General features: G+C 37.4%; 2 protein-coding genes, 1 long non-coding RNA gene and 1 pseudogene across 3 annotated transcripts; 1 reads left to right on the top strand and 3 right to left on the bottom strand.

Moving 5' to 3' along the window:
* Positions 1-19,537: 19,537 nt before the first annotated feature.
* Positions 19,538-50,629, bottom strand: LOC132123494 (uncharacterized). The gene is made up of 2 exons (XR_009426522.1): positions 50,034-50,629; positions 19,538-20,282 (listed from the first exon to the last, which is right to left on the bottom strand). It is a non-coding gene; the product is annotated as an uncharacterized LOC132123494 (long non-coding RNA).
* Positions 22,832-50,137, bottom strand: LOC132123493 (insulin receptor substrate 1-B-like). The gene is made up of 2 exons (XM_059534125.1): positions 46,206-50,137; positions 22,832-23,858 (listed from the first exon to the last, which is right to left on the bottom strand). The coding sequence occupies exons 1-2, from the start codon at positions 49,492-49,494 to the stop codon at positions 23,845-23,847; spliced, it is 3,303 nt and encodes a 1,100-aa protein (XP_059390108.1). The 5' UTR covers positions 49,495-50,137; the 3' UTR covers positions 22,832-23,844.
* A 1,256-nt stretch (positions 50,630-51,885) lies between the features above and the next one.
* LOC132123492 (rhomboid-related protein 4-like) lies at positions 51,886-60,196 on the top strand (annotated as a pseudogene).
* A 2,449-nt stretch (positions 60,197-62,645) lies between these two features.
* On the bottom strand, positions 62,646-94,320 carry LOC132123491 (collagen alpha-4(IV) chain-like). Its single transcript, XM_059534123.1, has 47 exons — positions 94,044-94,320; positions 93,184-93,229; positions 89,203-89,274; positions 84,609-84,743; positions 84,480-84,524; positions 84,202-84,318; positions 83,974-84,042; positions 83,754-83,789; positions 83,560-83,622; positions 83,299-83,334; positions 83,033-83,074; positions 82,872-82,952; positions 82,719-82,763; positions 82,544-82,606; positions 82,275-82,319; positions 82,125-82,178; positions 81,948-82,008; positions 81,605-81,709; positions 81,384-81,473; positions 80,604-80,666; positions 79,884-79,973; positions 78,819-78,979; positions 78,645-78,717; positions 78,255-78,361; positions 76,203-76,386; positions 75,915-75,983; positions 74,915-75,022; positions 74,478-74,696; positions 74,171-74,332; positions 73,930-74,097; positions 72,900-73,043; positions 72,676-72,783; positions 72,404-72,585; positions 72,083-72,146; positions 71,621-71,695; positions 71,397-71,504; positions 71,185-71,292; positions 71,012-71,083; positions 70,781-70,909; positions 70,388-70,495; positions 70,060-70,215; positions 69,504-69,611; positions 69,260-69,400; positions 67,851-67,967; positions 66,970-67,149; positions 64,173-64,459; positions 62,646-63,426 (listed from the first exon to the last, which is right to left on the bottom strand). Exons 1-47 carry the CDS (start codon positions 94,085-94,087, stop codon positions 63,175-63,177), a joined length of 4,992 nt encoding a protein of 1,663 aa, XP_059390106.1. The 5' UTR covers positions 94,088-94,320; the 3' UTR covers positions 62,646-63,174.
* Between the last annotated feature and the right edge of the window lie 24,713 nt (positions 94,321-119,033).

Genomic DNA, 119,033 nt, shown 5'->3' with positions numbered 1-119,033 from the left:
TGTTTTATGCAATTGTCCAAAATGTCAATGGAAAAACTTCTATTGGCTTTTTGTTGATGGAACAAAGGTGATGGGAACATTCAGGTCGGCCAACAAAAGTTCATCATCCCTACAACATAAGAGTTTTTTTTTTTTTTTTTTTGTCTGTTATAAAATGAGATGTTATTATTCATTTAGCTTGATAAACATTTTAACAAATCATTTCACTAAAGAGAGAAAACCCTGAAAGAGGAAACTGACCACAGAGGAAGACTGCTTAGAATGCAACGTTAAATTGTGATGCATTTCATATCCCAATAATATGAGAAACCAAGTACTGTACTCGCATAGAGTAAGTCTTCGGGCTAAAAGAGTTTCTCCCAAAAAATAGAATTTTGTCATAGTTTACTGAACCTCATGTCATTCCAAACGTGTATGACTTTCTTTCTTTTGTCTAAACAATGAAAGTCAATGAGATCTAATGTTCTTTTGGTCCTCAGACATTCACTGCACAAACAAAAACTTGAGCTGTTATTTTTTTTAAATCGTCTTCTGTGTTCCAAAGATGAAATAAATTCATACATGTTTGGAATTTAAAAAATGAGAATGATGACAAAATTGAGATTTTTTGCTGAGCTATCCCTTTAATCACTGGAGGGTCGAGAAAACCGAATGTGGATGGCTTAAGAGAAAGACAGGGTCCACAGTGCTCTTTTAAGTGTTCATTTATCACTAAATGATGATGATGTGGAATAGCCAATGAGCAATAGTGTTAGTGTCATTTAACATTCGTCTGGCTTTGCCATCAGTAATTTGAGGGACCAATGCAGATGTTTAACTGCCAATTAAAAATGGCAACACAAACTCTGTTTTATGCTATACTGTACAGTGTTTGCCATGGCGACACTGTGCTCTTTAGTTTGCACTGCTGTGGGCGGGACTGTGATGTCATGCTGAAGTTCTGATTAATGTCTGCTCAGCTGTGATCAAGCCACACCCCTAAAGATGGGGCAGGTTGTTCGAAGCCCCTCCCCTCACTGCCATCCCCATTGTACAATCACACATCTCAACCAGCTTATTTAACACATATTAAAGCACCACAGAGACACTCTTCAATGTAAACCACGTTCACATGCATGCACTTTTAATAAAAATTTATCAGCACTCACACAAATGTACAAAGCTGGCATCCAAGTAAAAAGCATTGCCTTGGAGACCTGGATTCACTGTGACTTAAAAAAAAGGCTTTAGGGAGGGGCTTAAAAGGTCTACAATTTAATAAATAATCCTACTAACTAGTCAGTACAAGGAAAATACAAAACAATGTAGTAATGGAGGGGGGGGGGGGGGGGGGGTTACAGACTAAAAACACATGGGGTGCTCCTTTCTGTGGACCCACCAGATGCAGTTCCACAATATACCAGTAGATGACAGTAACAGTGTAGTGTTCTTCATATGTACTGCATTCCAGTTTGCATACTACAAATTGTGTGCTACAAATGCATTTGAACGGAGAAGGTAACATACTTTTGAGTGCATTTCATTAACATAATGTCTAATAAAGTAACATTAAGAGAACAGGTCACCCAAAAATGAATATTTACTCAACCTCAGGCCTTCCAAGATGTAGATGAGTTTGTTTCTTCATCAGAAAAGATTTGGAGAAATCACAATAATCCACGACTGCAGTCCATCAATTAACATCTTGTGATGTGAAAAGCTGCATTTTTGTAAGAAACAAATCATTGTTTATTATAAAATGCAGCTTTTAACTTCAAAAGACATTGATTGATGGACTGGAGTGGTGTGGTGTGGAATACTTGTGGATTATTGTAATGATTTTCTCAGCTGTACAAATCTGTTCCCACGAAGAAACAAACTCATCTAAACCTTGAATTTACCTGAGGATAAGTAAATTATCAGCAAATTACAATTTTTGGATGAAATTTTCTTTTAACGTTTAGCTAAATTCATCATTTAGTTTAAAACTTTAAACTTGAAAAGCAGAAAAAGTGTAAGAATAGTGTGATAATATTCAGCAAAAAGTCTTGGGATTTTGTGATTTTTTTAGAAAAAATAAAAAACATCCATGGATGTGTTATTTTACCTAATTATTCTTTCTATTTTCAATGGAATATAATTTGGGATGCACACATGTCTCTTCTTGTCAAATTTGAATAATGCATAGTATACAAATTAGGATGCAGACAAACAAACCAGAACTCAGTCCTGGTGTTATAGTGAATCTAACCATCTGACTTTATAGTTTATATGCTATAAAGAAGAAAAGCCAAAATGGGAATATTCAGGTTTCTGGCGGAATCTGAAACCATTTTGATCTTTGTATTGCGAGTTTAGAACAGTTAGAGATTTCATTTCTGATTCTAATGTGAAACTTTGTAAAATATGAAATGTTCTATAATGCTGATTTTCGTGGCATACTTTGAGAATCTTGGGCGGGGAGGGTGGGGGGGTTATTTTTGTACCACCTTCACTGAAAGAGACAATTATTGTTCCTCCAGAGTCGTTTGCAGTAATTTTCCAGTGCACTTATATTTTACCCATGCAAAGGGGATCTTCTGATCTGATATATGAAATGTTTAGTTTCCTAGATGTCGGATTAAAAAAATAAGAAAATGGATCCGTATGTTTACATCATAATTCAAAAGAATGATATATAAAATAACTTTTCATACATACACACATATACATATATATAAAGTAAATTAATGGCTGACACACAAACGCTCTCATTCACACACAATCTCTTTGCAGTTTTGGGTTTTTGCAGTGTGTAAATATTCTCTAGTTTAATCAGTGGACACATTTGTTGCACTATGGGAGTGTAACATAAGCACATTGGTGTCCAAGTGTGTGTGTGTGTGTGTGTGTGTGTGTGTGTCTCTTTTGCACTCCGAGTGTTGCAGTCTTTACCTTTTGTAGTATTTTTATTTTAGAATGTCAAAAAAAAAAAAAAAGACATTGCTTATTGTATCACTGTTTTTCTTTTTAATTATTTACAGGGTATGACAGAAATAAATACATATGTTTTTGCATATCAATGTTGTATGTCTGGTCATTAACATTTTTGCAGAAACTGTGATTCTTTTTTCCCCCGGGATACTTTGATAAATACAAAAGTTTAAAAGAACAACACTTATTGTAAATATATGTTGTAACGTTATACATTTCTTTAACGTTGGTTTTGATCAATATAATGCATCCTTGCTGAATAAAAAATAAATAAAAAATCTTACTGACAACAAAACATACATCCTAACTTCACCCTCCCAATGAACCACGACTTTATCTGCTCCACACTTAAGTTGTTCTTTTTTAGACCAAAACAATCTATCAAAACTATATTTAGCCCAACTTCATGACATTCTAAAATGATTAACATAATATCAATATCAACAAGCACACTCTTAAACGTTTCATATTAGAATCTACAAGGGTTCTATAACCTGAAGCCAAAGAAGAATCATTTTAAGACATTATTTTTCTCTTTATTAAACTTCTATATGAAAACCAGGCCTACACACTGTTTTAAAGTATATTTCCAAAACTTAAAATGTATACATGTTGACAACAGAAATATGTGAGAATCTACTAACCTTGTCTGGGCAAGAATTATTCCATATTTCATCTCCAGTCATGATCACATACAGCAGGTGTCGTGCCAAATCCGCTGAGATCCCACTGGCTGACTAAACTTTATTCAGTGAACAGAAAGCCAACAATTTTACTTATGCAGATGTGTTGTCTTACCCAGTAAAATTACAACCATCCTTTTAGAATTAGGTTGTGGTGATAATCTTGCTAATTAGCCTGTTAGCATACTCTTAACGATCAGCCTGCTAGTTAGTCTGATTTAAGTCACATTAAATGAAATGCCTGATTGCATAGCAATGATGATAAGCCCAGCTCAGTAACACAGAATGCATTATTATAGAATTTTTTTAAATTATGTAAAAACTTTACATATTTTAGACCTATATGATTTATAGCCTATATAAATTATTATATCAGTTTATCCACCAGGAGCGTTCATTTAAACAATGTTACTGCTCAGTACACATTTTAAAGGAGTAATTAATGTAATGTATTTAGCTTTTAACCGATGAAGGCACGTAGGCTACCCATTTACTTTCAATGTAAGCATGAGTTTTCTTTTGTATAATGTTTTGGGGAATCAACACCATAGACATGTATAGAAAGGCTAGATAGCTTACCGGCGCTGAGAGCCAATGGGACCCGACGACGTCACACGGCGGCCATCTTAGGACAGGACCGCTCGTCCAGTTATAACATTAAAGTCTATTGTGCATGTAGTGCTGAAATAACTATATTTTGCTCAATTTTCAACCGATTTTCAAACGGCTTGGTGTGTCATAAACTTCAGGGATGCTGCTATTTAACTGCATACTTGTGAAAAATTATAGCCACGGAGTTTATTAAGAAAATAGTATATTAAGTAGACTAGACAGGTAAAGTAGGTATACCCATACACACACACAGTTATGATGTCAATATTTATAAGGTACATGAAACATGAAATAGTGCAATTTAGTTTATTACTAATATTTACATTATTAAATACATGTGTAAATTTATGTATAATATAAATCTGTCTCAAGTTGCCATTCTGTAAAATAAAGAGAAAAGAGATGGGTCTTTGTTTTTTGTTTTTTTACTTAGGTCCAAAGGCACACAATTAGAAAAAACTTACAAAAAAAAAAATACAAAATATACAAAAAAAAAAAAAAAAAAAAACATTACGACACAATTGGACACAAAACTCTTTCCATCAATACAATATAATCAATACAGCTCCCTCCCTCTCCTCCTCTCATTTTCCACAAGCGTAATCTTGGAAGTTCTGTAAACAAAAAACCAACAAAGTAATCCAAATGTAAAGATGTTTTTAAGAAACCAAACCACTTGGAAATCATGTGTAACTCAAAGCTATGTTGAAACGAAAGACTAACCCTGCCTCTCCCACCAATTTACAATTGCTTGGTAACTCACTTACGACCTCTTCACTGCTAGCCAGCAAATAAATACAACCACATCCACAAAATGACATTTAGACAAAAGATTAGGTTGTCAAGAAACGTTGTTGGTCTCAGGAAACCTGTTAATAATTGAAAATGTCGACTGTGGTATCACTTTAGAGTAGAGGGCAGCCATGAAACACACAGCTACGCTGCAATGTTAAGCGTTTCTCAAAACGTGAAGCTACAATTTAAACATCGGCATCAGCACAAATCATAGCCACGTTAATAAGGTTTGTAATAAACCAAACCGTTTGTAAATCCGTCAAGAATTCAGCAAGTTACGAGCATTTTAGTTGGCGTATGTCACTCACCTTCCGTCCACAGCAGCAGGGAGCAGCAGCGCAGTCTCCTGACCTAAGATGGCCGCCAAGTGACGACACAGCTGACTCCGCCTTGAGCCATCTAGCCTTTCTATACATGTCTATGATCAACACTGCCAAAATGGAACACAAGATGGCACTGTACTTTAAACGGCATGCTGTTATTCTCAATATCGCCTTAGTACAGATAGATGCACGTTAAGGGCGATGTGTGCGCTAGTGAGCGTTCGTGCGTGCAATCCAGTGCAGATATGACCATTAGGTGTAGGTTACATGGAAAATATCCTGTCAGCAATCACATACCAGCATGCACGTTAACAGCACACGCTTATTTCCCTCCACAGACCGACTGTTTCCAAGTGCAGAAGGTGTGTGCGCTGTCCCATTAAATGCGCGTAAAAAGTGTGTGTGGCGGCCGCTACCTCAGGGCAAAAGCCTGTTATTCACTTTATAAGAGCATTCCATCGCTTACACCTCCAGCAGGAGAACCTATTCATACGTTCTTCCATATGTTACCTCTCTTTCTCATTCTCGCTTCCTTTCTTTTGCTTCTGACCTCTCATTATATATTCACAGCATGTCTGTCTCTGTCCCTTTCTTCTATTATTCATCTCTCTTTCATTCATCACTCTCCCCATTTTTTACTTGCCATTCATACCCCCTTCCAAGTCCCCAAAAGGAACCCAAAAACCCCATTAGATGTGAGTGGAAAAAAGTGATAGAGTTTGGGACAACGTGAGGCAAGGGACCGTTTGCCCCCTCAAATTTCAGTTTTACTCCTGAACCCATTGACCCCCTCATACTACCCCCCCCTCCCCCAACTCCCACACACACACACACCCGGCGGACTAATCCAGGCATTTATAGAGGCATAGATAATCATTCCACCCCCATGAGATCACCTCACTACCACCCCTGTGAGTGTGTGTGGATGCATTTGTGTGTTTGTCTTCCCCTCGAAACTCAGAGCGCCACACAAAGGACACAGGAAAAGACATGACATCTCCCTAAAACAGAGCACGGGAACTCCAAATGAGCCGTAGACTCCTGTATGAGTGAGACTATAGAACAAAGACATGGCTTATTCACTGAGAACTGCAGAATTCTGGGTGTCTTACAGAACAGACACATTATGAAAACTATCTGTACTGCATGGATACAACCTCACATTTGTTTTCCAAGAAAAAAAAAATATTTATAACAAGCTAAATTTAACTTAAATGCAAAATTGCATAACATATTACTGAGATTTTCAGAGAGATATAAGTGATTTGAGTAATATAGTGAATTTTGTCCTGATGAGTCACAATATCTCTATTTAATGTCATTGCTGTAAAAGAGAAATAATTTATATATATATATATATATATATATATATATATATATATATATATATATATATATATATATATATATATATATACTGTATATAAACTGAGATGAGTGGTGTTTGTAGTAAATGTTTTGTTTTAGTAAAATGTTTTTGTTTATGTAATTAATATGATGTTTTTAATTAAATTCATTTGAATTAATTTTTTCTTTCAATTTATGATTTATTTGTATAATTGCAACTATTTTGAATTGTTAATATTATTTATATTTATTGTTTTCATATTTATTTGTTTACTTTTTTATTATAACGAATAATACTACAGTAACTCACATCATAAACATTAACAGGCTACATTTATTTCACAGTAAATCTGGACTTTAAACATCCACTAAAACTGACCTTTGGTTAAAAGGAATTGCAAAAATGACTCAAAAAAGTAACTGAAAATATGTTATGATTAGCAACAACATTCATACATTTTAAGTTTCTTAAGTGTCCTTAAATGTTTCAATTCAATGATATTGCTATCAAAGAGAAATAATTTAGATATAACAATTTAGATACAATTTCTAATTTTATCATTTTCATAATGCACTTTGTCTTTGAGTTGGTTCTTTTCTTTATATTCTCATTCAATTGTAAGATTTGTTGTAAGCATAAACCCTACAGTGTTGAACTGTAACCTCATCAAATGCATGAGTTTGCTTTTTTCGAAATATAATGTAATATACAAAAGACATTTTATTTTTATAAAATGCAAAATAATAGTTAAGTTTATTTTACATTTCTTGTAATGATTAACTTTAATCCTAACCACAAAATGCAGTTATTTCAACCTCCCTAAAGGAAATTTGAACTTCAAACAGACACTACAATTTACCTTGGGACCACCTGGTTTGCAACAAAATTAAATTTGAAGTGTCTTAAGTGCTTCTTAACCCACTGTAGCCACTGGTGTGAAAGGGTAGCTGAGGAAGGGCTATAAAACAAATCAACTCTGGACAAAAGTCAGTGAGACAGTGAGCATGTGTGCATAAGTAAAACGATAAAGGTTTTACTTCCACACAAACAAGTCTCTCTGTCGCTCATAAACACAGACACTTAAAAACAAAAACACTCAGCATTGCCAGCCAGAGAACTCTGTCCTTTGTAAGTCCTGTCTGTCATCTGTTGGCGAGCTCCCTGCCACAAAATCACATTTTATTAGACAAAGCTGACCCCCCTCACACACACCACACACACACTGTTGAATGGTCTGCCTGTGCTTTTGATCTGTTAGGCTGTCAGTGCCACTTGTCCAGGGGTATGGGTGGAAGTAATGACCACAGAGAGTTCACTCCAGGAAGGGCACCCCTCCGTCCCATCCACACACACATCAGCGGGGTCATACGGGACAATGGGGTCAGCCCTACCACATCCACACATTTCGACTTCCAAAACATGGAACTGACTCCCTGTAGAAGAGGCTGCAGGCCGTGATGAGGAAACTAGTCAAACACTTGCAGACATTGAGCATCTCATCATTGGATGCTCTAGGTATATGTTTTTGACTTCATACTAAAGCTGCAATCTAGAATTGTCTATGCTTTCAGTGAAATCAGGAATGAAAACACGATGTAGAAAAAAATGGATGACTGTTAGTTACTGAAACAAAGTAATCCAATACTATGATTTTAAAAAACTAGCTACAATAATTTAAAGCAATGTGTTTTTTAAATCAACTCATATTGATCAATACCAATAACAATAAAAATAATAATAAATGTTGCTAACAATATAGGAGACAACAAAAAAATATATAGTAATACTGATGAAAAAAGGTAAAGACTAATCAATTTGATTATTTTAAAACACTAATACTGACCAATACCATGATTTAAAAATGCTAATTTTGACCAGTTCAATATTTAAATACATTAATATTGACCAAATGCAAAAGCACTCATTTGGTCCAATACCAATTCTTTTTTAAAAAGCACTAAAACTGACCAAAAAAATATTTAATAAAAACTGAAGTTTTGACCAAAATGAAATTTAACATCAATAATTTTAAAAAGCACTAATATTGGCATAAACATAGCATAAATACTGACCCATATGCTATTTAAAAAGCAAAAATACCAATAATTGTGAAAAGCCGGAATATTGACAAATACATTCATTAAAAACACTGCTAATATTATTAAAATATAAAACACACAAATGTTGACCAGTACCAATTATTATAAAAAAAAAACACTAAAATGATAGAGTGATAAATAATTAAAAAAGACAAATACTGACAAATATGATAATAAAAAAAGAGTAATATTGACTACTACCAATACTTATAAAAATACTAAATCTGACAAATACAATAAATTAAAAACTTAAAAATATGACTCTAAAAAGCAGGAATATTAAACAATATTGGGGGAAACTAATACTGATCGATTACATTTCTGCTAAATTCCATTTCTTGGCATAGCCACCACTGATAAACTCCTAAATTGTATATAGAAACTTTAATTTTCAATGAAGTTGCTTTGAAACAATGTGTATAATGAAAAGCGCTATAGTACTATGTCCATGAATATTTCATGTTTCTCTTCTCTTTGACTTATGAAAACTGCAGTTTGTCCAGAAAAGACACTTTCTCCCAGGAGAAAGATCTAAGCAGGAGACTTCAGCAACTGCTTTCACAGAGAAACAAATGAGATATCAACTTTTTCTCTGGGACTTTTTCCATCCCTTTCTTTGTGACCTTCTTTTGTTCAACAAGAAGTATCTACTATTTCATCTGAAATTGTCCCTTCATTCTCTATAGCTTTTACCATGGTCAAAATCTTCTTACTTCTTACGCTGGGGTATATTTTTAGCAATACCCAAAAACACTTAAAATTATCTATTTTTCTTTTATGCCAAAAATCATTCGAATTTTAAGTAAAGATCATTTTTCATTAAGATATTTTGTCAATTCCCTACCATAAATATATCAAAACTTAATTTTTGATTAGTAATATGCATTGCTAAGAATTCATTTGGACGATTTCAAAGGCGATTTTCTCAGTATTTAAATTTTTTTGCACCCTCAGATATCAGTTATTCAAATAGTTGTATCTCGGCCAAATATCGTCCGATCCTAATAAACCATACATCAATGGAAATATTATTTATTCAGCTTTCAGATGATTTATACATCTCAATTAAAAAAAAAATTGACTCTTAAGACTTGTTTTGTGGTCCGTGGTCACATTTGTCCTCAAAAGCTCTGTGATTCATGTGTTGAATTACAGATATTAGAAAACACAGACACACCTTCACAAACACACATAAATTACTTGTTCCTGGACTTTTCGTATCGGTCACACATACACACACCCACCCATTGGATGCTCTAAAGTAGTGTGTTATGTAAGAGCATGTGTGTGTATGTAGGTCAGTTGTAGCCCGTCTCCACACGGCGTCAGACTGTGTAATGAGTCCTGCTGTTCTGTCTGTATTGGGCATTACATCATCCCAAGCTAAGCGGCCACACACAAACAGCTCTCCAAACAGACTTGCTCATGTCTGCTGCACATTCATACATTCAGTAAACAGGACAGCATTTGTTGTTTTACCACTGAAAGAGTAATGTTTGCTTTTAGGCCTCGATTGGTGATTATGCCCTGACGCACAAACGACAAGCAGTCATGCCCACATGCAGGTTGTTATGTGTGTTTGCGCATATATATGTATGTGTGCATGGCTACTTTGAAGCAAAACGCATGAAAATGAATGTCAGAATTAGGGTCAGGGTTCAGAGGTCATAGGTGATGGGGCACGGCAGGTCTTTGATTAGTGTTTCTATTTGAAGCACCATATGAAAACACAAAGGAAACTCACACATGCACACATACACAAACACATTCTTTTCATTGTGGAAGAAAATCACTTAATAAACAGTTTCATATAACTGGCAGCAGTCTAACGCTGCCCTGTTTTCAGGTGCTTGTTTGTTTATTTATTTTTTATGATTTTAAGGTGCTGTATGAAGTTTCAGGGCTATTAGTGGCAGTGGAATTGCACAAGAAAACATAACAAATATGTACTCATTATTGAATTTGCAGTAATACATATCTAAAGTGCACATGTTTTCTCAGACTCACATGTTCCAAACAGTATAAAAATCAGTAAATGTAAAAAAAAAAAAAAATTCAAACATTTACCTTTCTAAGGGAAAAAATTGACCCAAACATGAAAAATTGCTGAAACTATACTAACCTTAAGGTCATCCAAGATGTAGATGATTTTGTTTCTTCATTCTTCAACACATTTGGAGAAATTTAGCATTTCATCAATTGCTCAACTATGGATCCTCTGCAGTGAATGGGTGCCATCAGAATGAGAGTCCGAACATCTGATAAAAACATCACAATAGTCCACAAGTAATGACTCCAGTACATCAATTATTAAAACTACATGCTTATCTACTGCTTTCTCCAGTGAAAAAGTTTCATCTGAATCAGGAGAGAAATATGCACAGACCAAGCACTCTTTACAAGCTGAAACAGTGTAAAACAGTTCTAAGCAAACATGTTGATGGATTTTGATGTGAGAGGACAACAAGGGATGGACGTTTACACTGGAGGAAGCGTTATTTTGGATCATGGACTCGTATTTTAGCGGGAAGCAATGATTTAAAGTAAAAAATGTCTTAAAGTTGGATTTGTTTAGTTCAAACAAGCAGCTTTTCACGTCAACTTTTCATTTTTGCGTAAACTATTCCTTTAAACATTTAAGGGGGGGTTATTTTATACAAGCTTCAAGAAATATATCAATGTTTAAATGGACTTCATAGAAAAAGGAGGGGAAAAAAAGCACACAAGCACTTGTGTGGGCCTATATATACTAATAAATCATGATAGCAAACACCAAAATTTATCAACAGTACTTAACAGTTTTTATGCAACTGCTTGAGTAAAGAAACATAGTGAAATCATTGTGTTTTAGTAACTTGCTGACCGTGTCCCTCCAAGGGTTGTGGTCCTGCATGCATTAGTGCATTTATTGAATTCTAACTGTGTATTTGTGTGTGTGTATGCTGGAGAAAGTGTCTCCACCAGGAACGTGTTAAAGGGTTAAAGAGCCGGACTGTGTTGTTGGCATGGAGGTTGTCGTGGTAACAGGAGTGGAATGTTGAGACCCGCTGTCCCTGGTGGGGCTGAACTCAGAGCAGCCGTTTGTGTGGGTGTATGTGTGTGTGTGTGTGTGTATGTTACTGAAGTGCGCAGGCCAGGGGTAACACATGCCTGGCGGTCATCCTGGAAATTGTCCCACCTTCCCGAAGGACTTAAACACACATACTCATTGATATTGCATTCATAACACATATAGACTTACAGTTTAGGAAAGAAAGTATATTTAGTATTTCCTTTTGTACTTTTCAATATACCTTTCTTGAAAAGAAATAAATAGAGATTACTTACAAAGTTAAAACATATGCAGAATTTTTTTTTTTTTTTAGTTAGTAATAACCTTGCTTCCACTTATTTGTGTATTAAAAAGTTTGGCTAATTTAGGTTTTAAACGTCCTGCTTTAATTGTTTGTAATTCCACAGATTTTCCCAGCACAGAAAATATGAGACAGTCCACAGTGGACAGTCCCATGCAAACATATCTAGGTAAAGATAGGGAATTATTAAAAACAAACCAGTGATTTATGTTATGTGCTTTGCTGTTTGTATAGACTATTGAAATTTGCAGATGCTGAGCAAACATGAAAACAAATCCAAATTTCACTGCATTCTCTAGATGAAACCCAGAAATAATATTGTATGAAATATCAGATTTTCTATTAAAATTTGAACTCTAATCTTTTTTTTTTTTTTGACAAAGGCAAATGATCATACACTGTAAGAAGAGATATGTTTGCAAACTTTATCGCATACTTTATCAAAAGACTGGATTTAAATTTTCTTTTGATTGGAAAATATGCAAACATTTCTATTATATTCCCATAAAGATGTAAGATTACTATTGAAATCTTGAACATATGTTGATCATTATTCTGAATATCACACCAAATGAATTTTCCTCATACCACAGAATGGCAATTATACAGATTGCAATTATGATTAATTATGAAAATAACATCCAAAAACAGGTAAATAGAAAACAAATATAAAAAGGATGTACAAAGATACCGAAACAAAAGAATAATCCTAATATATTTACATACACCTATAAAACATTCACTATGTTCAAGTCAGCAGCATTACTCTGGCAACATTGTTGTTTGCTCTATTCTTTGTACTAGCTCCTCCTTTCCCTGAGGGCACCATTAAATGTTTCCATGTTCTTTCTTGTTCTCATGACACTTTTTTACCTGTCATAAGCAGAAGAGCTTGAACTGACAATTGCTATAGACATGCACTGCATGAAGGAGAATGTAGAATAAGCATGATTCTTATTGCTAAAGACTTAAACTCCATGAAATCAAAAATGTTTGTTGTTTAGACCTTGTTTTCTGTGACTTTTAGACCTCTTCTGTTAGTTTGGAGGTCAAACTAGTGTAGTCTTAAAAGGTTGTTAAAATAAAAGTTTAGCATCTACAGAACATACGCATGTAAAATCGATGGCGTTTGTCTTCCAAGAAAAATTAACCAAAATATTGATGATTGTTGTTTACAGAAGTGTACAAATATTTTCCAGTGGAGTGTTCTCTAGAACACTATAGCAAGGACATGCTTTTTACTGATAAAGCTCACCCCAAACTTTCTGTTTTAATAGGAAATACATCAATAGAGGAAAGAAAATTACATTTACATATATCTTTACTTTTAGTAATTTAACAGACACTTTTATCCAAAGCAACTTACAAATGAGGACAACAGAAACAATAAAAACTAACAAAATAGCAACAATATGTAAGTGCAAATGACAAGTCTTGGTTAGCAAGGTTTATATATATATATATATATATATATATATATATACATACATATACACACACACACACACACACACACACACACAACCACACTAAGTAAAACAAGTAGATATAATAAAAAATTGAAGACTAGTGTTTTTTTGTTTATTTTAATAAAAAAGAAGATAAATAGATAAAGTGCTTAGAATTAAAAAGTGCTAGAGTTAGAGGGTCAAATAAAGATGCAACAGATGTGTTTTTAGTCATTTCTTGAAAATGGCTAAGGACTGCTCAGATTGAGTTGGGCGGGTCATTCCACCAGGAGGGAACACTTAATGAAAAAGTCTGTGAAAGTGACTGTGCCTTTTTGAGATGGCACAATAATGCATCATTCATTTGCAGAGTAAAAGCTTCCAGAGGGACATAACTCTGAATTAATGATTTTAGGTAAAGGGGTGCAGAGCCAGTGATGGTTTTTTTAGTCAAACATTAATTCCTTGAATTCTATGTGAGCAGCTGCTGGTTCAGTGCCAACTGATGAACAGAGGTGTGACATGCGTTCTTTTCGGCTCATTAAAGATTAATCTTGCAGCAGCATTTTGAATTACTTGTAAAGGTTTAATAGAAGTGGCTGGAAGACCTGCCAAGAGAGCATTGCAATAGTCCAACCTGGACAGAACAAGAGCTTGAACAAGCATGTTCTGAAAGAAAGGGCCTGATCTTCTTAATGTTGTATGAAGCAAATCTGCAGGACTGGGCAGTTTTAGCAATGTTATCTGAGAAATTAAGCTCATCATCAATCACAACTCAAAGGTTTCTAGCTGTTTTTGAAGGAGTTATGGTTGATGAGCCTTATTACATAGTGACAATTTGATAAAGTGATGGGTTTGTTGAAACCACAAGCAGTTTTGTCTTAGTCAGGTTGAGTTGAAGTTGATGGTCCATCATCCAACAAGAAATGTTAGACAAGCTGAGATGCGAGCAGCTTTCATCGGATCATCAGGATGGAATGAGAGGTAGAGTTGAGTGTCATCAGCATAGGAGTGATAAGAAAAGCCATGTTTTTGAATGACAGAACCTAATGATGCCATGTAGACGGAGACGAGAAGTGGTCCAAGAACTGAGCCCTGAGGCACCCCAGTAGTTAGATGTAGTGACTTGGACATCTCACCTCTCCAAGATACTTTGAAGGACCTATCTGAGGGGTAAGACTCAAACCACTGGTGTGCGGTTCCTGAGATGGTTGACAGGTTGACAGGAGAATCTGGTGGTTCCACATATCAAAAGCAGCGGACATATATTAGATAAAAAAATACAGTTCACTTGACAGTTTTTATCTTAATATATTATAAAATGTAATTTATTCCTGTGATGCAAAGCTGAATTTTCAGAATCATTACTCCAGATTTCAGCATCACATAATCCTTTAGAAGTCATTCTAATATGCTGATTTGCTGCTCAATAAATTTTTTTTTATTATTATCAATGTTGAAACTAGTTTTACTGCTTAAAATTTTTGTGGAAACCATGCTACTTTTTTCAGGATTATTTGTTGAAAAGGACATTCAAAACATCAGTATGGAATATAAATATTTGTAACAACACTATAAAAGTCTTCACTGTCACTTTTAATCAATTTTATGCATCCTTGCTGAATAAAAGTATTAAATTATTTAAATCCTACTGCAAACTTTTGAACAGTACTGCATATACTGTAATCTAAAACTAATCTAAAAAATCAATCTACAATTTTCATGCTATTTATATACTGATTTATCTCATGAAACTTAACCAATCCAGTGTATGAAACAAAATCTTGCTGAAGTGTTTTGCAAGCGTGTGATATATAAAAGCATAGCTTCTGCTGGCCTGGCTTACCCATCAGTGACTCAAATTACCCTCATGCCGTTTGACCACAACCGTCAATCAAATACACCCACATGCTTATACTAAAATTCCCATCTCTTTCTCTCTGACACACACACACACACACACACACACACACACAAACACACACACACACATACTGAGGTGTGGAATGTGGCTTGTGATCAGATCAAAGACTTTACACTCTCCCTTAACAACACACAATACAGTGCTGTATGTGTTCACTCATATTTCTTTACTTTCTAACATCATGACCCAGAAAACCCAAAGGTCAGTAGATCACATCACACTTCAGAGCCGTTATACAACACACACGTAACGTGTTTATCAGAGCATGCATGTAGATTAGTTCATGAAATGTCAAAGGCAGTGTAAAGTTTCCCAAATGTCACTGTGCATGTGTATATGTTTGTTTGTGTAAGCTCAGACTAAATGTTAAAGTAATATTTAGCTAACGATATACAGCAACCATAGTGCCAAGAATAACAGCATGCATGCTTGCAGATACACTCAAATACGTACACTGTGATTTCAATCTCATGCCTAGTTTAGTAAAGGAATCTTGATGACATCACTAGGGCACAGGTCAATCGTTCTGTTGCGTCATAACTAGAAACGCAACAACAGCCTCACTTGTGGTTTTGTAACTTTTAACAGTGGCTACTTATGCCTGTGTATATTATGATATAAACAAAACTAGCTTATGGTTCAATCCAACGTCATTATCCAAGTTACATAACAGACACATGCATCAAACATAAACAGCAGTGAACATGCAGGTTGGTTTTTACCTCTAACTATTACTGATGATCTCTTTCTCTCGCCCTCCTATTCTGTAAGGCATTGTGTTTTATTGTGTCTTGGGATTCAGTTGCTTGTTGTGCCATGTTGCATCCAGTGTAGACACCATAGATCACTGATTATAGAGGATGATACAAAAAAAATCTTTTGCCTAAAAGTATTTCACATGCTGTTTACATCTTATTCTTAACGGTAATGGAGCTGTTACCATCGAGGACTTCACTGGCATTTCTACTGCAGCACAAACACATTCACACAGATGATTTATTGTGCACATGGTCTAAACTGACTCGGCACCCTGTGTGCCCGGTAAATCTCAATAGCTCACAACTGCTGAAGAATCTTTTGACATTACAGAGCTCAGCGAGGAAGTCCTGTGAGGACAGAAGGTCTTGGGTATTACCAGTAGTACAATGTTCTTTCAATGACCCTAAACCAACTTTTTGTGTTTACTGCAATATTTAAAACATATATAATATTATTTATGAAGAATTACAATCATATTTTGTAGTTCAAAGGGCTTTCTATACAATGAATGTATTGTACGTGTTGTAGGGTAAACATTTGAATTTGGGTAGGTCAAATTTAGGCTAAAATACACAAAAACGCCCTAGAGCTTAAGGGGTTAAATGAACCATAAGTCCTGTTTATGGTGCTTTCTCGATTCTGTTCCCCTTTAAAATGTAAAATATTATTATTAATAATAATACTGATCAAGTGGAAGTAATAAAATAATTATTTGTTCATTGGACTACCATGAGATAGCCAACAACATTTTATTCAAAAGTGCATTAAAAATGTAGAAAAAATGTATGAGGTGCAAGTCATGTACAAAACCTCAAAGTTTATATTGTGCTGTACATCAGTTCTTTCTTTCAAAACTTGAATGACCTCTGTGTGCAGTTGCCTTTTCATCCCTCGTGATGAATTAATTTGTCTAATATGTCATACAGCAGGGGTTTGAGGTCAGATGAGTCTCCAGCTTCACACAGGATATCTTGGATTAAGCTGGATCATTTTGTTTCTCTGACCCTGAAAGGTGAAAGAACATCCCGTCTCTAATGAATAAGCGTCTTTTCAAACCCTGTCCTCAGTGCAATACATATTACCTTTTCAGACTATGCACTAATCCAGTGTTTACGACTTGAGCTGAATGCTCGCATTCTACAGCGTATCCCATACCTAATCCGAGTCACACACGCTGAAACTGAATTACCCCCAAAACGTCCCACGTCCTGCTTCAGATGAGCGCCGCATGACCGCTGCAGTATTTTTGGACTGTTTGTACCCAAAACGTGCCCGATTAGGATCCGAGTTTACTGAGCTATATTTAGAGACAAACACACAGAAGGGAGTTTGAGTCAAAGATCCCGTATGGGGTTGAGGGAAAACAACAGTGAATGAAAGAAACTTCGTGACCCACCCCTCCTCTTCTAAAACCACATCTAACGTCCATTCAGAGAAAAGCAGCAGCGAAATTATTGGCGTGTGCGCAGCTGTTTCAACTGTATGTATCAAAGTGATTTAAAACACTTGACATCGTGGCTCGGCTTTCAACCAAAATTGTTTTTGTGCCCACTATTGAAGTGTACTTTGAAACTAGCGGAGGCCTGCCTGCAAATACGTCTGATAATTCCGAAGATTGATGTGGCTGCAAACCGATCGCTCCAAACTTTTGATTCTTAAAGCTAGCTAGGAAGCTAGCTGTCAGTGCTGAGATCGGGCCTACAGACACCGCTTGCTCAAAGCTTAATGACTGTTTATCAGTGGTTTCGGCCTTACTGTTAATGAAAGGGTGGCCTACCACCTCAAGAGCCTTGTCATCTCCTCTTGGCCTCTGATAAAAGCACCCGACTCACTGGGCTTTGATAATTTTACCCTAAAAAAGCTAAAATGTAGGACTTGGCAGTCAAAGAAGCTTCACAACAGACTTTGTCAGACCACTTGTTGTGCCTTCAGGCTTGAAAGGCGTTTTAAGAGGCCAGATACTTGGCTGAATTAATGATGCGTTTGGTGTCGAGCCTCTGAGGTGACCCACCGACTTACTGGAACTGCCCCCCCCCCCACCACCACCCTTTCACATTTAATTAGCAATTAGCACATTGGGAATTCTTTGGAATTTCGGTCAGATGTACTATTATGTGAAGCCTGACCCTGAAACGGTCAGTTGCTCATAGACAGACGTGCGCATGCAAGCATATGGTATAAACGTTCTCCTCTCCATCTGAGTTCAGTGCTACCCTTCTCAGAGTCAGATAAGGACACATCTGCTGAGTATTATCCCCCAGACTGCCATGGGGCCCCTTTATACATCAACCCCTCACATACTGCACACACACATGCTTGGACACATGGATACACCTCCTTGTGGTTTTCTTCCACACTTCCAGTCTTTGCTCTCTCCATTTCTTTTTTGGTTCCAGTGCACTGCTCTACTTTAATCTGCCTCTTTGTCTCTTTTTAGCCTTATTTTTGGCGTATCAGGTCTTTTGATAGTTTGCTACCTTTTCTCTGCTTACTTTTTATCCTTCATTCATATCTCTTGCCTCCAGGCCTGCAGGCCCAGTATAGACCTGGCCCACCCAAACATGAGTTTGACCCACCCTGACAACCAGCTCCAACTCTTTCAAGAGACACATACTGGTGGTGATGCAATGAGAGAGAGAGAGAGAGAGAGAGAGAGAGAGAGAGAGAGATAAAAACAGAAAGATGATTTTTTACTGTGTTTAGTTAAACAGCTGGGACCCTCTGCTCTCTGAGTGCTTTAAAACTGGATTCGGCAGAATAAGTGTGAACTCCTGTGATGGAGATGAAACGTTACCACAGCAAAGCAGAGAGATCCGCTTATAGCACCCTACAACAAAGACAACACTGAGAGCATGCACTTTAAAAAAGCCATTGTGTGTCTGCATGTTCTGGTATTGGACCTCAGTCATTTTCTCTGCCTAATGAGAGACCATGACTACATGTCTGGCATTCCTGTCAGTCAGCTACCTGGTTACCTATAAACACTTTATAAACCAGGTGTGTATGTGTCCGTGAGGAGGAGGGGGGTTTAAAGACTTTAAAAGCTTTCTTTGTTACTGCATGCCAGCTTCAATGTTTCAATATTGCTCATTGTCTTTTGTCAGATGCATTTAAACATTTTTAGCCATTAAACGTTCTGTGCCATTCGTGCAACAAAGATAAATGATATCGCAATTTGATGTGTGCTTTACCTTTCTGGAGATCAGACTTGTGATTTTTGCTTAAATGATGACAAAACACATAAACTGGAAAATGTGGGAATGGGCTTTAAACAACTGCATAGCAACACATAAAAAATACAACCTAGCAACTGCATAGTAACTCACTAAAACCATCCTATCAACAAAATCCACTCTGTAAGCCACTAGCAAAAAGTGAGACCCTGGCAACCACCCACAACACCCTAGCAAGTGTAGTATAAGCGAATATCAAACATTAACCAAGCCATTTAACAACAGTTATCAATTAGTCTGAATTGCATCAGTTTCGCTTCTATTCATAGTTGTTTTAATATGTCAAAAGCTGTGCATCACTAATCTGAAACAGAGAAAAGCGAGTTTACTGAGGCTAACTGAGTTAAAGTGGTGTATGAGAGGACACCATCACCAGTGAGAGCGCTCACAATCTGGGCCGGTGAAAGCAAGGACACTGCTTTCTCATGCGGGACTTTTTGCCAGGCAGCATGTAACAAATCTCATTAAATACTAAATACAATCAGGGTAAAATCCCAGCAGCTAGCAGGTTAATTGACCCCAAACACACACACACACACACACACACACACACACACAGAGTAAGGAGATCCTTTTGTCTGCTGCTGGCCCGTCACAGAGCTCCTGCTGAAGGAATGTCTGTGGAGAACTCCATTGATGAGGTACGACCTCATGTCCTTCTTTGCTCCTCCACATTCTGAAAGACTTTCCATATGCTGCAGGCCTCTAGAGTGCAGTCTACATGCCACAAATCCAGACTCTCCCGTTGAGTACCTGACTATGGAAACAAAAGCCAAGATGTAGTAAAATTCAACTAGGACAGACATATATAGGCAAAAACATACCATTATGCCACCACCATTTAAAAGTTATCTGATTATTATTATTTTTTTTTATCTTTCTGATAATGCTTATCAAGGTGCATTTCTTGGATCAAAAAAACGGTAGAACAGTAATATTGTCAAAATATTTAACTTCAAAATAACCGTTTTCCATTTTAATTAATTTGATTAGAACTTATTCTTATAATGCAAAACTGAAATTTCAGCATCATTACTCGAGTGTCAGGATTCTTCAGAAATCACTAAATTTGCTGCTTAAGAAATTATATTTTTCTGGATTCCTTGATAAATAGACATTTCAAAGCATTTATTTGAGATTTAAATCTTTTGCCACATTATAAATGTCTTGACGGCTACTTTTCTTCAATTGAATGCATTCTTACTGAATTAAAGCATTAACTACTTTCTAAAAAGTAAAATTTATCTGACTCAAAATTTTAAATGGCAGTGAAGCTTATGTCAAAAAAGTACAAACCAAATACTTAGTATTTAGAATACAATGAACAATACCTTAATGACAAGCAGCAACTTTCTTCTAAAGTTGAGATATTTATCCCATAAGGCCACAGGAGAAAAAGATATATGGTTAATTAAATCAAATCTGTGCCAATAGCACATATAAATAAATAAATAAAAATGCATTATCAATTACTAGTATGTAATATATATATATATATATATATATATATATATATATATACACATATATGTATATATATGTTTATATATATATATATATATATATATATATATATATATATATACACACACACATACATATATAATATACACACTCAAAGCCATACTACATTGTGAATATGATGATGATGATGGAATGGGTTGCATCAGTTTACAATAAAGCATCTTGTGTTGCATGCATTGTGTCATAAAGAGCACAGGAAACAACAGGTTCAGAAAAGATAAGCGCTTCTACTTTATTACCATACACTTCAAGGTTCCAGAGATACCATTCTTCTAGATAGGGGGCGGGGAGGGGTTTACACAGCCCTCTCCTTACTGCTGGTCATTTCATTCAATGAAAACGAACTTATTTGTTTACAGGTGCATACATCCATTCATCTGTATAAACACTCATATTGTTTACATGTTTCAATTCATTCATTCATTCATGAAGACCAATCAACTGCTTGCTTTGAGTATGCATAAAACCAAACATCCCTGGTCAGTCCAATATGCACCAATCATTGGTTTTCATTTATACAATATTTACAAAGGAGAACAAGTTTGGTTGAGATGTTGAAGGTTTGGCCACATAATCGTGGGAAGAGTGATGCCCCACACCCTGTATCGCAATACAACCTCAGGGTGCTAAATCGACAACTGCAACCTATCGAATGACAGGTAACATTTAGAAGGACCGATCAGGTTTCAGGAACACCACTGTTACAGCCAATCAGAGCTAAGGAAAACGCAAGTGTAACAGGTTTCCAAAAGCAATTCCATATGGAGTTAGTGGGGGGGGAACGGAACTCCCTGATGTGCATGATACATTAATAAGCATCTTTTAAAAAATTAAGGAAACTCTACAGAAGCGTACCATTCTCTTAAAAAGGTTGGATTACACATTTTACTATAAAAGCAAATATTCCCAACAAAAAGATTGATTATAAGAACAGTGGACACATTTTAAAAATATGTTGAGATTCTACAGGCAAAAAATAAAAATAAAAAATGAGACACCAACCTTGAAATGTTAAATACTTTAACTGTTAAAAGAGAACCAACATTTCTATTCATTCAATAATTTACAGATTGTTCATCATATATTTAATTTCAGCAGCAAATATGAGTTTTTTTTTATTTTTTTACTTTTTTTAAACCTTACTGTGAACTTACCATCGCCCCAGCAAGAGTTATTTTAAGCAAAAAAAAACAGTATGAAATAAAAGATAAATCTGCAATGAAATAAAACAGCAGAAAAAAGGTTGCAAGCAACTTTGACTGGCTTCCAAGGTTTAACAGCAGAATGCTAAAAAAAAAAAAAAAACTGCACTGCTGCCTGTAAAATTAACTTACACGGTTTAGATGTTTACGTGAACTCTTACTGCACTTGTTCAGTTTGACCCACTACTGGTGATACAATCTGATCAGAAATGTTAGTTCAGTCCTGGGATTTACACACCCATGAATGTGAAGCTCTGTATTGAGCCCAACCAGGACTGTAAGGCCTCTATTCATTTGTGACGATAATGATAAAATAAATAAAGTCTCTCTGTATTGTTCATCAGGTAATAATTAAATAAAAAAATAAAAATTATGGTAACCATACCTGTGCATATATCATTGAAAACTAAAAATTAAGTGAAAGAAAATTTGTACCAAAATGTATATATATGTATTTTTCTGGATGGGTTCTGTTTGCAAGCCAAAAAATATCTATGAGATATGCTTTAATTATAAGTAATTAGCACGGAAACAATAAACAAATAAAAAAAAAGGTTTTAAATATATAATAAAAAATTAAAAAGAAATGAAATAATTAAAAAAAATGAATAGTACCAAGGTGATTCATAGTTCTTTTTGGAAGCCATATATACTCTTTATGAGATATACATTCATTATTAAAAATCGTTTATTGATTTTTATGCTAAAAAAAAAAAGTTTTTAATAATAAAATAAAAATAGAAAGAAAATGATTTAAAATAATAATAAAATAAAATGGGGTGAAGTTCTGGTTGGAGGCCAATATAAACACCACGGGATATAATATGACTAAGTATGAAATGAAACATGCGTTTGACAGACATCACAGTGTGTGTTTGGCAGCATGAGGGTCAGTCATGGCTCACAGTGCTGAAACACAGTGTGTGTGTGTGTGTAAACTCTTTTGTAAAATCATGAGGTGAAGTCGGGGTGTTTGAGGTTCTCCGTACTGGGTGTATGAAAGTGTCTAATTGAGAGCTGTATCACAACATGTAATTCCAGATGGAATGGAAATATCTGGCAGTACTGACAGAAACAGGTACAATCAACACTGTTGGGGACTGTCGTACAAACCCAACACAATATGGCTGCTTCGTAAAGCATTCCCGTACCAAAAAAAAAAAATGTCATACATTGGCTACTAGTGAAGTAACATCATTTACATAAATATTATTAATGGAACATTGCTTGAGAGACTACAACTACTACTGCAGTACCATTGGCCTTTATCTCAAAAGGTGCTGTTTTACCATGTTTGATGGTAGAAATTGATTTTTACCGAGTCTGTAACAGTTGGACAGTAACGTATGGTAATGTCTGAAGAGGGGAGCACAGTGAAAGTCCGCTTGTGAGAGATTTATGGTTAGTGGAATCCAGCATTTGTGGGATCCGGATACATGATGCTATGAGGTCTGATTGTCCATATGGTTTTGGTAGCGTCTGGGTGATAATGTGGTTCTGGAAGGTTAGTGGGTTTATCGAGATCATAGGTCCGGCTTTTGGTGAACAGGGAAGGATGTTGAGTCTTGACGCTTGAAGATGCGGCGGCTTTATACTCTCCATTCTGGTGGAAAAAAGGAGAAACAAACGTTAGTCAGATGATCAAAAGCTACAGACAACACAAAATAAACCCTAAAAGCACTATTTAGAGTAGAAACACACGGTTAATCTGCTTTTTTAGGAACACGCTCGTCTATAGCGTCCTCTCACACACAAAAACTAAGAAATCCTCTCTTTCTTCGTTTACTTGAAAACACCTCTCTTTCTTGGATCCTTCTTTCGGCCTGAGGAGTAACTGACCTTGACAACGGTTGATAAACAAGCATCATTGTTTCCCTGGAAACACTCAACACAAATTTGAACAGCTTGAGAGGAGCCAAAAGTTTATGACATCATTGCTTGGCACAAACACAGAGAGAGAAAGAAAGAGAGAGAGAGCACAAGACCTGATGCAGACAATCTGCTCTCTTTCTGTTTGCCTCTCTTTATCCATTCACAAGTGTATGTGAGCCTCATCCGAAAGTGGCGCTCCTGACTCCTGCCCTGTTCAATAGCATGTCTAATCCACTCAGACGCACACAAACAACTACGAGCTGTTTTCATTATATAACACTCTCACTGACTGTGATTAAAAGATCAGAATGTAGACAGTCAGCATTAGTGCACACACACCTGTTCACCATCAATTCTGAAAACAAAGTTACGGCATTTAAGACGTCACTCATATGTGCTGTAATTCTGGGGTTATGATTGGTCGTGACTTCAGACACGGGTTTAAAGTCAACATGAAAAGACATGCGCATTTCTAATGTGATGTGAAACTGGATATTTGATAACCAAAATTGTGCGGTCACTTCAAACTGTTGCTCTGTGATATTTTGCAGCCGTACCAGATCATGGACCCAGTGAGTGGAATTCAAGACCAGACTCAGTTTAATTTGTTAACTGAATCATTCAGTTTTTGTGAAGTGAATCAAAAGATTCATTAAAAAGATCCAACTGAAAACAGTGAGCCGCACATGCTGTAAAGCCTACTTTGATAGTACATTTGCATCTTGTATGCTCTCCTCCCTCATCTTTTTATTTATGCATCACTGCAGAAAGAAAAGTACAGAAAGTAAATGAGGTCAACTTTGACGTTCACTTTTACTAAGTTTACAAGTGTTTATATCTGTGTACACGTGTTCCTGTACAAACCGCTGCCCTCTTTCCATCCAGCCGACATTATTCTGACACCAGCTGGACCCTGGAATACACAACCTTGCCTGTATCGGAGTGAGCTTATTTGTTTAGACTGGTCTGATTATGTTCAAAAAAACTTTTACCTGAAGCTGTCATTGCTTTGGACACAGCCGTCATGATGTCATACATGAAAGAGAACTAGCCATTACAACACGGAACGACTGACCTGATTTGTTATTTACATTCAAAACAAATACAGATTTAATTCCTCACTTAACCTCTGAAACCAGTTCTGGGGTACTTTTCCATTACTTACTTTAATTGCACACAGAAAGCATGACAGTAGGCCCTGTGATGGAGCTGAGGAGAAGTAGGCCCCAGCACGGAGTTCATGGTCATGATTAGGCCCCAGTTTAAATCTACGGGAAGGACCAGGGCTGAGCTCAGAGCTGAAGAGGCAGTGGCTTGAGACAAACCTCAGCTATAAATACAGCACTGTGCAGCAGCAGAGCAGAGAGACGCAGGTCTAATAGTGCAGCGCTGAGAACATGAAAGCCCCCTTACATCTCTGCAGCAAACCCGACGTCAAGCGTTTTTATAGTGCAGACATTTTTAGGGCCTCCTTTCTCTTTACTTAGAAAACCAGAGAGATGGAGAAAATTGCAGAGGGTGAAATTATAAGCTGCCGGACTGTGCAAACACGTAGCGTGGGAAAAAAAGGGAAAAAAAAGAAGAGAGGGAGCACCACTCAAAAATGCCGCTACTGGAAGTCCCAGCATCCCGGAATGAGGGGCAGGAACTACTGGTAGTATTCTGCATTTCCAGAATTCATATTCTAAAATTCTGTACCAGGAATTAGTGCACCACAGCATGCATGATGTGTCAATCACAAAATCATCTTTATGATGTCAAAAAAGGCAAGACTACAGAACTATATAGCCATTCGTGTATGAACTTCATTATTGTGTTGCAGCACATATGAACAAAATGGACAAAACTGCAGATAAAGAACATGTTCTATGTTCCATGACTTGACCAGGTTGTCCGATTATATACCTTTTAACAGACAAATATCTGTCAGACATTTTACACAAATGGAAATCAAAGAATCCACTGAAATACAAAAGTAATACCATGACTACAAATATGTTTTGTCCAAGATGGTGGACTAAATTACTAATTTACTCTACTCAATACTGAGCCCTAAAAAAATTTATAATAAATAGCATTTCCACATAATTTAAAACATACTTAATGAATAATGTACTTAACATACATACACATATATATATATACACACACACATATATATATATACACACACACACATATATATATATATATATATATATATATATATATATATATATATATATATATATATATATATATATATACACATATACACATATATATACATATATACACATATACACATATATATATATATATATATATATATATATATACACACACACATATATACACATATATATATATATACACACATATATATATATACACACACACACACACACACATATATATATATATATATAAATTCAACAAGGATACATTAACTTGACCAAAAGTGACTATAATGACATGTTTAATGTTACAAAAAGATGTCTTTGTCCAATAAATGCATATATATATATATACACACACACACACACACACACACACACACACACATATATATATATATACACACACATATATATATATATATATATACACACATACAACCCGAATTCCGGAAAAGTTGGGACGTTTTTTAAATTTTAATAAAATGAAAACTAAAAGACTTTCAAATCACATGAGCCAATATTTTATTCACAATAGAACATAGATAACATAGCAAATGTTTAAACTGAGAAAGTTTACAATTTTATGCACAAAATGAGCTCATTTCAATTTTGATTTCTGCTACAGGTCTCAAAATAGTTGGGACGGGGCATGTTTACCATGGTGTAGCATCTCCTTTTCTTTTCAAAACAGTTTGAAGACGTCTGGGCATTGAGGCTATGAGTTGCTGGAGTTTTGCTGTTGGAATTTGGTCCCATTCTTGCCTTATATAGATTTCCAGCTGCTGAAGAGTTCGTGGTCATCTTTGACGTATTTTTCGTTTAATGATGCGCCAAATGTTCTCTATAGGTGAAAGATCTGGACTGCAGGCAGGCCAGGTTAGCACCCGGACTCTTCTACGACGAAGCCATGCTGTTGTTATAGCTGCAGTATGTGGTTTTGCATTGTCCTGCTGAAATAAACAAGGCCTTCCCTGAAATAGACGTTGTTTGGAGGGAAGCATATGTTGCTCTAAAACCTTTATATACCTTTCAGCATTCACAGAGCCTTCCAAAACATGCAAGTTGCCCATACCGTATGCACTTATGCACCCCCATACCATCAGAGATGCTGGCTTTTGAACTGAACGCTGATAACATGCTGGAAGGTCCCCCTCCTCTTTAGCCCGGAGGACACGGCGTCCGTGATTTCCAACAAGAATGTCAAATTTGGACTCGTCTGACCATAAAACACTATTCCACTTTGAAATAGTCAATTTTAAATGAGCCTTGGCCCACAGGACACGACGGCGCTTCTGGACCATGTTCACATATGGCTTCCTTTTTGCATGATAGAGCTTTAGTTGGCATCTGCTGATGGCACGGCAGATTGTGTTTACCGACAGTGGTTTCTGAAAGTATTCCTGGGCCCATTTAGTAATGTCATTGACACAATCATGCCGATGAGTGATGCAGTGTCGTCTGAGAGCCCGAAGACCACGGGCATCCAATAAAAGTCTCCGGCCTTGTCCCTTATGCACAGAGATTTCTCCAGTTTCTCTGAATCTTTTGATGATGTTATGCACTGTAGATGATGAAATTTGCAAAGCCTTTGCAATTTGACGTTGAGGAACATTGTTTTTAAAGTTTTCCACAATTTTTTTACGCAGTCTTTCACAGATTGGAGGCAAGATCTTTACTTCTGAGAGACTCTGCTTCTCTAAGACAAAGCTTTTATAGCTAATCATGTTACAGACCTGATATCAATTAACTTAATTAATCACTAGATGTTCTCCCAGCTGAATCTTTTCAAAACTGCTTGCTTTTTTAGCCATTTGTTGCCCCCGTGCCAACTTTTTTGAGACCTGTAGCAGGCATTACATTTTAAATGAGCTAATTAAGTGGATAAAAGTGTAAAATTTCTCAGTTTAAACATCTGCTACGTTATCTATGTTCTATTGTGAATAAAATATTGGCTCATGTGATTTGAAATTCCTTTAGTTTTCATTTTATTAAAATTTTAAAAACGTCCCAACTTTTCCGGAATTCGGGTTGTATACACATATATATATATATATATATATATACATATATATATACACATATACACACATATATATATATACACACATATATATATACACACACATATATATATATATATATATATACACACACACACACATATATATATATATATATATATATATATATATATATATATATATATATATACATATATATACATATATATATATATATATATATATATACATATACATATATATACATATATATATATATATATATATATATATATACATATATATATATATATATATATATATATATATATATAAATATATATATATATATATATATATATAAATATATATATATATATATATATATAAATTCAACAAGGATACATTAACTTGACCAAAAGTGACTATAATGACATGTTTAATGTTACAAAAGATGTCTTTGTCCAATAAATGCTGTTTACCAGAATAAATTACATTTTAAAATATATTTCAACAGAAAAAAAGTTATCTTAAATTGTAATAGTATTTCACAAATATTACTGTTTTTGCTTCTTTCAAAACATTAAAAACTTCCTGACCCCAAACTTTTGAGTGTATTTATACTAAATAAAAATATCTATTAATAAAGTACCTGGAAAACACCTTTTAAAAAAGGTAAAGTGTGTAATTTCTCTACCACAAGTGTCACAAAACTGAATTACAAAAAATGATGACTGTTTCCAAACAGGTTATCCCAAACCAAATCTCACACCATTGTCTAAGCTCATGTTATATCCGGCCCAACTTGGGTACTTAAACAGACTGCAACTCCATTTGGTGCTGCTAATCATAACTGATATCTCATGATATCTCATACTTCACCTTCTACATCCCCTCTTACATTTCAAGGTTTTCCATGATCGGGACGTTGGGAAGCCTGTGGTACTGTGGGAATATTCAGGTCTCTTTACAGCACTGATGAAAATATCAACAACTTGACTTTCCCAAAGCTGGGACGTGTGCCTTTTTCCATGCCACTAACATATTACATGCATCACATGCATGTGTTAAAATAAGCACATGTAATAGAAGTCAGCATTACAGCTTACTGTAACATCACACACACCCCACACTACAGTCAGTTATCTGCACACTCATACAGCGTCTGAAGAGGTGGGATTTGGAGCTTTACTCTGCAGAGAACCTTATAAGGCCGCGAGTGAGGGGTGGTGCTCATCCACCATGAGCTCAATGAACTAACGTCATTCAGCCGTGTAACACACACACACACAGGCACGTTGTGCCAGGACCTGGGAGAGTGGAGACATTTTTAGCCCGCTGAAACTTCCACACACATCCATCCCCACGCGCTGCGAGGGATACTGTTACAGATGTGTGCCGCAGTGTGTGCGGTGATTCGACTCAGTTGACGTCAGTACACAGGTCATATTCGCTGAGCGAGAACATTCAACGCTGACGCCAACACACACACACACACACACGCACACACACAAACACAACACAGGCTCTTGTTGAATCCCAGACTTCTGAAGTGAGAAGTGCTTACTTAAAGAGATAGTTCCCATTAAAATAAACTATATTAAAATACTAATTGTCATTTACTCACCCTTCCAAACTCATAAAACTTTAGTTAATCTTTAAACTAAAGCAGTTTTTAGTGAAACCTGAGAAAGTCCAGGTAACCAAAATGTAAAAGATTCAAAAAGGTTATAAATATGGATTCACCAATATATAGGCCCACAAACGATATCGGTCGATAAAAGCAATTAACCAAACTATTGCAATTGGCTAATTGTTTAAAAAAGCTGAGGATCAGGGTAGAGTATAATTAATTTTTTGCACAGCCTTAGATCAGGGACGATTATATCCTGTAAATCTAAAGGGGCAGAGAAATGAGTCTGAATGCAACTTTTGTGTGAAGAAGACCTTGTGTAGAATTTAGGGCTGTCAAAGTTAATACAATGATTACACAATCTCACTTTAAAAAATAGCTAAGTTAATGCAGGTTTAATTTGACCCTATGAATCACCCATAATTCAAGCCAAGGCTGCCAGGTCAGTGGTTTTTCTCTTCACCGAACATAATTTACAGCACAACTCCCATCCAATAATCATAAAAAGCTTTGTGCTTTGTTATACTGATAAGAAACAAAATCTCAGCTCTAAAATTATGTTAATCTTTATCACAAATTCAAACTAAAAATGCCATTTTGATGCTCTTAAATGTGGCATGACAGATCGCTGAACCCATTCAAGACATAATTTTTTTTTTTACTAAAATGCACATCCAATGGACACTTTACTATCCCATGAGACCAAGGAAGAGGCCTGGTAGGTAAATGACAATGAAAACATGGCGAATACAGTACACGATAATGTTCGGGATTCAGACACACTCTCTCGGTTTAAATCTAGATTGAAAACACATCTCTTTCGCCAAGCACTCAAATAATGTATCTCTTAAATTGTGACTGCAGTTGCATCTAATTAAATGCGCATTCTTATTCTTTAGCTTGGGTTAAACTAATTAATTTTACTTTGTTGGAACAGCAGCTATGCTAATGATGTTTGTTTCTATGGGGAAGTCGTGGCCTAATGGTTAGAGAGTCGGACTCGCAATCGAAGGGTTGTGAGTTCTAATCTCGGGCCGGCAGGATTTGTAGGTGGGGTGACTGCATGTACAGTTCTCTCTCCACCTTCAATACCACGACTTAGGTGCCCTTGAGCAAGGCACTGAACCCCCAACTGCTCCCCGGGTGCCGCAGCATAAATGGCTGCCCACTGCTCCGGGTGTGTGTTCACAGTGTGTGTGTGTGTGTGTGTTCACTGCTCTGTGTGTGTGCACTTCGGATGGGTTAAATGCAGAGCACGAATGGGTCACCATACTTGGCTGAATGTCACATCACTTTCGTCACTTACTTATGTTTAGCCACGTAACTAGGATTTACACAAGCTCCAGTCTGGATCCAGAACACCTGAGAAGAGATGATGCTGACCCTCAGAGGACCTCAGATGATGCTAACCCTGAATCAACAAACAGAACTAACAAATATTGCTACAAGTGTGACTGAATCATATAATAATTGCTGTTAATAATGTTCATCGTCTGGCTGACTACGTCTTGTATTCTTTTTTCTGAAAAAATCCAGTCATACGTGCACAAACTGACAGTCACCACTTATAAGCTACTACTAATTATTGTAGAAACTGAATTTTCTGTAAAGTTGCTTTGTAATGATTTGTATTGTAAAAAGCGCTATACAAATAAACTTGAATTGAATTGAATCTTGATTAAAGTCATGCTATATAGAACATATATTTTTAGTAATTACTCATTCAAAAGTAGTACCCTTATGCCTGGTTCACACGGGACGATTTTAAAATGGTCGGCCGATTTGCCAAACCTGAGAGACCCCACACACGGCGATAAAAAATCACGGGTCTAACAGTGTTGGTCATACAGTGTGTGGTGTGCAGCCACACGGCAAAATCAACACATCACACACGAACCGATTTGACTCCCGAGCATTCCCAGGTCAGACGGGAAATCTCACAAAATCCCTCGAGATCTAACGTGACTTCAGAGTAAACAATCATGGCGGACGAAGAGGATGCAGTGGCCATCATAGACATCATATAAGTAGACGCCCTATTGGCCGCTGGGTGATGAGATTTGCGGCCGCCATCTTGAACCGGTCGTACTCCTAGTTTCGTTGCGTAGCAGCAGTTAAGATACCAGAGCACTGTGCAGCATTTTCCTGTTCTAATCGGCGGACCATCGCAATTACGGCTCGGGATTACTTTTCACAAGTAAGATTTAACATTACTATTGTAGTATTGGTTGTAGTTTGTCCTTAAATCCAGATAATTGAGAAGGAGCAAGGATCTTTGATAGTACTGTACTGAAATCGTAGCTAGCTAACGTTAGTTAGACTATGTATCTCCCTCCCTCAACTCAAGTGTTTCTCACATAACTTACTATTACTATTCAGATCAGAAAGAAGTTCGAAACAGCCCTTTTTAGATGCACGAAACTCAGTTTTAGCGTTAGGTAACGTTAAGTGCCTATTACCAACACAATCCAATCTGAAGTTAATACATACATTGTTCGACAGAACATAATAACTGTTATTTGTGTTTGCGCACGTGATATCAGGAAGTAATGTATATTAAGGTTGCTTTGTTCATATTTTCTCTGTTCTGTAAAGTGTATTTGAGTACTGTGTAAAGCGCTATATAAATATGTATTATTTGTATTCTTATTATAAGGTGCTGAGAGCTGCAGAGAGGATGACCCGCCAAGCTTCAGCAATACAAGCTCCTAAGGTGTCAACAGTCACAGAAGAGAGAGAGAGAGTGTGTGTGTGTGTGTGTGTGTGTGTGTGTGTGTGTGTGTGTGTGTGTGTGTGTGTGTGTGAGATGGAGAGAGAACCAGAGAGAGAGTGTATATGTCACAAATTATAATTAATTGTTTCTTCAACTTATTAAAATATCTTATTTTACTGCAACTATCTGTTTCTGCTTCTTTGTCATATTTATAGTGTGTGATTTATAAATATTCTACCTCACATATTTAGATTTTGGGCATCTGGTCACTTCTATCTTATATCAGAATATAATATGTAACTGTAAAGCCTATTATGAATATTAAAATACGCTGAACCATGTGTCCTGTAACATAGCTGCATGAATGACCTTTGCAGCAAAAAAACCCGCATCAAAATCAGTTAGGTATTCAGTGAGATATGATTAATTTAATGCGCTGACAGCTTATTGCACCTGGCAAACAAGTTACACTGAGTGGAGCTGGCGACCAGTCCAAGATGGCGGCTCCACGGCTCGTTCGTGCCAATAGGCAGAAGCGTTCGATGGGGCATCTACCTATATGATGTCTATGGTGGCCATAGTTTGTCCTTTGTTTGTAACCGAAAAAAAACATAAGAAAAAAAAAAGGCGATTGTCAAAGAAGTGGAGACAAAGTCCTCCATCTCCGACGTCCACCGGACTTTCTGGTGCGCCATGCCGCCGGCTGTTTTGATTTTGTTTCCCGGTACTTTCTCGCCGCCTCGTCACCTCGCTTTCTGATTGGCTACACGCCACAGTCCACAGGCTGCGTGATCGTTTGTCCTCGGGGGACACCACACACGAGAAGAAATCGGGCCAAATAAATCCAACTTGTTGGATATCCCCGATTTGAGATCGGAGCGGTCCCAACGTCCTTCCGAGCAGAGGAGAGCAGTCGTAACACACCACACACGGCAGGAATATCTGATCAGATTATTTTACGATAATCGGAGCATCCTTAAGATTGTCGGAAGGTGTCAATCGGGGCTAAAATCGGCCTAATTATCCTGCCGTGTGAACCAGCCTTTACCAACTCAAAGAGTATGTGATTTTGAATGCAGCCCATATGTGTAAGTATGTATGTGTCAATCACTGTGCAGATGTAAATAAAAACCTAATGTAATATTGAATCATATAATGAAATCATATCTCTTTACAATACTTGGATTAAATCGCTCGAAACATATGGATTGATTTTACGACGTGTTTATAACCTTTTTGGAGCTTCTAAGTTTTGGTTACCTGGACTTTCATTGGAGGAACAAAAACCTCTCAGGTTTCATAAAAAATATCTTAATTTGTGTTTTGAAGATTAACCTTATGGGTTTGGATCAACACGAGGGTAAGTAAATGACAGAATATTCATTTTTGGGTAAACTCTTTAAAAACCAAAACACACTGACAACCCCCCACTCATACAGTAACAAAATGATGACTAGGAACTTCCCGACTACCTCACGATTGGGGAACTTCACGTTCCCACAGCACTGGGGGAGACACCACACACAAAACCACATCAGAGGTTTCCACAACACACCCTGAAGTAACACACCAATGCAGAATTCAGATGCAGTTTGATTATCAGAGGAAATGACTGATAAAATGGAAGAAAAAAAAAACAAAGGTTGAAAACATTCCGAAACAAAATGGGGATTAAAATGTTGGTGTTTGTGACAAGCAAACACAATGGTGCAGCCCATTTAGGGGCCAGAGAAAAACAAAGCGGCTGTATCAGCTCTGTGTGTGTGATGTGGAAGAGACAGTGTGTGCCAAATACCATTCCCTTTAGCAAAGGAAAAACTTCCATCTCCCACACACACACACCAGATGTTTTGCCTACTTCAGCAAGTTGAGACACACACACACATACACAGACACACACACACACATTGGGTTTCTCCTCCCCTCACCGCCACACTCATCCTAGAAGCTGTAAACTACAAGACTCAAAGCAGATTTTCCCTCTGCCCAAAATGGCCATCAACCGCTGGCCTCTTTCGATATGGATGTGAGGTGAAAGTGGCTGTTGCTGTTCGTTGTCTCGGACTCCATGCATTTTCCTGGACGTGAGAAATGGCGGATCTTCAAAGAACTTATCAGAGGAGGCTTATGGAGACCCACTTCACACAGCTCACAAAGGCTCTCTTGTGTTCAGTGACACTTTGAACATGGTTACATGTTTTGATAGAAGAATTTTTGAGGGGGAGAAAAGATATGACTTATGACCTTCAAAAAAAAAAAACATGGTAAAACAAAGGTCTTTTGGATATGGTATCCAAGCTACTTTAAAGAATACCACTGTATTACCATGATACTGTGTCCAAGAAACATTGAAATATTATAGTACTTGCACATTTAATTATCACATGAATACCATTATATTTGAATCCAGCAAATATATATATAGTTAAAGTAGTAAGTTAAGTTATATATCAAAGTAATATTTTATACATGTTCATGTTTTTGGACACGGCATACAATGTTTTTAAGGCATTACCATGATGAAATACTAAGGAATATATTAACATGATATTATCATTCAATGCCACAGAATGTTTTTGTGAGAAAAGACTTTGAAAGTGGTAGCTGATGTTCTAAAGAAATAAAGTCTTGAGACTGATACAAAAAGTGCCATGTAAATACCATATTATGCTTAATACCATAACAGTAAATATATACAGGATTCGTTGCGAAGTTTGGCATACATGGAATTACAAATATCTTAAAATACCATGTGAATGAGTATATTAATATGGTTATGACACTACCTTACATTAAATTAATACTGTTACTTTTTAAAGATGCATGAAACTGATCAATAGTGACGGCAGAGACAAGAGAAGATTTTTATTTTATATATATATATATGCTGCTCTTTTGAACTTTCTATTCATTAACCCTCTGAGGTCTAAGGGTATTTTTGGGGCCTGGAGAAGTTTTGTCATGCCCTGACATTTGTGCTTTTTTCAGTTGCTTATAAACATCTAAATGGCTAAAAAGTCAAATCTCACTGTAGTTAGCACAAACTGGGCTATAATAATATGTGTGCAGCACATATTAAGAAAAACACATATTGAGTGTTTTTGAGAAAAAAAATGTTATTTGTGGTTAATGAAAAACTAAAAATGTTAAATCAGTTGAATAAGGCCATAAAACACATACAGAACATTGGTTCCCGGGACTTTTGAGAACTGGAGCTTGAAGCCTAGAATTTTTTTTTTCTAAATTATGTGAAAATCATCTTGTTTACTCACTCACAGAAAACAATATATTGATTTAAATTTTCAAAGACACTTTTTGTTTGTAAAATTCATATGCGAGTAGGCGTCAACTATCATGAATATCATTGTGATTTACATCTGAGAAGACAAAGGCCCGCATAATGAGCCTTTCTGTCAGGTGTGTGACTGAGAGGGAAGAGTTACAAGAGTTATAAGAGTTACAACTTTGAAACTGAATTTTTTGCATCATTACTCCAGTCACACAATCCTTCAGAAATCCTTTTAACAATCTGATTGTCTACAAAAAAAAAAAAAAAAACATTTATTGTTATTATCATTATTATTATTAATTTTGAAAAGAGCTGAAAATATTTTTTCAGGTTTTTCTGGGGATAAATTGAAAGAACAGCATTGTTTGTTACATTTGTTACATTTTCATTTATTTGTTACATCTATATTATTTACATCAAGCTTTTGAATGGTATAGTAGTGTATGTTGTTATTGAAACTTCATAATGTTTCACTTGATTATACATTTAGTCAGGAATTATAGTTTGGAAAAAGTCTAACTAGTAAAATGTATACACGTTATGTGAAATCTAATACAAGTATATAAATAAATAAAAAGAGACTTACTCATGTTTATGATCACTGCTGAATAAAGCGCTTCATTCTTTTTTTCTGAGGATATCCAAATCTCAAATCCAGCGGTAATCCACATCACATCTTTTTGGGGTGAATTATGTCTTATTCCTCTCATCGCGAAGCAAACAGTAAAATAAAAAAAACTTGAACAGTCTCGCTGCGTTGTCTTCAGTTGTGTGGGCGTATTCAAGCCGCGCGCTTCAGTGAAACATTATAATCTGAATAGCGTGTTCATTGTGGCGGCGTAGTCGCATCAGAAGATAATGAAGGGAGACATGAAAAACAGACATTGCGTTGTTTTCATATGGATTACCACAGAATATTTGTTATTTAGCGACATTCTTTTAGGCATCTTGACTGTAATATTTAGTGGTCGGCCGATATATCGGCATATATTTGGCATTTTGCAAATATCAGCATCAGCCGATACGTTGTTCTGCTTGGACAATGTGTTCGAGGCCTGACTTTTATTTGACGCCGTGCCTGACTTTTATTTTGACTGCGCTGAGAACAGCAGCGGCTGAACACACAATGCTTACATTCTCCCTCGTTCGCTCACTCTTTGGATGACTAATGAACATTTAATATCACAAACCTTGCCTCCAGCTGTGAAATCTTGTGTAGTGTGCATTTTTATCCAGCATGATCGTGTGTTCTCTGTATGATGGTCGGTCCATGTTAATTGAATGCTTTAAATGTTAAACTCATGATTTCAAATTACGCTGCGCTTTATGCATTCACCCACTGTCATATTCATGTCATCACTGTGTGCTGTAAGTAAAATGAGAGTTACCCTGAGTTTATTTGAAAAATATGATTTCCAATGCACACAAACTTCCCAGAATACTGAGCGCCCTGTTGGTTACGGTGTTTACTTCCTTTTAAATTATATTTTTATTCAATATTTATTAATTTGTGTAAAAATACTTTGTCATCTAAAGTAGAAGAATGTTTATTTTACAAATTTATTTTTAATCCACTGTCAAATGATCTAAAATATGAATAAAAATTTGTAAAAAAATTATAATCGGTTTTATTTCGGCTTTCGGCCCCCCCTGCTTTACAAGATATCGGCATCGGCTGTCAAAAAACTATATCGATCAACCACTAGTAATATTATAACAGTAGTTATAAAAAAAATAAATAAAAAAATGGTAATACCTCAATGCGGACTACTATGTTTTATGGACAGAGCATGTTAAAGTAAACAAACAATATCTTAGAACTACAGTGTAAAGAATTGATTATGGAATGGATAATGGACTTAAATGAAAAAATAATTTTTGGTGAAGACCGATATGGTGAGAGAGAGGGGAATAGAATCGAAATGGACAAGAGGCAAGAACTTTACCTGGCAAGAGTTAACTCTAAATCCATGACCTTTCATTAGAAAACTCTAATGATGTCCCTGATAAGCAAGAGCAGGATGACTAACTTACACATGATGTGCCCTTAAACAAAAGGCAACGGATAACAAAGAGATGGAACACGTGACTCTAAAACCATGTTACACAGAAAAAGGGGGTGAATAAAAGAGAAAGCTGAAAATAAAAGGTGGCCTGCTTGAGACGCAGGCATGCCTTAGTGGACTCACTTGATAAACTTTCCACTGACGCTCTGACCTCAGCGACAAGGTCAGACCTCTGACCTCACACACACACACAGAGAGAGAGAGAAAGACTTCACAACAAATTTCAAACTGACAGAGACAACCTATAAGCACTCATGCAGTACGTAAGCCTCTCTGTGAAACATCCCAGAACGTCTTTCGGCTTCATGCCAAGGTCATATTTACCGCCAGAAATGCAACACAAGCAAAAACAAATTTCAGTTTGTGAGTTTGCCACAGCTTCATTTGGATGGCGTCTACTATGTTGTTCTGGGGAGAACTGAGAGGAGAAATGATTTACTGCCACCTTCTAAAAGCAAATATACCACTGTAAAGAAGAATTCAGAGTCGTAAATATCGCACATCACCTAAAACAAGCACTCTCACTCACACTGACGACTTCTCCTGTCATATCTTTATGAACTCTCTGTTCTTGCATTGGCCTTGCCCCAACCCTGACCAGAGAGAGAGAGAAAGAAATAAAAATGAGGGAGAGAACGAGTGTGTGTGGCTGGGGTTAAGTGAGGACATGAAGCTGAAGGATCCAACTGGGCCATGAGGAACTCGTCCAGACCAACGGAGCTGGGCAGAGTGGAAGAACAGTACTGCTTCTCTCTCAAACACACACACACACGAGCTAAAAGACAGATCGAACTTACAAACAAAGACTCAGCACTTTTGCTCAACAGAACTAAACAGAAATATGAAAGACATGGAAACACGTACTAGGGATGTCAATATACTAAAATGTCAGTAGTCAATGCAACCACACCTATAAACAACCATTAAAGCAATCAATAAATCATACAGGTTTCATATTTTTCTGTACCTTGACAGTGTAATTTACTTGGCAGTTAATGGGACGGTCACAAGCCTCCCGGTTTTAAATTGTGTTCCGAAGCTGAACTAAATATTTACAGGTTAGGAATGACATTGGGATAGGTGATTAATGACAAAATTTTCATTTTGGGGTGGAGTATTTCTTTAACCCTCTGGAGTCTAAGGGTATTTTTGGGGCCTGGAGAAGTTTTGTCATGCCTTGACATTTGTGCTTTTTTCAGTTTCTTATAAATATCTAAATGGGTAAAGACTAATCTCACTGTAATCAGCACAAACTGGGCTGTAATAATATGTGAAATGCATGTATGTACATGATTGTGTTTTTGAGAAAAAAAATATTATGCGTGGTTAGTGAAAAACTAAAAATGTTAAAACGCTTGAATAAGGCAAAAAAACACATAAAGAACAATGGTTCCCGGGATTTTTGAGAACTGGAGCTTGTAGCCTAGAATTTTTCTTTCTAAATGATGTGAAAATCATCTTGTTTACTCACTCACAGAAAACAATATATTGATTTAAATTTTCTAAGACACTTTTTGTTGGTAAAAGTCATATGCGAGTAGGCGTCAACTACCATGAATATCATTGTGATTTACACCTTAGAAGACAAAGGGCCGCATAATGAGCTGCATAATGAGCCATTCAGTCATCTGTGCCACTGTGAGTGAGGAGTTACAAGAGAGAATGTGAGAACAAAATAAATCTATATAATTTTATGTTTGTAGTTTATTAAGAATATATTTAATTATCCCACAACATAATTTAATATCCACTTGGGGGAGCAGTTAAACAGTTTATTAGAAACAATCAAAGCTGACTTTCAAACAAATTGTTTGGCATGCTTACTCCAGTCACACAATCCTTCAGAAATCCTTTTAACAATCTTATTTTCTACAAAAAAAAAACAAAAACGTTTGTTGTTATTATCATCATTATTATTAATGTTGAAAAGAGCTGAGAATATTTTTCTGGGTTTTTAGGGGGAATAAATGGAAAGAAAAGCATTGTTTTTACATTTGTTACAGTTATCTATTTGTTACATTTATATTATTTACATCAAGCTTTCGAAGGGTATAGTGTTGTATATTGTTATTGAAACTTCATAATGTTTCACTTGATTATACATTTAGTCAGGAATTATAGTTTGGAAAAAGTCTAACTAGTAAAACGTTTACACGTTATGTGAAAACTAGTACAAGTATATAAATAAATAAAAAGAGACTTACTCATGTTTATGATCTCTGCTGAATAAAGTGCTTCATTCTTTTTTTCTGAGGAAATCCATTTCTCAAATCCTCAACCACATCACATCATTTTGGGGTGAATTATGTGTTATTCCTCTCATCGCGAAGCAAACAGTAAAATAAAAAAAACTTGAACAGTCTCACTGCTTTTTCTTCTGTTATGGGCGTATTCAAGCCGCGCGCTTCAGTTTGAATCTGAATAGCGCGTTCGGCGCGGGGGCGTGGTCACATTAGATATAATGAAGGGAGACATGAAAAACAGACATCGCGTTGTTTTCATATGGATTACTTTATCACAGAATATCTGTTTTCGGCGGCACTTGTTTAGTTTAGTTTAGTTAGTTAGTTAGTTAGTTAGTTTAGTTTAGTTTAGTTTAGTTTAGTTTAGTTTAGTTTAGTATAAAATAGACATGTCAAGCTTTCTATAGATATCTCTCTCATGTATTTTCGTTGAGTATTCACGGAGTTACAGTTCATTTAAATGACGTGTTTGTAAAAGAAGATCAGCGCAGACAAAGGCTGCAGACAGCGAACCTTGTTTGTTATCTTTATTTTATAAGTGCACAAAGTTTTGTTGTTATTATGTCTGTATCCAAAAAAAGTAGACCCTTTACAGATTCGATTGATGTATTGCTCTTATCTGTACGATTAAAACTGAAAGTGTAATTTAAGTTATTTTCGGGGTTATCAGGAGAAAATGACTCAAAACGCGTATCCGCGTTAATCGACTTGATAGGGTTTTAAAGGATTGAAACATTTGACATCCTAACATGTCTTGACGGCATCTGAGGAGCGAGCACATCTAGCATTGTCAAAGAACAAAGTTTTATTAAAGCTACAGATAGAACAGGTTCCACTTTTACCTCATCAGTCCAGACATTGTGATCAGATCTCCTATAAACAGACTGCTGGCACCTATCAGTGCATGACAATGCAAAACCCTCCACTTTCATTCAGTCAAATCAAATGCCTGTCAAGCATTGGTGGAATAGCGGCACAGATCATTCCCTTACAGACCCATGGCTTACGTCCACCTGTTTGATGCCAAGTCTCGTTGGTGGGGGCTTGAACACTCTGATACTTGGCCAAGCTCACCACATCCTTCCATTCTGACCCTCACCCTAAATAGTCAGCAGCCCATTAGCAGTGTGAGTACTCTGTGTGAAATTACTGACACACTTAGAATGACTTTGAAGAGCAAAACGGGATGTGGGAGTTTATGTGGTTCTATCTCTGGCGGATAAAGCTAAACGCAAAGCTCTGATGTGGAAATTATACAATAACCACATAATATTCAACATTAATGATATAAGCAAGAAGAGTAATCACAAGGATATTGGACTTCACAACACTAGACAGAAACTGAGATATATTGTTACTTTTGTCAACATTTCTAAGAAGGCAAAAACATTTTGTTCTCCATTTATTTAAATTCAAATGAATAATTCACTCCAAATTAAAATCCTGTCATTACTTTCTCACCCAAAACTTGTACAACGTTCTTCAGATGAATACAGAAAAAAAAGAAGGGAAAAAACATTCTGAAGAATCTCTGCTAAGCTCTTTTACAGTGAAAGTAAATGTGAGTTTGAGAAAAGATGCTGTCAAGCTCCAAATAGGACAAAAATCCACAATACAAATCCTATAAAAACTATTTTAAATAAAACGTGCGGTGCATATCAAACTGAATGAAGCCTAATGATATCTTTGTGTGAAGTCTAATTCTCAAGTTCCCTTGAGATTTTCCTATGTGTTTTTCAATTCATGAATGAAATAAGGTCTGTGGTAAACATAATCATATTTGGACATTTTGTTGTACAACATAAACTGCACACACTCACACTTCAAGGTGGCCACTACAATCTGATTTTTGTAACTGTATGTACTTTGTACATCTTAATTTCTACTTTTGTCTTTCTTTCATGGAACAAAATCATATATGTTTGAATTTTGAACTAACTTTTTCATTTAAAGACATTATTCAATACAAATTCTTAATTATAGTTACACGCGATATCAAATACAGAACTATTAAGTCTAAAAACAGTATGAAACTAGACAGAAGTAGACAGAATTAGAATAGAATACTTCAAATATTACAGATAGAAAACAGATGAATCCATGCATTTCACATTACTTAAATATTTGTCATTTCGTTGGCATTTGTGCGCTAAGCATCTGCCAATATTTGACCTTGGGTACTGATAACAATTTGTATGGCTGAAAGGGGTAGGTTAACCCTATTAAGCAAACATTTTACTTGCGGTCTTAAAACACTTTAAAGCAAAAACTAATTCTTTGTGCTGTATGGATATAGATGATAGGGTTGTTCTACATGAAACACTGATTGGACAATTTCTGGTTCCTCTTATACACAGCCTTGATCAGTTAATCTCTTAAACCCTCCTTATTTCTCTCTCCTTCTCCTGCTGTGTGCCCCTTTCTACCTCTCGCTTTACTTCCTCTCCATCCCTCCATATCTCTGCCTGTGTCTACTTTAACAAGCGGCTCTGTAAAACAGGTCCAAAAGCTGCGGTTACATTCCAACCGTGGAGCTTCTCTCTCTCGCTCTCTCACACACACACACACACACAGACACACACACCTCTCATTTCCCCGTTCACACGCATTCCAAGGATCTCATCAAAGAACAGAGCACCAGACCTGCCAACCTCATCCCACTACTGATGACCTTGACAGTGATCTCTAATTTAGTCATTTTTATGAACATGCATCCTGCCTGATCTCTCTTTGCTCATGTATCAACTAGAGATTTTCCTGAATTTCCATATTCAGCTGTAATATAAGTTCATGATCAATTAATTTAGCATAAATACAGAAAATGCACTATTAATACTGATCATTTTGAGGCATTAGAAAAAAAAGATTTTAAAAAAATAAAAAAAATTTTTTTTAAAAAGATGCATAACTGCATCATTTGTACTATAAACATGAAGAACAGCAGCTCAAAATGTGTCATTTATTGAGGAAAGGTGTGCTTTTACTTTACTTTTAATACATTAAGAATTAATATGTTCGCCTGGTCAAGGATAAAATACATGGTGATTATTTTAAAACAGAAATATATATATATATAAAGATTTACATTCCTTGGGATGATTTTCAGAATATTTCAAACTATTTTTCAAACAAATTTTCTGAAGATTGCTAATTATATTTTTTATAAATGTAGCCTATATGCGTTACAAAATTTAACAAAAAAGGTTCAGAAATAGATATTGGCATTTTCTCTGTCAATAAATATTCAGACATGCATTTACACTACCATTCAAAAGTTTGGGATCAGTAAGATTTTGTTTTGAAAGAAATTATTATGTTTATTCAGCAAGAAAGCATACAATTTTTGACAGTAAAATGACACTTAAAGACATTAACATTGGTGAAATATATTAAAATAGAAAACTTATTGTGAAATGTTATTGCAATTTAAAACATTACTTGTTTTACTGTATTTTTCTATTTATCAAGTAAATGCAGCCTTGGTGAGCATAGGAAACATGAAACAAATCTTACAGGCCCTAAACTTTTGAATGTTAATGAATAATTTGCATTTATTTAAAAACGTTAACATAAAATGATCATTAATATAGATTACAGAATTTGGGGTACAAGTGAATAAATCAGCCATTCATAGGCTTCAAATTAATCAATGTCAATTGAACAATAGCCTAAATTCAACTCAAAACATATCCTGAACTGATGCTTTCGTACTACCCCGAATACCCAGGATTTCTCTCTTATCTGATCCCAAAGCTCTGCCCCAACCGATCATGCCGCTGCACAATTCTTGGCACTTCTTGGCAAATCTCCTAAAGGATGCAAGAAAGGGAGGGAAAGACAACAAAGAGGAAAACGTGGTTGAATTGGTGAAGGAGGGAGTGAGAGGGAGAAGGGGACAAGAAGCCACTCTGAAGGGAGACCCCATCACGGTGGCCTGAGGTGGGCTGGGCTTCTAATCGTCTCACTCTGACCAAACCCACCAAAGAACTCTGTCACCCCGCCCCACCCCACCACTGCCCAATCATAATGTGGCTTTCTGAAGCCCCCAGCATCTCAGTCTGTGGCCCCTTAATTCACTGTGACATGGGGGAAAAGCACTGCAGCAATAGCATTACCATAGAGATGGGTGGCACTGGCACGGAGCCACACAGAAGCATGCCATGAGCAGAACATGTGTCAGAGGAGACAGATGAAATTAGGAACTGGAGCTTTAGATAGACATCCTGCCAAAACTGACAACAGCACATGCAATAAATGAACAAAAAAAATAACCCCTGCACCAAGAACTACATCACTAAATCCAAAAGTACAGGTGAAAATAAGCATAGATAGTAAGAGGAAGTGTTTCCGTTTTTGCAGATGTCGACATCAAAGCTCGTCTCCAGAGGAAGACAGGGGGCTTTACTAAGGGGCGCGCGCACACACACACACACACACACACACACACACACACACACACACACACACACACAGACACACAATGCTTCCCAGAGTAAAAAAAAAAACATTTGTTACACAACACTGAAGCCCTTGTGCTCTCTCTCACCCCCCTAAATATCTCAAGCCAAGCTCAAAACACCCTCACTCAAAGCGACCAATCCAAGCCAAGAAAGCATATAGGTACAGGTTCTCACCCCATCAAAACAGACGCCTCCTTAGACCACACTAGGGCAAATTTACTAAACAGTTGCGCAGAAACAGTCTGACTGAAATGGTAATTCTTTCATCACTTACTTATCTTCATGTTGTTCCAAACCTGTATGACTTTCTGTCTTCAGTGCAACACAAAGAAAACATCTCTGAAAATGTCTCTGTGTTTTTAGACCCCACTGACACTGTACGAACAAAAACTGTATTCTAACAGAATAACAACATAAATCATGCAGGTTTGGAACTACAAGTGTGTAAGCAAATTAGACAATTTTCTTTTTGGATGAACCATCCATACCCATATACTCATTCATTTTAGCGAAAACAACATCTTTAAGAGCTAAAACAACAAAGACAGTGGATGCAAAAAAGAAAAGCTATTAGCAATTATTTCATTTCTGTTCACACATAACAGGAACAATGTCTATAAATCTATCTAATGCTATAAATTCTTAATAAATATGAAAAAATGGGATTGTTGTCTATAAATAAATGTGCGCTTTAGTATCCACCTAGGTTTGTCACTTTGCACACATTTTTTTCTGAAATTGATTACATTAATTTTTTGTTCCCTTAAATGAAACTGGTAATAGAAAATACTATCATTAGTAGTAGCATTGTCATCACTCGGGCAAGAAGTATAAATGCATCATGGGAAACCCACACTGCTCTTCTAAAACCTGATATGCAATCATTGGGATACAAAAAAAAAATACAAATAAATTCACATTTCGGAAAAAAAGAAAGGGTGGAAACCCCACACTTGCTGAAAGGCAAGTAAATAAACTAAAACAACGGTAATACACAGTCAACCAGGCATGACACACAAACCCTTGGGCAAAGTGGAGAATGCACAGTAGTGGCAGCTCTGTAGACTTCTCACAGCGTTTGCTTAAAATCAAAGACATCTCTGAAGAGTTGACTCACATACTAAGTAAACTTCCATTCAGGAAAAAGACATCCTATAAGCTGCTTAGTGACTCACAAATACATATATGTGCTGTTTTTCCTTTTTTCGCATTGAGAACAAGTGTAGACATGCTTACCCTTTCTGCCTCCATTCACAAATATGTCCATTTATCAGCCTAAAGAGGGTCCAATTATCAGTGGGGGGAAATCTAAACCCCCTCACCTGTCTTCTAAGATTTCAGAAAGGGATTTTCCACCAAAGACTCAAGCTACACAAACAAATGGGGGCAGTTTTTTTTATCATTAATAACATGATATGCATGTTATCAGTTGGCTTGATAACACAAAGACACTAAGAAATGTATAGCTCACACATGGCAATACTCAACCATTCTTAAACAAACACTTGGTCTTACCTTCTCTACTTGTGAGATTCCCTCTGTTCTCACCCGATTTCCGGAAGTTTATACTGGTGTAGGCACTGAGCTCTTCTATACCTTCGACAGCTCCCAGCTCCACTGGCCGAGATTGGAACGCATTCCAGTCTGGAACATGCTGCTCTCCATTCTGCACTAGGTCCAGATCAATGTAGTTCAGGCCGTTCTGGTCATGGTTTGTTAATGTGGGAATTGTGCCTGAAGAGGTTTCCCTTCGTCCGTTGGTTACTGTAGATGCAGGAGGAGTGATAGAAGTAGCAGAGGCCTCACCAGGTCTTAACCACACATTCTCGAAAGTGGCTGAGCTGTGGCGCTTTACTTCACCTGACTGACAGGTGGCCGATGTGTCAGCTGACCCTCTGGTTGTTGTGGAAGCAAATGTTTCTGAACTGTGTCGCCGTCGACCCTGTGGGTCAGCCCGGATTACTTTAGCCCCTTGGTTTTGCCCAGAATTGGAGTTTACACGTGTGAATGCACTAAGCCCTGACAAAGGGCCGATCAGAGACGATCTCCCTGGGGCACCACTTAACGCAGTCACATCATGATTGGGTGATACAGAACAAGGAGGGGCATCATCTCCATCTGGCAAGTCCTTGGTCATCAGCATCATTTGAGTATCAGGAAAGCTAGTGCAGGATGCTAACTGCATGCTGATGTAGTCACGGTCACATATACTCTCACAGGGCAGTGGAGGGGAGGATACAGAGTTTGATGGAGTGATTATGGCATAGTCTGAACAGGAAGTGGAAATCTGCATTTCTGGGCACAAACGCCCTGTCTGCGACCCCAGCTGCATGTTCATGTACTCGGATGATGAAAGGTCTGATGAGGCCTCAGCATCACTTCCAGAAAACACAGGTGGGAACAGCGACGCTAAGCTCACCGAAAACACCTTGTCATTGAATTCAATGTTGACATACTCGTCAGGACTTTTGGGCTCAGCGGGGAAGGGACTCTCACGTGTTCGTGGAAGAGTACTTGCTTTGCTGGTGTCCAGTGACAATCGTGTTGGACGTGTCAGCCTCCCGTTGCCCTCTAACCTTTTGGGTTTGACAGCAGACTGCTGCGAGTTGCCTTGACCACCCAAGCTGTCGCTGCTTGCTGAAGACGAGGAAGAGTCTGCATATGCCAATCGACTCGAGCCTAATGATATCCGAAGAGAGCTCTGGTCCTGCTTTCTGTTGGCATGTTTGAAGGAACGGGGCAGAGAGAAGTAAGCATACATTGGCCTGGGAGGATCTTCTACAGGGTTGAAAAAGCAGTCTGGAGGTGTACTGGTCGTTGAACAACTAGCTGAGGACATGTTTATGTAGTCTCCACAAGATGACTCTTTACCTTCCATATTCTCTATGGAGAGCTTAGGGTTGATGCCATTAGTCCAGATCTTGCCATAGTTTGTTGTGCCATCTGGAGAGCAGCTGCCACTTGGTGACATCATCATGTAACCATTGGAGTCAACATGTGAGTTTTGGCGGGGGTTGATAATTTGTTGTGGTGCAGACACACTTTTTGGACCCATGGGCATGTAGTCACTGCTTTTCACTGTTGGGGTCGCAGGCACAATGCCTGGCAGCATGGGCATGTATCCGTCATCTTTGTGATCTGGTCTACTGTGGTCTTTAGCTTGTGAAGTGTCTATACCTTCCTCTGGGTATGAATGTGTAGGCATGAAGGAGTGCCTGTAAGTTGACGATGATGATGATCCAGAGTGGCTTCTTGGGTATGTGGGCATCATTACAGTATATTCCTCTAGTGATGTAGCAGATGATTGTGAGGGAGTCTTTTGATGGCATGGCGTCGGCGGTGATGCACCAGAAGAATGCGTTCGCTTCCGGAAACATTTCTCAAGCTCGGGCTCCTCCAGTCTTGATGCCGTTCCCCTGGATTGACTTTGCAATTGGCTCCCAGTGCCAGGAAGAGAACCAGGCTTGGCCATGCAGATGTAGTTGTTTATCTCCTCCTCCCTGGCAGGTGGCGTGTGGCCAAGTGAGTCTGGAGTCATGCTACGGAAGGAGCTCCGAAAGTCGCAGGGGCTAGATCCATATTCATCTGAGGAGATGAAACCGCCATCACTTGGTGATCCAGATACGGAGGCACTAGAGCGGCGTGGAAAGAGGCAGTCAGATGTGGATCCGTGGCCGCTGGTGCTGCTGGATGACAAGCTGATGGGGCTGATGGCTGAGGGGGAGCACCGTGAAGTGGGTGTAGGGATTGATCTGCTGTGATTGAGTGGCGGGTGAAGTCTGGATCCACCCCTGTGTTGCTGCGACTGAGGTCGGGCTGTGCTCGGACTGCCATCAACAGACGCCGGTCTGGACATGGTGCCCTCCCCATCACTGGACGCTCTCACTCTGAATGAATGGCTGTGTTTGCCAGGTCTAACAGGAGAAGTGGTCGTCACACTCTCTGCCCGAGAGCGTCTGCCTAAGCCAACTTGACTGGGGGGAGGATTGTTGTTATGATGCCTCCTGACAGGCACTGAGATAGGGTTTGAGCAGTTGGAAGATGATTGACTTTTGCTGCGTGGCCTGAACTCCTCACTCATGGCTTTCATGGCTTCTAATATAGTTTCATGCATGTTCTGAGCTACAACCGAGTCATCCACTTGCATCCAAAACTCCCCAGGCCCGGTAACAGCAGATCTCCCAACTTCAATGAAAAAGAAATTTTCAGAGTGACCACATCTCCTAATGTTCATTAACTGCAGGACGACAGCGGCTGCATCAGAATTGAGTTTCACAAAACTGATAGTCTTATTGGTGAGGCATAATCTGTAAACACCTATCAAGTTCTTTGTGTGACCTAGACCCTTTGGTTTCAAAATAACCTGCCAGACCTCTTTGAAGGCAGGTCCCAGCGTGGCTTCGCTGTAATTATCCTCGCCATCTCCACGGCTCGCGGCAGTTTCGTGGACCTTAACTCTGTTATGAAGATCAACCAGGGCTTGATACCATGACTCCTGCTCTACCTCGGTTTCAGCAGCGATGGCAAAATATTCATCCTTGGTGTAAAGAGCGACGAGATGTTTGTTTTTAGAATCCGCTCTTTTGTTTATGTTAAAACAGCTCTCCAGCGGAATAGACTTTTTCGGTGCTCCAGACTTGTGTCTCCACTTCTTCTCGTTTTCGTAGTACTCCAATCGGGATGGTCCGGAGGCGCTCGCCACCCTCAGTACAAAAAACCTTTTGTGCATGCTTTTGGGTTTCCTTAAATAACCCACCTTTTTCACGTCCGAAAAACATCCTTGCTCCGTGGTCGGGCTTGCCATGGTATACAAAAAAATAAACTATAGAAAAATTGCAGGATTGGAAGTCAAAGCGTTATGCATTTAACGATACTCTTCATCAAATGTGAGCACTGAGATAAAAAGGGTTCCATTGAGTGAAAATTGAAAAATAGCACTTAAACAAGTCACTTTTATGCGCTCCGTTAAGCGCTTCAATTATAAAAGTTCATCGACACCGTAGTACACTTAGATTTGTTTGTTTTGGTTTTTTTTTCAGCAGCATTAACGTTACATTGTTACAACTAAGTTTAAATAATCTATCGGACATCCTCAAAAATATTGCAAGTACCGGAAAGCACCAGGTTTATGATGTAAAAAAAATACAAAAGTGTGAAAATGACAAAACAGTGTCATTTTCAGTCCGGAGATCCGAATGCATAATCAAAACAAGCGCAGTCAGCAGCACACGACCCCGTTTACCCCGGAGATCAAAGCGCTGTCTGCAAAAATCCCAAAAGTGCAATTAAACAAAGCACGAGCGCAACGTATGCATCTGACCGTTATTTACAACGGAAACGTACCAAATCCATTTGAACCGCTGCATAAGTTTCTCCTAAAGTCGTTGAGTTTTCTTTTTTTGCGAAGCCGTAACAGACCAAAACAAGGCACCACTCGTGTATGTTTGTATGTAGGAGTCCAGACTGGGGGGTGGTGTTGCAGCCTAGCTTGTTACGATACAACTAAGAATCCCGCCCCTTTTGGAACTGACCTCGTTTGATTGGAAGAGATCTACTGTCAATCATCATAGGGGCTGTGAGAGACATGTGATTCAAACGTACTGGTGGGGTTTTGGATTCTTCACAGTGACTCGAATCTTTCGAATTAGTTCACTAAAAATATTCATTTTCGCTGATTGTTTCAGCGAACTTATCTGCAGGGTGCGTCGTGAAGTCAGTAAGAGAACGATTCGTTTAATTAAAAGATTCATTCAAATGAATAATCCACTATAAGGTTTTAGTTAGAAGCGGTGATGAAAAGACGCTATGTGAGAGTAATTTATAAAACACAAAATTGTCAAATAGAAAGTAGTTCATACTTTACAGTGTTGAAGTTACTGTCTATTTACAAAGATAAATATAGCGAAAGAACAATATGTACTTCAGGTGTAATTGCATTGCGGAGGTGCTTTGAAGTAGGCTACACAATGTTATTGTTATGATTACTATGGGGATTAATTATAGTTAACGTTACATAATGTGTGTAACATGCAATGTAATGAAAAGTGGAATTCTTTCTTTACAGCTGGCGGAGAATCGGATACTGTCTGGATCACAGAACTGTCCAATGGTAGCCTATTTATAATATATTGATATTGATTAACATCAATAATCATTTGAAACGAATCCTACACTGAAAAATGTGGTAACATGCAACTGTTACCTTAAAGATTTATTTCTACCTAATTTAATAATAAAAAAAAACTGATCTAATTGATAAAATGAAAATCGGATAGATAGATATTAAATAAACAAAATGTACATAGGAAATTCATATATAGCCTATATATAAATATATATATATATATATATATATAAAACTGTAAATAGGCATTTCCTAAATATGATTCTTCTTTGATCCTATTAAGAACCTTTAAGGTTGTATCCAAACTTAAGTATGTAAGTGTGTTTTATTCCCTATAATATCTCTGACAATAACATTACATCTTTGAAAATTCATTTAAATTAATTTAGTAAAAAAAGTAGGCTTTAAAGGAAAATTGTAGCTAGCATTTGTAATTCAGTTCATACTGAACTGCCATATAGCCAAATGCTCACTTACAAAGTAATTCAAATGGCACTGTAAGGACATTTATCTAGCTGAAGATATAAACCTGCAAATTGTAGTTTTCTGTTTTAAGAACGCAATGAAAATCTGTTGCATTCATTGAGCAATACTGCCACCTGCAGGCAAAATACAAGGTTGAAAACGTATTTTTGTTCATTCAGTTATTTTTTGTAATCGACTTTAACTTGTAAAACGTGTTGTATTCATTACTGCTTAATTACGGCTGTAATAACATTACAGAAACTGAAATGCAATAGTCAATCTCTATGAATAGGTTGAAATATAGTGTTTATTGTTTTATGTATAACCTAAGCTAAAACATTAACTTGATTGTTTTCCTTTTCCTCACATAGCTTTGGAATAGGCATTTGCTGTTAAAATAAATGTTGTGTTAAAATAGCCATACGCTACATTCTAGGTTATTTTTACGATAAATAATAGTTTATCAAAAATATATAATAGGTTCCACAACATAACATGGGACCTATCTCTTATGCATTAGTCAATTTACGGAAAGGTCATACGGTTCACTTCTCGAATAAACTACAAACGTCAGCAGCGATGAGGTCACGCGACCAGAAGCCCGCGTTGCATCACTTCCGTGTTAACCACCTGACGAAACTAAACGCGAAACCAGAAACGAAAGTGAAATCTGGGGTGTCCTGTTGATAGGACTCGGGAACTTTCCCTTTACTCACACTACTACAACATCCATGGAACGTCAAGGATTCCAAACAGAAGCTGCTATTCAGATATTATGGTAAGTGATAAAAACCCACACAGTAATTTAGCTTTTATAGATTAGTACATTACACTTAAAAATAAAGAGCCTTAAATGGTGGGGCGTCAAACTGAGTTCCCGGAGGGCCACAGCCCTGCAGAGTTTACCTTTTCAACCCTAATTAAACACACCTGATCCAGCTAATCAAGTCCCTTCAGGCTTATTTGAAAACTACAAGCAATGTGTGCAATTGAGTTTGACAGTGCATGAATGATTTTACCCAGAATATTCTCTTAAATTGACAGTTTAGTATGGATATATTATTATTATTTGTTTTTTTATAAAGAAAGAGATAGATTTCTCGTTTTGATATTTTTTTTCTTAAAGGCTATTGTGTGCACTACTTATCGTTCATGCTTGATAGTTTTATTGCCAAATGAAACAAAATAATTCTTGTTATGATGTAAGACCCAATTCCGACAATGTTGAATTTACATGTTGTACACAACTGCATTTAATTGCCATAAAAACGTTAGACTATATGTTAGCTTTGGTGCTAACTATTTGCCAAAATATTTTTTGACAAATTGAATAAATACACTTAAAATGTAAACATTTTCATGATCAAATATTAATGACTCATCCTGTACTACATTTTTAGTCCTATCAGACGCTCTCATGAATAGAAATGCCCCTCCACCAATTGTCAGGATCCTGCCCTGACAGTCTTGTCTGTCCTATCTTTGTTTAATGTGTCTCTGTTCATTTTGTGCCTGAGCACATGGTTGTGTCTTTGTTTATGTTGGCCGTGTGCTCCCCTTGTCCTGCCTCCTTGTTTCTAATCACCACGCCCCCTTGTTTAGTCCTTTGTTTGTCTAATTGTTCACCTGATCCTTGTGTGATCTGCTCCCTTTATATTGTGCTCATTTCCCTCTGGTCCTTGCTGGTTCGTTTTTGTGTGTGCCTTGTGTACAGTCTCTAGCTTGGATATTTAGTCTTGTTAGAACTCTTTAATCAGTATTTTGCATCTTATTTGGTTCCCTCTTATTTTTTAGTTTTCATTTGTTCCCATGTGTAGTCTAGTTCTAGTCTTTGTAGTTTAGTGTTTTTGTTCTTTAACCTTTTGGGGTTTTTCCCACCTTTTTCTTTCTAGTTTTCAGCAAGGTTGCTGTTTTCTTTATTTTGGTTTGTAGTTCTAGTTAATTATTTCTAGCTTTTTCCAATTGTTATCCTTTTGTTTTCAGTTAATTCCAGTTATTTCTAGTATTACTTTTTGTTTTTCCTTTTTAGTTTTCTTTTCTCCCTAGGCATTGGTTTGCAAGTTTACTTTTATCTGTCAAATTCTTGTCTCCCATGTTTTGTCTTTGTGTCTGTGTTGGTTCCTGCCCTGCTTCCTGAATCCTCCCTGGTCGCTGGTTCTTCTGACCTGACAGACATTGGGGCGCTACAAGGGGTTCCTTCAACCGGGTCAGGCCCTTCCTACTTGAGTTGCTACAAGGTCTCCTTTTGCCACAGAGTCTGGAGCCATCTCCTTCTGATCCGCCTGTTCTCCTGTCGTGAGCCCTGCCCTATTGTGGACTGTCTTAGTGCATCATCTGTGTTCCACACTTGTTAATAAACTGTTTCCCCTGTTAATTCTGCATCTGGGTCCTCCCTTGCCAAACCCTTACAGAACGAACCAGCCATTCTAGGACCCAGCAGAATGAGTATTAAAATTGTTCCACCTGCCACTGCGGAAGGGAGATTGGCGCTGCAACAGGCACTGGCATCGCTTCGTCAGCAGGGCCAGGAACCACGGTCCTATGCCCAATTCTTTTGGACTATGGCTAGGGGCCTTGAATATGATGATGCAACCCTGAAGGAGGCCTTCAACCTTACTCTGGATGACCCCTTACCTCGATGGGAGATGGAGCAGCTGCGTATTCTGAATTTCTGGGACTTCTCTAATTATGTGCATCACCGCAAGGACTGGCAAATCCTTAATCCTCCAGAGGATATCAGCAGTGACCATCAACCTGCCCTCCTTTCCTCTTCGAGTCAAGTCCACGATCATCATCTGACTCCCACTGAGAAACGAAGGGACCGCAGGAAGAGGGCAGCCCAAGTTGCTGCAGCTGCCATGGACTCCTCTGTGCTGGCTCCAGCCTCTGAGAGTAGCTCAGTGCCAGCTCCTGCTTCTGAGTCAATAAAGCCTTCTGAAGTCGTCAAGGTAGCTTTAAGAGAAGTTTCCCAGTCAACCTCTGTTCCGGTGTCTGTCAAGTCTGTCCCAGTTAAGTCAAAGCCAGTCATGCCGAGTCTTGATAATTCTGTGTTTATGTCAGTCCAAGTCACTCAAGAAGTGGGCAAGATGACAAATTCCGGTCCTGGGGGACGTAAGGGTAGGAGGTCCCGCACAAGGATGGCTAGAACCCTTTGTTCAGAGACCCCTCATATACTTACCCTGGATCCCAAGTTGCCTGATGCTTCAGTTATGGCCATGGAGGCAGGTTCTGAGCAGCATGTTTTTCCTGTTATAGTAACCGATGTCACTCCTGAGCAGCCCCCTCGCTCTGTCACCAACACTCATGTCAGGCCTGAGATGGAGACCACTCCTAAACGGCCCACTATTTCGGTCATATCCTTGGAGGGCATTCTCAAGACGTCAGCCCCCTCAGGCACTGAATATGCTTCCGCCCTGGAGCCTCCAGAATCTTCACAAGCCCCTCACCAGAGTCTAGAGTCTTCATCCCAGTTCATTCCAAAGTCTGCTTCAGAATCCGCTTCAGTACCAGTCCAGGAGTTTGTTCCTGAAGACCCAGTCCCTGCAGCCCCAGAGGCCAGTCAAGCGTCAGCATCAGTAACCCAAGAATCGGTTAATGAGTCTGTTCCTGCAGCCCCCAAGGGTACTCAAGAATCCATCCCAGAGCCTGTTGCTATGGCCCCAGAGGACCGTTTAGAAGCCACAGGATGTGTTCCTGAGACCGTCTTTGTGCCAGTTCCAGCTCTGGAGAGTAGTTTAGCAGCCCCAGAGGGCTGTCAAGAGCCAGTTCAAGGGTCAATCTTCATAGCCCCAGAGGGCAGTTCGTCATCCCCCAGCAGGAGTCAATAGTCGGTTCCTGAGCCTATTCCTGCAGCCCAGCAGGGCATTTCAACAAATCCCAAGGGCTGTCCAGTGTCAGTATTTGAACTTGGTCCAGTGGCCCCTAAGAGCATCCCTGTTATATCCCCAGAGCCCACTCCAGACTCTCCCCCTACTACAGAAGAAGTTCTTGTCGCATCCTTGGAGGCCAACCCTGAAAGTCTGGTCAGTCATGTAAAGCCCACAGAAGAGGACTTTATCTCTCATGCTGTACCTTCAAAAACTGTCCATGTTCTGTCCAAGAGAGCCCTAAACCTCTCGTTGATGCCACCTCCGATTCCCTTGTTAGTCATGTCTTGCCTACCAAGAATACCCTGGAGTTTGGCCGTAATACCCAGTCCAGTAGGAGACCTTCACCTGTGAAATGTGCTGGTAGAGGTGCCACTAACTATGCCCCCACCCTCTGTCTGTCCTGGTCTGCAAAGTTTCCCTAAGATGGCACCACCCTGGTCAGCCTTAAACCATTCCCCTGGAACATTTTCCGCCTCTCCCGTCCCACCCCCTGTGTTTCCTTACAGGCCTGGACATCCATTGGTCCCTTCCCACCCACCACCCAAGTCAGTACCATTTTGGCTCCCTACCAACCCTGTGGCCCATTTGACTCCACCCAGGATGGACGCCAGGAGGCGTCCTTTGGAGGGGGGGTACTGTCAGGATCCTGCCCTGACAGTCTTGTCTGTCCTATCTTTGTTTAATGTGTCTCTGTTCATTTTGTGCCTGAGCACATGGTTGTGTCTTTGTTTATGTTGGCCGTGTGCTCCCCTTGTCCTGCCTCCTTGTTTCTAATCACCACGCCCCCTTGTTTAGTCCTTTGTTTGTCTAATTGTTCACCTGATCCTTGTGTGATCTGCTCCCTTTATATTGTGCTCATTTCCCTCTGGTCCTTGCTGGTTCGTTTTTTGTGTGTGCCTTGTGTACAGTCTCTAGCTTGGATATTTAGTCTTGTTAGAACTCTTTAATCAGTATTTTGCATCTTATTTGGTTCCCTCTTATTTTTTTTAGTTTTCATTTGTTCCCATGTGTAGTCTAGTTCTAGTCTTTGTAGTTTAGTGTTTTTGTTCTTTAACCTTTTGGGGTTTTTCCCACCTTTTTCTTTCTAGTTTTCAGCAAGGTTGCTGTTTTCTTTATTTTGGTTTGTAGTTCTAGTTAATTATTCCTAGCTTTTTCCAATTGTTATCCTTTTATTTTCAGTTAATTCCAGTTATTTCTAGTATTACTCTTTTGTTTTTCCTTTTTAGTTTTCTTTTCTCCCTCGGCATTGGTTTGCAAGTTTACTTTTATCTGTCATATTCTTGTCTCCCCTGTTTTGTCTTTTGTGTCTGTGTTGGTTCCTGCCCTGCTTCCTGAATCCTCCCTGGTCGCTGGTTCTTCTGACCTGACAGACATTGGGGCGCTACAAGGGGTTCCTTCAACCGGGTCAGGCCCTTCCTACTTGAGTTGCTACAAGGTCTCCTTTTGCCACAGAGTCTGGAGCCATCTCCTTCTGATCCGCCTGTTCTCCTGTCGTGAGCCCTGCCCTATTGTGGACTGTCTTAGTGCATCATCTGTGTTCCACACTTGTTAATAAACTGTTTCCCCTGTTAATTCTGCATCTGGGTCCTCCCTTGCCAAACCCTGACACCAATATCACCAGCATTTGGCTAGCCAGATGTCAATCATATGTAATAATTGTACATGCTCTGTAGACAGATGTGAATGCATTGCAATTGGAATGATTCTTAACTAAATCCTCTATTTTTGAGCGACAAGCAGTCTGTCAAGAAATGTAAACAAACTTTTGTAATACTTTTGATAAAACCTGTGTAAACTGTGTGTGTTTGAAGATTATGGTAATTGTGTATTTTAGATGCTAATACTCTAGCCTACTGTGTTTTTTAGATGCGTAATAGACAAAGGGGATCCAATCTTGGTCTGCTCCTACTGGCCTGTCAGGTTTTCCAGCTGGGAATCGACAACATCCCACCTGTCACTCTTGCAGCGCTGGGTCTGAACGTCTATTTGTTCATGTTTCCTGCCAAACCCCTCCTACAGGTACATGTTATTATAACAGACTTCAACACTAAAAATGGGTCACATTTGCTAGTAGCGAGTCAATGGAGAAAATATGCCAACTGATAAACTGGCAAATTTAAAGGAAAAAAATACATTGAAAAAGAAGGAAGTTGCACATGTTAAAGTAAAGGCAAGTTGTAGAAAGTTCTTAAAGGGTTTTGTGGATTGTCTGTTTCTGTTTTGCAGACGTGTTTGAGTGTTCGAGAGGCGTACTGGTACAGAGACTGGAGTCGTCTGTTGCTGTCACCGTTTCACCATGTTGACGACATGCACTTATACTTCAACATGGCCTCTCTCCTTTTGGAAGGGGATTCAGCTTGAAAGGAAACTGGGAGGCGCCTGGTTTGCGTATCTGCTGTCTGTCTTCTCTCTGCTCACCGGATTGGTGTACCTGCTCCTGGAGACAGGACTGACACACATGACAGAAGACTCATCATATAGTTTACAGTGTGCCGTGGGATTCTCGGGTGTAATGGATCAGGATGGATTGCATATTCTTTAAAATGATTGTTTTCTATTATAATATATTTTTAAATGTAATTTATTCCTGTGATGCAAAGCATCATTAGTCCAGTCTTTAGTCATTAGTTCAGTCTTGAGTGTCTCATGATTCCTCAGAAATTATTCTAATTCTGCAGATTTATTATACAAAACTTTTTTTTTATTATCAAGTTGTTAATTCTTTGATGAAAAAACAGCATTTAATTAAAATAGAAATCTATTGTAACATTATAAAAGTTGGTGGAAAGAATAAAAAATGGAGCAGACTGATACATATGTCTACTAAGAAATAATCATTGAAGCTGTTGATTCATTGATCCGTTTCAGGTGTTCTGTTTGGGCTGAAGGTGGTGAATAATCATTATCATCCAGGAGGGGCCACATACATCATGGGGCTACTCATTGCTAATCGCTACGCCTGCTGGGTAGAGTTGGTCCTCATCCATATCATGAACCCTGGGTAGGCATGAAACACATTTCAAAGATGCTAGAGTAATTGTATTATTATTTTTTTTTTAATTTGTAGTAGGCCTAAGACCTGATTCACAGTTTGTATTAACAGACGTTCACACATCTCTTGCAGGACGTCATTTGTCGGACACCTGGCTGGGATTCTAGTCGGTCTGCTCTATACTAATGGACCACTAAAGAGACTCATGAAAACCTGTGCAGGTAAACACAACATTTTCAGTGTTTATTTTTAGTGGTCGACTGATATGTGTTTTTTGATAGCCGATGCCGATATCTTGGAAAGCAGGGGGCCGATAGCCGATATAAAGCAGATATGATTTTTTAAAATGCCAAATATCGGCCGATATATCAGTTGACCACTATTTATTTTACAAGTGTGTTTGACCTCTTTGTAACTGCACTATGTTAATATGCTTATACAGTGCCATTCAATAAGTTCAGTTCAGTAGTTTAAGTAAATTAATGCTTTTATTCAGCATGGATGCATTAAATTGATCGAAAGTGACAGTAACGATATTTATAATGCTACAAAAGATTTATATTTCAAATAAATGTTGTTCTTTTGAACTTTCAGAGTCACGGTTTCCACAAACACATGAACTGTTTTCAACACTGATAGAATAAAAAAATATTTCTAGAGCAGAAAATCAGCATATTAAAATTATTTCTGAAGTATCATGTGACACAGAAGCCCGGAGTAATGATGCTGAAAATTCAGCTTTGTATCAAAGGAATACATTTATAAATTAAAATAGAAGCATAAGAGACTTTCAAAAACATAAACTTTTAATTCAGGAATTAATGCATCCAGCCACATAAACAGCCTTGACTATGTCATTTCAGGCTTTTTGGCATCTAATGGACATTATGGAAGGCAACAAACATACTTCAACTCATCAGGTAAACGGTTTTGCTCTTTTTGTTTTACATGAAAATATTCATTTAGTTATAAAGACTGCAACCTGATTTAAAATCACTACTGTCCTAGAGATAGCTCTGGGAACCAATAAAGATTGAGTGATTTAGGGATTGTTAACTAGACCATTGTAGCATCAGTCCGTCTACATCCTCAGGATCTATAATGTGTATGTCTGTGTTCACAGGATACAGTGGATATGGCATGCCGTATCCTCCGAACCCCCATTATGAACAGCAGTCATTTATTCACAGGCAGTATGGCACCCACTACAGGGAGCCATATGACACAGCAATGCCCTCTGCACCATCCCAGCATCCCTATACAGCAGGACTGTCAGAAGAGGAACAGTATGCAGCAGCTGTCAGAGCCAGCCTGAACGACAGAGGTTAGGTGGTCAAAATGGCCAGTTTCTTAAAAAAAAAACTAGAGTTTTGTCATAAACAATTTTGTAAAGAGAATTATTTTATTTTTGTTTTATTTTTACATACATGGAGCAAAACAGTAATAGATATTTAGACATAAAATATGAACATTCTTTGAGTTAGAAGTTGCTGACCACATGCCAACACAACTAATTCATTCCCACATGTTCTTACTGAAACTGAGGCTGCAGAAACAGTCTGATTAAAGAAATAGTTCACCCAAATGAAGATTTGCTGAAAATGTACTCTCCCTCAGGCCTATCAAAGATTTAGATGAGTTTGATTCTTCATGGGAACAAATTTGGAGAAATGGGGCATTACATCACTTGCTCATCAATGGATCCTCTGCAGTGAATGGGTGCCGTCAGAATAAGACTCCAAACAGCTGATAGAAACATCACAATAATCCAAAAGTAATCCACACGAGTCCAGGAGAACTGATCCTTTTAATTCTTTTTTTTTTTTTACAGTACTAGATTTTACAATGTGTAACATTATTATTTTTGTTTTGTAGGTATCCCTACTCATGGGACATATACCCAGTCTAACCCAACTCCTGAAGAGATCCGCTGGCGACGACTTCAGAGATTTAGACAGCTGAACAATTGAAGAACGTAACACAATGATAATACTACTAGATTGTTCACATCAAAGAGAGCACTAAACAGCCATTTCAAGCTAGCGGAGAAGATTCTGTTGATGTCATCAATGGGAGGTTTCAAAGACTGTTGGCTGTGTTTCTTATTGCACATGTTTGTATGCACATTTGTTTTTGCTGTAAATGCTTCTCTTTGCATTAACATCAAACGTTTAACATTTATAAATTGAATATCCATGAACAATGGTTGTGGATGTGCCTTTATGCAGTGTGTAACCGGTGCTTTGTTTCTTAAGTATATTGTTGTAAATAAATCATTCTTATTATGGTGCGTACTTGCTGGTTTTCCATTTGTTCCATCACATAAAATATTTAGTAAACATTAAATATGATTGTAATTACAAATATATAATTAAATTCAGTTTACATGTATTATTCAAATCACTGTGTAAGAGAGACACCCTGAATTTAGATGCATAATAATCCATTTTCATTGTAAATACACAGTACACTTCTATTCACATAAAATAACAAAATTACTTGGCAAAAATGGCAAAATTACTTGGCAAAAATGCTACATAAAATATTTAGTAAACATTAAATATGATTGTAATTACAAATATAGAATTAAATTCAGTTTACATGTATTATTTAAATGACTGTGTAAGAGAGACTCCCTGAATTTAGATGCATAATCAATTTTCATAGTAAATACACAGTACACTTCTATTCACTTAAAATAACAAGATTACTTGGAAAAAATGCTTTAAATTAATGAAAACTGACAGTAAAGATACATACAATGTTACAAAATATTTATCATGTTTTAACCTATACTTAAATGACTAACTATATCAAAGGCACAGAAGTGGTTTATAGAAGATTTAATGGTAACACTTTACATAAGGTTCCATTTATGTATTAACTAACATGAACAAACAATGAACAATACTTTTATTACAACATTTATTAATCTTTGTTAATGAAAATACAATTGTCCATTGTTAATGTTAACAAGCAAAACTTTTGATTTTAATAATGTATTTGTAAATGTTGAAATTAACATAACTGATATTAATAGATGCGGTGTTAGTGCTTAGTTCATGTTAACTAAAGAACCTTATTATAAAGTGTTACCGATTTAATGGAAAGTGCTGAAGGGACATTCAGTTGCCAGTGTATTCTTGCCAAAAAACTGAAGGTTCAAACCCTAGAAATAATGATATGTATGAACGTCCACCACTGTACCACTAGTGAGTGTACTTCATATAAAGTGCTCCTAAAACTCAAGAATAGTGTATAAAAAAAATAAAAATAAAAACAATAAATGATGTAGTGATGTGAAACTCAATGCAGATTTTTTTAGGTGTCTCATTTGGGTGAGTTTATATTCTTTTTACCAAGGTATTATTGCGCGTTATACAAATATCACAATTTATTAGACATTTAATACACAGTATGTTGAACCTGATTGTTAAAATGTAAAAATGCACGTGACACTGAACAAGATCAAACTTATTGGGAAAGAGTTTTAACAATCTTTGTTATCCTTATGTGTGCATCCATGCTCAGGCATAACAGTACAGTAATCAAGACATTAAAACGTCCCCAAACAGTGAATTTCATTTCTAACCACAAAATTAGACTTAAACTTAGACTTAAATTTGTCATTTCCATCCAAAATAGAACCAAAATAAAATATCTCTAGCTAAATAAATACTATTGACATTTCGTAAAAATATAAAGCTGTTCTGTCAACAGTGCAATCTTATGTACATACAGAAGAATATATCATGTTCAGAACAAAAACTGCTTAGGACCCCTTATGTGGACTGTAAAATACTGAAGGTGTTAGTTACATTTAATAGTTTGTGTTAGTTTAGACATATATATAAACTAAACAGTGTCCAATAATGAAGAATGGGACTGGCAACAGACCTTTCAGAACACCAGAAGTAAGAAGAACTATTTTTGAGGATAACTTTGTTAAACAGTACTTTAAAAAAGTAACTGGTTTGATTATAGTAGAAGTGTGGTAACCATGTTTTTTTTTTTCATTTGTATGACCACAGTTTAACTACAAATACCATAGTTAAACTATGGTTCGTGTAGCAAAATCATGGCTAATTTGTAACTAAAATAACCATGAATCTTTGGTTTTATTTATAGTAAAACCACTGTTAATTTTCTTAATGGACATACTGATAACATTGCTTGAGATATATCTCTCAAATGACTAAATCTTCCTTATTTTACAAACCAACTGCTAAAAAAGGTTGTCTTGGTTTCCTTTAGTTCCTTAATTCAGTTAAAAGAGTTAGTTAAACAGTAAAGGGATTATCACATGCAGGCAAAATATCAATTGTCTATTGTTAATAGTGTAGCAATATTTAAAGCACAGCACACACAGAATCCACTTTCAAACCAAGCAGCTGATTCTCTGAACCAGGAGGAAAATCTGCATGGCAAAATCTCTCAAAATTATCAATTTAAGTGCAGAAATTCATCAATTTGTTGATATCTAAAAACTGCAACTACCTAAAAGCTGCATTTACTGTACACTGACAGCAATAGCAATTTAGTTATCTGCAGCTAGCAGACGGTTCTATTTGATTTCAATGGATAATGTGAGTTTTGTTCTCAAGGTTCAGTATTCATGCTTTGTTTTGCTATAAAATGGCACCATAGAGCTAAACTAGCATTACAATATAGTGTTGATAATGTTTTGATGTGCACAAAAATAATACTTGCTTATACAAGGAACTAAAGAGAAAATGAACATTGGTGTACATTGGTGTTTTTATGCAAACGGTCTTGGTTTTTGCTAGAACCAACATGTAATAAAAATGGGAAGACATAAAGAAAGTAATGTTAGACTGAGCCATGTGGGAACAAATCCGGTGAAGTAAAAAGTTCACAGCTTGCAGTTTAACAAAAATGGTCACAAATTGACATGTCCTTTTTATCATCTCCAAAATAAGTGACCAAAAGCATCTCAATCACTTCGACTCCAGTGACCTATGGATGTGCATTCTCAGTGCAGCTTTTTTTTTTTAGAAAACACAAGAGTCTGTTTTAAGTTACGCAGACGCTGCATGTGCTGATGCTATCAAGCTGGTTCTGTTCGGTGAGCACACTACTGTAAGGAACAGAATTAAAGGGCTCCATGTTCACTCTAGTCAGCCAGAAACTGTAGAAGGTGGGGGAATATTGGCACGTGCCAAGTGGACCTTGGCACTCAACAAACGGCTGACTGTGGAATTCCTGCAAACAGCTTCCTGTTGATGCCAGAGATGGTCCACCTCCCTCATCCCCTGATCCTGTATGCTGGAACAGAGAAATAAAGTTGCATCATGCGATTTGTTAAAAATGTAAAGAGAAACACAGTACCATCAAAACGTAACAGTAAAAACTGCAATACTGTGAAATATTTTTACAATATAAAATAACTGTTTTCTATTTTAAAATATTATAATATGTAATTTATTTCTGTGATACAAAGCTGAATTTCAGCATCATTACTCCAGTCTTCAGTGACACATGATCCTTCAGAAATCATTCTAAAATGCTGATTTGTCTACAAACAATTCTTAACATTACTAAACATTATTTTCATAAAAAAAAAAAAAAGATCAATGTTGAAAAGAGCCTAATATTTCTTGTGGAAACTGTGTTTTTTTTTCTTTTCTTTTCTTTTCCAGGATTAAGTAGAAAACTTCTGTAAAATGATTCATGTTTTTACTGTCACTTGATAAATTGAATGCATCTTTGCTTAATGAAAGTATTAATTTTCTTACATACTGTACATATACTAATACTTATAGTTTATTCTGACTGAAAATGATATCAGCATGCTGCTAACATAACAACTAGCTATGCTAGCATAATAAATCTTGAATGGTTCATGTTTAACCAAATGTCTCTTTAAATATATATTTTAACACAAAATATTTTCTTTATTTAAATGTATTATTATAAAGAAAAATACTTCACCAAAATTAGGTATTTAAGGCAGTGGGAATGTATCTAAATGCCAAAAAATTCTGAACAGAGTCGTACTTCTCTTCCCTTACCATAAGAAATGAATATCCGACCCAGAGTGTTCTCCAATTGGATGGACACTCTGGTGTAGTCCCGTCTTGACTGTGTAAAGTAATGGCTGGCGATGACACCTCACACACCACACACCTGCTGATGTGTGGTTGAATTTCCATCCCCCTCAGGGTGGAATTCGAGGGAATTGAGGTGTTTGTAGACAGCCAATAAGATTTGTCATTGCGGCTGGCGTAGTCACATCCATTCATATTACAGCAGGAGAATGGTAGTGTGCTGAACATACGTAAACAGGAACCTGCCTGGCCTGGTGAAAACACACAAAAATATGTTTGTACATTGTTATCAGGGTTATTATAATCAGTGTTGGGAAGGTTCCTATGGAAATGTAATAGGTTACAGATTACAAGTTACCCTGTTTAAAATGTAATAGTAGTGTAACTTTTTCAATTACTTTATTAAAGTAATGTAACTAATTACTTTTGAGTACTTTTTGATTACTTTTCTAAATTTGTGAAAATTAAAGAATAATAAATAAAAGCATATACATCAACTTAAATACATTTATCTAATAAGCATGTGACGTATTCTGTGTAATAAACTCCTGAAACATTGGTGTTTTTTTTAAACTGCTGTCTCTTTGTATATGATGATAGTTTTCTCAAAATAAGTAAAATGCACATTAAGTGACACAGAGCAGTTCTAGAAATTATGTTTATGTGCTCGTGTACTCCAATATTGAGATGGCAGAGGTTGAAAACACTGCGAGCTTCAGTAGGCCTATGTGTATTAAATGAAACCATGTCTTTGCCATTAATTTACAGGAGGGGCGGACTGGGAAAAAAATTCAGACTGGAAAATTCAAACTCATACAAACAAATTCATGGACAAAACTATTTTTTTGTATGGACCTGACATAAAAAAGGTTTAAATCTTTAATTTGGGGACATGCAAAATAATTAAAAGTTCTCTCCTGAACTGCACCTTCACTTCCATTTTTCTCTTCAGTCTCTTTATTTTGTCCTGTTATCCATCTCTCTCATGACTTTAATACTCAAGATTGAACAAAACAAAACTATACTTTACAATACAATACTCTACAATACTACAATATCTTTATAGAAAAATCCTAATACTGTACATGAGTCATATTTTTCCCTTACAAAAATTAACCTTGCTTTTATTAGCCTATATAAAAGTAAAATAACCTTGTTATGTTTTTGTTTTTTTGCAAATGGATTTGTATTTATTTTTAAATAAATACATTTGTAAAATAATTTTACATTTTTGGTTACCACAGTTAAACAATAGTAACCATTTTCTCTGGATTTATAGTTAAATATTAAAATGTTAATTTTCGTAAGGGTTGTGTTGTTGTCTGTCGTAGCTCCCCCTAAACCTATAAAAAAAAATCGGATTTTTTTTCAGATAAATTCCTACTGTAGCATTACAACAGATAATAATGATGTCCTTTATATAGTATTTTGAGTGATGACTGATGAGCAACGTGCTGCTGCTTGATTAAATAAATAAAAAAACTAAGACAAAAAAGCATCTTTACAGATGAAACTGACCTGAAACCCTGAACAGGAGTTCTGCTTCTCTGCTCCAGCAGTCCACTCACTCTCTCTCTCTCTCTCTCTCTCTCTCGCATTGATTACTCAGAGTCTGATCCAAACCGTTTGGCGTAGGCGCGGAGAGCGCGCGCATCATGACTAACACTTTATGATTTATTAGAGATTTAATTATCAAATGGCGGATTCGCAAATGATCGCTTTAGTACATTCGGCAGGCAATTATACAATAATGATATTAAATAGCGGGCAAAATCGGCTGCCAGGCCACCGGGAATTGTCCCGGTTCTCCCGGTGTCCAGTCCGCGCCTGATTTCCACAGACACGCAGAATGTGCAAGTCATATATTGAATTTTTGGGGCTTTATATTCACAGACACTAGTCCATGTCATGTTTTGATTCAAGTGTACTGACCTACTTTTGATTTAGTCATCCAAAATGTGGCATATTCCGTCCGCATTAGACATTTCGTTTTTATGACTGGATTCTACGAACCAGACTGTATTTCCGCATCCCGGAAATTATTAGGGCGTATGTCTCAGAATAGTCAGTGCAATTTGGGAAAGAAATCAGTTAAATCTGTATGTGGATGTGTGTAAATATTCAAATGTAATCCCCTTTGTAATCGTTAAAAATTTCATAAATAACTGTAATTTAATTACTCATCTTTTCGTAGTAACTGTAACTAATTACAGTTACAATAATTTTGTAATTAAATTACGTAACGCCGTTACATGTAACTAGTTACTCCCCAACACTGATTATAATTAACTAAAACTCTAAACTGAAAGTTTTATTGTTGACTGAAATAAATATGATGTTTTTTATATTTCAGCTAGTTGCCAAAGCAACACTTCTAATTTTTTTATTTAGTTTAACTTTATGCAGTAAAAAAACAAGTTAAAACTGAAATAACAATTAATAAAAGTTAATAAATAAAACAAAAATAATCAAAAAAAATAAAAAAACAAAAAATGTCAAAAAAATTACTAAACTAAACTAATTACCGTAATATACCGTATATAAGAAATGACAACAAATTACTAAAACATTAACTGAAGTTAAAGATATAAATATTATTAAGTTATATATTAAAGATATATATATAAAAAAATAGTATTTCAATGATACTAAAATAACTGGTTATTATAGCTCTGTTTCAAAACCTAGTGAGCTGTACCTAGACAGCATTTTATGGAATCATAGGTGCTTTTGAGTGTGATTGTGTTTATTAGCCACATACCCAGGTCTTGTATGTGTGCTCTTTCCTGAGCCTCCAGATATAGTAGACTGTAGCCGTTCCATAACTCTGTTAGACCCGAAGGACAAGTGGGCACAATCTCAGACTGGCTGTGTATCACCAAAAGGAAGCCAGAGGAAGACGGTCCAGGAGGACCCTGATCACCAACTGATCCTTGTGGTCCTGGCATGGATAAAGATGTCACGATCGGTGTTACAGAACACACAGGAGAGAGAACCAATTGCGGGTATGTATTTATTAAAGGGGCAATCCAAAGAATAAACAGTCCAGGCAGGGGTCGATATCCAACAAATCCAAACACAAACAAAACACGAAGGCAAGGCAAGGCAAGGCAAGGCAAGGCAAGGCAAGGCAAGGCAAGGCAAGGCAAGGCAAGGCAAGGCAAGGCAAGGCAAGGCAAGGCAAGGCAAGGCAAGGCAAGGCAAGGCAAGGCAAGGCAAGGCAAGATGACGGACATGAATTAACATTAACATTAAACAAGGACTCCGTAACACAGACTCAGACAGACCGGGTATAAATACACAGAAGGATAATGAGGGAACAGGAGACAGGTGGGGAACAATCAATTACTCAACAAGGAGGAAGGTGACCAAATAAGGGAACAGGAAGTGATAAGGTGACAGACACCGTGAGAAAGGGGGACATCTAGTGGAAACTCAGGGACACAACCCAGACACTGTGACAAAAGAAATGTATGGAGAAATGGTTGGGTCGATGTGAGTCACTCTGGACAAAAACATCTGCTAAATAAATGAATGTAAATGTAGTGGATGAATGATGGCAGGAGGAAACAGGATACAACAGTGTCAGGCACAGTTGAGTCAATAATTACTGTAAGTTGTTAACAATATACAAAAACACACCCCGAGAGCCTTTTTCTCCTTTCTCTCCAATCTCTCCAGGGTTTCCAGATAGTCCCTGTGGTCCTTCTGACCCACGAGATCCATCAAACCCAGATTCTCCTTTTTGTCCCTTTATACCTGAGCAAAAATAGGCAGTGTTCATCCAAACACAAACAATTCTGCTCATTTACTTACCCTCTATTGCACTTCTGCACGTTCAAACATTAAGATTCTGACATTAATGACAGAAAACAATAAAGGTTTTCTCTCATACATTACTAATGTAATACATCTGAATATTTTATAATCAAGAAAAACTGTTGTTTAGACTACTTTAAGTGTATACAGTGCTTTTTGCAAATGCGAAGTTATTTATATATATATATATATATATATATATATATATATATATACTTATAGATATATTATTTTAATAGTAGTCTTGGCATTGAAGAAGTTGTGTTATTTTGGTATTACCATATTGCCCCGAATATAAGACGACCCTGATTATAAGAAGACCCCCCATTTTTCAGATGTACCTTTTTGAAAACCAAATCTCTTTTTTTCTCTCTCTCTTTCTCTCTCTCTCTCTGTAAAACACATTTTTTCTTAAATTATTTTCATATTGCATATTTTTCCTATTTTAATTTTAGTTTTAAAAGTATGGTAAATACTTATAAAATGTACGAACAATAGCCACATTTAAAAATATACACATTTTGATATACCATAAAAACAACAGGTAGCCCATTTGAATTATATAAAATTTAGTCCATCCATCTCATAGTAGCCTACCAAAATTTTACTAAATGTAGAAGTGAAATCTTATTGTAGTCTTCAAATCTGGGAACTAATGTCTTATGTTTTAAAACTCCTTGCAGTGAAAGTTTGGTCACATCAGGCTAATGACAGTCACGACATGATTGTTGTGGGTGTATTACTGACATGTTAAAGTCTAGACCCTGAATATAAGACGACCGTGTTTTTTTCAGATGCATTTCCAAGAAAAAAAAAACATTGTCTTATACTTGAGACTATACGATACTTATATATTATATAGTATTATATAATATAAAGTAAAGTAAAATTTTAAATTAGCTTTTATTTTTATATATTTATTATTAATTTTAGTGATATATTTATATATATATATATATATATATATATATATATATATATATATATATATACATATATATATAGCTTTAATACATTTTTAATTCACTGAAACTTATTTTCACTGTATTTCACAGTATTTCAATAATCTTATAATCTATACATTTATGGTTTTCATCTAATATTTATATTTTATTATAATTTAATAAATTTCAATGATTTTGAATTTAGTTAACAATAACACCTCTGCCTAAAATGGGAAATGTTTCATGATCTTATGAAAATAAACATGCTGCTATTAAATTGAGCTGTACCATTTGGACCCTCGGTACCATTAGGTCCATGTTCACCAGATTCACCAACCGGGCCAGGTGCACCAGGAGCACCAGGAGGACCCGGAGGAAGGGGACAAGGAGTAGGAGGAATTATGACAGTCCCAGGGTCTCCTTTAAGCCCTACACATAAAAAGGGAGAAAGAAATAGAAAGATATAAGGTATAAATCATAACTTTACTGACTCATAAGATGGTCAGCTTGATGATCTGAAGGTTTCAATGACCTGGGTCCCCTATGTCTCCTTTTGGACCACAGAGTCCTTGGGGCCCACAATCACCTCTGGGGCCAGGGAGTCCTGGAAGGCCCATAAGTCCACATTGTCCTCTTTCACCTGTGGAATAATAATAACAGAACAACCTGAATGACACAACTGTGAATGAAACTGTGAATGAAATGAAAGTGGCTGCAGGAGCCTTTTTAATGCAATTATATATTTGTCCATTGCATGGCGCTCTTGTATGGTATATTAGGGCATTTGGTGAATTAGACAACAGGTAACAGGTGTGTATTGGTAGTAGGGAAGCACACAGTTTTTGACTGTTCAGGATCACGGTAATACAGTACATGCTGACCATGCTTATTGAATTAGATGTGTTAGAATGAGCTGAACAGTATGTGCTGAATCTAAAAGGTATAGACTTGATATTCACATTCTGTGAACTCAGAAAATGACACCACTCCTATTACTAATACCAGCAGCTTAGTGAAAAGCTAATACAGTGGCCCCAAAACATTTTGGACTCATAAACCAAACTTTTAATGAAAGCTGTTTTCTTTACCTTTTGGACCTTTTAGTCCCTCGCACCCTGGGAGGCCACTGGGCCCACACGATCCTCTTTGTCCTTTACACCCTGGTGACCCAGGATAACCTGGGTCACCACAATCCCCACTCACTGTGAACACACAGCCTGCCTCTCCGTTCTCTCCCTTTGGCCCTGCAAACAGCAAAACATACACCATACACAAACAGTAATAAATCTATTTATAAACACGTAGCCTACATAGGCACATTACAGTTTGTCTTCCTGATTTGTATCAGTGCTATCCAACTTAGACCTCAAATTCTACATGTACGCAACATTTGTGCCTCCAAATGTCCACACACACCTGGAGGTCCATCTCGCCCAGCACAACCCCGTTCTCCACTAGGTCCATGTTTAGGAGTCCTACATTCTGGACCACGACAGCCTGGAGGACCCATTGGACCAGGGTCTCCTATTAAAAACAAAAAAGTAGAAAGACAAGGCAGCGTGGATTAAAGTAGATCATGAACGTGATTGTGCTGCCTGATTTACAATCTACAATTCTGCTTGTTAAGATATTGAAATTAGCCAACAGTATCATAGAAACAAAGTGCACTACCATTCAAAAATGTTCAGTCGGTACACATTTCATTGCCGCATTTTTATGAAACTGAAAGGGAAGCCTCCTGTACAGTCATACAGCAATCGTCACTATTAGAAATTATGAATAGGTTGAATAGGATTATGAGTTATGTACCTTGGCACCCACACAATCCATTGGGACCTCGAACACCTGTTTGTAATGGGCCTCGCAACCCTGGGTCTCCTGGAGTGCCCTTGTCTCCAGTCAGCCCTTTATTGCCCCTACAACCGTTTATACCCTGTCCTGAAGGACAATTAAAGAGAGAGGGAATGACAAGGATGTTTTCAAGCTGGCAATATCAAAACAAACTTCTGACAGCATAAACAAATTGCGAATGAATCGCACCTCGACACCCCTTTTCACCGTTGTACCCCTCCAGGCCGTCCAGTCCATGGAGTCCTGGGGGCCCCGGAGGTCCTGAATATGATTTTTTTTAGTTTAAAATGTATATATGATTGTTCTAGTTTTGAAATTTGTGTCAGCATCAGTTTATTTGAACATAGCATAAGTATTCAAACCTCTAAGGCCAATCCTTCCTGGGTTTCCCTTAGGGCCCGGGGGACCTGGACATCCAGGGGGACCTTCTGGACCATGTCTTCCACAAGGACCTGGGGGCCCAACGACTCCTGAAAAGCATAAGGTGCATTAAAATAGGTTTAAGATGTTCATTCACAGGTATGTGCATGTTAATTTAGAACCTGATGTATCCATTTAACAATGGGTATTTTACCTGGAAGTCCAGTCAGGCCATTGTTCCCAGGTGGTCCAGGTGGACCAGAGCATCCCCTAGGCCCTTGTGGGCCAGGGTCACCGCAGTCTCCTTCACCACCAGGAGGAGCTATTGTGAAGAAAGAGAATGTTTCTACAGTTCTATCAGTTTCCCCATGCATTACTGTATTATAGAAATATATATTAAAGTACATGAACGAAAGAGGACAATAGGATGAACATTACCTGACACGCCTCTGTCTCCACATGGCCCTCTCTCACCTGTTAGTCCTGGCTCACAAATAGATTCACCTTTGTCACCTATACAAGACAGTACAAGGAGGTTTTTCAATAAATATAACTTCAAAGGAGAGTTAAATGTGCAGATTGAATATAATATAATAATACTCTAATACATCATTATAATATAATAATGCACTCATTGTATGGGTCATATGTTGGAATATGTACACATACACTGTTCAGAGGTTTGGGGTCAGTATGACTTTGTTGACAGTAAAAACTCCTACTTTGTTACTAAAGATTCTATATTTTAAATAAATGGGGTTCCTTTAAACTTAAAAAAAAATAAGCATGGTTTACACAAATATTAAGCCGCAAAACAGTTTTCAACATTGATAATGATAAGAAACATTTTGAAGGGTTGTGTGGGTTTGAGTATGCAAGGTTTCAAGCATTGTATTTTACCTTTAGGACCATCAAACCCAGGGAAACCAGGGGTTCCTGACAGACCACACAATCCAGGATCACCCTACAAAGAAACAAGCTTTAATGACTACGATTTACATATAGTTATAGCTCATTTACATTAGCCCTGTTTACCTACACTATATATATATATATATATATATAGTCAATATATATATATATATATATATATATATATATATATATATATATATATATATATATATATATATATATATATATGTCAGGACAATCAAAGCAACAACAAAATTCAAATCATTTGGCAAGAAGATTATATTTAAAAAAAGACCTTCCACTCACCTGATCACCATTATCACCTGGGAATCCCACAATTCCCTTTGGCCCACGCTGCCCACGTGCACCAGGCACACCGCACAGCCCAGGAATGCCTGGTGGTCCACACTGGCCACATTCAAACCCAGGAGCTCCATTATGTCCCGCACACCCAGGTTGTCCAGGCGGACCTGGGTCCCCCTTATTACCTGCAAGTAAACCACATAAAGTGGTGAAGTTTTTTTTCTCTCCCAAGGTTAAAAACCAATATAGGATTTGAGTATCTGTTATAGATTTACCCCTTTCTCCACAGAAACCATTCCCGCCAATAGGTCCAGGTGGCCCTACCTGGCCTTTCAATAGCACTGGAACTATGTCTCCCAGAGGTCCTGGAGGTCCAATGCATCCTGTGAAATACAAGAAACATTTAAGAACATGTATATTTAATACATTTAACTGCCATCATCACATTAGATCTGACCTAAAGCATGACAATATAGCATTTTATAGTGTTTTAAAGTACCTTTCTGGCCCTTGGCTCCATTTACCCCTGGGCAACCTGGATATCCACTGAAACCCCTAATGCCTTTCGGTCCAGGGGGCCCTAAAGAGCCAGTCCTCCCTTTGTTGCCAGGACAGCCATCTTGACCAGGACATCCAGGCAAACCTGAGTTGCAATACCACATGAAAACTGAGAAAACCTCTTTATATCTATTTCTAAATATTTATAAAACATACTGTACATTTAAATGGGAATTTGATATAACACACTTCAAAAAAAGAAATAAAATATTTTAGTGTTGAAACTAATGTCCACATAAATATAAACAGTATACAGTACTTTGCTCAACAGTGTGGAGATATATATATATATATATATATATATATATATATATATATATATATATATATATATATATATATATATATATATATATATATATATATATAATTTATTAACTATTAATATTAACACAATAATAATGGCATTTAATATCAATATCATTAATAATAATTATAATTTTTGATATTAACAAATTAATGCTTTTATTCAGCAAGAATGCTTCAATTTTATATGAATTAAAAAAAATCCACAAATCCAAAAATATTTCCTCAAAAATATTCAGCAACTATTTTTGGCTTTGATAATATTTATTGATCGGCAAATCAGCATATTAGAAGGAATTCTGAAAGATCATGTGACATTAAAGACTGGAGTAATAGCTAATACAGCTTTGCATCAAAGGAATAAATGACTAAATAAATGAAATTAAATTATAAATGAAATTAAAATAAACCATTTTTATTGTAATAATATTTCACAATATTACTGTATTTTGTATTAAATAAATGTGATATTGAGCATAAGAGACTTCTTTCAAAAATGTAAAACTAAAAACTAGCATTGACGGTAACATCCATCTTAACTGTACATTTGTTCCAGTTAAGCAAAATGTTGCAATACACAGTTAGCAATTTGTTTAAATGTCACATGACAGATCACATTTATTGAATGAAGAGCCGCTCATCAGACCTGTGAAAAGATTCTTTACCCTTTGGTCCAGGGCATCCAGGGTTTCCACAGTCCCCTTTGAATCCTGTAGGTCCTTGAAGGCCTGCACATCCTTGATTGCCCGGGGTACCAAGCATACCACATTCTCCTTTGGCTCCAATGCATGATGATCCTGCCTCCCCGGGCGATCCTTTCTCTCCAGAGCACCCTAACACAGAAAAGTGACATAATTATGAGAATAATCTTAACAAGCCTCTGTTCATACAATGGTCTCTACTCACCTCTTTGTCCAGTGAAGCCTGGTGGTCCTGTTTTACCAGGTGGACCAGCTTGTCCTTTGTCACAGTGCTCTGGTCTCCCACCTGGGCAACCAGGGGCTCCTGGTGTACCATCCATTCCGTTTTCCCCTTTTCTACCAGGAAAACCAGGAACTCCACATGCACCTGCAGAAAAAAAATATATTAAAATTGATTATACTAGTATTTACTGGGATATTTTCAGATATTTTCAACCATTAAATACAAATTTCTTTATATCCTATTGCTGTTTTCCAGATATTACTCCACTCTCAATGTCTCAGTGTGGTACCTTGCAATCCATTTGGTCCAGTAGGTCCAGGGACACCTTTAGGGCCCTGACATCCCTGAATTCCAGAGGGCCCTTTCGGTCCTGGAGCCCCTGTAATACAGTCGCCAGAACACCCTTTTAGACCCTGGCATCCACGATTACCAGGTGTGCCAGGTGAGCCACAAACACTGTGGCCATCTGGACCAGTGTCACCAGGATCTCCTGAACATCCAACTGGACCTGCGGATGAGATAACAGGGATTTAGATTTTTGTAATACTTTCCAACTTAATGCGCTCTAGTCGAGTTGATAGTAAGGATATATCATGCAGGCACAGAATAATTAATAAATACATGTGAATAGAATAAAAAAATAATGTGTTTTTATTAAGGGATTTATAATATTCATAAAGTTGAACAGAAATGTTTTTAAATAAACCAAAACCTTGTATGCTCTACCTTTAAGTCCTGTTACCGTACAGTCACCAGGGTCTCCAATCTCTCCCTTGGGACCATATGGTCCATTCTGTCCGATGCATCCTGGCTTTCCAAGCTTACCTTTCTCACCTGGAAGAAAAAATGAAGGTTTTGGTCATACACAGTATCCTATAACTACTCTATCATCAGTGTCATGATATTTCTACTTTAAGAATTGGTTCCCTTTCAATTCATATATTTGTAGTTTAAGAGAAAAAGAAATTTAGTCAAAAAAAGATTTACTTCATTAGTTCAACATACATTTTGCAACAAAACATCATTAACTACATAAAGTATGATCTTGATATGTAGAATACATTTGGAAGTTGAGAAATAAAGACCATATTGATTTCAAATTTACAACTATTTCTCTAATTTATCTTAGTTCTCTAAACTAAGTTCATTTCGTCAAAAGAATTAAAATTCACACATTTTTGCACAGATTTTGTGACCTAATGTCCATCTCATCATTTTCAATTAATTTTATTAACATCAATAAAGATATCAAAATTTTTATCTATTGATTATATAATTTACCAAGGTATAACCACAAAAGTGCAATCTATAATTAATCAAACTAGATCTAGAATTAAAATCGGCACCCAATGAAATACATTACATTTACATTTAGCTGACGCTTTTATCCAAAGCGACTTACAATTGCTATATATGTCAGAGGTCACACGCCTCTGGAGCAACTAGGGGTTAAGTGTCTTGCTCAGGGACACATTGGTGTGTCACAGTGGATTCGAACCCAGGTCTCTCACACCAAAGGCATGTGTCTTGTCCACTGCGCCATCACCACCCCATAGAGAAAAAAATGAGCAAAAGTATGTAAAATATAATACAATTTATGATAGACTTTGAGGTAAATGTACACTTCTAGGTACTCTACTCTTATTCTTTCAGTTGTGTCTTTTTTTCAACCAAACTGAGAGAGGTCTCACTCTTTCATACAAAAAATATTTAAATATATATTTACCTTTACAACCAGGCATCCCTTTGCAACCAGGGGCTCCACGTATGCCAGGTCCACAGGGCAGTGTATCACCTACCAAAAATTGAGACGTGCTTAATTTTTATTTTTATTTTTAAAGAAATTATTGCCGACTTTTGAATGGTAGTGTGCATTACTCATCATTAACAGATTTCAACATCCTCCATACTGATGCTGGTTTTCAACATATTGTATAACTGTACAGAGCTGAAAAAGTGGCTGGATATCAATTTATCATAGAATCAAAACCTTACTCAGCTTTGTGACACTTACCTTGAACGCCTTTAGGACCAGGAGGTCCCGTCTGGCCTTGAGGTCCTTGGCACCCTTGTTGCCCCCGTCGCCCAACTGACCCCATCATATTCGGGCCAGGAAGACCAGCTGGACCTCTTACGCCTCTCACACCAGCAGCCCCTGGACACCCCATGTCACCCGGTGGACCAACAATACAATCTCCCTGGGAAAGATTTTTGTTTTTTATAGAAACTAATTAATGTAATTAATGTAATTGATAAAAAATACAGTACAGTCAGTAATATTGTGAAATATTATTACAGTTAATATAAATAACTGTTTTTCATTTTAATACAGGTGCAACTCAATAAATTAATTGTCATGGAAAAGTTCACTTATTTCAGTAATACAACTCAAAATATGATACTCGTGTATTAAATAAAATCAGTGCACACAGACTGAAGTAGTTTAAGTCTTTGGTTCTTTTAATTGTGATGATTTGGCTCACATTTAACAAAAACCCACCAATTCTCAACAAATTTGAATACTTCATAAGAACAAAACATTTTTAGTGAATTGTTGGCCTTCTGGAAAGTATGTTCATATACTGTACATGTACTCAATACTTGGTAGGAGCTCATTTTGCTTTAATTTCTGCCTCAATTCAGCGTGGCACGGAGGTGATTGTGGCACTGCTGAGGTGGTGTGGAAGCCCAGGTTTCTTTGACAGTGGCCTTCAGCTCATCTACATTTTTTGGTCTCTTGTTTCTCATTTTCCTCTTGACAATAGCTCATAGATTCTCTCTGGGGTTCAGGTCTGATGAGTTTGCTGGCCAGTCAAGCACACCAACACCATGGTCATTTAACCAACATTTGGTGCTTGTGGACAGGAGCCAAATCCTGCTGGAAAATAAAATCAGCATCTTCAAAAAGCTGCAGCAGAAGGAAAAATTAAGTGCTCCAAAATTTCCTGGTAAACGGATGCACTGACTTTGGTTTTCAAAAAACACAATGGACCAACACCAGCAGATGACACTGAACCCCAAATCATCACAGACTGTGGGAACTTAACACCGGACTTCAAGCAACTTGGGCTATGGGCTTATCCACCCTTCCTCCAGACTCCAGGACTTTGGTTTCCAAATGAAATACAAAACTTGCTCTCATCTGAAAAGAGGACTTTGGACCACTGGGCAACAGTCCAGTTCTTCTTCTCCTTAACCCAGGTAAGACACCTCTGACGTTGTCTGTGGTTCAGGAGTGGTTAAACAAGAGGAATAAGACAACTGTAGCCAAATTCCTTGACACATCTGTGTGTGGTGGCTCTTGATGCCTTGACCCAAGCCTCGGTCCATTCCTTGTGAATTTCTCTAAAATTCTTCAATTGAGTTTGCTTGACAATCCTCATAAGGCTTTGGTTCTCTCCATTGGTTGTGCATCTTTTTCATTCACACTTTTCCTTCTACTCAACTTTCTGTTAACATGCTTGGATACAGCACTCTGTGAATAGCCAGCTTCTTTGGCAATGAATGTTTGTGGCTTACCCTCCTTGTGAAGGGTGTCAATGATTGTCTTCTGGACAACTGTCAGATTAGCAGTCTTCCCTATGATTGTGTAGCCTAGTGAACTGAACTGAAAGACCATTCAAAAGGCTCAGAAAACCTTTGCAGGTGTTTTGAGTTGATTGGTTGATTGGCATGTCACCATATTCTAATTTGTTGAGATGAACTGGTGGGTTTTTGCAAAAATCATCACAATTAAAAAAACCAAAGACATAAACTACTTCAGTCTGTGTGCACTGAATTTATTTAATACACAAGTTTCACAATTTGAGTTGAATTACTGAAATAAATGAACTTTTCTACGACATTCTAATTTATTGAGATGCACCTGTGTATTTTAAAATGCATTTTATCCTGGTGATGGTAAAGCTGAGTTTTCAGTAGCCATTACTCAATGAAAAAGTGTTACATGATTTTAATAAAACATTATGCATGTTAGTATGTATATATATATATATATATATATATATATATATATATATATATATATATATATATATATAATTTGATTATTGTTTAAATGTCTTACCATAGGTCCAGGATCTCCAGGGACACCAATCTTCCCATCAGCTCCTTTCCTCCCGCTACATCCTGGTTTTCCACACGATCCAACAGATCCTGCATCACCTTTATCCCCTTTAACATAATGCAAAAATTCCTTAAGTTCTGATAACTGCATATCAGTTTGTACGTAAAATAAAGATGAGAGATTTGATAGATAACCTAAGAAAAAGAGAAGAAATATAAAAATTCTGACAATGCTTGGGGATAAAGAAACATTATAGTTTAACTGGCAGGCATTTAACATAACAGTTCATTCTGTATTATAGTATCAAACTTAAACTTAGATGTTAGACCATTGTTGGTCTTAAAATGTTTACGAAATTAAAACAATCTATTAATGGCAAATATGTTTCACCCGTTCTGCACATCACCATCACATCTCCTTTCTCTCCTTTAGCCCCTCTGACACCTATGAAGCCTCTGGGACCCTGAGAAACAACAACAGACACAAACAAAAATAAGTACACACACATACACAAGCACCATACAAAAAAAGAATTCTACATGAATTTCAACCACGTTTACGTACAGTTACACCTCTCACACCCATCTCTCCAGTGGGTCCAACATTGCCAGGAGGACCCTGACACCCTGTTTGCCCAGGACAACCAGGGACACCCGGAGGGCCTGGAGGGCCCGGATCTCCGGGTAAATCACCAAGTGGGTCACATGCACATCCCCCATCAGGACCTGAAAGGAAACACAAAGAAAAGATGGGTTAGAAAAGATGCACCCTTTGCTGTCTCCTAATGGACACTGATACACAATACACACAACTTTATAGTTGGTACAAAAGAATGAAAAATATTCAGCACCATGGACAGCACAATATAAGACATTCCTCTGTTCAATTATTAAAAGATTTTGGCTAACTTGATAATGCTTTCATCTACAAATGAGATGAATGTTTAAAAAATTCATGAGATAAAGTATAGACAGTAATACACAGTATAGTACAGTATGTACACTACAAAAATTGCACCAAAAAGTGCAAAAAAGTTTGGACAATTAGGATCAATATGACATTACCTAACAAAATATAAAAAAAATCGAATATTTTAAGCAAAACATTTATAGTAACATTTGACAAAATAAAACAAAATATATACTGTATATATTTTGGCAATAGCCAAAAAAACATTGTATGGTCAAAATGATAGATTTTTCTTTCATGCCAAAACTCATTAGGATACTAAGTAAATATCATGTTCCATGAAGATATTTTGTAAATTTCCTACCGTAAATATATCAAAACTTTATTGTTTAAAAGTTTAGGGTAAGATTTTCTTTTCATGTTTTTGTCATACGTCTCTTATGCTGCATTTATTTCAGTATTGTGAAGTATCATTACAATTTAAAATAATAGTTTTTGTTTAGTTTTTTAATTTTGATAGATTTTAAAATGTAATTCATTCCTGTGATGCAAAGCTAAATTCAATGTCACATGATCCTTCAGAAATCATTCTAATATGCTGATTTGCTGCTCAAGAAATATTTATTATTATTATTATCATCAAACTTTTAAAACAATTGATTAATATTAGTGTGGAAACCATAATTCATTTTTTTAAGTATTCTTATTATAAAAACTAACCTTTTCTTCCCTGAACACCTTTTAATCCAGGAGGCCCTCTATTTCCAGCCTGTCCAGTTTCTCCACGTATACCAGTCAGGCAGTAGTAACCTGTATCACAGCCCGAAACTCTCATCACATTGTATTTGTTGTATTTCTTAAGAATGATAGTGTTACTCTCAAAGTTGTATGTCTTACATATTTAAGGTATGATGTTACATGTTTAAGGGTGTAAGATAAATGTATGTAGCATGTGACAGTCAAAACATTGTGCTCACCACAAACTGTTCACTCGAAACACACGACGAGACAAATGTTCACACCGTAACAGGATGGACATACACACAAAAGACAACATGCAAACAGGCAAACAAAGAAGGATGAAATGCTTTTGAAGGGCATACAGTAACTTCAGTGATGATGCACACATATGTACATTATCAATAATGTCAACAAATTGAGACATAGGTTAGTGTGTCTACACTAAACATGATAAATGTTTTATTAATATTAAGAATAAGAATATTAAATAAAAAGGGCAAAATATTTCAAAAGACATCTCAGTGAAAAAAAGGCAATAAAAAAAAAGTAAACAAAAGCATTATTTGAACTAAATAAACATGCGTGCATTTTATACAGGTTTGTACAGATAGTTTCAATTTGACAATTCGTCAGGGCTGATTCAGACAGAAAATAGAAAATGTAACAATTTGAAGGGGGGAAAAATCCACATCTACTCACCAGAATTCCCAGGATTTCCACTTTGTCCTTTGGGTCCAGGGCAGCCCGGTTTTCCAGGTTCCCCTAGAGGAAAAGAGATTGTATGTTAATAAATTATATTACAAAACCATTAAAAAAAATCTTCTTCTATATTTTTTTTTTACATTTAAATTGAAAGAGTGAGAAAATAGTACACTACAGTAAAAAAGTTTGGGGTCCGAAAGTGTTTTATTAATTTATTTATTAAAGAATGGATTGATTAAATGCACAAAAAAAAAACATTTATAATGTTAAAAAAAGATTTAGATTTCAAATAAATGCTGTTCTTTTGAACTTTCTATTCATCAAAGAATCCTGAAACAAATGCATAATGACAAAATATATTGCAGAATATCGCAATATATTTAAAATCACAATAAGATTGTATTGTGACACAAGTATCGTGATAATATCGTATCGTGGGGCCTCTGGTAATTCCTACCCCTAACATGCATACTTATCCTATTTTGGACAAAACTACTGATCTTTGAATACGATTATTAATAATTCCACAAAGACCTACAGCTTTAGTGTCCCTCAAATCCCATAAATGATGTAATTTTTCATATGATTAAAGACAAAAAACTGTAATTAAAAAGTACCGTCAGTTCAAAACAAGAAAAAAAAAAAAAAAATTATTACCGGCCCTAACATGTCAGTCAAACAAATAATATAATAAGTCTTTCAAATCATTAGAATGTCTATTAAAATGAAATATTTTGTAGTTTGTAGTAAAAAATTATTTTTTAATTATAGTATTACCATTTAAGAGTGACCCGCATAGCTTTCCTGGGTCACCTTTTTCTCCTTTGAGTCCATTAAGACCTGGCAGACCACATTCACCCACTGGACCTAAAAGCAGAGAGGAGTTAGAAAGAGAATCGAGAGAAGGAAGAAAAACGCACACTAAGACGTCTAAGACCACACTTATGATTTACAATATATAAATAACATACAAAGATAATATTTAAGATAATTCACACCTGTTATACATGCTCCTGGATCACCAGGGGGTCCAGGTATACCCGGCATTCCTCTATCCCCAGGAAGTCCCGCTGCACAAGGAAGCCCACGATCTCCAGGTGGTCCTACAGCACACATAAAAATAAATATAAAAAATTGAATACTTTTTAAATTAAATATGATATATACATTTTAAAATGTTCTTGTATAATTGAAATGCATATTATACATTTGATATATAAATACAATGACATATAAAAAAGATATATCAAAAACCCAAACAGACCTGCCTCATCTGAAACTCTCAATATAAAGCAGTACAGTACATTTCACATGTGTTTGTTCTGATTCCAACTCCATTACCTATCACATGGTTGTAATAGCACTCTGGGTTTCCTTTATGTCCGGGGTCACCTTGGTAGCCCTGTTACATATTCACAGTCGTAGTGTCAGCAGACAAATTACAATATACTGAAGGCAACTCTTTCTAAATCAATGTATTTCATACAGTGCATAGCCAAGTCAGAATCTGTGCCTGACCTTTGGCCCTTGGATGCCACATAGACCAGGAAGACCAATATCCCCACATGGACCCTGTCAGAATTGACAAGCTGTTTAATTCAACGAACCATTCATTTCAAAATACATAAGTCATTATTAATAATAATTCTGAAGGATTATGAAGTGTACCTTAAGTCCTTGAGAGCTTCTTCTGCCTGGACATCCAGGAAGACCCTATTGTTTAAAAAAACACAACAACAAATATAACTGAAAAGTAAACAAAGAATGAATATAAGAGTTTTGGTTATAAAATTTGAAAATAATTTTCTGGCTTGCTTTCAAAATTGCTTTTTACTATTACATGCTTTATAGTCTTAATTGTTGATTTGAGGTGTTATGTTCGGCTGGATTGTGGTGTTGGTTTGTAGTGAATCAATTAATATAGTGAAGAATCTTACTCTGGGACCAGAGAGCCCAATTATGCCTTTCTGTCCTTCTTCTCCTGGAGGCCCTTCACAACCCTGAAAACACATAGATGAATGTAAAACCACATTAACGAGCTTCAACTAACACAGAATACATATCAGGGCTTGATAAACTGATAAATTCAAATAAATATACCGCAATACTCACCTCTGCCCCAGGTACTCCACAAATTCCTCTCGGTCCCTTTTTCCCCTGTGAAAAAAGTTATAAAATTCCACCATCATTTACTTCTTGGAAGCTGCCTGGCATCCTTATAAAACCTCAACTACTGAAAACTCATTTCACGTATGCAAGTTTTACCTTATCGCCTTTTACACAGTCTTCTGGGTTAGGCTCCACATATTCAAATGGACCTGGTTCACCCTGAGGACCCTGTTCGCCCTGTAATAGAATCAAGACGATGTTGTTAAACACAAATTCATGTATGATGTAAAGCTAATACTGTCATGTGTGTTATGTACCTCATCTCCTTTTGGTCCTGGTAGTAATCTTCCTAGGTCTCCCTATGGAGAAACAGAACAAAATATCATCCAAGAACATTTATAATAATCTAAACGGCTTCGTTTCATGCACAGGTAGCAGAAGTGAAGCAGAAGCAGGAGTGCAAATGAAAACATGTGAAGAAATCTAGGGCTGCTGCACTTAAAGACCAGGTTTTCAAGCATATAAACTGTAAACTTTAGATGGAGAATCTTAAAATTCATTGGGTAGTACATGCAAAACTCACCGGTGGGCCTCTTCGACCTGATAATCCTTGTAAACCCTACAATAATACAAGAAGAAGTAGACATTAAATTAAATATATATATATATATATATATAAATAGATATTTAAAGATACTTTTTTGCCAAAACATTTAAACGTTTATGCCAAAACTGCATAAAAAGTCTCAGAAATGTGATAATCGACAAACAGAAAAACTTGTCTACATAATAGTATGGATGAATCAAAAATGGTGCTGTTTTGAAGAGTAAATGCTTTTCTCACCCTAAATCCATCAGGTCCCATTTTTCCTGGAGGACCTTCTGGGCCACATAAACCTTTCAGTCCCTTTTTGCAAATGAAAACACAGACACACACAAACAAGCCTAACTAATAAATAAAACTGCGCTAGTAAAGATCACATTAAAGTAATGCATTACAACTCATATAAGAACTGTTTTTTTGCACTCAGTACATACTTGTGGTCCAGAGATTCCAGAAAGTCCATCATCACCCTGTGAATGAGGTTAACAGAATTGTTGAGCATAAAAAATTACAAAAACATTTCACTGTTTAGGAAATCAGCTGTGTTTGCTTTTATATGAAACAGCACTGCTCATCCTCTGGACAACATGCAGAATTTTAGTCAGCAGTAATAAAATATAAACACATAAACTTAATTTTTGACATTACACTTACAGGTGTACCAGGAATGAAAGTTAAACTTGTAGACATGTCTCCTTTGGCTCCTTTTAACCCAGGTAGTCCCTGAAACAAGCAACAACAACAAAAAAAATGTACTGCAGGAATGAACACACAGAATGAACCCAGTCAACACAGAAGATAAAATACAATTTATATAAAATGCAATTAATATTGTAGATTCATTGCGTGTTAAGAAAAAAATGCCTGTAAAGTTTCTCATACCTTGGCTCCTGGGAGCCCGGGTCGTCCTATCTCACCATTCAACCCAAATTTCCCTCTGGCTCCATTACAGCCATCCTTCCCTGGAAAACCAGGAGGACCACCAGGCCCTGGATGACCCTGGAAGATATAATTTCATATAACATAATATAATAAAAAAAAAAAAAAATATATATATATATATATATATATATGCACATACACACAAACATATTTCATACTAATCACTCTTTACATAGAGCATTTCTATTGTTTAATATTGCATGCAGACTGTCACTTACAGGCACTCCGTCTAATCCAGCATGGCCCTTTTCTCCTTGAAATCCCTAATACAAAATTGTGCTTGAATCAAGGTCCTTGTATTGTGTTTTATAAGAATTGTGTATGGATGAGTATATATTTCTATGTACCTGGTCTCCTTTCGGGCCGGAGAGCCCAGGCCATCCTACGAATCCACTTTGACCCTTTTCACCATTAAGTCCTCGGGGGCCAGGCAAACCCCGAGGGCCCTGTGGGCCCTGCTGACCTAACACACCAGGATTCCCCTAGAAAACATTTCTTTATAATGATATTACAGTAATACTCCATGCAACTCAACACACTCAGAAAAAAAAGGTACAAACTGGTACCCCAAGGTGCAAAGGAAAATGTAAATGTTTGTACCTTATTTACCCATAAATGACACAAATTAGCACCTAAAGTGTATATATTAGTAACTTTTGAAAGGGAGCTGGACCAGTGACCTTTTGTAGCATGGAAAGCCCAAAATATGTAAAAAGCACATATGCACATTCACAATTCTATCTACTGACATTTTCTTTTTCTCTATATTTTATTAATAAATTATTGTTATTTATTGTCTGTTCTCTTTATTTTTAGTGTTTTTATTACCTTAAATTATATGCAAGTCTGCACTATGTTTGTACTTTCTGTACTGTAAGCTCCTGACACCAAGATTAATTGTGATAACACTAACATACTTGGCAATAAAGCTCTTTCTGATTTTGATATTCTTTTTTATGTTATTGCAACTTTCCAGCTTTTTTAAAGTTGTTAAAGTTGAAGTTATTTTAAATTATAAGTAATATTTCACAATATTACTGCTATGCAGCATTGATGAGCATAAGAGACTTCTTTCAAAAACATAAAATCTTACCGACCCCAAACTTTTGAAGAATAATGCATTTTTACGAAATTACCACAAGGGGGTGACAAAACATCAAGAACATATTACATTAACAGTACTGTTGTGTTTCATCAGATACTGCTCTAAGCTTGAGTGCGATTGGTCATTGATGTTAAGTGCTCTCATATTGTTTCAGAGTGATTTATTTGTTATGTTAAGTGCTTTCTTAAGTGTTCAGAGTGTGACTGGTGAGTAGCTGTATTCTATATTTTTGTATGTAATTGTCTATATTTGCATGTACTACATAAAAACAACTGATAGTATCGCATCTAATTAGTGTTATAAAAATATATATTTGTTTAAAAAATGGAGGCAAAAAAAAAAACTACATACAATTGGTGAGAATGAATTTGTGAATTTCATGAGTGACTGACTATTTAGAATAACTCTGACTAAAACAGCACACTGACGTGAAATAAGAACACACACACACACACACACACACACACACACACACACACACACACACACACACACACACACACACACACACACACACACAGAGAGAGAGATGGGAACAGCAGTGGAGCATTAGGATTTAGCAGTGTTTATACACACACAGCAACAAAACCTGAAATATTTGAACACTAGTTTATTACCTACTGCATACTATTTAAAAATAGAATGTAAAAATGTAAAACATTAAGCAACATTATAGTAAAAGTTATAGCTTTATAAAACTGGATTTTTTTTTCTTCCAAAACTGCATTTATTTGATCAAAAATAGAGCCATATATATATATAAATACAACTTTTTTATAATAAAATTACATTTGCATTTAATAATTTAGTAGACAATATCTATCCAAAGTATCACCAATTGTAATATTTCAAATGTAATTTATTCCTGTGATGTAAAGCTGAATTTTCAGCATCATTACTCCAGTATTCAGGGTCACATGATACTTCAGAAATCATTCAAATATGCTGATTTGCTGCTTAATATTCTTTGGAAACCATGTGTAGAGAATTCAAAAGAACAGTGTTTTTTTCTTATTTTATTTTTTTTTACTTTTTTTTATAACATTATACAGTAAATATCTTTACTGTCACTTTAGATCAATATCAATCAAATTAAAAATAAAAAAATATAACTTTCCTTCTTTAAAAAAAAACATATTAACATAAATAATTGAGCCTAATGTATAAAAAGCTTTGTTAAATATGACATTAATCATCAGTTCACATGTGTCCACAGGTTGACAACAATTGGACATTCCCAAAAAAGTACCTAATGATACAGTGTTACAGATTTGACAGTTATGGTTGATTGCGGTTTCATTTTAAACCTCTTGTAAGGAGTTATGTATGCTCTATGGATGACTTTGAAATGGATAAGACGATGAGACGAAGTTTTTAGACATTAAAGTTAGATTAGACCACACCCTCTCCCACTCGACTGATAAAATCTGTTAGTTCATGATTCCAGATATGTTTAATAGAAAGAGGCTTTGCAGTGTGATCATTAAGTTTACTATATATTAAAGAAACAGATGGCTGACCAGAGGATGGTGCGATCAAATCCCACATAAGATGAGAGGAAATAGGGGATGCCCAGGGAACTCCATAGGCACTGAGAGCAGAACGTAATTGAAAAAAGACAAAATATAATAATGCTGGTAAACAAAAATCCTTGGTTATCATGTAAGTCACCGCAAATGTGTATGCGGTGTATATCCTGTGCCATTAAGTAAAAATATCTTGGAGCCTATGTAGTTTAACCTTGTCAGCTTCGATTAGTCTCCATGAAGTCTCCATTTCAATTAAGTTGAAATTACAATTAATATAATTCAAAATTTGGTACAACCAATCCTCCTGAAAGTATAGGACGCTGCAAAGTGACACGTTTTATTCTGGGTCATTTACAATTCCAGATAAACTGGGAAATCATGGAATTGATCTTCTTAAATTAGCCTGGAGGAGGGGAAAGAGGCAACATAGAAAAAAGAAAATTAAGCCGAGGTAACAAATTCATTTTGACGGTGGAGATTTTGCTTTGGAGAGAAACTTTACGATTATTTCATTTCAGAGTATTGCTTCTGATCTTGACTAAAATGTCATTACAATTTTCTCTTAATATGGTAATACCCAAATAAATGATAGAATCTTTAATGATTCTCAGCATATAAGATCCAGCTGTGATGGATATGTGCCATAGTATTCTTTAAAGGGGACATCAGATGCAAAAATTCACTTTTACATGGTGTTTGTATAGAAATGTATCTTAGCAGTGTGTGGACACAACCACCCTACAATGATAAAAATCAATTCAATCCTTTTTTAACCCCCCAAAATCCTAAAGTCTCTATTATCAAGCCATTTAGATTTTCTGAGCAATATGATATAGATTTGTAGTTTGCTGTAAAACTGAACACAATGTCTCCAGTTACTGTCATAACACTGCTTCCCTAAAAGCTGGAACGAGACATTGCGATGCATTCATAGTGGGGAACTCCTCCGCTTCTTCGAAAACTTGAAACCTTATAGGGTAATGCCAGTAAAATAAACTGGAAAGTTATCACTAATTATGCAAATTGCATGCAAATACTGACAAGCCTGCAGGCAGTATATAATGTGGTGAGAGCGACAATTGACTAAGAATCTAAGACTGAACACTTGCACTACAAATCAAGAAGCAATCACGACAGCCTTCAAAATGTTTCGTTCCTGCTCTCAGGGAACCAAGGTTACGACAATAACCAGAGATGTTCCCTTTCGAGTGAAGGTTCTTGTCAGCGAAAAGGACTGGTGAAAGGGGCTCGCGGCTTTCTGGTGGCAGTGAGCCTCATCCCTCTGAGGCCACAAGCAATGATCCTCAGAGTCCTCAAAAAGATCAGACAAGGTTTTTTCCAACTCAAACCAAGAGCATTTCAGAAGTGAAGCAATTGGATTCACAAGAGCAAGAGATTTGCCTGTCCGACTTTATTTATTTTTATTTTTTTGAGTTTTTTTCTAATTGTTTTTTGGGGTTTAATCATGGTGTGATGAGTGGGCCAAAGCCGAGAGCCATGGGAATGAGCGAGGCCGGTGGAGTAACTGATAATGAGTGACAACTGCGCCACTCACTGGTGGAGGAGCATCAGGCCTTCAAAGATGTCCAGTAGCATCGCATGGCACTGTGAGTGAGAGCCCTTTCAGCTGATTGAGGACCAAGAGGACCAAATTGCTCATGGATCATTGGAAGAACTCGCTCTTGCAAGGCGCTTTGATACAATTCTTTATTCATGGCAGTGTTTTTGGGCAGAATTATGAGAGCCCACTCCATTGGTTGAAAAGCAACCCAACACATAGATGGTCTCAGGTTGCTTCACTGTTGAATTCATTAAATATTACTGAAAAATTCTATCATATTTCAAGCATCACAACTGTTGTCAACATGGATTATAATAAGAAATGTTTCTTAAGCAGCAAATCAGCATATTAGAATGATTTCTGAAGGATGATGTGTCACTGAAGACTGAAGTAATTATGCTGAAAATTCAGCTTTGACATTACAGGAATAAATTACATTTTAACATAGCCTAAAATAGAAAACAGTTATTTTAAATTACATTAATATGTCCCGATATTATTTTGTTTAATGTATTTTTCATCAAATGCAAATAAAGCCTTGGTGAGCATAAGAAACTTCTTTTAGAAACATAAAACAAATTGAAAAGTAAGGAAAAAAAAGTTGAAAAAAAAAGAAAGTAGTTAGTTACTCGTTATCACAAAACAGTCTTGTCTGGTGTTGAATGATGTCAATATGAAGATATTATATTTCATATTGATTATGATGTCATATTGTCCACAAAGTCAAATTCATGTAATGGACTTACCCTCTCTCCTTTGGGGGGGAAACACTGGCAGACGCTGCAGTCTCGACCATCGCACCTTTCTGTCTTGTCTCCCTAAAATACAGAAATATATTTTCAGATATGGAATGAAACATACTCATACACATGTAGGCTCATATACACTGTGCATTCATGATGGAAACTCACAAATGATCTGTATCTATATTTGAAACTTTTAGAAGTTTAGAAAAAAAAATATATATTTTTTTATCTATGAAATTACACTAAAATAAAAACGTGCTAGCATTTTTTCAGAGTTTTTTTTTTCATTCTGCTAAAAGGTGAAAAAGGTACACAATGCAACAGCTGCATATAATTTCTGTTTTATAGGCTAATAGATGTGTACAGAATAAAACTAACATATGCACATATAAACATATGCACACAACTTTTTAGCTCACAAAACTGGAGGTTTCGATTTTTTCTTGACTGATACACACATTCACTCACCTAAATTTCAGAAGCGTGCGCGTCGGGCTCGAGTTTAACTTGTACTCCGGAGATAATTTTTAATCAGTTTAAGCTTTGAGAAACTGCGTTCTCCAGAGCTCACAGTGACGGGGAGAGTGATAAGCACTCTCAATGCTACAAAAACATTAGAAAAAATTGATTCCATCCCTTTTTCACAGATGAATTTAAGCACATCCAGTGGTTAAGATCCAGCAACCAGGCTTCTGCCCAAAGCAGTCAGCTCTTCAAACAATTCATGCCCATCAACGTCCCATGAGTCTCCATGAGTCAGGGCCTTTTCCAGTCCTAGCAATCCTGAAGAATTATTCTATTCTCCTTTTCTTTGAGAGATGCGATGTCATATAAAAATCCAAATACGCGCCCATTGTCTCTAAGCAGCGAAAAGTGCTCTTCCACGTAGGCGATTGTATGACCAGATAATTTTATTAGTTTTGACATTATTGAATATGCATTAAAGTATTTTGCATGCATATAGACCTACTAATAGGGCGCTGCCGGGCGGGAATTTTTATTCGAAATGTTTTTTTTTTTTATATACTAAAATAATTCTGTTGATAGAAGTGCGATAATTGTAACCTAATGTGAAACAAACAAATAAATTAATAATTCTCTCTCTCTCTTTCTCTCGCCGTCTCACTCTCTTGCCGCACTGGCTGAGCAGACCGTTCTCATCCCAAGGCGTCATATACTGACCCTTTTGACATTTCGTCAACATCCTACGCACATGGCACCCTCTAGCGTCAATATTAGAAGCAGATAAAAATGGGCCAGAAGGCGCCTCCTAGCGGTCTAACCCTAACCCTAACCCTAACCTTAACCCATAATCTGTGTCTCATATTGACGCTAGAGGGTGCCATATGCGTAGGATGTTGACGAAATGTCAAGAGGGTCAGTATATGACGCCTTGGGATGAGAATGCGTTAGGCTGAGCTGCCGCCCTAAGCGGCTGCCTAGTTTGCCTATAGGCACGCGCCGGCCCTGTATGTAGATGAGTAGTGTTTGCCTGTGGAAAACCACCATCACAATGCTAGTGTGTACATATAATGTGTCTTAGCAGGGTGTGGATACAACCACCCTTCAATGATAAAAATCCATTCACATTTTTTTTAATCCCCAAAAAGCTAAACAGTCTTAATAATCAAGCAGTTTTTATTTTCTAGAGCAAAAGGACGCCATACTGCCGAAGCCCCGCCCATGATGGACCGACGGACTATCCCTTTTAGCATATCTTTGCCCTCTTTGGTTATACACTGTCCCCCATTTTTTCCGCGCTCAAGCAGCTGTAGTGTAAACAAAGACTCGGAAGCAATGCAGGTGTTTTGTAGTTGGATTTAAAAGTGAACATAAGATCATCATAATCTCCCGACATGAGAGCCACTTTGGATGCTGTGGGTTAGTTTTGTTTTTGATGGTAATGTGCCAATGAATACACAAGTTAAACAAGTTAAATTTGTTTATGTCTGCTCAAATGTTTACTCTAGATTGCTTTCTGAACTAGGGACATTTCAAGGCAGGTTTTCCTAAATGACCACATGACGCACAGAGAGGTACAAAATAACTTTCCAAACTTTAACATTCACTGTTTCTCTATGGTTGAATGATATTTCCAATGTACCTGGACAGCTCAATCCTTTGCAATATTCAAGAAAAAGCTCAAATTGCATCTTTTTTCATAATCACTTATAGTAGTTCACCTAAAAAATGTTATTTGCTTAAGATTTTCTCACAATCAGGCCATCCAAGAAATTTTGCATTACATCACTTGCTCATCAATGGAGCATCTGCAGTGAATGGGTCAAAATGAAGAGTCCAAACAGCTAATAATTATTTTAGCCATTTATTTTCAGTGAATCTTTAATGAGAGTTCACTGAATAAGTAGTGATGTCCAATTCAATAATTAATTGTTCTTTTGATTCAAATCATTTCAGTGAATCTTTCGAGAGTTCACTGGAGAAGTAGTGATGTTTGATTCAAAGATCAATCTTTTTTTTTAATCAGATCTTTTCGGCCAATCTTTCAAGAGAGTTCACTGGAGAAGTAATGACGTTCGATTTGAGAATCACTAGTTCTTTGCACTCAGTGATCTGATCTGATTGTCTAACAGTTCAGTAGAAGAAAAGATTATAAGAAAACAAGATCTTTAATCATTTCTATAGATTTCTGGATCCCTTATGCCATCATAGCTCCTTTGGATCATGTGACATGACTTCAAAGGCAGCTCTATACCAGTGAAATCAAAAGATGGGCGCATTTAAAAACAAATATTGCTTCACCAGTTACGATTTTTGTTTTGCATCAACACATGATGACTTCATCAGTACCTCGATCTCACAATCAAACTAAAGGGGTGATCACACTAGAAATTATGCCTCACTGCCTGCACAAACAGCTGATTTCTTAATGTGTGGTCACGTTTACCATTTTTCAGCAACATTTTTTTTTTCAGGTGAAATCATTTCCACACATATTCCCAAAATGGACATAGTGATTGTAATGAAATAAGATGGGAGGAAGGTTATATTACAAAGCTTTTATGTTTTATTGCACAAGTATTGCATCTGCCTGAGAACTTTTGCACTTACACTAAGCTTTCATTTCCTTGAGAGTTTGTTAGCAAAACTTTTGTTCCCCTGAAAGACTTCACATCCACTCCCAAATTGTTTATATATATATATTTTATATATACAGCTTTTTTATTTGAAGATCTATGAAAACATTTTAACAAAGTTACTTGCACATTCAGTTGATCAGCAGTTTCTAGCCATGCAGCCTTTCTCTCTGATTTTATAACAGCTGTACCTTTTATGAATTAAATATGAAAATAAATAATAGAAATCAGACTACATTTTAACTGATAAGAGGAACACACATTTAACTCATTTGAGATAGTAAGGATGTATTAGCCAGCTTACATTTGATGTACGGTTACTGCTATTATAAAAATACACTCATATGTAGGATTAAAATTCAACATGTGTCACATTTAATGTCCAACAACAAATATTTTAGCAGAATGCATATTTTATTCAGAATTACTGCGCTATTATTCTGTTGAGTTTCATCTGTTTAGTAGTACAGAAAGTCTTAAATGCATTAAACAGCACAAATATTCGCTGTTTGCCATGGTGGATCGATTTGATCCATGATTGACACTAAGGGTTGCTTAAGAAAAAGCGTGCACACTTTAATTCCCACTTTTCTTAGCGTCTTTTATAAATATCTTCTTTTATGTCCCACAAAAGAAAGAAAGACTTGAGGATCAGTACATTATGACAGATTTCATTTTTAGGTGACCGATCCCATTAACATGTTGCAAAGCTAATGAAAAAATATTCTAATAAACATAAAAATATGCAGCACATACAATCTCAACTTTTACCATGTCCATTTGAACTTTGTAGGAAAAAAAGACTGACTTGGCCAGCAGTCTTATCTTATCATTGTGAAACCATTAAGACAACTTTATTAAGATAATACAAGGTAATACTCACCCCCAATGCTGTGTGTATCGTCATAAGTGCAAATAAAAGCCTCCTGCTGGAAAATAAATGAATGAGACATATTGAATAAAACATAAGTAACCAAGACAGAAAAGTTAGGAGGCTCTTTTGGAGACATATACAGTAGTACCATTCAAAGGTGTAGGATAGGTAAGATTATTTAATATTCTTGAAAGAAGTCTCTTAAGCTCACCAAGGCTGCATTTATTTGATCAAAAATACAGTGAAAAAAATTATATTGTAAAATATTATTACAATTATAATTTATATATATATATATATATATATATATATATATATATATATATATATATATATATATATATATATATATATATATATATATATATATATATATATATATTAATGGTATTGCTGAATTTTCAGCATAATTACTACAGTCTTCAGTGTCACATTCTAATATGCTGATTTGAATGAAAAAAAAATTATTCTTATTATTATTAATACTGAAAAAAAGTTCTGCTGCTTAATTTTCTGTGAACTGTGATACATTTTTTCAGAATTATTTAAAATAAATCTTTTATAGCATAAAAAATTTATTTACTGTTACTTTTGAATTTATTGCATCCTTGCTGCATAAAAAAAAAACTTTTTAATGGTATTATATGCTATCTATGTCTCATCCTCATAAAAGCAACATTACCTATGCCAGGTGACAGCAAACATAAATGCTGCGAACAGTGCTTAAATAAAATGTTTCTGATAAATGTGTTATGAGAAGTAGGGATATTATCAGCTGAATAGGATTTGTTTGATTTGACTGAATTAATTTCAAAAGACAGCCTGCAAACAAGGATGATGGGAATACTATGGACAATGGGGAGTCTTACAAGAAAAGGTGGCTGGTGGAGGCGATCCGGTGGGGACGTGACATCTCAGCTGCCACTCAGGGCATGTGCTACTTGTTGATATATCCACTGCCTCAGAATGGTGTGGTCACTGATGTAGCTACGACTCCTGATGTCCCCACGGACAACTCATCCACCTAAGGGAAAAACCAAGGGATAGATGGATGGATGGGTAAATCGCTGCATGCATATATGGATAATGGTGTGACAATTAGGTAAAGGCAGACAGATATATATTTAGATGTAACAGATATAATATTTATATAATATACAATATTTCCAGTGGCTGACAACACGGCGGGGGTGAGAATGAAAGAGACTGAATCAATACAATAGATGGAGCTGAGAGAAAAAGTTGATATTTCAGGATGGCTTCTTTTTCATGGCACACAAGACTGAAAAAGATTTTAAAACAAACTCACTGACACAGACAATGACCAAACAAACTAGACAGCATGACAGACAGGTGTATATCCAGGAAATATCATCACATTAAAATCATTACCGGTACATACATTCATGGCTGAATTTACCAGACATGTGCTTCACGTGCAAGTTATTACATTCTCATACTACTTTCAGACCATTGTTATTATTGCTAACAAACAGTTATAGCTATGGCCGATATAATATTTCCATATGTGTTGGCTATGAATTCAAATTGTTTTCAAAACTACAGCTGATCTTAAAACTGTAAATTAATGTCAAGTACAAAGAGTCCCGCTGTTACCCATCCCATTATCTATGGAAACCTGATAGATAATATACATTTTGTCTGAATTTTTTGTGGTACACAAATTATTATGCCACTCACTTTAAAAAAAAAAAACATTTCAATTCAAAATGGTAAAAATCTAGGAAATGTATGCATAATAGCAAAACAATAAATAAATGAAAAAAATCTAGGAAAGTCATACAGAAATACAAAAACATTGGCTAAAAATTCTAAAAACACCACAGACAATGTTTGTGCCAACTGTAACAAATATGGCCAATACTGTCCCATTTTGTGCAATCATGGGACCAGTAGAAGTACATTGAAAAGTTTTGCTCAGCCATGATGAACAAGTAGCTAACAAACTTCTGCATATGTTATATATCAAATTAAACCGAAAAATCGGCTCATTCAGTTCTGTCATTTAACATCACAAATCAAACTGTATCAACTTCTGCTTTATTAACTCAAAATTGTTTCCGCTCATAAATCCTTTATATTTTCACCCAGAGACATAGAAATGCTTTCACCTCAGGAAGGTGGTTGTCAGGTTTAGGCTATAGGCTACAGTGATTTCACACATGTAGCTTTCTTATGTTTTTAATTGCTATAATTCATGGTAATTCATTTGATCATACGCCACTGACAATCGTCGGATTATATTTTTTTGCAGACGCGCATTAAACAAAACATTTAAAATACATTCAAGTTCAAGACCTTTACCCAAACACCCGTTACAACAAGCAAACACAAAGTCGAACTCCTCACCTGCTCCCGTAGTGTCCTGCGCCACCGCAGTTTTACATTAATGCGCAAAATACAAATCCATATAGAGAAGGTGCACGAGGAAAACTTTAAACGCCAAAAGTGATCCGGTGACCGCTGCGACTCTGCGATTCATGACGTTATGGGGTGTAAAAAATTACAACGCAGGTAACTGCGGAATATGGCAAATATGATCTTCTTAAGGATTCAGCATAAAAAAGGTAAAATCCGTTTCACTACAAGTTTACGATTTATTTCTGAGATGGTCACAGTGCGTCTTCAGGTGGCACCTAAGGCAGATTTGGAGATCTTGCTGTTCCCTTCAGGATGCCTGCATAGCTTGTGATCTGAGATAGTTGCCGTTGCCGATTGGACCGGTGGGAATTGAGTCATGAATGGGTGAATGGGAAAATTCTGTGGATGTTATACATCAAATGGTAGATCGTAGATCTTCAGCGATGCAAAGGGACACCCATTATGCGCAACATGCGCAAGAAGGCTATGCAATCTTCCAACAGAACATATTAATATTGTTATTTCAAATTTTATTATTTATAATTATTCATTGTTATTACTCTTTTTTGAAAGTTCTGCAGCTGTTACCATGGATGGGATGGATTTGTATTATTTTAGTTTTAATTTTTTTTAACTACTTTGCTCAAATTAGGGCTATATTTATTTGTCCCATTTTGAACTAAATCGTTTAGCATTTTTAAAAACTTTTTAAAATGCCAAATTGTATATGACATTTTTGATTATTTATAATGTATATATTTATAATTAATATAAATGAATAAATAGGGTCTGACGTTAATTATAACCTATTAATTAATCTGTCTAATAACGTCTAAAATATAATAATTATGCAAGCGCTGATAATGTATGGAATATTACATTAACAGACTATCCAAATTCCTATAAAACAAAAAGACAATACTATGTTCTAAACCTGCATTAAGTTCTTTTTTTCTAATTAACACAAAAGAAGACACTTTGAAGAATCTGGGTAACCAAACAGCTTCTGGGGTGCGTTCTCCGATAACGTTGTCTCTTAGCGCGCTACGAATACTCAAAAGGTACACCTTAACTACAGGTATACCTTTGCTACGTGTGTTCTCCGAACTATACCTTAGGATGTTGCTTAAGGTAAACCTTCTTAAGTTCGACCTTAGCAGTTGCTGTCCATGGTGGAGGTGCTGAATAAGTTGATATCAACGCCTCGATGATCGATTGTGCGCTCTTTCCTTCACAGCGGTAAAGGTAAAGTATTGAGAAAACAATGTTCTTTATAAAGAAGCGTTTTAGAAATAGTACAAACTGCATTTATTGGGGCTTATTGAAATAAGTACATGCAGAAATAAATACGAGTATGTGTTTATAATTTAGCAAGTGTACAATCCCAAACCCTCACGGCCATAAGTGTGTTAATGTTCTCCACAACGTATGCTGATTATCCACCAGCCGTATCACATTATTGGCGTAAATCGCTCATTTGTGTAATTGGATGATTTCCTCAATAAAAGCGCAAACATGAGAGACATACCGACATTCACTATGTCGGGGAAAAAAGTCCGCAAAAAGAGATCGCCCAGCCACACTGAGGTCTTACTCAGCCCATATCCATCCCCAACAACCTCCAGAAAACTCCACCACGGCATAACAACGAAGAGCCGCCAGCAGCTGAATTTCGGGGCTGAGGGGGTAGCTCCGTCGAGTTTGTCTTGACAAATCTGGGCCAACAAGATGCAAGAGCTGCAGAATTTGCTCCCGTGGCAGGCAAAATGTTTTACAATGGTCTCTTCTGACATGGTAGTCAGTGGACTAAAATGTTCTCTCTTATAAAGTAGTTGACATACACTAACTGGCTCCGCGGACGCCGCCGTCTTTGATTTAAAACAAGTACTCGCTGTCTCGCTGCCATAGCTATAAAGTTTGTGTAAACTAATCTTTCTTTATATAGACTCCTAAGCCTTTTCTGTCAAATGGTTCGCCAGCTGATGTGCCTTAGGATAGTAATTAAAAAAGCTAACAACCATTAGTGTATGGAAACTTTATTAATGAAAACACTTCCATACACTGGGTGTAGGCTATAACAACTTAAGTATTTTATGTGTATAATTTTAAAGTAAAGTAAAAATGTAATTTTATTACTAAATCAGATTTTATATTAAATGTTCATATAAAATTTTCTATGTGTAATTAAACTGCAATGTAAAAAATCTTTTTGTGTAGTGGTGGCCACTAGCGGTATGAACCGTCAGCAGCGATAAGGTATAGCTAAGAGCGCTCCAGACCAACCTTACGAACGCATGACTTACAGAAGGTATACTTAACTAAGAAGGTTTCGGAAACCACGTATTAACGATAAGGTACTTCTTAAGGTACAACTTAAGAACGACGTAGCGTTAAGGTAGTTTCGGAGAACGCACCCCAGGTCCGTAAAAAAAAGTCAATGGGGAACAGCAACTCTTGGTTGCCCACATTCTTTAAAATGTCTTATTTTGTGTTCAACAGGATAAACAAATAATTCAAGTTTGTAACAACTTGTGGGTTTGTAAACGATGATAAAACTTTAATTTTTGGGTGAACTACACTTTTAAGTCGTCCACCGTTAGCAACTGAATGATTTTCTGCAAACTGCGCTTTCATCATTAGTTACTGGACAGACACACTAACTTACCCATTCAGCACTACATCTGGAGAGTCTTCTAAAGGGCAGATGTTTAAATCCGCGCAGGTATGTTTGAGCTCGGGCTTTAACGCGCGCGTTTAACTTTGAATAAGGGACGATTCCGTATTTTAAGGGACGGTTGGCAATGACAACCCTATCTGTAGAATAATGAGAAAATTGATTCTTGCCTATCGCGAGCGAGACTTGTCAGGATGAGGTTTCTGGATTTCTTAGGCTACTCCTGCGCAAACCAAAGGGGTGAGTTTAATAAATGACTGTCTTCTAAAAACGTAGCCTACTTCTCCGTCATTTTTTTAATACGAATCTTTTTAACGAAGAAGAAGTAGATTAACTTATTCAAGTACTAAGTGGAGAGAGGACTGAATTATTTCATTCATAACTCAACTAGCTCCGGATTTAAAAGATTGGTTTTAGATATCTTGGTCCATGACAACAAAGACAGCCGATATGTCAGAGCACTGTAGTGAACTATTATGAAAATATAGCCTAATATTGTAAACATATGTGTTTTTGAATTATGCGGGAGAATTAAACTATAGCGTTTTCAAACAATATTTCAGTGTCCGCAAAAGTCAGACTCCACTACATAAACGTTCGCGTAGAGAAGCTGTTTATCATATTGTTACACATTTATTTATCTTAATTATATGACAAATTTTTTGTTTAGAAATGTATTTTATATTAGCCGGAGTTAATGCCGTTGACAGAGATTCCCTTGAAATAAGTAAGACTTGACTGTGTTCTTGAAATCTTTTGACTCCAGGGTGCTCAATAGTGACGTCAAAGCTCCAACTTCACAGATCTTACTGTAAGTCGTAGTGTATTATGTGACAATGTCAAGAGCTTCACTTCTCCGATGTGTTTTTTCCTGTTACCTAATTTTTGGACAGAATGAGGCTCAGTGTTTGTGCAGTTTCGATTGGCAACATGTAACGTGATAATATACAGTTAGACTGATATTAAGCTTGTTTCACAGACTCTGTGTTGACTTTTTAGGTGTAGCCAGAGACTGAAGGTCTGGAATCTATGACAGCTTTCATTGGCTAATGAAAGGCCAGTCAGAGTTTGTTTTGTTCATCGTCACGTTTCGATTTGTGGAAATGTCAACACAATAACAGACCGGGTGAGTAAACTCTCAAACATATTTTTAAAGAGCAAATTCCGCAAACTTTAAATATTTCACATACTTTTGAAAATCCAGCGTTTAGTTTATCCTGATAAGTGCGGTCACAGTTGGCTTTGTCTTTGACACAGTGGCTTTCTTCTTCAATGAGGGGATTTGGCGACATGGTATGTTTGTTTCCAGGTGGAACGTTAAAGAATGCAACACACGTCTCAACAATCCGATAATGAGTTCAACATTCTTGAAGTGTTTCCACTTTTGTGTCCCATATGCATCAGATTTTTATCCTACGGTCTGTGGGCATGACGTCTGAGACTGAGACTAGATAAGCTTAAACAAACCTTTTAATTGTCCAGCAAATCTTGATTGCATGAAGAATAGGACGCAGAAGTTCAACACTCTTCAGCAGTAAAAAATAAATTAAAATGTTATGTTTATCTAAAGTAATTTTTGCTTATTAGTATGGCTGAATTGGCTCATCGAAGGTTAGCAGCAAATCGTCTCAGGTTACGAATGTAACCATGGTTCCCTGAGAGGGAACGAGACACTGCGCACTCTAGGGGTTACTTTGGGGAACACCTTGTCGTGACCCGCGTCTGAAGCATACTTTGAAAAACGCCAACATGTTGGCCCGGCGACAGTCTCTGACGTCCCTACCGGCGCAACTATAAATACGCGCCAGTAGGACCCATCATTTATCTTCTACTTCTTCTCCGCTAGCTTTCGCAAAAACTTGCCAAAAGAGCTGTCTCAACAGTTCTCTAGTAGCAATGCCCTGTTCTAGTATCAGAGGATACATGGGTGGAGTGGCGCCTAAGATGAACGGGGCTTAAACCGACTCAAGGAAGGGCACGGAGCAACCGCACGAAGCCCTCACCATGTAGGATTTTAGAAAGAACGCAGAGTACTAGCATGTGAGAATTACCACAGTGTGGATTTCAGAAAGTGTGCAAAGACTTCACGTGCACACTTAACATAGCATGGATTTACAAATACTGTTCTAAGGAGGGGCTCTTGTGGCACTCTGATAGAGCAGCTCATAGATGGAATGGCCCGGGAGCAGAGCAATTGGAGGAAGAAATGTACAGATGAAGCCTCGGCCACACCTGTACATGGCGTCCAGCCCCAGTGGAGCTGGATGAGTCAGAGGAAGCCAGAGGGGATAGTGTGATGCTCTCTCGAGTCGCACACAGATCCACCCAAGTCTGGCCAACCTCTCCAACTCTTCTTCATCACCTCGGTGTGAAGGCGCCATTCCCCGAGCCTCAGCCCCTGCCTCAACAGGATGTCTGCTCTCACCGTGCATCTCAAAAACAGTATGTAGTGCTGGAGCGCTCTGGTGAAATAACCGAGCATTCAGTCTCATATGAGAGGAGGACTCTGAGCTCAGAGTAGCACGCTCATAGGGGACCCTTTTTTTTTGGGAAAAAGGGGAGCGCTGATAAACTACCACAGGAATTGCCCAAACAGCCCCTCATGTTGCGGGAAGCGATGCTTGAGGTGTATAACAAATACACACTGGCTGAATGAAGCCCAAGGAACCCAGGGCTAATCATCTTAAGAAAGGGAACGAAGCGGAGCGCGTAACCCCTACCGTACAGGATTTCAGAAAGTGTGCAGAGTCTTGCGTGCACACTTACCACTTACGTGGATTTCAGAAAGTGCGCAGAGTCTTGCGTGCACACTTACCACTTACCACAGACAGTGCGCATGGTGTTCACGTGCACACTGACCACCATGTGGTTTTGAGAAAGTACACAGGCTTAGCGTGTGTACTGAAAGGTTCCTAAGCATCGCAGAGGCACTGGATCGCACGGGAGAGGCCAGCTCCAATTTTCCAAACCTCAAGCGAGGGGAGCATCACCTGAGGCAGTACATACAGAAAGACTTCCGTAACTACCACCTCCACCTTCCCATTGGATGTCGCTAAGACGCATCTGGCGGACATCCCGCCAGATGCGCCAAGCGGCCAGGAGGCCCCTCAGGGTGACCTAGCCGGTCATCCATGAAATTCTCTGCAGTGCTGTGCCAGTTCTGATGATCAGCCAGGCTCCTGCCGAAAGCCTGTGATCTCAGCCACCTAATACCAGAGCACGAGGCCGGAACTGAGCACTGTAAAGGAAACTCACAGAGTTTGTTAGTAGACATATAACCACCAGCAGTATAACACCCATAAGCAGATAAAGAAAGGGTTACATACTCACCCACCCTCCTGTACTGGAGTCTTGCTCACGGGGCGCCCCCTTTTTGGTCCGGACCATCAGTAAGGTGATTACTAAGACTATAGGACCAACCAAAAGCATCATAGGTCCAGCATAGGAGACTGTTATGAGATAAATTTTCCACCTAACCTCGATCAGGTGGAGAGCTGGTGGTTACAGGGGAATTAGGCAGGGGAGGATAAAAGCAGAAGTTAAAAACATCCAAAGGAAGTGAGTAACTACTAGGTATCGCTCCGATCCGGACGAGAACGCTGCCTCGTCTGAATCACATCCCTCAGACCCTGCTTACCTCTTCATGACCCGCGATTCCTCTTGCCCCTGCCCTTAGGCGGGGGAGGAGCGCGAGCCCCGACACTAGCCTTCTGTGCCCGTCTTTGATCCTCAGATCGAGATGGACCAGGACCCCTTTGTTGTTCGGGCTCAGACCTGGACCTTCGTGGAATGAAGGATTTAAAGGCAGCTGAGCGCGCCCTTGCCTCCCTGAACTTTTCGACCACCATCTCGACGGAGGTACCAAAAAGCTCAGAAGGCGAGACCGGAGCATCGAGAAGAAACCCTTTTTCTTCCCTCCCGATGTCTGCCAGGTTCACCCACAGATCTCTCTCCGTTACCACCATGGCCTCCATAGACCTACCCATGGCGGAGGCAGCCTGCTTGGTAGCACGGAGAGAGAGGTCTGTGGTGTGGCGCAGCTCGGCTACCTGGTCAACTGAAAGGCCCTCGCCTGTATCCAGGTCCTTCAGCAGGTCAGCCTGGTAAGCCTGAAGCACTGCCATCATGTGCAACGAAGCCACAGCCTGACCTGCTGCTGCGTATGATTTACCATTTAAGCGGGATGTATCCTGGAGGGGCTTAGATGGCAAAGAGGGAGATTTAAGAGAGGATGTTTCCCCCACAGAGAGCGTCTCTTCTACAGGGGGCATCCTCTCATAGCCGTTTTCATGCATGCCCTCGATATTAGCATAACTCGTATGCTGAAACCGATGGATGCGAGAGGAAAACGGCCTCTTCCATTCCTTTTCGACTTCTGCATGTAAGTCAGGCAAGAATGGAAGGCTCACCTGGGCTGGAGGTCTATGGTCAGACATATAATGCTCATCGAGGCGACCTCGTGACGTCACTTTTCTGGCACGCTTCCATGGCAAGTCTAAATTTTCCGTGGCGCAATCCATAACCTCTAAAAGCTCCCCATACGCAGGGCAGGAGGATTGAGAAGGCTCAGCCTCAGCTTCTTCGCCACTCTCAGACATCTCCTGCTCTTTCTGGGTAGAACCCAGCAGAGCACTAACTTCAGTTTCAGAATGGGTTAATGACAACGCATCTTCCTCCTGAAGTTCACTCTCGTTTGCCGCCGAAGAGTGTGAAAGGAAAAGTCCCTCTCTACACTCATCAGCAAGATCCACCTGTGATCCCCACGAGATCATTCTCCTCCGTGCCTCGGCAACGGCGGGTCCTGAGCAGCGGGAACCAGATGGCTGTCCCTCTTTCCTCGAAAAGAGAGACAAACGAGAGCGGAGCTTTTTCACAGAAAAACGCTCGCAGTGCATGCAGATTGCCCCCTCAAGGACATCGCGCGCGTGCTCTTCGCCCAAACAAGAGACGCAAAGACTGTGTGTGTCATCAGGTGTCAAATAATGCTGACACGGATGCACACACTGTTTAAACACCTTGCTAGTGGATGCCATGATAACAATGATAGATCGCTTTTACCCTTTTGGCTCGTTTCTCAGATGCACGCTTCAAACAAAACAGTCAATGAAGACGAAGAAGATAAGTGACGGATACTACTGGTGCGTATTTATAGTTGCGCCGGTAGTGACGTCAGAAGCTGTCGCCGGCCAACACATTGGCGTTTTTCAAAGTATGCTTCAGACACGGGTCACGACGAGGTGTTCCCCAAAGCGACCCCTAGAGGACGCAGTTTGAAGTTCCCTTGACAGGGAAACACTGGTTAATAAAATGGGATTAAATACACAGTTATTTAACATATTTAATAATTGCAGGTTTGCATAATACTCTTAGTTTCCTAAGAATATTAGTTTGGAATACAGAATCTATTTTTGTGCAAGTGAGAAGAATACAGTAAATCAGATGCATGTTCACATTTAGTCTAGAACAGTATGCATTATATTTACAGAGCGCACACAACACCTCTGTACTTACTCCCAATTTCTCTCAACCTGGGGACAGGAGAGCTGTCAATAAATGAGAAAACAACGTATCAGGCATTACCCAATTGAAAAAGTTACTCTTACTATACTAGTTACTTAAAAAAAGCAATCTGATTGCGTAACTCACATTTCTTGTAATCTGTTATCAGTATTGAAAACATTGTGTGGCTCAATATTTTTGTGCAAACGGTGATACTTTTCTTGCAGGATTATTTGTAAAAAAAAAAAAAAAAAAAATTTATATATATATATATATATATATATTGTCACACACCTGGACTCATTTTGTGTGTTTTTGCCCCTGTGACCCAGTTTCTGTCTCTATGTGGTTTGATTAGTTCCCAGGTGTGTCTATTCTATTTCCCCATGTGTTCCATGTCTCGGTTAATTAAGTCATGCCATCCACCTGTGTTTTCCCAATTATCCTTTGTATAAAAGCCTTGTCCTTTCAGTTCTGTTTTGTCGGGTCTACTCGTCTACTTATTACTTGTCAACTTGTCTACTTGTCCGCTTGTTACTTGCCACTTGCCACTTGCCACTTGCCACTTGCCACTTGCCACTTGCCACTTGCCACTTGCCACTTGCCACTTGCCACCTGTTATTTGCTACTTACCTTGCCTATGTTTGATTTAACAAATCCTTGTTTCGTTTATCCCTCGGCTCCGTGTTCCTTCCAGCAGCGTAAGCCGTGACAGAAGACCCGACCTAAAAAGTAAAAAAAAAAACTGCGTGTTTTCCCTCCGTTTTGTTTTCCGTTTTTTCACAGTCTTTTTCTTTCCGTAGTGTGTCATGAATCCCCTCTATCGCCCCGAATACCTCCTCCTCCTGCTGGAGCAGGAGGGACTGTCTCTCGAAGACCATACCAGACGGTTTCTCTTGATAGCTAATGCCACCAGCTACCCGGACCACGCGCTCTGCACCTTTTATCACGCCAGCCTGAACTCCAGGTGCAGAGCGTTGTCGCCCGAAGATGGTCCTCGGGAGGATTTCGCCGCATTCATAGAGTGGAATCTGGTGAGAAATGGGTCACCTCTCACGGTCGGCCCAATGGAGGATCTCGCCAGGTCCACTCTGGACCCAGAGCCCAGCCTACAATCTCCCCACGGTATGAGGCATAAGCCCGAGCCCACCGATGACGGAGAGCCAGAGAGCAACCCGTCAGACCAGGTGCGAGAGCCGGCGACACTGCCCACCACGAGGGAGCAAAATGTGGAGCGCCAAATGTGTCAAAATGAGGGGGTTTCCAATTCACCTATGCCAGATCCTCTGTTAAGCCCAGGACGGGCTCCTGACCCTCTGTTAAGCCCAGGACGGGCTCCTGACCCTCTGTTAAGCCCAGGAAGGGCTCCTGATCTTCCGTTAAGCCCAGGACGGGCTCCTGATCCTCTGTTAAGCCCAGGACGGGCTCCTGATCCTCTGTTAAGCCCAGGAAGGGCTCCTGTTCCCCCGTTAAGCCCAGGACGGGCTCCTGTTCCCCCGTTAAGCCCAGGACGGGCTCCTGATCCTCCTTTAAGCCCAGGACGGGCTCCTGATCCTCCGTTAAGCCCAGGACGGGCTCCTGAACCCCCGTTAAGCCCAGGACGGGCTCCTGAACCCCCGTTAAGCCCAGGACGGGCTCCTGAACCCCCGTTAAGCCCAGGACGGGCTCCTGAACCCCCGTTAAGCCCAGGAAGGGCTCCTGATCTTCCGTTAAGCCCAGGACGGGCTCCTGATCCTCCTTTAAGCCCAGGACGGGCTCCTGAACCCCCGTTAAGCCCAGGACGGGCTCCTGAACCCCCGTTAAGCCCAGGACGGGCTCCTGAACCCCCGTTAAGCCCAGGACGGGCTCCTGAACCCCCGTTAAGCCCAGGACGGGCTCCTGAACCCCCGTTAAGCCCAGGACGGGCTCCTGAACCCCCGTTAAGCCCAGGACGGGCTCCTGATCCTCCGTTAAGCCCAGGACGGGCTCCTGATCCTCCGTTAAGCCCAGGAAGGGCTCCAGCCCCAGAGCTTACTCCAATGCCTGCTCCTCCAAAATTCCCACCCTCCCACCCACTCCTGCCTCCTCCTCTGCTGTCGTCTGGCTGCCCCTCTGCTCGCCCTCAGCCTACCATCATTGTGGTGCGAGCTCAGCGGGACCGCCAACCTCCAGCGACGCCTTGGTCGGCGTCTCCCTCACCTCCGCCTCCAGCCTCTGAGGCCTGGACTCCGCCTCGGTCCATTGACCCGTCGGCTCCACCATGGCTCCTAGCTCCTTCCTCTCCGCCGTGGCCCGGCAGTCTGCAGGCTCTGCCTGGCTCCCTCGTCCCTCCGGCTCCGCCTTGGTCTGGTGTCGTCCATCCTATGCCTCGGGACTCCACTCCTCCGGCTTCGCCTCATCCCTCCGTCCCTCCGGCTCCATCAGGCTCCTTCATGCCCTCGGCTACACCTCAGTCCTCGGTCACTCTGGCCTCACCGCGGCCTTCCGGATCCACATCGCCGCGTCAGTCACCAGAGCCATCAGTTCCGCCTAGGACCTCCGGCTCCTCCCCGTCACCCTGGCTCTTCGGCTCTCCGTCTCCGCCTCGGGCTCCTCCTCCACTTGCTCCGTTGCCGTGGGTCGAGTCCCTGGAGTCGGTGACCCTTCCTCCTCCATGGCTCCTTCCTCCGTCGGCCCCACCTTGGGCCGTTATGGCTGTGGCCTGGGTCCTGCTGGGTACCTCCTGCTTCAGATCCTTCCTGTCTCCTCCCTGGCTCCTCCCTCCGTCATCTCCTCCCTGGCTCCTTCCTCTGTAGTCCCTGTCTGCTGGCCCCCTCCTGGGAGGCTGTCCTCCACCGGAACCTCCTCCCAAGTTCCCACCCACGCCTCCCTTTGTTGTTTCTACGGTGCGAGGACGCACCTACCGGGAGGGGGGAGTACTGTCCCACACCTGGACTCATTTTGTGTGTTTTTGCCCCTGTGACCCAGTTTCTGTCTCTATGTGGTTTGATTAGTTCCCAGGTGTGTCTATTCTATTTCCCCATGTGTTCCATGTCTCGGTTAATTAAGTCATGCCATCCACCTGTGTTTTCCCAATTATCCTTTGTATAAAAGCCTTGTCCTTTCAGTTCTGTTTTGTCGGGTCTACTCGTCTACTTATTACTTGTCTACTTGTCCGCTTGTTACCTGTTACTTGCCAAATGTTATTTGCTACTTACCTTGCCTATGTTTGATTTAATAAATCCTTGTTTCGTTTATCCCTCGGCTCCGTGTTCCTTCCAGCAGCGTAAGCCGTGACATATATATATATTCATTACTGTAACTTTTGATCAATTTAATGCATCCTTACTGAACAAAAACATTTGCTTCTTAAAGGGTTCATATGATGCGATTTCAAGTTTTCCTTTCTCTTTGGAGTGTTACAAGCTTTTGGTGCATAAAGAAGATCTGTAATGTTGCAAAGACTAAAGTCTCAAATCCAAAGAGATATTCTTTATAAAAGTTAAGAGTAAACCACACGCATCTAAAACGGCTTGTTCTAACCAACCCATACATGTCTACATCACTATGTGGGAAGATTTGCATAATGCCGCCCAAATTTTCACACAAAAAAAAGAAGACGTAACTTTGATTCCCGCTGTTGCTGCAGGCGCCATGTCGTGGAGATGCTGTTTCATTGTGAAAACGAAAATACTTTACCAAAAATACCAAAAGAGGTCACAACTAAACTCAACCCAAATATTTAGTGTGCAGCACATTTTATGGAGGACTGTTTCCTGATCCTGGGAGAGAAGATACTGTACAATGACTGCTGTTCTGACTCACAGTCTGTAAGTACGTTTAAATATGTAAAGGATTGGCCACTGATGATTCAAGTTTTGAGCAGTGTAGAGTAGTGGTTCTCAATTCCAATTCAGCGTGCTCATGCTTTGCACATTTTGTGTGTTTCTCTTATGGCCTTAGACATTTGTTCTATTTGAACGTAAGTGTCCTGCGAAGTGGACATCACAGGATTTTCCACCATGATTCCAGTTCGAAGCAAATGTATAAGTTCCATTCAAAGTGCATTGAAGTGTGTGAGACGTAAATTTAAATTGTATTTTTTACAGAGGTATATGATGTCACACTTGTCTGTGTGTGAAGATGTTGCACAGCACAAATACGTGAATAACTTCAACAGATTTCCCCTGCTGAGGGAGTACGGAGCAATGAACACTGTGTAGAGACCACATCAATGGTAACACATGCACAGGCTCACTTCTAATGAGGTGATTGTCTGAATCAGGTGTGACAACAAAGAGAGACATGCAATATATGCAGAGCCGGGGGGTGCGAGGAGTGGAATTGTGAACCGCTGAATTAGCGCTTGTTTGTTGTTTCTCCAATAACAAATGCAGGCATGGTTTTATGTTTACGTGACTAGATGCAATACAATGCGTAAAAACACAGTATAAGTAGAATATAATCCATAATTATGTCCCCACTGGATGCAACACATGGCTCATTCATAATTGTTTTTGTCTTGTCTGGCACTGGATAGCTGGCCAATCAGAGCACACCTTGCTTTTGAGGACTGTGTCTCGGTTTCCATCTTGTATCCTTCACTTTCACTTCACTTTCACTTTATCCTGACAGCATTTCCTACATTTCTTTTGTGTTGTGTTCAGTGTAATTGTTTTTGTATTACTGTCAATCAGCTTCCATGGGCATCTTAATACACAATAGGGTTACTGACAGTCAGCCTGTGAGTTTTACAAATTTTCTGTTGATACAAGAAGACATCTGTATGATGACTACAGGGCCTTCACAGGCAGATGAACATCAGCTTGAGTATTTCAGACAGGTATCAGATAGATGCCAATATCACCTCTATTCTGACACACAACACTCAATCTCACACTGTCTGTATGGTGTCAGTCTCAGCCTGTCTGTGCGTTATGAGACTAGGAGGGCATTTATGAATATTTCCTATTCATCGTGGCACTGCTCTTCATCTGGGCTGGATAATACAACTAAAGTCTGAGAAATTTGAAAACACAATATAAGAGAGCACAGGATAACACAATAATATTATTATAATAAATGCTATTGACAATAGATGTTTTTTAAAGCAGGGACTGCATAAGCAGGGATGCAGCTTCTGAATGATAAGATGGTGCTTAATTATGTAGAGATTTAAAAACAAAAGTTACAATTTTCAAAACAATTCTAAATTTGATTAGTAGCGAGTTTAGTGAAATAAGGATGGGTGTAATGTAATCGAACCTCTGTCTGCTTGTCCTTGCAGCAGCGTTTTAAACCAACTGTATAGGCGAATTAAAGAGGACTGGCTTATACTATAATATAGGGAATTACAGTAGTCTATATGAGATAAAATAATAAATAATCTGAATAATCTGCTCACAGTATTATAGTAGATATTTGACACCGTAAATGGAAAAAGCTTGATTTGACCACTGCACTAATTTGTTTTTAAAAACAATAAATAACAATAAAATAACACCAAGATTTTTGGCACAAGGTATAATCTAAGAAGAGAGATTCCAAGTCATGGGCGCAGTCCTCATGTGGCTTTAAACCAAACAAAATGATTTAAGTTTTGTTTTCATTTAACACTAGACGTTTCTGCTTTAACCATATTTGTAATTAGTTTAGACAAGCCAGCAATGGTCCTAACGATTCTTTGTTTTTATGCTGCAAAGGAAAGTATACAGGTGAAAAGACACTCCATGTTCTCAAATATAGCACCCATCGGTAGCATATATAAAGAAAATAAAACTGGGGCATGAATTGACTATGTATGTTTAGAATATGTAAATCAGATGTTTGTACACAGCAAATGCTTTCCCGATGAAGATATCTTTAATAGATAACTTGCAGACATACGTGTGCTACCTGGGATTATTACAAAAACATAAAAGATCACTATCTCTACGATTCACTTGAAAAGTAGATCGTAGACCTCTTTATCTTGATATAAAATCGACAGATTGCCCAATCCTTCATGCACGGTAAAACCAAAACAACCCAAACAGATTGTCTATCACACAGCGCATCTAACAGCGGTATGCAGAATCTCAAATTCTTCAGAACATCATATATCTATACGTCTGAACAATGCCAGACAGATTCGTTTACAGTGAAACAGTTCTAGCCAAATGGTCTCTGAGATCATCAGGATCATCAGGATGCATATTTTGTTGTGTATGTGAGACAGACAGGTCTACCCTGTGAATCTGAACTTTGATATTAAATTGACAGTCTAGTCCTGTGGAACAAATTCATGCATCACATGCATACATGCATTACAGAACAATCCTGTCACTGAAAAAAAATACAATATTTTTTTGTTATGATAGATTATGTTAATTTAAGATGGAAATCTGGAAGAGGGATAAAAAAAAAACTCATACTGGTCAATGGTTTAGAATTAGTGTGTTTTATAAATGTTTTTGACAGGCTGCATTGCCAGTACATATAGTGATATTGTGACATAATATTACAATTTGAAATAACTATTTTTATTATTATTATTGTAATATATTTCACAATATATTTTATTCCTTTGATGGAAAAGCTGGAAAATTTTATTTGATTAAGGATCATGTGACACTGTTTTGCCATTACAAGAATAAATTAGAAGATAATAACAAGAAAATTGTTATTTTAAATATTATTTCACAATAATACTGTTTTCATGATTTTGATCAAATAAATGCAGCCTTGGTGAGCATAAGAGACTTAATGAAAGAATGAATTAATTAATAAAAAATATCCAAAGCAATTTTGATGTGATTATCAAATAGAAAAAAACTCAATCTGTTAGTTTTATTAAAAATGATCAAGTGGGACACAATAGTGCTACTTTTTCAAATTCTGTTGTCAGCAAACTGGAGCATGAATGGATCCCTGTGGCACTCCACATGCAAGTGGGCATGAGGACGAATTAGATTGGCGAACAGAAACACTAAATCTTTTATTTGTTAGAAAAGATTGAAAGCATTTTAACATCATGCTCTGTTACCCAACACAGCTCTCTAACCTGGAAATCAGGGTATTGTAATGGACCGTATCAAATGCAGAACTTAAATATAAAAGCACCAAAGCCACAGCATTCCCTTTATCAGTTCTCTTTATAAGTACTCTTGTTTCTTTTCTTCTCTTTTTTACTCTTGTCTCGTCAAAACTCACCTCATCTAGTTTCTTTTGTTTATGAAATTGTTTTGGCCTTGCTTTTTGAAATAAACAATTATTTTACAAATGATTGACAAATGACTATTTAATGCAAGACATGCTTTGTACAGATATTTTGAGTATGTTGGTGTGTGTGCTCTGTGTTTATCTGTCAGAACGTGACTGTACCTGAGTACGCTTGCATAGAGGCAGTGCATCTGCGAGCACAAACACATGTATTCTGCAGGGCCCTTTGAAGCTTCCTGAAGCCCCCAGCACATGTGCATCAGGACTCAGATCTCTCAGTATTCCACATATTTCATTACTCGAGGCTCTGTGTGTATTAAAGTCTGTGTCATGTCATATCTTATCTGCAGTGTCAGCATAGCTCACAAGTATGAATCCAGATAGGTAATAAACTTTGTTAAAATTGATAGTTGTTTTAAAGTGACAAGAGAGCCAAGTATGGTGACTCATACTCAGAATTTGTGCTCTGCATTTAACTCTTTCAAAGTGCACACACACAGCAGTGAACACACACACTATTGTATGTTAGGTTTAGTGTAGGATTGGATTTAACTTACAAAAAAGTACCATGCTTTTGGTGGCACCATGCTACAGTGATGGCATCAGATGGTAATGTATGACTTTTTTATTTGAACACCATTCTGAATATTTGCATTATTCAAATATCATGGCTTTAGCAAATTTGCCATGGAGTTCCCAAGGTATCCAAATAACACAGTACAAAGTACCATGCAAAGAACAACTGATAGCATCACTGTATCATGGTACCACCAGAACCTTTCTGTAAGGATTGGCGAAATGCTACTACACCAGCATCTGGGTAAAAATGTGCAAGGGTAGAAAGACAAAAACAGTTCATTTGTGATACAGAATCCCTGTAATAAATGTTGATTCAGATAAGGAGTATCAACAATCATTGACAGGATTTTAGCAAAGATCTCAAAGGATGCAAGGTTTGAATGTGTGGTTAGAGAAAAGTGGATGGATGTTAGAGTTCACCCAAAAATGAAAATTCTGTCATCATTCTGACACCCAAACAGTTGTTGGTCCCCACTGACTTCCGTAGTATAGTAAAATACTATGGCTGTCATGAGGACCCAGAATTTTTAATAATTTAGACAGTACAGTACACAAGATTTAGACTTGATTAAGACAGTTGTTAATCACTGTGATTGGACCCTTTCGCTCACGGAATAAGTTAATAATGACTGATTGCATCCCAAATGACACAAATTGCTTTAGAAATGTCATTCATTGCATCAGTTGCTTAGTTAATAATGATACTTTTCTTTGTCACTCTTGCTTTGTGACATGGTGCTCCATTGAGCTAGAAAATGCATGGATCATGACCAATTTGCTCATGGATCATTGGAAGAAGTCACTCTTGCAGGACGTTTTGATACCATTCTTTATTCATGGGAGGGTTTTTGGGCAGAATTGAGAGCCCACTCCATTGCTTGAAAAGCATCCCAACACATGGATGGTCTCAGGATGTTTCACTGTTGGCACAACACAGGACTCATGGTAGTGTTCACCTGTTGTTCTCAGAACATTCGATTTTCCAGATGTCCCAAACAGTCGGAAGGGAGCTTAATTAGAGAAGCTTCTGCTGTTCAATCCTTGTACTTCCTGCAGAATTTCAGTCAGTCGTTTTTCTTAGAGAGAAGTGGCTTTTTTGCTGCCCTTCTTGACACCAGGCCATTGTCCAAAAGTCTTGGCCAAAAGTCTTAGTTTCAGCATTCTTTGTAGTAATTTCCTTGTATGTGCATGAGCGTTTGGTCATCTGCAAAACATCTATAGGATGTTTCCTATGAGATGTCAACTATACATTTAGAAAATGTATTTAAAATGGTTTATGATTTAGAATATGTAAAACTGACATCATTAAGATGTCTATCAGATGTTTGTACACAGCAGATGCTTTCTGGATGAAGCGATCTTTCATAGATAACTTGCAGACGTACGTGTGCTATCTGGGATTATTACAAAAACATAAAAGATCACTAAGATCTCTACAGTTCACTTGAAAAGTAGATCGTAGATGTCTTCAAGATTGATCTTAATATAAAATCGTCCAATCATCCAGTCCTACGTGCACGGTAAAACCCAAACAACCTGACCCCAAACAGATTGTCTATCACACAGCGCATCTAACAGCGGTATGCAGAATCTCCCATTCACCAGAACTGCACAAATATATATTATATCTATACGTCTGCACAATGCCAGACAGATTCAGTTACAGCGAAACCAAGCTACCCAAATGGTCTCTGAGATCATCAGGATCATCAGGATGCATATTTTGTCTTGCGCGTATGTGAGACTGACAGGTCTACCCTGTGAATCTGAACACGTGTACATGCATTACAGAACAATTCTGTCACTGAAAAAAATTAAAATAAGTTATTATAGATTATGGAAAGTCTGGAAGAGGGATAAAACAATAAAATGTTTACTGTTCAAAAGTTTAGAATTTAGCATGTTTTTAAATGTTTTTTTTATTGTATAATGTTTTCTATTGTTATATATTTTAAAATATATTTTATTCTTGTGATGGAAAAGCTGGAAACTTTGATTTGATTAAGGATCATGTGACACTGAAGAATGAAATTCTGTTTTGCCATTACAAGAATATATATATTTATATAGTACAGACCAAAAGTTTGGAAACATTACTATTTTTAATGTTTTTGAAAGAAGTTTCTTCTGCTCATCAAGCCTGCATTTATTTGATCAAAAATACAGAAAAAAAATGTCATATTGTGATATATTATTACAATTAAAAATAATTGTTTTTAAATGTATTATACTTTAAATTATCATTTATTTCTGTGATGCAAAGCTGAATTTTTAGGATCATTATCACATGATCCTTTAGAAATTATTCTAATATGATGATTCATTATCAAAGTTGGAAATAGTTCTGCTGCTTAATATTTTTTCAGAACATGTGACACTCTTTTAGGATACTTTGATGAATAAAAAGTAAAAAAAAATATTTTAATATATTATTATTAATATATTTTAAAATATAAATATTTTGTAATAACAATATACACTACTTGTCAGTAATTTGGGGTCAGTCATTTTTTTTTCTTTCTTTTTTTTAAATAAAATCAATACTTTTATTCAGCAAGGATGTGTTAAATTGATAAAAAGTGATAGTAAAGAAAATATATTATAAGAATATATATTATTAGATTTTTTTTTCTTTTGAATAAATGCAGTTCTTTTTAACCTTTTATTCATCAAATATATTAGACAGCAGAACTGTTTCCAACACTCATAATAAATCAGAATATTAGAATGATTTCTAAATGATCATGTGATTGACCGGATGTTACATGTGACACTGAAGGCTGGAGTAATGATGCTGAAAATTCAGCGTTGCATCACAGGAATAAAATGTTTTTTTTTAAAGTATATTCAAATAGAAAACTATTATTTTAATTTGTAATAATATTTCACAATATTACTGTTTTTTCTGTATATTTGATCAAATAAATGCAGGCTTGATGAGCAGAAGAAACTTCTTTCAAAAACATAAAAAATAGTAATGTTTCCAAACTTTTGGTCTGTACTGTATATATATATATATATATATATATATATATATAATATTACAATAGAAAATAGTTATTTTAAATAATACAAATATTTCACAATAATACTGTTTTAATGTTTTTGATCAAATAAATGCAGCCTCGGCAAGCATAAGAGACTTAATTAAAGAATGAATAAATTGATCCAAACATTTCCAAAGCAATTTAGATGTGACTATCAAATAGAAAAAAAAAAAAAAAAACAGTCTGTTACTTTTATTCAAAATGATCTAGTGCGACATAATAATGCTCATTTATCAACTTCTGTTGTCATAAAAAGTAAGCATAGCTTTGCTGATATTCACCATACCTTGCAAAGACATACTGTATGAATCTATGATCTCAAAGAGTGAGATGTGAGGCCATGAACCCAGGCCCATCTTTTAATTTTGGAGTTCATCCGTAATGATGCATGTTCATTCACAAAAACCAGAGGAACCCACAGCATTCCTTTAAGCTATGGATTTTATGGATTTCATGATTAGGTGATTTCATTTAAATTACAGGTGCCTATCTTGTGCCTACAGAAATCCCAATGACAAGATGCTACAAACCCACTAATGATTAGAATTTTTAATCAATATTTCTTTTCTTTTCATTTATTAACTATGAGAATACCATATAGTACTACTCTATCTGTAAATGCATTCATGCAGTCATGGCGTTATTTTGCTTGTGTTTTCCTCTCAGGGGTGTGTTTGCAGTGTGAAATCAGGGTGCAACTGTCAATGAATTAAAGGACAAAGGGTAATAGAATATGCAAACATATATAAACACATGCAATCATATCCACACAGAAATGACAATGTCTTATTATGTCACAAACATTGCTTTGTGACTGCTTTTATCCTTACACTGTGTTCAGTTCAATACACATTTATTTGTATAAATCTTTTCACAATACAAATCGTTGCAAAGCAGCTTCACGGAAATTGAAAATTTCTACATTACATTTAGGAGTAGCTTATGCAAAACATCAGCAGCTCTAGTGTGAAAATATCTAGGGATCTTAAGCATAAATGTTGCCCTCTTCTGGTGAACGTTTCTGGTGCAGAGGCTTTGGTATTTGCCATAGAGTAGAATGATGTCAGATTTATTTGTATAGCGCTTTTCCCAAAAAACATAGTTTCACAGCAGCTAGAAAATCATAATGTTAATGTTCATGCTATAAAAATATAGTTTGAATTTAAGTTAAAGGAATAGCTCATCCAAAAATTGTAATGTGCAGAAAACTTCCTCACCATCATAAGAACGGTGAATCTGATGCTGGTTAGGAGACACTACAAACTGTTGTGTAGATATTGAGTTGCATTGAACAATCAGATTCGGTACAGCAGACTTTTGCTTATCTGGATCTTTTAATCTGATACAACATAGAAAACAGACAGCCTCCGAGTAAATTGCCCTTATTGTTGTCTTCAAAAAATGTAATGTACACAGATCAGTATGTGCTTTCAGTTTCACATTCAGAAAAAAAAAAAAATACAAACATAATATGAAAAAGGGGTAAAATGACAAAGCGATAACACAGGTAAGCTAAATAACACTACACACATGAATTGGGATGGAAATATGAATATAAGGGTTACAATAAAGATTAAATCAGATTATCAGACTGTGAAAAGAAACCTAGTGTTCCTCTCCCATGCAGTTACAAAGCAAAAGAGAAGAGGAAGAGACAAAACAGAACACCACAACAATTAAAAGGAAAACACTCATATTTCAATATTAATATTAACATTAACACGTATTTAACAGTACATACAGTAATTTATATTCTTGTTACACTTAGGCTATTCATAATGTAGATGAGTTTGTTTCTTCATCAGAACAGATTTGGAGAAATTTGGATCCTCTTCAGTGCCACTAACATATTTGTTTAGAAATGTTTTGGAAAGGTTTCCCATGTAAGCAGTACGATCTGTGCATATTTCTCTCCTGATTCAGACTAGATGACATTTACACTGGAAAAATACACACACACACACACACACACACACACACATATATATATATATATAGAGGATTCGTATTTTAGCTGAAAGCAAGGGTTTGAAGTTATACTGTGAAAACTTCTTAAAAATGGATCTGTTTGCAAAAAACATGCAGCTTTTTGCTTAACAAGACATAATTGATAGACTGGAGTGACGTGCTACTTGTGGATGTTGTGATGTTTTTATCAGCTGTTTTGATCTCTCATTCTGACGGCACCCATTCACTGCAGAGGATCCATTGGTGAACAAGGGATATAATGCAAAATCACAGTGTAACTGTATCCCTAGCTACAGACCACTTATCAACGATATGAGTCACGCACACGCTGCTCTGTTTGTGTCCACCTGTGTGTAAAAGTCTTTGTTCTACTTCTGTCTATACTCATGTGTTTGGCATACCTGTCATGGTATGTTCTTTGCAATACATGCTAGGGTTGAACATGGGATTAGATAAAGTCCATGGAGCTATTTTGCAGAACTTCCTCTGTAAGATTTTTCCAGTCTCTGTGTTCATAAACATCTGTTGTTTGTCATACCTGTCATGGTATGATCTTTGCAATAAATGCTGGGTTGAATGGGACTAGATAAAGTCCATGGAGCTATTATGCCGACCTTCCTCTGTAAGAGTTTGCCATTCTCTGTGTTCATAAACATCTGTTATTCATCATATTTACAGGTTGTGATTCAGTGGAGCCAGAAAAATAGGGCTCCCCCATCCAGCAACTACCTGTGAGGGGCGGGACTTCAGTTTAGACATAATCTAATTGGACAATCATTAAAATGTCAATCATCACACTGATAAGCATTCCACTTTGATTTTAAAAATTTTATTACACTCTTTTACTACTTTCTTGTTAGTTTACTATTTCAACAGACTCTTTAATTATTTCCTTTTTGTAATTAATTTTCTAAAGTATACAGGGTCACACACACTCAACTTGGAGATCTCAATTTACAACTTTTTTGTAGACTTTTATGAAGTTTTATGTTTTTGGATAAGTTTGCAGAACCATGGAGAAATATTCTATAATAATAATTGCCGAGAAACCACCACTCTAAAGGATTTACAGTTACTATAAGATATTATCAGATTTGAAAATGTGAATCAGTCTTATTTTAAAAATATTTATTAATGTACCGTGTGAGATAAAAACACAGCTTTACTGAGGAATTGCAAACATTTCAGTTACAACATGACTCTCTTTAGTGGCAATTGTTTTATGAGAAAATATGAACATGTATTTTCCCTCTTTTTGAATATTTAGGGCCTGAAGGGTGTGATGTTGTGGCTCTCTGTCCCAGGAGACCCGGGTTGCCCTGGAGAAGTCGGGGGAAAAGGAGAACCAGGAAAACAAGGACCTAAAGGGCTACAAGTTCCAAAAGATACAATGCCACAAATACAATGCTCTAATTGTCTCTTAAATGTTATGATTTCATCTTGTATCTTGTAATTCCCCACATTTTAGGAACACAAGGGAAGTAGAGGTGTGAATGGAGGTCTTGGACAAAAGGGGATGTCTGGACTGAAATGAGACACTGGCCCAAAAGGAGAAAAAGGTAATTCTTAAAAATTGTATACCTAGAAAAAGAGATTGCGAGAACAATGAAAAGTCTAATGCCATCATGTCAAAACAAACCTTGTTTGCCTCCTAAGGTGTTCCTGTTTGTCAGTGGGTCTCAAGCGTTCACAAGGTCCACCTGGGATAAAAGATGGATTCCTTTTTACCAAGCATAGTCAGACAACAACTAAACCAGACAGTTCTCCTGTGTCAAAACATGTGTACTTTGGATATTCACTTGTCTTCATCAACAGCAATGACTGACGACATGGACAAGACCTATCCATGAAACACAGACAGAACATTCTTAGAACAGCTCATGCACACACGGATGCACATAATGCAAACAGACATAAATGTGGGAAGACACTTTTACATACGCAACAGTTCTGAGCGCAGAAATTCTGTGAAAGCCTGTGAAATTCTCAGTCTGTGTGTGCTTGTGTGTTTGAGGGATCTGTGGGAAACTGTTTGCAAATGTTCTCCACCATGCCTTTCCTGGTGTGCAGTCCCAATGAGACTGTCACTACGCTTTTCTAAATGATTACTCTTATTGGCTGTCTACAGACATGGCGAAGTCTGTCGACATGGAATTGATATCTTGTGATTAGTTGGCTAATTCAGCAGGTAAATGCGGAGCCTGCGATGCTTTTCAGACAATATGAACATTTGGACAAATTTAGTTGATTATAGGATTTTTAAAATACAAAACCAAACAAAAATAAAAGATTCCATCTCTTGTCCAGCACTTCTAAATGTGTTTTTCTCTCAAATGAAAGGTCAAATCAGAATTTGGGGTGACTTCAGTTCAGCTACTTCTCATAACTATTTTTCATTTTTAGTTAATTATAAATTACTTTTATATGTGGGAATAACAGTTGTAAGCCATTAGAATTTATTTTTTTCAGGCTAGATTTATCAATAAATAGTTTTCTGATCTCAGGTGGCTTATATTGAGCATAAACTGTGAATAATTAATTTAGTACTTAAA

This window comes from Carassius carassius, chromosome 41, assembly GCF_963082965.1.
Source record: "Carassius carassius chromosome 41, fCarCar2.1, whole genome shotgun sequence".
NCBI lineage: Eukaryota > Metazoa > Chordata > Actinopteri > Cypriniformes > Cyprinidae > Carassius > Carassius carassius.
The sequence above is the reverse complement of the archived record's forward strand: the minus strand, read 5'-3'. Positions and strand labels throughout refer to the sequence as shown.

What these genes read in the sequence shown, in the direction of transcription:
- LOC132123493 (XM_059534125.1), bottom strand. Translation starts at nt 49,494, where the DNA reads ATGGCAAGCCCGACCACGGAGCAAGGATGTTTTTCGGACGTGAAAAAG.
- LOC132123491 (XM_059534123.1), bottom strand. Translation starts at nt 94,087, where the DNA reads ATGTCACGTCCCCACCGGATCGCCTCCACCAGCCACCTTTTCTT. An exon ending in GTGGCATCCAAGGGCCAAAG is followed by an intron (nt 82,009 to 82,124) that starts GTCAGGCACAGA and finishes AATATGTAACAG; the next exon opens with GGCTACCAAGGTGACCCCGG. An exon ending in TCCAGGAGCATGTATAACAG is followed by an intron (nt 81,474 to 81,604) that starts GTGTGAATTATC and finishes CTCTGCTTTTAG; the next exon opens with GTCCAGTGGGTGAATGTGGT.